Below are 112,693 nucleotides of genomic sequence, written 5' to 3'. Positions count from 1 at the left end.
GTAATTTATACACGGGCCTGAACATTTATACTAGACCTTGCCAGTAAAGATGAGGAGGATGTAGGGGAGCCAGTGCATACTCTGGTCTTTTTTTAAACCAGCTTGACAGAAGTATGAATTTTTCTACTCCGCTCATCTGAACAAGAGGGTCTCACCTACAAAAGCTCATGACCTAATACATTTGTTAGTCTCTCAGGTGCTACAGGACAGCTTGTTCTTAGATTTCTGGATAGCCGAAGCAGAGAAGAGAAGCCAGCAAAGTGCATAGCCACTAGCCCACTCTCTCTTCTTATGAGAAATGCCCTTATTTGTATCAAAAGGAACAACCACAAACAACCTCGTTACCAAGGGAGCAGGCCATGCCGCTGCATGCTGGTGTGCGCCCCCTCAACTCGAGTTCAGGGCTGGGAAAAAGTTCCCACCTGATGTAATATTGTAAAGCTACCTTCTGGTGTAGACGCCAAGAGGCCGACAGAAGAATTCTTCTGTCAACCAGATACAGCCTTGTGGTTGGGTTCTGCTGTCACTGAGGTAAATCCATTCAGTTACCTCAGTGCGTGTCTGTCCTGCAGCAGTGCAGAGATGTCACCAAAGCATTTCTAGAACAGACCTAACCATAGATAGGGAGAAGTATTCACTGTCTGACTCCAGGGGAGGTTTGTCTCCAGTGGGAATATATCCCAGTTCTGGTAGCCCCATGTGTATTTATCTGTCTCCAAACCTCGAACGTGAACAAGAGACGCACACCCTGGTTTCAAGCGGGGAAAGGTCCACAGGCAAACAACAATTTTGCTTATTGGAGCCTGCACTGGGGCTGCTGTACTTATGTGACTGGCACCTGACTGACGGAATTGAGACAGTCCCCAGGAAGCAAAGGTCTGAGACTCCCCATCTCCTAATCCACTCTGCTGAGCTGCATCACGTTGCTTTGTCACAAGCAAACCTTTGGGAGAGGGGTTGCTATTTCTGAAGGAAGTGAGAAGAATGACACTTCATTACTTGAATAGTAGCAGAGAGGGAGCCATGTTAGTCTATATACTATCAAAACAAAAAAGCAGTCAAGTAGCACTTCAAAGACTAACAAAATATTTTATTAGGTGATAAAATATTTTGTTAGTCTTTAAAGTGCTACTTGACCGCTTTTTTGTTTTAACTTCGTTACTTGTATCCAGGAGGCTATTGTGAGCTCAGGCCTTTTTGCTGTTTACCTCTGGTGTTCTGTTCTCTCCGACTCAAGGGGGCAGACTGTATCAGTGCACCACTTAAAAGAGCTCCCATTAAAGTGGGAAATAAACATACAGGAGGTGTCCCTCAACCTCTCATCTTGCGTATTCTGACCCAGCCTCACCCTTGACTTCACAAGAGGGGCTGGTGGGAGTGGAACAGTAGAGTGCTGGAACCAGGCTCTTTTGTCTTCCTCCTATTATTAACTCTGGCAATGAAAGTATTTTAAACCAGTCGCTTCTGTTTAACAGACTGCCTGTGTCTGCCAGTGCAATGTGTTTTCATAAATCATCCTCCCTCCCTACCCCACCAAAATAGGTCCTAACTTGTTTGTCAGAGGGAGAGAGAGTCTGTCATTCCTGGGCTAAAGTGAAGAGAAGGGTTTGTTTTAAGGTGAGAGGAGCTGGCTGGCTGTACCAAGCAGATGAGAGAGCTGACTGCAAACCAAGCAAGTGCTAGAGGGAGCCCCAGCTGTGAAGGGAGGAGGGGAAAGCGAGGAGGCTAAGATTAGAAATGCAGAGCTGATGGAGGAAGTGAATGTGAGATCAGACAAGCAAGAGGCAGCTAGATCACAGACGGCTGAAAGCAGAACGATGTATTTCCATCTCACTTGCAGCTGGACAGTGAGGCAGCCAGGGGGTGGAGAAATGAACCCATTTCCTGGATTCTGCAGGCAACAATCCAAATTCCCAAAGTTCTGGTGCATGTGGAGGTACGAGGGTCATTCTGTGGCAGATTTTCCAAAGGCTTTTGAAAACCGTGGCTTGAGAATGCCTGGAGCTTTCTGAAAACCAAGCCCCTTCCAGGCCTCTCATGTGGTGCCCCTGTTAAATCTAGGCTAGGGATCCAAGCCCCTCTTGAAATCAGTGGATATTTTGTCATAGCCATCAGCTGGGCCAGGGTTTCACCCCTGTATACAGTCAAATCTGCTGCCATGTGTAACACTGACACTCTGCCTTCATTCAGTCTCTTTTGCCTCTGTTGTGATAGATACAGACAGGATTTTTCCTGAAGTGCCTTTATAAAACTGCAATGCATTTAAGCCTCAATCCTGCAAGGTGCAAGCAATTGCTGGGTATACTGAGCCCCCTCAGGGCCCACAGAAGCCAAAGGGAGTTCAGGGAACTTGGTATATCTTGTTCCTCGGCACCTTGCAGGATTGGGCCCTCGGAGCTTGTGCTATGTGCACACAGTTGACACTGTAGGAAGAAAAGACAACTGCAACATCTCATGTGGATGCTGCATGGAAGATGTGTTGGTCCTCCTAACCTAGCCTGTCTCTACAGCCTTTCAATGCTGTTCTAGGATTTGGTCGGGCACCGCTGAAGTCAGTAGAAACGTTGACATTTCATTCAACAGCAGCAGGGCCGTATGGGCTGTTTGGAAGGGATGCTGATTTACATCAGTTGAGGACTGGGCCCCAGAATCCCAGGTGTCACTCAAATTGGCAGAACCAGACAGCCACTTGGGATCTGTACTTATTTATGAGCTTTGTGAAACTCCAGCCCTGAAGAGGAAGCTAACGACAGCAAAAAGCCCATGTGGGAGGGGGGAGCGAGGAGGACACATCTATTGCAGGAAATTTTGTGCACTGCCTGCCATAACTGCAGCTGTGAGCCTGATCAAAAGAAGGCAGAGCATTTTCACAGCCGACAGTCCCCCAAGATGGTAAGTGCTTTGAATTATTATGCCATCAGCTTGTAGTTTTATGAAACAGGGAGATGAATGCACCTTACTCACTGGAAGCATGTAAAATAGCTTCTGGGCAGGGTGTTTTATTCTAGAGATTCCTCTTTGTAAGTTCAGAAATTGTAACAATTCATTTCTCATGGAGGAGGGAAAAAAAACCACTCATCAGGAGTCCGAGGCTATTGTTTTGCTGTTGCTACTAACAGTCTGTTAATACAACACCATCAAAAGAGATTTTTGAAGGGAAGAAACCCAACTTAACCACTGTATCATAATTAAACGCCCCAAACTGTGTAGCTCCTAGCAGTGTGGCATTAGCCCACCTGTTGAAATTTGATGAGCAAAATTAAACAACACTTCTATTCTTTGCAGTTTTGTTCAGAGATGAAAGTCCACCAAAGTCCAGCAAAGATGTTAACAAGATGTAGTTCCTTATTGAGCTACTACTTCTGCTTTTATTTTGAGTTCTCTTTGACTCCAGAGCATTTTCTTTTTTTGAAAATTAAAATTTGGGGCCATATCTTCAGTTTGTGTAATAGGTATAATTCAATTTGGGAGTCCCTACAAAAATGTCCCCCCACCCCAGGGACCTTCTCATTAATAAAGGGGAATGCAACCTAGATGGTAAACACATGGTGGATACATAACTAGCTGAATAACCATTCCCAGAGAGTAGTTATCAATGGTTCACAGTCATGCTGGCAGGGCACAAGTGGGTTTCTGCAGGAATCAATTTTCTAATCAATCAATCAATGATTTCTGATCAATATCTTCATCAACAATTTAGATAATGGCATGGAAAGCACACTTGTCAGGTTTGTGGACAATAGCAAGCTGGGAGAGATTGCAAGTACTTTGAAAGGTAGGATTATAATTCAAAATGATCTAGGCAAACTGGAGAAAGCATCTGAGGTAAATAAGATGAAATTCAATGAGGACAAATGCAAAGTACCCTATGTAGGAAAGAGCCATCAGTTTCACACATACACAGTGGGAAATGACTCCTACCTCAGAAGAAGTACTGCTGAGAGAGATCAAGGGGTCATTAGTGGACCACAAGTTAAATATGAGTCAACAGTGCGATACTGTTGCAAAAACAGAAAACATCACTCTGGGATATATTAACAGGAGTATTGCTAGAAATACATGAGAAGTAATTTTTCCACTCTACTCTGAACTGATTAGGTCTCAGCTGAAGTATTAGGTCCAGTTCTGGACACCACATTAAATGAAAGATATGAAGAAATTGCAGAATGTCCAGAGTAGAGCAACAAAAATGATTAAAGATCTAGAAAATATAACCCATGAGAACCGGGTTTGTTTTGTTTGGAAAAGAGAAGACTGGGAGGGGACAAAACAGCTTTCAGATACCTAAAACAGTGTTACAAGGAGGAGGGAGAGAAAATATCCTCCCTAACTCCTGATGATAAAAGAAGCAATGGGCTTGAATTTCAGCAAGGGGGGTTTAGAAAAACTTTCTAACTGTCACAGTGATTAAGCACTGGAATAAATTGCTTAGGGACCTTGAAGAATCTCCATCTTCAGAGGTTTTTAAGAGTTGTTTAGACAAACATCCGTCAAGGATGGCGTATGCTTGGTCCTGCAATCAGTACAGGAAGCTGGACTTGGTGACCTCTCAAGGTTCCTTCCAGTTCTATAATTGTGATTGACTTTAATACACTAGCAAGTGATAGACAGAGTTTCCTAACTTGAATAAAATGTGGGTTTAACTCCATGTATCCTTTAAGGCTGTTCATGACATTATGTTAAGAGCATTTGGTAACCATTACTGGAAGAGAGAAGTGAAACATTAATTATTGTTTTTGCAAGCTCCAGATGCTAAGGCATAATCTGTTGGTTGGTGCACGTGGCAGGGCTGCAGTTCTTCCAAGAGATATTACTGACATCAGCCATCATGACTCTGAGAAGGATTTAATGCAGGGAGTGGGATGAGTTAGAGGGCACCTCCAACGGGCTTTCCTATATCTGAATTGTTTGATTTCACCTGACACATTCAGATAGGTTTGTCACCAAGGGCTCTACAATCTAAGGAGACAATCTGAAAGATAAATGTACAGTCAAGGTACTGAATAATTTAGATGTGGTTAAGAGCAACTATCCCCTCTAGCTTATGTACTTTGGCACTCTTAGTTGGCTAATTTATTTATAGGCATTGTGGTAGAAGTGGCTCTTGAGCAAAGATCTAAAGAATGGGAGGGTCAGTTCCTTACAATTGCATTACAGTGGATGCGCTCCACACACAAATACTGGGCCAGTCATTTTGGAATTTATTAATGTCAACAAAGTTCCATAATACAATGATTGTTCTGTACACTTGTCATTTTCAGAACTCTATAAAGTACAACTGCAGTAACCTGATTTTCTATTTGTGATAAGCTTTATACAAATGTCCGTGGAGTGTCTTATTTTTCCCCTGTACATATGTTTGTTTTTCAGATTGGTAAAAGTGCTTCCAAAAAATCCCTGCTGTTAAATGAGTATTACTATGTGAGATTAAACTCAAATGATCAGAAAGCCCTCAGAGCGGTGGGTATTCAAATACACTGTGTTCTAGCTAATGAGAATGTAGAATACATAGCACTTTATCAAGACCGCAGGAAAAATATAGCAATTGATGATAGTTTTGTCATACGGTTTAGAATTACAAGCTGGTTTTCAGCCTGTTTGCAGCAAAGACAGCAGCCACAGTCTTGACTGACTTATGTGAGGGAAACCTTAATCTGCTCCCTGGTGTGTGACAGTGTAGAGAGCAGTCTTTTCTTGAGAGAGTAACCCTCATTTGTATTAACCATTCTGTGTACTTCCTTGGGGCTCAGATCCGACAGTGACAGGAAGCAATCAGGTAAATAGGCAAATCTAGTTGGCCAGCTCTTCAGCTAGTTTACGTCAGCATAGCATTACTGAAGCCAATGGAGCCCTACCAATTTACGCACCAGCTGAGGACCTGGGCCAATTATTTCAGTGACATTACTGTGGATTTACTTTTTAAAATGTCCCATGTAATACAGCAGATGAAATTAATCCACAAGACCAATGTACCACTTGGACACTATCTTAAGGGACTGATTCATAGGGCCTTACATGTGCATGCATATTCTACTGGGGTGAATGTTCTCCCAGACTGAATCATCAAGTAACAATTATTAGAATTGTTTTTTCCCATCCAGCCTTGCTCCTGGCTCTCTGGCAAAGGGATGCTAAGCACAATCACTGACATAGTTGTCTTCTAATATGGATTTCTTCCCTTGCACACCCATATTACAATAAAACCCATGTCATTCACTTTCATTGGGTAAAATCCTCACCCTGTTGAGATCAATAGGAATTTTGTAATTGGCTTCACTGAGAGTGGGAATGGAGTGTTAGTCGTGCTATTCCTTAATTAGATGATTTGCCTATAATCGGTTAGCTTTATTACAGGCCAAAATGCTCAGCTTCCATGGTTTTGTTTTATACAGAGGTTCTCCCTTCATCGAAGCAGCGTCACAAACAGAATTTACACACCAGTTAAACAAATTACAACCAAGTAGGTATTTATACTACAAGTGGTATTTTAGTTGTTTTCTTAGGCTGCAGCTACACGACATTCTGCTTTTGGAAGCAGAACACAAATGAGTGAAATCAGAAATGCAGATAAGGTGTGGATTTACATATCTAGTGCCTCATTTGCATATTTTCACATGATCTCTCTGCTGGAAGAGCATTTTCTGGAAGCTAAAACAGCTGTATAGACAGTGTTCCTTTGAAAACAAACCTTGTTTTCGAAAGAACCCTTCTTCCTATTTTGTTTCACGAAGAAAGGTTCTTTCAAAAATGGGGTTTGTTTTTGAAGGAACCCCATCTACATGGTCATTTTTCTTCCTGAAAAGGATCTTCAAGGAAGCAAGATTGTGTGAGAATATGCATACAAGGAGCAAGATATGTAAATCAGTGCCTCCTCTTCCTTTCCGATCTTGCTTGTTTGCATTCTGCTTCCGAAAGCACAATGCAGTGTAGCCGCAGGCTTAGAGTGTGAAAAATATAAGATGGCAGATTAATAATAGTGCTAATTTCTGCTATTTACATTTTTTGTTCATATTTACACCTAGGGCTTATCAGGCATTTTCAAATGAGTCCTAAAGGAAGCTCCACATCCAGGGGGTTCTAGAACCCAGAGTCTGAGGAATTGAGTGCCTTTGGCAAGAAGCCAAACTCTCCCAGCTCCTAAGAGTTGCCAGAGGTACTCTGTAGAGTTGAAATCAATAGGTGTAGGAGTTAGGTGCCTGACACCTTTGAGGGTTTGAGTGCCACTAGGTAAAAATTATTCTAATATTAAGCAATGCAGCAATAACTGTAGATCTACAGTAAGCTTTTTCATATCAGACATTCTATCTCTGGAACTCTCAAATAACTGGCATTTTAACCATCAGTAAATTTTAGTTATGTTTTCTGTAAGTACAGTAGAGTGAAAGTAAATACAAATAAATACAGCAAATACAGTATAAGTTCACAGTGTACAATATATTCTGTTGTTGGTAAATAAAATACTCTGCAAATAGTTTGTTGCTTAATATCTAATCATATTTTTTCTTAGTGTTATGCATTGCTAGGTATACCTCTCCATTATCCTGAATCTTTGAATACACTCATCCCTGGCTATGCCAGTACAATTGATTCCCAACTTTCTGCTCTTAAGTGAAAACTTTGAAGAGGGACACTAAATTAATTACCATTAAAATACATGTAAAAGTCTCTGATTGGTTCCTAGTGCTCCTAACTTGGGAAAGGCATGGCAGCAGGTGGCGCTGCTTTTGAAAGGTAAGTGAACCTTGGGTTTCAGAGGTGGCGGGGGTTGGAGACGGTTAAAGGCTGGGGGCAGTTTGGGGCTGTGAGCAGGAGGGAGGGTTAAAATCTGGTGGCGGGTTGGGTCCGGGGGGGCAGATGGGCAGGGGGGTTCAGGCTGCTGCAGGTTAGGTCTGTGGGGCTGGCAGGGGGGGAGGGGGTTAGGCTGCAGCAGTTTGGGGTATGCAGGGCTGGCGGCGGGGAGGGGTTAGGCTGCGGTTCTTTAGGTCTGCAGAGCTGACAAGAGGTTAAGGCTGCCATGGTTTGGAGCCTCAGGGCCGGGTGGGGGGAAGCTGTCAGGCTGCCACGGTTTGGGGCCACAGGGCTGGCGGGGGTTCAGGCTGCTGTGGTTTGGGGCTGCAAGGCCAGCAGGGTGGACAAGCTATGTGACCAGTGGGGAGAGGTGTCAAGCTGCCACGGTTTAGGGTGGTGGGGCTGGTGGGGGGGGTCATGTTGTGGTGGGTTGGGGTATGTGGGGTCAGGCTGCAGCAGTTTGGGGCTGTGGGGCTGACACAGGGTGTCAGACTACAGGGGGTTGGAGCTGTAGGGAGGGGGTTAGGCTCGTATTAGTGGGCGGGAGTTCACTTGTCTAGTGAATGAAGGTAGGTGTGTGTGTCCCTCGTTTAAGCAAGTACTCGTTAATAAAGTACTTGTTTAATGAGGGATGAGTGTATCTGGCAACCTTCTGGTCCCGGGGCTGCCAGATATGAAAGAGTTTACCGTATTTAATACAGGACAGTCATGCAGAGGTCAGTATTGCGTTTTAAGGTTCAGAATGTGTGCATGAACTCAGCCTGGTCCTCATACATTTTGTTTATGAAAAGACATAGAAACGCCAAGGTGTTGAAAGCATAAAGAGGAACACTATCGGTCTCATGGACTAATGGTTTGGTATGCTCCACTTTTCAAAGTGACATTTGAGTTACAGCAGTCTAAAAACAGCTGCCTGAAACCACAAAATGACTTTCTGCTTCTGACTGGTATTTATAGAACTACAAAACTGCTTGTTTTATTTTTTTTTCTTCTGAGTTTGTAAATATACATATTATGGTTATGACTCTATTTCAAGCTACATTATGGAAGAATATCTGCTATTCTGTGTTAATAAAGGAAAGGTGAAACGTCAAATAATTCTGGGGGAAAGAATGGTTTTTTGGTGTATTGGTAAACAATAAAATTTTAAAAGGAAAATAAGCCACAAGTCGAGGGTTCTTGGTTTTAATGATGTATCTATTGCAAAATGGACTTTGACAGTACAGGTCAAACCTCTCTAGTTTTAGTATTCTTGGGATCTGACGAGAGCTGAACCAGAGACTTTGCTGAACCCTGGGATGTCAATATTGTCTAGCAGCATTACCAACATTTCCACTGCTTACTGGGCTCTTAGAAAACATTTACGGGTAAATTAGAGCTAAATAACAGCACAGAACACTGACAGCGAGCACTGGTGGCTGTAAACAAACTTTGAGACCATGGGAAACTTGACCATGCCCATGATAGGTGGACATCATGCCAGACCACGGATGTTGCTGGACCAGAGAGTGATGGATTAGAAATGTTCAACCTGTAGCTGAAAGCAGAATTAACATTCAAGTACTTATTTGTAAAGTGACAGGTACTCATTACAGTAATTAGTGGCTCTTGGAAGCGTTTTCAGCTATGACAAACTACGTCTAATATGAATGTTGTTCTAATTCCAGTTCATACCAGTGATTTCAATAGTTGTACTTGTTGTCCTGATGGCTATTTACATCATAAAACCAGTCACCATGGACATTCCAGAAGACAAAGTAACCATTATCGGCAATTATCAGCAGATGGAAGAGCAAGGACTTCTGGGAGATATCTTGGAAGACAAGATGATTAACAAGAACAATGTCGATAGATGTAATGATTCATGCAAGTAAGCCAGATCTGATGATTTGTAGAGAGAGAGAGAGAGTTAACTAACTGATGGAGAAATAACCATAATATTAGCAAAAGGTGGAAGAGAGCAAAGCAACACACTATAATAGCTATTAAAGGACCACTAATCTGGGAAAATAATTTTTCCTTCTGATGACATATTTCATGGGATTTAGAATTGTCCACTACAGGGTATAAAGAGGAATGTTCTGCAGTCTTCTCAGTTCATGAATGTTAGTTTCATGATATGCAATTGCCTTGGCAGTTTTGAACTTGTGGAAAGTATTCCTTATGACATGGCTTATGAGACAAATAGCACCATTATGAAACCCTTGTACCAAGCCTGGATGGGTCTCCTCAACATGGCACGAGAAAGAATTTATGTGGCTTCTTACTACTGGTCTCTCACAGGAGAAGATTTAAAAGTAAACGATTCATCTTCTGAACAGGTAGGAGAAAAATGAGAAAATAAGCTCACATATGATCCATGGAGAAGTGCACAACTCAGTCTGGCTCAAGGCCCCTCCATGGCCACAGTTTACCCTTATCTCATGTCATTCTCTTGGTCTTCAGAGCCGGAGAGGCCAGAGGTGACTTAGTCCTCCAGCTGAGTCACAAGTAAGTCCACTTCCTCCCATCTACCACAGTCCAAGCAAACCCAAAAACAAGAGAGTCTTCCACCCTTGTCCTAAGCTGGGCACAAGCCTTCCTTTCTAAGTGTCTTTCTTATCTTCCAAGCTTGGCCATCCCTGGGGCTCAGTTCTGCCTCCTCCTGGCCTCTATTCAGTCTTTCTGTGCCTGCCACTTGTTTACCAAGCTCACTGCCTCACCTCAGTAGAGGGCAATGTAGGAGGAACCCTGCCTCACTCTCTTGTGTGGGTTTCCAGCCTTCAGAACCTGATACTGATGGGCTTTCCTCTGCCTCTCCTTCCAAGGTCCTCTTCCTACGCTATCTGTCATCCGTACTTCTCTCTCTCCCTCCTGATCCGCAGGCTGCTCTTACCCCTCTCTGCCTCCCAGGACTTGCCTATCACATGACTTTGCTCATTTCCTACACCCTGGAGAAGGAACAAGTGTAGCACAGGTGCAAACAAGCCCCGTACCTTCTTAAAGGGAAGTTCATCCTGTTAGCCCCACTGCTTTCAAGCTCACAGAAACGTAATTCAGAATGTCAATTCAGTGTATCAGCAGCCAATAGTGTTTGTTGCTGTTTGCATTTCATCTTTCAACTCCAGAAATATTTCAGTTCTAGTGTTTGCTGTATTTGGCTATAATAATGTTACAGCTAATGATATTAACTAATAGGAAGCAAAGTTGTATTCATAAATTGGATTAAGACCTTTAGTTTTTGTCTTTAGTGCAGCTCTAGTTGAATAGACTGAAAAATGAAACATTCCCATCCTTGAATTGAGTGTGTCTCCTTTGCAAGAAGTATCTATTTTTAGAAGGTTCTTGCTGTTTCTTTCTGTGATGTAGTATAAGTAGTGGTGCTTTGTATGCAGGGTGAAGATATTCTGAAGAAGTTTGAAAGTTTACTTATGGAGAATGTCTCAGTGTATATTGCAACAAGTGTGCCAACTTTAGCTGAAAATTCAACTGATCTTAAAGTTTTGGAGGAAAAAGGTAACTATGTAATTCACATGGCCTCTTCAGTTCTTCAGTGTTGTAAACAAGGACTAATGTGAAACTCTTAAGACCCAATCCAGCTCATGTTTAATTTGCAGCCAGTAAGACTACTCACATGCTTAAAATTAAGTATGAGTTTAAGTGCTGTGCTGGGTCGGGTCCTTTATATATACTGAAATACAGCTTTAGTAAATATACATATATTCTCCCAAGGCTAAAAATCTCTATCATACAAGCACTAGAAATCTATATACATTCTGGTCACCACAAGAATGCTATAGATTACACTCCATTTTCATGTTACAATTAAAAATGCTGTTAAGAATTTCTTTAGCTAACACACCTTTTTCCCTGTTTACTCAAAATCTTTCCTTAGGGGCTCATGTAAGAAGAGTAAATTTTGGGCATTTGACCAAAGGTGTGCTGCATTCCAAATTTTGGATTGTAGACATGCAACACGTGTATATTGGCAGTGCAAATATGGACTGGAGGTCATTTTCTCAGGTCAGATGTATTTTAGTTCGCTAAACATAAACTTACATGATGGAGATGACACCCCTGGGATAAATTTCAGAGCTCTGTGAAAAAATGCACATATTTTATCATAGTTCTCTATGCTAACCCCTCATAGTAATATAAAATATGGGGCACACCAGGAAAACAGGGTGGGGTTACGAAAGCCTGGGAGGTGTAAGAGAATGAGTTTGAACATACGTTAATTCTGTGCAGGTGAAAGAAGTTGGTGCCGTGATATACAACTGCAGCTGCTTAGCCAGCGATCTATGGAAAACATTTAAAACCTATTGGGATCTTGGGTATGCTAATGCCACTGTTCCCTCCTCATGGCCAAGCAATTATTCCACCAAAATTAACAAGTATCGACCTCTGGAAGTGCAGTTTAATGGAACCTTGACAACAGCTTATTTTTCTGTAAGCAGATTTTAATCTGAAATATTTGTTGTAAACTGTTCCAAACCATTTCCTGGAAATGTCTTTTTCTGCATCTCTCTCTTCATTCAGGCTCAGTTATGCCCTTCTCAGGTTGAGTAGTGCCTTATTCAACAAGTGTCAGCGGACTATGAATGGAATAAGGTCCTATGTAACACGAGTAAGGGATATAGAGCTAGACCTTGTATCCTGCCATAGGTTACTCACACTGGCCATGTCTACGCTAGTCAAAAACTTCGAAATGGCCATGCAAATGGCCATTTCGAAGTTTACTAATGAAGCGCTGAAATACATATTCAGTGCCTCATTAGCATGCGGGTGGCTGCGGCACTTCAAAATTGACATGGCTCACCGCCGCGTGGCTCGCCCAGATGGGGCTCCTTTTCGAAAGGACCCTGCCTACTTCGAAGTCCCCTTATTCCCATCTGCTCATACGAATAAGGAGACTTCAAAGTAGCTGGGGTCCTTTCGAAAAGGAGCCCCATCTGGACAAGCTGCACGGCGGCGAGCTGAGTCAATTTCGAAGTGCCGTGGCTGCCCGCATGCTAATGAGGCACTGAATATGTATTTCAGCGCTTCATTAGTAAACTTCGAAATGGCCATTTGCATGGCCATTTCGAAGTTTTTGGTTAGTGTAGACATAGCCATTATATGGTAACTTATGGCTCAGATAGTCCCATTCATTTCAATGGGACTGCTTCAGGATTAATCCATTACTCTGTGAGTATGGGAAAATCTGGCCTGTAGTAAATAGTATGTTGCAAGTCTAGGCCATGATGGCTTTAAATCTTTATTTTTAGCTACCTTGTAATGGCAACTAAGGGGCAAGTAAATTTGAAATAAAGACTTATTGTCATATTTCATAAGGTTTCTTCCTGATAATAATAACTCTATGAATGGCACATTGATTATATTGTGCTTTTGGATCCAGATTTAGAGCCTACAACTTGCTAACAATTCCTGCCCCTGTAAATAAATACGAGGTGGGAAGTTCTGTATGTGTAATCAAAACTGAGTAGAGGTTAATATAAATCAGGCAATCAAAGTTTGTTGAAAGAAAACGTAAGCAGTAGGACAGGAGCAGGGGCATGTATGATAATCATCAGACTGTTTCCCTCCTTTACAGGCCTCTCCTGCTGCGTTTTGCCCAAAGGGTCGTACTCCAGACCTTATTTCTATTATTGATGTTATAAATGATGCAGACGAGTATGTGTATGTCTCAGTCATGGAGTATTTTCCTACAACCCGCTTCAGACATCCAGCAAAGTAGGAGGTTAAACTTGGATAAATCACACAATTGTATTCATGGCTCAATGTCCTTTGCTTTTGCAGAAATTTGTTCTTACCAAAAATGCAGCATGTTCTTCCCTCCAAAAATACTATTATTATTTTCACCCCTGGAGAGAACTGAGATGTTGGACATTCTGCAGCTGTTATGCCATTCCAAAGTGCACATAAAACACTCACCTTCTGTTTTGGTAGCGTTTTACACTGACATTGCTCTTACTTCATAGCTTCATAGAAATGTGTGTTGGACTGGAAGGGAGCTCAGCAAGTCATCAAATCCAGCCTCCTATGCTCAGACAAAATATAGATCCTCCCTGACAGGTATTTATTCATCTTTTTTTTAAATGATGAGGATTCCACAATTTCTCTTACAACTCTATTTGTTTAATGACACTTATCATTAGACAGTTTACTGGAGTAAATAACTATACAGACTTCTGCGCAATGAAGAATCAGGCCCTTTTCTTCCAACCTGACTCCTGGCAAAAGCATAGCAGTTACAAAATCCTAGGGAAAGATTAGCAGAGAGAGATTTGGGGTACAATTTCAAAAGATAATGCAGTGCCCCCTGGCATCTCTGGAATCCTCAACTTCTTGCCGTGATGGCTGCAGCATCCCTTAAATGAAGTGTCATTGCTTTTTCCTCCGACATTGCGAATAAAGACTTCTATTTGCATCACACCAGGCCCCAAAGATAGAAATGGGTAACAAAGGCTCCAAGTGGAGAATGTGCAATGTTAATAAATGGTCTGTCTAAAGTGGTGGTGGGAGCCTGTTGTCATGCAATATGCTTAGTTAAAAAGAATGGGAGAAAAGAAATGCAGAAAATCTAATATATGACACAGACACAAAATTGCCCCGACCTGTCTGATGTGCAAAATTATCTATCAGGTGGTAGTGACTCCGTGCGTGTTTGCATAACATTTTGATATTAGTTAAAACTTGCTAACTAAAAGGGTAGGTAAGCATTGGAATAGGCTTCCAAGGGAGGCTGTGGACTCCCTATCATTAATAGGTGAAAATGACACAAATGCCAATCAGAAATGGGTCTCCCTCAGTGCAGGGGACTGGACTAGGTGACTTTTCAAGATCTCATTCAGCTCTCCATTTCCATGATTCTATAAACCATCTTCCTCTATACAATTCTAGATGCCTAGGACTGCTGGTAATACACCCTGTCACATGTTCATTGGGGAACAATGATCATTGCTGAGCGCAAGTAGAATGATCTGACTGTAAACTAAATGACAACGCCGGGTCCTCACAGGAGACTTTAAGCAACATAATTACACATGATCTCCATCAGACTTTTTTTTTAATTGTCAGCTAACCCCCAAGTGCTAGATACAAATATATTTCAAAATTCCCAGAGATGTTGGCTGCATATAAACTTAATAATCCAAGTACAGCTGAGAGTTTTTGAGGCTTCTTTTAAAAAACTCCTAATGACTGGACAGATTTCTGTAATTGTCAGAGCTGAGCTTATGACCAGAGACTGTATAATTCCAAACCCAGAGAGAACTTGCCTGTGGCCCACAAAGCACTAGCTGATCATACAGTGTTGGCTCCTTGTCTCTTTTACAGCTCCTTCAGCAGGCACCCTCTGTGCACCTGACACACCAAGGAGGCGTTCTACAGCAGGGCAACCTGGGCTAGTGAGTGGGCCGCATGAGTGGCCTCCTTCATCTCAGTGGGCCACAAGTTTGTCATAACGAAGATGGTCTCCTGGGACAGGGCAGTTTTGCTAATTACGTTTGTGTACCTAGAGTTGGTGGGGTGTGCTGATTGAACCACAGCAGCACTTTGATTGGCTGCAAAGGGAGTGTACGACTCTCACAGTCAGCATTGTAGACCAGTGGTTCCCAACCTTTTCCATAGTGCAGACCCCCGATCACCTGCCCAAACTGTTTGCAGACCCCCATCAAAGCCAATTCTAGCTGCTATGCACACTTCTTTCACTGACCACAACATAGATTTTCGGACAGCCATTAACAACGTTATTGGAAGATATTTAATTTAAAAATAATAATTGATTGTAACTTTGCAATTTATTTTCTATTATCATTTTTATTCATCTTCTATTTTTTCACGGATTCCCTGCAATACCCTTGCATATCCTCAGGAGTCCACGGACCCTAGGTTGGAAACCACTGTCGTATGCAATCAGCGCACAACTCATTTCACATGCCCTTGCTTTATAAGCATGTCACTTGAGTAATACTAGTAGGCAAAAACTACAGATGGAAACCAGCAGAATCTGGCAATCCTCAGCTTGGGTAACATTGATGGAAATGTCTCATGAGCCACTCGTAGAATCCCAGTGGAGTGCAGAAGTTACTCACCGTTGTTCTGCAGAAGGTTTTTCCCTGGGTTCCCCATTGATTTTGACTGGGTAGTACATTCAGAGCTATGCTCCAGCCCTACATTATTATTGCTGTATTATTTTCTTACCAATGTGGTGTTAGGTATTTCTTGTCGCAGGTTTCTTTGAATGTATTTTTCTGTTCATTTACTTTCATTCCTGTAGATACTGGCCAGAAATTGACAATGCGCTGAGACGTGCAGCATTCAACCAGAATGTGCAAATCAGGCTTTTGATCAGCTGCTGGCTCCACACTGACCCATCCATGTTCCATTACTTGCAGTCACTTCATGCACTCAGTGATCCACATACCAACATCACCATAGATGTGGTAAGATTAGAAAACTCTATTGACATAATGATATAATGGGCCATCCTTTTAAAAAGGCAGTTTTCAAGCAGGGACCACAACTACTTGTGTGTATTAAGGTACAACTCTAAACACAAAGGCTTATGCATACAAACTTGATTTCAGATCTTGCAGCAACAGGCCTTGGAAATTTCAGTCTAGGTGATATTATTCAACATTATTCTTGAGCCCAGCAACCACTTCCCTCAACATGGGTTTGTTTTCTGTAGCTTTCTTAATACAGGCCTATTATTAGGGTGAAGACATGAAAATTATGAAGCATATTTACCAAGGGATGCCAGTATATAGCAGATGATTATATAATTGCCAAAGCTTTAGTGGTACGATCTGCTTGCCAGTGATAGATGAAATCTTAATTTCAGGCTCCGCCTAGACTACGAGTTAAAATTGAATTTAAATTACTTATCTCGACCTTAAGACATCACTGTCTTCACTGTCACTGTCATTAGCTTGATCTAATCTGCCCTCATATCTATAACAAAATATCGATCTTAAGAGATGGGTATAGCGCCATTTCAATTTTAGACTCTTGAATGCAGGCTAGTGTGTAAGCGTCATGTCTGTAATTTGAATTCATCGGCCTCCAGAGGTGTCCCGTATATATCCTACAAAGCTACATGGTGACCTTCTTTGTGTGTCCATTTCCATTCTGGTGCGGCAGAAGAGGGTCACAATTTGATTTGATTTCTGCACTGACCAGTGCTGCAAATATAGAGGACATGCACAACATAATGATCCCTTTGTTTATTACATTTCATCCCAGCAGGATCAATCGCATCGATACCTATCTGCATACTCTTAAGATGGTTATGATTCTGCTTTAGTGATTTCACAATAAGCAGCACCATGGACTCACCAGGATATTAAGTTCCCCTCCATCCCTCTCTGCACCGCTTTGCAGCTTGGCGATGCAAGAGTTGTTCTTGCATAATAATAATAGAAACTTTTTTCTGTTTACATTTTGTCCTGTACCCCCCCACCTTCCCTGCCCTTCTGTCCCTGAGAGGTGTCACCTCCCAAACTACATGGCAGCTAAGCTGTGGGATTCAGACATCAAACACCCACAAGCAACCAGGGCTAAGGCATTGTGGGATAGGAACCCAGAATGCATTGCTCACAAGGTCAAAATTTGATAAAAAAAAAATAACGAGGACACAGAAACTTGACATGGAGACACCACGGATTGATTTTTCTAGAATGTTTGTAGGTGCTCGATTTGACATTATAAAAATGAATGTAAATAATCACTTCTCATAAATATTGATTTTAACTTGTAGTCTAGATGCAGCCTTAATCTGAAGATACAGACAGACCATTTTAAGAATCTAGCTCAAGACTGAGCTGGGTGGTTCTTGATCTGCAAGGAATTTGCATCTCCATGTGATTTGTCATGATGTTGATGATATTCTTCTGGAAGTAATGGCAGTATTTATTTCAAGTCAGTTGACAATATTAATGCAAGTTGCAAAGAAATCTACAAAATTGTTGTGATAGGTAAAGTGACAAGCTCTGCTTCACACCTTCTGCCAACTTTCACTGCATTATCCTTCCGGTGTCATAATGGCTAGGAAATTACACATAGGACTCCTTGCTAGCTACTGTTCTGCAAATTACACTAAACAATTCACCGACGTGGGTGTGGAAACTAGGGTGAAATCCCTGGCTGTGCGGAGCCCCCCATCTTGGTGCAGGTAGATGAATAGAGGAAATAACACAATCCAGATGCATGGATTTTTAGCATGGAAGATAAGCAATGGCTTGAAATGTTATTTTTAATTAAAGTAAAAAAAATGTAAGGCCCTATTGCTCTCTGCAATATCACTCTTTGTCTGGGATCAGCTCATTCAACTGTACAGTAATGCTGCAACAATCAATGATGAATGCAGAATAGTAGGACTATTAAATAGATGTCGAATACTGTATTAGTTGTCTTTAATGTAAAACGATAACTCTTTCACAGATGCAACATTGTGAAGTACATTTTGTCCTTATGTGATTGAACTGTCCTATGTATTTTTGTGCATAGTGGGATTATTAGTGTGCCCCAGTTAGTCTTCTTGGAGAATAGCAAAATCTCCAAACCATCTAAAGCCAGAGCTTTTGAAAATTCTAATCTGGTCTATACCCAGTTTTGTTTGAAAGCAAGGAAAGTTTGCATCATTCAATGATATAATCTATGTTTTATTCCAGTAATTCTCTGTATGCTTTGTACTTTTTTTCCATCCAGAAAATTTTCATTGTTCCAGTCCTGAATCACACAAACATTCCTTTTGGGAGAGTGAATCACAACAAATATATGGTCACTGATAAAGTAGCATATGTTGGTAAGTGTTTTATTTTAAGACATAATCAAGACTACAGGGTTTGGACAGGACTGGGTGTCATGTCAAGTGTTAGCTAAATTTACCAAGAAGACTACAGAAACGTATAGTGGACAGGTTGAGCAAAACATCTGCACTGGATAGAAGAGTGGGGGAAAATACTGTAGGACAAATTCAGCAGGAGATGATTGTATTGGATTGTGATTCATTAAGAATGAAGTACAGGAGATCATGGCCCTGAACGAGCAGAGATTAGTATTATTGTCAAGCACGCACAGTAATCTCATAAATTCATAGAATCACAGGGTTGGAAGATACCTCAGGAAGTCATCAAGCCCACCCCCCCGCTCAAATCTGTACCAATCCCAACTAAATCATCCCAGCCAGGGCTTTGTCAAATCAGGAATTAAAAACCTCTGGTGATGGAGATTCTACCATCTCTCTAGAGATCCTGGTCCAGAGCTTCACCACACTCCTAATGAAATAGTTTTTCCTAATATCCAACCTAGACCTCCCCCACTGCAACTTGAGACCTTTCCTCCTCATTCTGTCATTTGTCACCACTGAGAACAGCCTCTCTCCATCCTCTTTGTAACTGCCCTCAGGTAGTTGAAGGCTGCTATCAATTCCCTACTCACTCTTCTCTGGACTAAATAAATCAAAATTCATTCAATGACACATAATAGTCCATGAAAGGAAATACTATTTTGCTTTCACAAAAGCTTAATGTGAGGAATCCATGGACTGTTTATTTGTTGAGCAGGATTCCAGGAGGGGAATGGAAAATACAGGGTCCTCACACTGTTTGTCACCCTAAATGATTAACCACCATGTTGGTGTTGATATTTCATTCTTGTATTAGGATCCTAGATGAGAGTAAGTGACGGAAGACATTACCAAGTTCACCACCCTGTCAGTCTCGATTTGTGTCCTATTGAGTTATCATCAGAAAACAGAGGTTTAATTAGTTACAAAGAAAATTTATTTTCCGCCCAAATCACCTCTTGGAATAATTGGGTGATTTATCTGAGTGGGTGGGACAGACCTGTATTTGGGATGCCAAAAAGGTGTCCCTACTTATTTTTTAAAAGGGATGACTTGTCCCTTATTTAGGCTCTCGGGGGCTGGAAGTGGGGATGGGAGCGCCCGCGGCTGCTTCTTCCCCAGGGCTTTGGGTGGCGAGTACCCACGGCTGCCACTTCCGCAAGGCTCCAGGTGGGAAGCGCCCATGGCCATCGCTTCCCTGGGACTGGGGGTGGGGCGCCAGCTCCCTGGGGCTTGGTGGAGCCAGGAGGAGCCACCCCTCCCCCTCCCCCTCCCCCGATATCTCCCTGTCCCATATTTGGAACAGGGAGATATGGTTGCCCTATGTATTATAGTAACTGTTGACAGAGGATCAGAAAACACATTCAGCTAGATCCCTGCCTTGATCTGGGATGTCTACTGAACAGCATTGACACTTGCAGGTTTAGCACTCAGAGGTTGTGTCTGTTGTATTTGGCTATACCAGGGAGAGGCAATAAGAGGCCCATGGACAGGACATGATTCATCAGGGTCAGCCCTGGGCGGGGGCAGGGGGGGGCACCAGACACTTTGTGTACCTCTGCGTCTGCAGGTGTGGCCACTCACAACACCCACTGGCCTTGGTTCATGTTTCCTAGCCAATGGGAGCTGAAGGAACTGGTACAGGTTGGGCCACCGCTTCCTGCAGCTCCCATTGGCTGGTCATGGCAAACAGTGGCCAACAGGAGCTGCGAGCGACCACACCCTTGGAGACTCAGGTAAATAAAGCTGCCCAGGGCTAGCCCTGGCAAACTGTATCTGGCCCGTGGGCTGCTTATTGCCCTTCCTTCCTGAACTCCATTTTCTTGTAACAAGTAAAGTTCAACTGCAAAGTTTATTTTCTTTTCATCTTTTTCTTCTGATGGTTAAAAGTTTTGCACAGATTGCACTGCCACTGGGCAGCTGTATATATAATAGACATATATATGGGCCGGAACCAAAATATTAGACCTGGAAACCCCCTGCATCCAAATTTTATGGCATGTTCTTGTTTCTATAACAGATACATTGACTGCATCTGTGCCACAGTCTCCATTGTATGAGAGCATCTGATGAAGTGAGTCTGTGCTCACAAAAGCTCGTGCTCACAAAAGCTCATGCTCAAAACTTTTCTGTTATTCTATAAGGTGCCACAGGACCCTTCGTTGCTGTGACAGATCCAGACTAACACGGCTACCCCTCCGATACTTGACATTGTATGAGAGATTCCTACAGAGCCTCCAGTTAACTTCAAGTTGGTTCTCTGTAGTGGAGCCTTCAAGTGAGAAGCAGCTGGCCTGATTTTCAAAGATGCTAATAACTTTCATCTCTCCACTTTTCTGAAAATGAGTCCAGTTATATTTAGGTGCATTAAATCCGTTTTGAAGAGACTAACATTAGGCCCCAGGCTTCAAATTTCATTCAATGTGACTTCTCCCGTTTTCCCCTCTGACCAACAAAATACTTGTAAGAAAATTATTATTTCTCATTAACCATCCATATTTCTGTCCTGTAGGAACGTCCAACTGGTCTAAAGATTACTTCAGTACTACAGCTGGAGTTGGGCTGATTGTCAACCAGACTTCAACAGATCCTCAAAGAAAGAAGGCAGTTATACAAGAACAGTTAAAAAATCTTTTTGAACGAGACTGGAATTCCAAATATTCAGTAAATATAGAAGACCTGCAAGGTCAGAAAGACTGTGTCTGGAAAGAGGGATTAAGTTACTTATAAAGTTCAACATTTTTCTTTCTGTTTGAAATTCAATATACATGAAATATGGAGGGTTTTTTTATTTTTTGTTGAAGAAATCATTTGCTACTGGTATGCCCTGCTACTTAGTGTTCTGGGAGCATTGTTCAATGTATGTGTATGATCAAATAATTCTTAGCACTTAATATGTGAATGTTGTACATAGTTGATCCACCTCTGTCAAATAAATATCTACTCAGTTTTATGTCAGACTGCCCAATATGGTGTGTGATTGTGAAAGGAATAAGCTGATCTTAATTGGAGAGTTGCAAAGGAGTATATTTCCATTTCCATGGGATCTTTAACGCTAAGTTGCCTGATTGATGGAGGTTTTACATGTGGTCATTAAAGTTTAATTAATATATTGTTACTTCTATGTGTTTAAATATTTTATTAAAATCTGGGCCAGCATTAAGCATGGGCCACATGAGCAGATATTCAGGGCAGACTAAGGACTAGATATACACTGGTATTTAATTATCGAAAGATGCAGATTCGTAGATTCCAAAGCCAGAAGGGACCACTGTGATCATCTAATCTGACCTTTTGTATCCACAGGCTATAGTGTGTCCCCCAAATAATTCTGAGAGTGGATGTTTTAGAAAAATATCCAATCTTGATTTTCAAATGGTCACTGATGGAGAATCCCCTCCACCCCTCACCCTTTACAATTTGTTTCAACAATTAATTACTCTTCCCATTAACATTTTACATTGTAGTTCCAATCTGAATTTATCTAGCTTTAACTTCCTGTCACTAGATCCTGTTATTACCTTTTCTCTGTTAGTTTGAAGAGCCCATTGTTAAATATTGATTGCAACCTAGGTACTTACAGACTATAATAAAGTCGCCTGTTAACTTTCTCATTGTTAAGCTAAATATACTGAGCTTTTTGAGTCTCCTTCACTATAAGGCATGTTTTCTGATGCTTTAATCATTCTTCTGGCTCTTTTGTGAACCTTTATCAATTTATCTTCTGTTGTGTGCCCCAGAACTGAACACAGTATTTCAGCAGCGCCCACACCCATGTCAAACATATGGCTAAAATTACCTCTCTACTCCTCCTTTAGGTTCTCCTCTATATGCTTCCCAGGCTTGCATAAGCACTTTAGCTTCAGTGTCACTTTGGGAGCTCCTAATTAGCTGATTATCCAGGACCTCCAAATCTTTTTCACGGTGATTGCTCCCCAGGACAGAGTGCCATACTGTATAAGTACAGTCTTCATTCATAGTCCCCTAGATGTATGCATTGACATTTAGCCAAATTAAAATGCATGCTGTTTGCTTAAGCCCAGTTTAACAAATGATCCTGATCACTCAAAATTTGTGACCTGTCCTCGACATTTTTTACCACTTCTCCAATTTTTGTGTCATCACTGATTATTTTATGTTTTACAATAACACAGAGGTAGCCATGTTAGTGTGTACTCCAACAAAACAAAACAGCAGAAATGTAGCACTTTAAAGACTAACAAAATTATTTATTCAGTGATGAGCTTTCGTGGGACAGACTCACTTTACCAGATCAATCTCATTTCCAATACAGACTGACATTTATAAGTACAGAGGACCCAAAAAAACCCATTGCAATAAAAACTACAAATCAAATACATTGGAAGGGGAGAAGAGGTGGGAGGATGTTAATTGTTCTGCCTGAGATAATTATGAACATCAAAGGAAGGGAAGCAGTCTTTGTAATGCATGAGGTAATTGATGTCTCTGTTGATACCACATGTTAATGTGTCGAATTTGAATATGAATTTGAACTCACAAATTTCTCGCTGTAATCCATTTTTAAATCCTTTTTGCTCCAGGACACAAATTCTCAGGTCTTTAACAGAATGGCCCGTTCCACTGAAGTGCTCACTGATTGGCTTATGTATATTGAGTTTCTTGTGGTCTGCTCTGTGTCCATTTATTCTTTGGTGAAGGTTTGCCCAGTCTGTCCAATGCACATAGTGGCAGGGCATTATTGGCACATAATTACATATATAATGTTGCCCTTGATCTTGCAACTGACATGGTTAGTTCCAGTGATGGTAGTAGGAGTAGTAATAGGCATCCTTCAGTCTGCATAGACTATGGATCGCGCCCTTTAAAGTTTCAATTGAGGACTCCATTTACAGCGTCTATTGTGACTATAAAGACCCACACGAGAGTGACAGTCCTTGCTGCATCTCTTGCAGATGTAGTGGGTGTCTGGCAAGTCCTTATTGTGCTTTCTGTGCACTCGCTTCTCCTCTGCTAGCTGTCTGATCTTCAACTTGCCCTTCTGAAGGCCCTTGTGTAACCCCTGCCTCCATCTGCTGCGGTTGTCTGCTAGTTCTTCCCAACTGTCCAGCTCGATGCCTGCCTCTCTGAGGTCTCTCTTGCAGACATCTTTGTAGCGCAGCTGGGGGCGTCCAGGAGGTCTTTTGCCAGAGGCTAGCTCACCATACAGGATGTCTTTTGGAATCCTTCCATCATTCATCCTGTGGACGTGGCCAAGCCAGCGGAGTCGACGCTGTCTGAGGAGGGTGTACATGGTTGGGATTCCAGCTTGCTCGAGGACGGCGGTGTTGGTCACTCTGTCCTTCCATGATATTGCAAGGATGTGCCTGAGGCAGCGCAAGTGGAAGACGTTCAGCCTCTTTTCTTGGTGGGCATACAGGGTCCAAGTCTCGCTGCCATAAAGGAGGGTGCTGAGGATGCAGGCTCTGTAGACTTGCATTTTGGTGTGAGTGTACAGCTTGTTGTTATTCCACACTCTTGCTGAGTCTGGACAGAGTTGTGGCCGCTTTTCCGATCCTCCTATTTAGCTCAGTGTCCAACGACAGGGTGTCAGTGATGGTGGACCCAAGGTAAACGAACTCGTGGACGACCTCTAACGTATAGTTGTCAATGCTGATTGATGGGGATTCACCCAGAATAAATATGTGGACAAAGTTGGCAGTGGGGTTTGTTGCAAGGAAAAGTTCCAAGATTAGTATTGCTGTGGTGTAGCCTGTGATTGCTGGTAAGAATCTTCCTTAGGTTAGGAGGTTGTCTACAGGAAAGGACAGGCAAAAGAGGAAGACCTTGGACTGAGACTAAAGAAGAAAAACTGGGATACTCCTGGAGTCAGCTATACTTCTTGTTCCAAGGCAGAGTGAAGTGGAGGAGACTTGTAGATAACCTATGCTCCACATGGAATACTAGGGTTTAAGTCAAGTCAATCCAGCTGTTCCTTGCCCCTCAGGAGTTAGGACAGCTTGGAGGAGCCTGTACTTTTCAGGGCACCCTGCACATCAGAATAAGGGCAGCTCAGGCCAGGACTTGATGCAGGTGTGGCATATCTGCCCCACTCCCAGCACTTATCACAGCTATGGGACATGGGGAAGCTTATCCCTTTAAGAAGATCTCCTGTACTATACTGCCAGGCAGCAGAGAACTATCTAGTCAATCTTCGTCATTCTGACCCTGATCTAAGTCAGCCAATATTTGTAATGAAATATTGACCGAAATTTGTTTATCGCAGCACGTTGTGTCAAAGAGACACCTTTTGCCTTGAATTAGAGATGGAAACTGTTACATCATACATGTGAGCACTCACAAAAGCAGATTCAGATCTTAGTAAATCTAGTAGAAAAATTAGTGACTTAGCTGAAATACAGTTACCCCAGATTTGTTTCAGTGTAATGAGATTTGGGTCTGGCCAAAGAACTTACTTCAGGGTCAAATCCTGTGTGGTTCTGGGAACTCTGAGACTAACATCAAGAGGGGATGTGGGATCAACAGGGTTTGTGGGTGCCCTGCACATTTCCAGTGCAAAGCCGTCTATTCCCCTTTTGTTTGAGTCACTGCTGTTAACTTGTAACACCTACACAACAATCAGGGAGCATGTCGGTAAATTTTTGGAAGGCAAATAGTTCCAGCTTTGGGGTGTAAAATCAGAAGACTGCTGACAGTAATATAAAAGTCAGCTGCCGGGGGGTTACTTTGGCATAAAAGAGTGTTTAACATGGGGAGGATGCTTTGGATTTGTTTAGATTTTGAAACCTTAATCATTAGCTGGAATTTAATAAACTGGATCATTGAGAATCTGCCGACCACGTTACTACTTGCCCATGCAGCAGAGTGGTCAAATGTTTTCCTGACATGCTCGTCTGCATCCAAACCACACTGTGCAGATTCCAGGCAACTGTACTTTCTCTCTCAGGATGGACTGGGAGGTGCTGTGATGCCTGGCTCAAGGAAGCCAGGCCAGAAATGAGCCTGTGGAGGGATTTGTAGATGGGACATTAAGGGATAAGTGGAAGCTGGCAGGGGGCACAAGGGGTCTGGTACGAGGGTGGAACACAGTAGGGTACAGCTGGGGAGGTTAATGAGGGATGGGGCAGCATGAAGAAGCCTTCCCCAAATCCCTCCACAGTCTCCAGCCTCTGAGTGCCCCACATCAGGCCCCTCCCCAGGCTGCCTTCCCCTTTTGTGCCCCCAGCTGGTTGGCTGCAGGCTGTGGCTATGTCTAACTACAGCCTAAATTCAAATCGAAGGCGCTTAGCTTGATTTTAAATTGTGACTGTTCACACATCAAATACCATTATTTCAAATTTAGAGGGTGCTACCGCTGATATTCTTACTCTGACAACCCGAGTGGGGTTAACAGGAGGTTTGAATGTAAGTGTGGAAACAGCTCTCATCTCAACCAATGATATTGGCCTCCAGAGGAGTCCTGCATGCATCCCACAATGCCCTCCAGGTGTCTGTGCTGGCCGGTTGCATCTCCAATGCTCTGCCACTCAACAGCAAAGAGGTAGGGTGCTGGCTGTTGATGGGGCAGGTGCGGGGTGACTTTCAAAGATGATAGCTAGTGGCTCGGATCCCTCCTCTATGAGTATTCTAGGATGCTGCCCAATCTCTCTAACAAGAACAGATTACAGCCAAGCCCTTAGATAAAATTGCATTTCATTTGATCCTACTGACAGAGACCGAAAACCACAAGATCTTTACCAAATATTCATAAACGTGAATTATGCACCAGGATAAATAAAAAAACAAATCGGCAGGGCCAGAAGAATACCCAGAAACCAGGTACTCCAAGATAGGCCCCAAAAAGCCAAGAGCAGAACACCATTGGTCATTAGCTACAGCCCCCAACTCAAACCACCGCCATGCATTATTAAAGACCTACAACCTATCCTTAATCAGGATGCCACACTCCAGAAGGCTCTAGGTGACAGGCCTGTGCTCTCCTACAGACAACTTCCCAACCTGATGAGGATTCTCACCAACAGCCACAGTCCTACTGCAGGAACACCAGCCCTGGAACCTTTCCTTGCAACAAGCCCTGCTGCCAGCTTTGTCCACATATCTATTCTGGAGATACCATCACTGGACCTAACCAGGTTATTCACAGAATCACGGGCACATTCTCATGTTCTTCAACTAACATCATATATGCCATCATGTGCCAACAATGCCCAGATGCTTTGTATATTGGACAGACTTCAAACTCTCTTAAAGAATTAATGGGCACAAAACAGACATAAAAACACTCCTAATCCACAAACCAGTCAGCCAGCACTCTAATGGAGTGGGCCATTCTGTTAATGACTTAAAAGTCTGTGTTTTACTGAACGGAAATTTTTACAACAGTCTTGAAAGACAGGCTGCTGAACTCTATTTTATATTCAAATTCGATGCATTAACACATGGTTTGAACCGGGATGAGAATTTTCTGGGTATTTACAGGGGCTCTTTTGCATACTTGGCTTAATCTAATTCTTGACTCTTCTCCCCGCACCCCCCGACCCTTCTACTCTTTGGTTTGCTCACCATAATAATTTTTTTTCCTGATTTGTCCACCTTGATTACTATTTTTGGTTCTCTGTGCCTTAAATATTGAGTCCGTTCTGGTATGGCTGTGGTCTGAAGAAGTGGGTCTGTCCCATGAACGCTCACCTAATAAAGTAGTTTGTTAGTCTTCAAAGTGCTACATCACTGCTTTTTTGTTTTGAACAGATTACAGTTTATGATATCTGGCACTGAGGGGGCAGGCCCCACAGTCAGAGAGACTGTGGGGCATTTTTCCCCATTCTGCACCAGCAAAAAAACCCAGAATGCTATGGGGCTGAGGGACTTGTAGAATAGGTTCTCATGATGAACTGCTGCAACAGTCAATGTTTGGCGATTTAGGCTACGTCTACACGTGCACGCTACATTGAAATAGCTTATTTTGATGTAGCGACATCGAAATAAGCTATTTCGATGAATAGCGTCTACACATCCTCCAGGGCTGGCAACGTCGACGTTCAACGTCGACATTGGGCAGCACCACATTGAAATAGGTGCTGCGAGGGAATGTCTACACGCCAAAGTAGCACACATCGAAATAAGGGTGCCAGGAACAGCTGCAGACAGGGTCACAGGGCGGACTCAACAGCAAGCCACTCCCTTAAAGGGCCCCTCCCAGACACACTTGCACTAAACAGCACAAGATACACAGAGCCGACAACTAGTTGCAGACCCTGTGCATGCAGCATGGATTCCCAGCTGCAGCAGCAGCAGCAGCCAGAAGCCCTGGGCTAAGGGCTGCTGCACATGGTGACCATAGAGCCCCGCAGGGGCTGGAGAGAGAGCGTCTCTCAACCCCTCAGCTGATGGCCGCCATGGAGGACCCCGCTATTTCGATGTTGCAGGATGCGGATCGTCTACACGTTCCCTACTTCGACGTTGAACATCGAAGTAGGGTACTATTCCCATCCCCTCATGGGGTTAGCAACTTCAACGTCTCGCCGCCTAACGTTGAAGTTAACTTCAAAATAGTGCCCAACACGTGTAGCCGTGACGGGCGCTATTTCGAAGTTGGCGCTGCTACTTTGAAGTAGCATGCACGTGTAGACGTGGCTTTAGTATGGCAACACTAACTTGAATTTGTGGGGAATTTTTGGGCCGGTGAGTATAGTCAAATTCCAATTTATAGAACCCAGCGTTACACATTTGTATTTCATAAATTCAAATTTATCTTGTAGTGTAGACATAGCCAGAGAGAAGAAAGCAGTGGGCACGAGGAAGGGCAAAGAGGTGAGGAGGAGCCAGCAGCATAGCATGAGTGGAGTGGACAGTGCCAGAGCCCCTTCTGAGCAGGGATCTGGCCCCAATCAGATCCTCAACTGCTGCCACTCCAGGCCAGTGCCCATCCACGTTAGGTTCCCTGCGCGAGGGGTCCACCTCTCCCTGCTGCTCTGGAGAAGCAGGTAGTAGGGGGAGCTGGGGGCAAGGAAGTAGTTCCTCTGACATGGGCACCACCAGTACCAGGCAGGCAGGGCTGAGGGGTGGGGTGAGGGAGAGTTTGGAAGCATTACTGTTTTGTGCTCCCAAGCCTCTGTTGGTCTGCCCCTTAGCATTGTGCTGCAAGTGGGGGTCCCTACTCTGCACCGGCTCAGTGGGGCCAGGCATTGGGGAGTGGATCTCTGGAGATTCTGTAGGAGCTGCAGTGCTGTGAGGGGGTGGAGAGGGCTGGGTGGGGGCAGTTGTGTTTTGGGGAGCTAGGCAGTAGGCAGTCTCCTGGGGGAGCTGTGCAGTCAGAGAAGTCTGTGTGTTAGGGTGCAGGGAAGTGGGTGGTCTGTGTAGGGTGCTGTGTGGTTGTGGTGGAGTGTGGGGAAGGACATTGGGCAATGGGGATGTGGGAGGTCTGTGTGCATTGGGGCACTCGGGAGCGAGGGTTCTGTGTGGGGTGCTGTGCAGTTTTGATGTGGAACTGGACAAGGTGTGTGCACAGGGCCCTGTTCATTTGGCGGGGGGGGGGTGTTGTGGGGCAGTATTTGGAATAGAGAATCAGGAAGCAATGGGCAGGAGAAGAGGGGACTGTGTGACCCAGCGTGGGCCTGTCCTCAAGGGGAAGGGGCACACTGGCAGCACAGGGCCAGGTGGGCCAATATGTGTCTGGCAACTGCCAGTTTGCAAACAGAGCCCTCACACTGGGTTGGGGGGATGGGGACATTGCGCCCCATTGGCCCTGGCTGGTCCCTTGTTCCAGGGCCCAACCTTTGAGCATCATGCCTCATAGCCCACACTGGGACTTGTGGTGGGGCCTCCTGCCCCGCACCTCTCCTGAGGGCTTCCAACCCTTAGTCAGGCCTCAGTGGCCTGGTCAATATCACAGTCTGGCCTCAGTGATCCAGTCAGGCCCAGTGGCCTAGTCAGTCTTGGCAGGTCAGTGCTCGCCCTCCCTTGGAGGTCACAGGGGTGGGGATAGGGAGCCACGGCCTTCCCTCTTTACCTGGCCCCAGGCCAGGGCCCTGTCAGTGGTGGGCATGCCCGCAACCACCACCTCAGCGGGAATCCCTACGCAACTTGCTGAGCTCCCTGGGTGGGCTCCAGGCTCCCTGCCCTGGGATACTTCCTACCCCTTCCAAACATGACATACGCTCAGGATCCAGCTGCTCCTCCTTAGGCGGCTGCTGTGGCTGCTGCTCCATCTCCGGTGGACACTGCTCCCAAGTTGGAGCAGTTTCTACTTCCCTGGTGGCCAGCCCCAATTGACTGGCCTCCCTGGCCTTCATACTTGGGCTGTTGTTGGAGCATGCCCTGCAGGGCCATGAGGGAGTGGTCTTCTTCACCCAGCAAGCCTGGCTCCCACCCTCCTGGCCAATGCAGGGTTGGTACACCCCACCACAGGCCCATGATTATGTTTGGCCCCAGGCCCACAAGACATTAATTCTGATGTATTTAGGAAACAGGGTCCTGTCTTCCCACTCTGTCTGACACCTTTTTGGGGACTCTGAGGGGATCCCAAATCCCAGTGTTTTTTTCCCACCATTTGGTAATGCCACACATGGAGCAGCACAAAACTTGGCAGCTCTGTGATTTGACCCTCCCAAATCACAAGAATAACATCTCCTTGAGGGCCAAAGTGATGTCATCCCAGAACATCTTGTTTTTAAACAAGGTGATTGGTGGGGCATAAATTCTCTCAAGTGTCTTGTATACGGGTATGGTAGGTAATTTCAGAGACAGAAACGAGGGAATTAACTCCAGGGTTTCCATTTTTTTTTCCAGTGGAATCTGTGGGCTGAGTTCTACCTTGCATTGCATGTCACAAGCATTCCACAGATGGAAGTGACATCAGAATTTTGCCTGGTGCGGCTGGCCCTAGATCGCAAAGCTGATTCTGCAGTCACACAAACTAAAGGATGTTGTACTTCGATGTGCCACAAGGTGACAGTGCTTGAGAGCAATGCTTTTTGATAGAATACAGACTAACACGGCTATCTCTCTGTCACAGTGCTTGAGAGTAATGCTTCTGCCCTCAGAAAGCTGCATGTTTATGGCTATGCGGTCACAGTGATGTTCAGAAGAGATTATGGTGAGTTTCATTGTCATACAGTGGTGTGGTACAGCCTGAAGGTCTGGTGAAAGGTTAGTTGGTCAAATAAGTATGTAATAAATCAAGAACTTAACTCATCTATGGCTTTTGGAATTAGTCCGAGCCTGGGAATGAACCTCTCAGAACCTGAGAAGGCCTCAATGTTGTTTACCCTCACCTCCCAACATGCAAGCTCCTTGACCTTGGCAAAATTCCAGCATTGCCTGCCCCTTTATAGCAGCTTATAAGCATATAGGTAACTGTGCTAGTCCATATAAATTCACTCTCCTTGCTAAGCTGCGGCCCACCTTTTCTGACTGTGAAATGAGGCATGGAACCAGTTTGCTAAATCACAGTACTATAGATGTCACATGAGACCAGCCTTCAGCAAGTCTGAAAGGGCAACCATGAAAAAATGTTTATGTACTTTGAAACAGTGTATTAGTACCTGTGCTGATTGACAGTGTAGAAAATGGAAGTCCGCTATCCAAAGACAAGGTACAACCATGAGAGAGCTTCCCCAAACAGATCGGGAGTGTGGTAGTTCATTTTTCATTCCTTGTCCTTCACTGAGAGTGCCAATAAAGGGACCGGGTACAATGGTGTTTTTCAGGTACATGTTGTTCCACTTGCACAAGAATGAGACCCCTAACTCATTTCAGGTAAGTTACCTGACAGCAATGCATGGCACATTTTTCAGTAACTTCCAACCATTCACTTAAAGGTCCATAACTCATTATCCAACCTTCTGAGCCATGGAGTAACCTTGCAGGCACTCATTTTCCCCTACAACTTTATTTGCAATATCAGCTGTGTTTAAGAAATGTGAGGAAGCTGTAGTATCGTAGAAATTGTTGTAGATTCCTGGGAAAATGAGACAACCAAATAAACTATTTCAGCCAGGTTTCATGTCAGCTTTTGCTGCTGCTACTGCTGCAGTTATACATAAGACTATTTAGGACAGTCAGCTGAACAATTACAGGGAACTCTTCACTATTCTGAAAAATGTTTTTCTTTCCCTCTTGTCGGAGAGTTGACTTGAATTGATTATACATTGAATCTAAATGCTGTTTCTTACTATATTTTGAAATATTTCTAAGGCATTGTCTGTCTCTAAGCTATCTAATGACTTACACAATTTTGTTTGAATATTTCAATTTTAACCTATGGAAGGCTGAAGGTTCTTCTGCATTTAACAGTTTGTGGGTGTGCAGAATGTCTGTGGAAGACACACATACTCTGTGTTTTTTTTTTATTTAATATAGTTCATATCTGGGCTCATGTTCCTTCATTTTCTGTTAACTTTTTGCTGAAATTTATTGTTATTTTCACTGTTGTTTTCTGTTTGTTTTATTTAACCCCTGGAACTGCCTTTCATTTATCACTGGGCCATAAGTTCCTCAGAAAGCAGACTTCATTGGCTTCCCCCAGCTCAAACTCTTACTTGCTGTCATGTTGTAGATGTGTTTTATTTTCTCTGGCCAGCCACTGACCATTGGGCAGACTTCCCAAAACCAACTGGGAAGAAGGGGCTTTTGAAATCTGGGGGTGGAGGTCCTTTTGAAAGGCCCCTGTCTACACTGGCAGAATGCATTTCAAAAGCAGCACTTTCAAAATGTGTGTGGCGGCTATTATGCTAATGAGGTGCTGCATATTCATGGCAGTGCCTCATTAGCATCTGTCAAAGTGGCTCATCAGCATCCCCCTTTTGAAAGGCAGGGGGCAGCTAGCATAGCCATGGCCCATATGTTTAATGAACTAGGGTATTTTATCCTCTGTATATGCTCCACTAGGTGGCACCCAAAGCTATATTTTCCTTACTTGACATATGCTATTTTTAATGGCTTAGTGGAAAGAAGAACAAGCAACTTATCTCCTTAACTTGTGTAGGTGCCGGTTTTATTGTTCCAGTCGAATTGGGCTGTTGAAGGAAGTAAAGGTCACAGACAAAGAAGAGATCTCTTAGGCCAATCTATGGCCACTTTGAAATATCAGGGCAGAGACTTTGAACTGGATTGCTTTCACTGGGGAACAAGTGCAGAAGGCAATGTCACCAGGATGCTGTGTTCACAGCCACCTATGTTGCCAAGGAGAAAAGTTTCTGTGCTTTGTATCCCAGCTTTTTAAGGTTATTGCTTCATTCTTAAACAGAAGAAGTTGCACTACACAAGTTTGAAGGTCCTGAATACATAGCTCACGCTGTGAGAACTGTACGCAGGGGTTGGGTCACATCCATTCAGTATCTGACAGAGAGAAGTGGGAGGGAGTGGGTTGCTTCAAGTCCCATGCCTGGGGCACTAGGGGAGTTGTATTGGGGCACCTCTGGTTAAGCTTAAACCATTAAAACAGCCCAAATAACCAAAACATACAGATGTGTGTATGTCTTGTGAGTGACTGTGTGCGCTATTGGAAGGGAGTCTCGTTCCCTCCCTCTTCTCTTTTCCATATGTTTTTGACTCTGATTTGCTGTGTCGTGTCAATTAAGGTTATAAGCTCTTGTGGGCAGGTTGCATTTCTTTTTATTGTTTTGTGTGGTGCCTCGCTCATTTTTGGGTTGTTCAGACAGGAAGGCTGCATCTACACTGGTCCTGCCCTTTTGAAAGGTGTTTGTTAATGAGGGAGTCTGGAAGATGCTAATGAGGCACTGACATGAATATGCAGCACCTCATTAGCATAACGTTGGCCGCACGCTATTCAAAAGTGCCGCTTTTGAAACGCACACCACCGATATAGACGGGGGCCTTTCAAAAGGAGTCCCCTCCCACCCTCAAAAGTCCCTTCTTCCTAAAACCAAATAGGAAGAAGGGGCTTTCGAAGTGAGGGAGCCTTTTGAAAGGTCTCCATCTATACAGGCAGCGTGTGCTCCAAAAGCAGCACTTTCGAATTGTGTGCGGCCGCCATTATGTGAATGAGGCACTGCATATGCATATCAGCACCTCATTAGCATCTTCTCAACGCCCTCATTAACATGCCCCTTTCGAAAGGGAGGGGCCAATGTAGATGCAGCCTATGTGAAAAAGACCATCTTTTCAACAACTGTAAAGTCAGAATCAGTATGCAGATGGCACCGGCACTGAAAAAGCCTTCCCAGACCTTCTTGATCAGGTGTGGGGAGCCTTTTTCAAGTCAAGGGTTATTGACCCAGAGACAGGCTCCCAGGCACCACCCTGCACTGCACTGATTGGCCAGAATTCTGGCCAATCAGAGCAGCAGCAGGAAGTCTCTAGGAAGGCTGCCCAGGCGCCTGCTGCTCCCTCTCCCTTCTTCCAGCTGGGGGAACAGCAACACCCATCAGTGGAGCCTGGAACCACTCGCCTGAGCCAGCCCACAAGGCTCAAGGGTCCGTACCCACAACCCTACCATGGGCCAGATGCCATGGAGGGAAGCCACAAGCCTTGGTGTCTGGATCCAGGCAAGCTGCAGTCTGGATCTGGACTGCAGGCCACGGGTTTCCCAAGCCTGTATCTTGATGGGCAATCTCTTCTTTTGTGCCTCTTACTGTTTAGACAGTGTCTCTGTGGTGTACAGGTTTGTGCCTCTTTTCAGTAACTCCCTAATGAACTCTTATGCTTGTTGTTCCCATTTTCTGTCTCTTGTAGACTGTCACATTAATCTAGCTGCTTTTTTCAACTCCTCCATTTTTCTAGTACTGATGGTATACTTTTTGGAGACACTTGCTGTGGAACTGACTTTTCTGTACTCTTCAGGTGTGTTCCTCTCCAATCCAATATATTCATTTTTGCTGTGCAGCCAGTCAGCCTCTTTCCAAGGACTTCCATCTGTCTGCTTTCTAAAATGTCACAGGCACAATTCTACCCAATTCCCTTGGGGGTTGCTTAGAGGCCGTGTCTACACTATAAAATAACTTCTAAGTTGCTTACTTCAAAGTTCAACTTTGAAGTAACAGACTTTGAAGTGAAGGAGCCCAACTTCGAAATCCTTACTCCATTCTCAGGAACGGAGTAGTGCCCTACTTCGAAGTAGGTTGCGTGTAGAAGCTCAATTTCAAAGACAAACTTGAAGTAGGGCGCTACTCCATTTCTGAGAATGGAGTGAGGACTTCGAAGTTGGGCTCCTTTACTTCAAAGTTAACTTTGAAGTAAGGAAAACGTGTGTAGGCGTTCTGCAGGCTACTTCAAAGTAGCCCCTAACTTCGAAGTTAGTTCCTAGTGTAGATGCACCCAGAGTATTCCATTTTGTGGGGCTAATGGAATGCACACAACATTGTAATATATTTACGGTTAACTATCATTCTCCTTGGCTACGTCTACACTAGAGAGTTTTGTGGACAATACTGGGGTTTGTCCAAAAAACTCACAGAGAATCTGCACACAAAATGTGTTTTCTCAACAGAAACTGTTGACAAAAAAGCCATGTAGATGCTCTGGGAGGCCCTTTTGTAGCTGGAACAGATCAAAAGATAGATCTGCTTTTATGTGTAGATGCGATCTGTCTACAGAATTTTGTTGGTACATCTCTTCTGACAGTAATGTCTGTAGACAGATGCTTCTAGTGTAGCCATAGCTATTGAGCTTGACATAAGCCTTGAGAACATTGTCCCCTTCTATCCGAATTGCTGTAAAACACGCTGTCCCTTTTTCCAGCATCACCACGGCCACCATAAATGATTCTCTTGTCTGCCCATACTGCTCTTCCTTACATCTGTTCTAAGCTGTGCCCATTTGCCTACAGTCATTCCATCAGCAAGGATCACTGGAGAAAGCAGTTTGAATGGCCCCTTGGGGCTGTGTGACCTGCTAGGCACAACTTAGAGCACCCCAAAGCAAGTCCAGCTTGGTCTGAAGTGGTACGGATTGTCCAGTGCCTATGTGCGGACAGTGTTGGAAAATGGACTTTTTTTTTGGAGGGGTGACTGCAGCTGGGGAGAAATTCTACTTTGAGGCAGTTCATGACTTGAGGAGGTGGGGAATGAAGAATATGTTAATTTAGCACAATATAATTTTGGGGACTCATTAAATATATTGTAAAACATTGCAGCTTTTCCTTCTGCTACATTTGTAGCCCCTACTAAATTGAATAGGTGGACGACAAAAGATAAAAGAAACTGGAATAAGGAAGCGGAAGCCAACATATGAAAAAACAATATGCAGCACTACAACAATGAATAGTTATTGGCAGTGTTCCCGCTAATATTTTCCATCCATGTGTAGGATAAAATTTGTTATAGGAACTGAGTTATGTGAGATGTGCACCACCAACAGAAACATATGCTGCTGGCTGTGGATGCTTTGCTAATCAGCTGTGCGGCATCTGAATCTCTCCTGGGTGGCTAACCACTTAGCTTAAAGGTACCATTAGTCAATACCAATGTCTCTTTTAAAATAAAAGAAGTTCTCCCATCTAACAGAAGGTGTAGCGACACCAGCTTCATCAGAGAGTTATGCTTACCCCAACCCTTCCCGAGCCTTTTTAGCAATGTTCATGCTACTCTGTATTGTCATTTGCACAATAAAAAAATCACAATAATAAGGTTACTGCATTTATTATCAGTACATACAGTGGCTGTACTGTGAATTGAGAATACATTCAACATTCTAGCAATATACGTTCAGTGAAAGCTAACATATATGGTACTACCTCTTTGGTTGTGTACTTAACAGAAGCACTGATATAAACAAAAGGTAATAACTATTTACATCTTATGTCTCTGGAAATGCTTTCCAGTGATTCTGCTCACACAAGCCCCATTCAGTGGATTACTTATTTTGAGAAATATATACAGAATTAACTTCCTTCCTCCAAGTTTTTTTTTTTTTTTTGGTTCTTCTTTGCAGTTGCCTTATTTTATTTTTGGTATTTTGAAAATCTGAATCAGCAGTATATATTTTTCAAAGAATCTTGAGCATTTCCTGAAGTTTTTATTTATAAGGCTCAATACTACCCACACTGCTAACTGGGAGAAAAAGCACTGACATATCTACAGTATTTAATTTCAGTTTGTTCTGCATTTTCATTGAATACAAATATTGCTCTAAGATAAAGAAAATATATTTTAAAAAGAAAGCAATATCAAGGCAGAAATATATTTAATAAGATGAAGTCTAAATAAGTATGTATGTTTCTAGTCCTCATAGCTTTAGCTTTATAATCCTTTCTGCAAATAATCTGTAACCTGAACACAATTGGCATGTTTTAGAGAATTTATATTTAATAACAATCTTTTCACTATCTTTGCTCCATTCAATACTTCATTTTGCATGGTTAGGAGAAATTTTATCAGGCTTAATTAAAAGTATGAATACTTCTTTTTCCTCAGTAGTTGTTTGTTTCTTCCTGGATACATCACATGAAACAAATGTTTTATTGGGACCTATAGTATTTTCCTGTGCTTGAAAATGCCAGTGTCTTGAAGAATGATTCACAGACTGTTTTCACAAATGCCAGTTTTAAGTTATGTTCCATTTTCATTTCTTGGGAAAGCTCTTTGGGAAGACAGCTTTTTTTCCTCCATGTGTTTTTCTTTCAGTTTGTTTCTACTTTCAGATTTTCCATATAAGTACAGTTGAGAAAACATTGCTCATTTGGTGGTCTTTTCAGGAATACTTTGATGACTAGCTCTTTCCCTCTCCAACAAGATTAATTCAGTTCTCGCTGAAGATGTAACTATAGCACCAGAAACTTCGACACTAGATGAAGTCCCTGTAGTTTCATTTTCTTCACACCCCGTTGTTTCTCCTTCAGGTGATAAGCTTTCTTCTGCATCAAAAAATGTTTCAGGTTTCTCTGGTGGACTTTCCTCATCTGAAGTTTTTGTTTCTTTTATAGCTGTTTCTTCTTCTTTGTCAACAATCTTAGCTTTTTTTGATGGGGATGAGAAGCCTAATTTGGGAAATCGAAACCATCCAGTTTTTTCAGTTTGTTTTGAAGCATCAGTATCTGACACAGAAGGGTCAACAGGTTGGGTTTCTTCTGGCACTGACTTTTGGACATCAGGTTTGGAATCCAAGCCTGTGTCATCAACAGAAGAAGAAAACCCAATACTTGGAAGCCAAAATTTAAATCTACCAGAAGCTCTTTTACTGTCAGCTTTTTCTTTTTGATCCTCCATGTATTTTTCTTCATCTTCTGGTACTTCAGCTATTTCATCATCTTTAGAAAGAGGTAATACAGCTATTTCCTCTGGTTGCTTATCAGATTGTGTGCCTCCAAGTTTACTAAAAGGCTGCACTTCAACTGTGAATGTTTTCAATTTTGGCAAACTACCACTGGAAGATACCATATCATGAGATTCATCAACTTCACTTTCTGATTTGCCAGATAATTTAAACACAGCAGTGTCAGTCTTTTGTATTGCTATCTCTACATTTCCATCAGAAAATTTTGGTTGGTGAACTTCACTCTCAGACAACTCCTGCTTATATTCTTTATAAGACTGCAGTTTGACTGGCATGTCCAGTTTAACATGTGACTCAGGTGTTTTCTCTTTAAGAAGTGAAAATCCAAAAGTAGCTGTTTTAATTTCTGATGGAGGAATTTCAGATTCTTTCACTATCTCAGAAGTATACGTCTCATGCCTTTCAACATCAACATACCCAGCTTTTACTTCACCTTGTGTCTTTATTTTTTTACCCTCTGCACGTGGTCCCTGAATCTGTAGTGCTGCTTCTGAAACAGGTGGGTCTGTGGATGGGAGCTTAACATATACATCTGGTGTTTTAAAGTCACATTCAGCCAATGTTGCAATTTTGACTGATGGCATTTGGATATTACCACCCACAGCCTCTGGCTTTTCTTCAGGGATCCCATGGCTTACTTCCAGTTTTGATGATCCTATGTCAGCATCAACACTTTTCAAGTCTGTTGCCACTTTTGATGTTGAAACATCAGTTTCAACTGTGGGTGCATCATAAGTGAATGCTGGTATTTTTAACTTGGGAAGTCTAATATTTACCTCTGGCCTTTCACTTTGTTTCTCTGTCTTGTCCTTTGAAATCCTGGTTGATGGTTCCATAAGGTCTGAACTTGGACTTTTCAGGTCAATGGATCCATCTGCTTTTTGAAACTGGATTTCTACGATGCCTAGTTCAGTTTTAGGCATTGTGACTTTTGGTGTATGTGTTTTCAATTTTTGTCCTTCTGCACCACCTTTAACTACATCAGCATAAGTTTTGCATTCAGAAATGCTCGCTTTAAGGCCGGCTTTTTCTGTAGGTAGTGAAACTTCTGCTTCACACTTTGACAAGGTAATATCAGATCTTTCCCCTCTGTGGAGAGAAATGTCTGCTTTAGCAGATTTGATTTTACCTTCCAAAGCTTCCTTCCCAGCAGCAGGGTCAGCATCCACATGTGTCAATGATGTTGCATATTCAGGAACTTCCATTTCAGTTTGTATTTCACCAATAGGAGCACTTACTTGAGGCTTTTCTAGGCTCCCTTCACTATCAACGTCACCTCTTTTTTCCTTTGAAGACGACCATCCAAATGTTGGCATTCTGAATTTTGGCATTTTAAACCAGCCCTGATGTTCTTCATTCTGAATTTCCCCAGGCTTTGTTTCATGTTTTCCTTGCACTTTCATATCCTTCTCCTCAAGGCTTTGAACAACCGTGTCTGTGACTGAAACAGAAACTGAAGGGAGATTAACATCCATCTCTGGAGTTTTAATGTCAGTGATAGAAACTTGAGGTATTTTCATTTTCTGAGCTGAAACCTCTATTTCTGCATCTGAGACATCAGATTTAACTTCTAATAATGGAGCTTCCACAGCAATGTCAGCAATGTTGGTTGCCACTGTAAGATTGGGAACTCCAGCCTCCATTATGGGTAAGTTGATCTCATTTTCTGGTCTTTCCCCTTTAGAAAATGAAATTCCAAACTTTGGCTTTTGGAATTTGGGCATTGTAATCTTCCCTTCAACACCTTCGAGATTCACCTCTGCTCCATCTGCTGCAATTCCTGCTAATGATTCTTCAACCCCTATTTCTGAACTTTTCAACTTTATGGACCTTCCTGAGATTGGAATCTTCATATCTGGGGATGACAGGCTGACCTCAGCACCAGCAGACCTCAATTTCAAGTCAGCTTGTTGAATATTCATATGTTTTGAAGAAAGCGTGACATCAGCCAGAGGTGAGCCAACACCCACATCTATTTCAGGAGCTTTGATTGCTGGTTTTAGCATTTCTATGACCATTCCTTCTCTGTCTCCACTGATTCCTTTCTCTGGTATTGGCACTGAAATATTGTCTTCATTTTCTGGTTTAGGACCACCAATATCACCTTCCAATTTTGGCAGTGAGACCTGTGCTTTGTGACCCTTCATTTTAGGAAGTGAAATCTTTGGCATGCTGAACTGGGGCTTTTTAATTTTGCCCTTCTCACTATCTTTTCCTATAGGTATATCACTTTCTGGTTCCATGCTTGGGCACTGACTCTCACTTACAGTTAGTGTAAGTTCAGATTCAGTTTCTTCGAATGAAGATACCAAAGTAGGTTCCTCAAGGACTGCTTCAGTATCATATGTAACAATGGCTTCTTTCTTTGGTGACCACCTAAATGTTGGCAGTTTGAATTTTGGCATTTTGAACTTGCTTTCTTTCCCTTCAAAGTCTTTTTCTCTAGATTTTATTTCACTCTCAGTCTTTTCTATTTTACTTTCTAAATCCCAGCCTTGCATATCTACCTTTGTTGTTGACATGGTAACATCGGCTGATGGGAGGCTGACATCCACAATTGGTGCTCTGTCAGTTTCAGGTATGTGATGCATTTTGATGGAAGGCATTTGCATTTTTAAGCCTTTCACATCTTTTCCTGAATCAGAAACTTCACATTTAACATCTAAATTCGAGGCTTCAATAGCAACTTCCGAAAATTCAGCTATGTCTTTGGGCTTCAGAATACTGGCTTCCATTTGGGGTAAACAGACCTCACTTTCTGGAATCTTTCCTGTAGGCAGTGAAATTCCAAATTTTGTTTTTTGGAATTTAGGCATTTTAGTCTTCCTGTCAAAAGTTTCCTGTTTCACTTCTCCTCGATCTACAGAAAGGTCAGCTGAAGGTACGTGAGTCACTATCTCTGGATTCTTCAGCTCAGTAGAATTTTCTGCCACTGCAACTTTAATATCTGTCTCTGGAATGTTTATATCACCAACAACACACCCAGGAATCACTTTGTGCTCCTGAACAGCCACGTGATACTTAATAAGAGTGACATCATCTGTCAGTAAGTTTGCATCTTGGTCAATTTTAGGTCTACTTATATAAACTTTAGAAAAACCTAACTCCGGAATCCCAAATTTTCCTAAATGAGCACCTTTGGCTTTTGCATCTCCTCCACACTCAGGAGGATCCACGCTGCTCTCACGGCCTGCAAACTGAAATGGTATTCCCTCAGCCATAACATTAGATTTAGCTATAGGGTGAGAAATGTCACTGTGTAACTTTGAGTCACTTATCTCAGATTTAGGAATCTTAGAAACTGACAATTTAGGAATTTTAAAGTGAGGAATTTTTGATAGCCCTTTTACACGATCTTTTCCAGACCTATCTGGAATTTCAAGATCAACATTTGGAATTTGGATTTCCGGTCCTGATACTGAGAAATCTCCTTCTGCCGTATCTGATTGAATTTTCACCTCGGGCTCACTGACATCACATGTGGGAAGCATAACATCGACTTTGGGTAAATTAACATCCACATCCACATCCACACTGGAAGATTTGATTTCTGGTTTAGAAAAGCCCAGAGAAGGCATCTTGACTTTGGGCATGTGTATTTTCATCCCTTTTGATTCTGCTTTCCCTGTCTCTACTTCAATACTGGTTTCCATGATGGGAACTTCCACCTCAATTCCCCCCTCCTTAGTTTCCACATGTGATTTGGGAAGGGAAATATCTGCCTCGACCGGAGGCAGACTGACCTGCACCTTAGGTGTCTTGACTGTGGGAAGCTTCACGCTCGGCAGCTTCAGCTCAGGCATTTTCAATTTTCCCTTTTCAACCTCTTGTCTGGCAGAAGTCCCAATTTCAAGTTCTAAACATGGCGCCTGGATTTCAGATCCTGACAATGTGACCACTCCTTCTATCGTAGCAGACGGCAACGTCACCTGGGGCTCTTTCAGGCTTGCTTCAACGTCTGCAACCCCAGCGCTGCTCTCTTTTTTGCTGGACCAGCCAAAGGAAGGTATCCCGAATTTTGGCATTTTGAACATACTTTCTTTCGCTTTGACATCTTTCTCTGTGGTTTTTATTACCCCTTCTATCTTTACAGCTTTACTTGCTGCTTCGGGGCCTTGAATGTCCACCTCGGCCTTGGGCAGTGAAACATCTACTGATGGCAAGGTGATGTCCACCTTAGGTGCTTGAATGTCAGCTTCAGGCATTTTTGGCATTTTGAGCGATGGCATTTGGATTTTCCAACCGGAAGGTTCTTTGTCTACATCGGGAAGATCAGCTACCACTTCTAGCGTACAGGTGTCTATGCCAGTTGTAGCCTTGTGACCCTTGACTTTTGACTTGGGAATGTCAGCTTCCATTTCGGGAAAGGTGATCTCACCTTCTGACACTTTGCCTTTAGGAAGTGAAACACCAAACTTTGGCTTTTCAAATTTGGGCATTTGAATTTTCCCTTTCATGCCGGACACTTTCACCTCAGGTCCTTCGAGCGCAATCTCAACTGATGGCACTTTTGCATCTGTCACTGCACCCTTCAGCTGAATGGAACTGTCTATTTTGGGACTTTTTATTCCGGGGCCTGAGATTTTCATATCGCCAGGAAGGGAGGCTGCTTTCAGGTCAGGTTCCTGAAAACTGATATCACACGTAGGAAGCATGACATCGACTTTGGGTAAACCAACATCCACGTCTACTTTGGGGGCTTTGATTTCTGGTTTAGAAAAACCTATGGAAGGCATCTTGACTTTCGGCATGTGTATTTTCAACCCTTTTGCTTCTGCTTTCCCTGTCTCTAATTCAATATTGGTTTCCATGACGGGGACTTTCTCCTCAACTCCCCCATCCTTAATTTCAGCTTGTGATTTGGGAAGGGAAATATCTGCATCCACTTTGGGCAGATTGACCTGCACCTGCGGCGTCTTGACTTTGGGAAGTTTCACGCTCGGCAGCTTAACCTCAGGCACTTTCATTTTCCCCTTTTCAACCTCTTGTCCGGCAGAAGTCCCGATTTCAAGTTCTACACTTGGCACCTGGATTTCAGGTCCCGACACTCTGACTTCTCCTTCTACCGTAGCAGACGGCATTGTCACCTGGGGCTCTTTGAGGCTTGCTTCAATGTCTGCTACACCAGCGCTGGTCACTTTTGTTCTGGACCAGCCAAAGGAAGGTATCCCGAATTTTGGCATTTTGAACATACTTTCTTTTGCTTTGACATCTTTCTCTGTGGTTTTTATTTCCCCTTCTATCTTTACGGCTTCAGCTGTTGCTTCGGATCCTTGAATGTCCACCTCGGCCTTGGGCAGTGAAACGTCTACTGATGGCAAGGTGACGTCCACCTTAGGTGCTTGAACGTCAGCTTTAGGCATTTTCGGCATTTTGAGCGATGGCATTTGGATTTTCCAGCCGGAGGCTTCTTTGTCTACATCGGAAAGATCAGCTTCCACACCTAGCGTAGGGGTTTCTATGCCGACTGCAGCCATGTGGCCCTTGATTTTCGGCTTGGGAATGTCAGCTTCCATTTCGGGTAAGGTGATCTCGCCTTCTGGCACTTTGCCTTTCGGAAGCGAAACTCCAAACTTTGGCTTTTCAAATTTGGGCATTTGAATTTTCCCTTCCAAGCCGGACACTTTCACCTCAGGTCCTTCAAGCGCCATTTCTGCTAATGGCGCTTTCGCATCTGTCACTGCACCCTTCAGCTGAATGGAACTGTCTATTTTGGGAGTCTTTACTCTGGGGGCTGAGATTTGCACATGGCCCGGAAGGGAGGCTGCTTTCAGGTCAGCTTCCTGAAGAGTGACATTGCACGTGGGAAGCGTGACATCGACTTTGGGTAAAGCAACATCCACGTCTACTTTGGGGGCTTTGATTTCTGGTTTAGAAAAGCCAAGAGAAGGCATCTTGACTTTGGGCATGTGTATTTTCATCCCTTTTGCTTCTGCTTTCCCTGTCTCTACTTCAATACTGGTTTCCATATCGGGAACTTTCACCTCTACTCCCGCCTCCTTAATTCCCGCTTCTGATTTGGGAAAGGAAATATCTGCCTCCACCTTGGGCAGACTGACCTGCACCTGCGGCGTCTTGACTTTGGGAAGTTTCACACTTGGCACCTTTACCTCAGGCATTTTCATTTTCCCCTTTTCAACCTCTTGTCCGGCAGAAGTCCCGATTTCAAGTTCTACACTTGGCACCTGGATTTCAGGTCCCGACACTCTGACTTCTCCTTCTACCGTAGCAGACGGCATTGTCACCTGGGGCTCTTTGAGGCTTGCTTCAATGTCTGCTACCCCAGCGCTGGTCTCTTTTGTGCTGGACCAGCCAAAGGAAGGTATCCCGAATTTTGGCATTTTGAACATACTTTCTTTCGCTTTGACATCTTTCTCTGTGGTTTTTATTTCCCCTTCTATCTTCACGGCTTCAGCTGTTGCTTCGGGGCCTTGAATGTCCACCTCGGCCTTGGGCAGTGAAACGTCTACTGATGGCAAGGTGACGTCCACCTTAGATGCTTGAACGTCAGCTTTAGGCATTTTCGGCATTTTGAGCGATGGCATTTGGATTTTCCAGCCGGAGGCTTCTTTGTCTACATCGGAAAGATCAGCTTCCACGCCTAGCGTAGGGGTTTCTATGCTGACTGCAGCCATGTGGCCCTTGATTTTCGGCTTGGGAATGTCAGCTTCCATTTCGGGTAAGGTGATCTCGCCTTCAGGCACTTTGCCTTTCGGAAGCGAAACTCCAAACTTTGGCTTTTCAAATTTGGGCATTTGAATTTTCCCTTCCAAGCCGGACACTTTCACCTCAGGTCCTTCAAGCGCCATTTCTGCTAATGGCGCTTTCACATCTGTCACTGCACCCTTCAGCTGAATGGAGCTGTCTATTTTGGGAGTCTTTACTCTGGGGGCTGAGATTTGCACATCGCCCGGAAGGGAGGCTGCTTTCAGGTCAGCTTCCTGAAGAGTGACATTGCACGTGGGAAGCGTGACATCGACTTTGGGTAAAGCAACATCCACGTCTACTTTGGGGGCTTTGATTTCTGGTTTAGAAAAGCTCAGAGAAGGCATCTTGACTTTGGGCATGTGTATTTTCATCCCTTTTGCTTCTGCTTTCCCTGTCTCTACTTCAATACTGGTTTCCATATCGGGAACTTTCACCTCTACTCCCGCCTCCTTAATTCCCGCTTGTGATTTGGGAAGGGAAATATCTGCCTCCACCTTGGGCAGACTGACCTGCACCTGCGGCGTCTTGACTTTGGGAAGTTTCACACTCGGCACCTTTACCTCAGGCATTTTCATTTTCCCCTTTTCAACCTCTTGTCCGGCAGAAGTCCCGATTTCAAGTTCTACACTTGGCACCTGGATTTCAGGTCCCGACACTCTGACTTCTCCTTCTACCGTAGCAGACGGCATTGTCACCTGGGGCTCTTTGAGGCTTGCTTCAATGTCTGCTACCCCAGCGCTGGTCTCTTTTGTGCTGGACCAGCCAAAGGAAGGTATCCCGAATTTTGGCATTTTGAACATACTTTCTTTCGCTTTGACATCTTTCTCTGTGGTTTTTATTTCCCCTTCTATCTTCACGGCTTCAGCTGTTGCTTCGGGGCCTTGCATGTCCACCTCGGCCTTGGGCAGTGAAACGTCTACTGATGGCAAGGTGACGTCCACCTTAGGTGCTTGAACGTCAGCTTTATGCATTTTTGGCATTTTGAGCGATGGCATTTGGATTTTCCAGCCGGAGGCTTCTTTGTCTACATCAGAAAGATCAGCTTCCACGCCTAGCGTAGGGGTTTCTATGCCGACTGCAGCCATGTGGCCCTTGATTTTCGGCTTGGGAATGTCAGCTTCCATTTCGGGTAAGGTGATCTCGCCTTCTGGCACTTTGCCTTTCGGAAGCGAAACTCCAAACTTTGGCTTTTCAAATTTGGGCATTTGAATTTTCCCTTCCAAGCCGGACACTTTCACCTCAGGTCCTTCAAGCGCCATTTCTGCTAATGGCGCTTTCACATCTGTCACTGCACCCTTCAGCTGAATGGAACTGTCTATTTTGGGAGTCTTTACTCTGGGGGCTGAGATTTGCACATCGCCCGGAAGGGAGGCTGCTTTCAGGTCAGCTTCCTGAAGACTGACATCGCACGTGGGAAGCGTGACATCGACTTTGGGTAAAGCAACATCTACGTCTACTTTGGGAGCTTTGATTTCTGGTTTAGAAAAGCTCAGAGAAGGCATCTTGACTTTGGGCATGTGTATTTTCATCCCTTTTGCTTCTGCTTTCCCTGTCTCTACTTCAATACTGGTTTCCATATCGGGAACTTTCACCTCTACTCCCGCCTCCTTAATTCCCGCTTGTGATTTGGGAAGGGAAATATCTGCCTCCACCTTGGGCAGACTGACCTGCACCTGCGGCGTCTTGACTTTGGGAAGTTTCACACTCGGCACCTTTACCTCAGGCATTTTCATTTTCCCCTTTTCAACCTCTTGTCCGGCAGAAGTCCCGATTTCAAGTTCTACACTTGGCACCTGGATTTCAGGTCCCGACACTCTGACTTCTCCTTCTACCGTAGCAGACGGCATTGTCACCTGGGGCTCTTTGAGGCTTGCTTCAATGTCTGCTACCCCAGCGCTGGTCTCTTTTGTGCTGGACCAGCCAAAGGAAGGTATCCCGAATTTTGGCATTTTGAACATACTTTCTTTCGCTTTGACATCTTTCTCTGTGGTTTTTATTTCCCCTTCTATCTTCACGGCTTCAGCTGTTGCTTCGGGGCCTTGCATGTCCACCTCGGCCTTGGGCAGTGAAACGTCTACTGATGGCAAGGTGACGTCCACCTTAGGTGCTTGAACGTCAGCTTTATGCATTTTTGGCATTTTGAGCGATGGCATTTGGATTTTCCAGCCGGAGGCTTCTTTGTCTACATCAGAAAGATCAGCTTCCACGCCTAGCGTAGGGGTTTCTATGCCGACTGCAGCCATGTGGCCCTTGATTTTTGGCTTGGGAATGTCAGCTTCCATTTCGGGTAAGGTGATCTCGCCTTCTGGCACTTTGCCTTTCGGAAGCGAAACTCCAAACTTTGGCTTTTCAAATTTGGGCATTTGAATTTTCCCTTCCAAGCCGGACACTTTCACCTCAGGTCCTTCAAGCGCCATTTCTGCTAATGGCGCTTTCACATCTGTCACTGCACCCTTCAGCTGAATGGAACTGTCTATTTTGGGAGTCTTTACTCTGGGGGCTGAGATTTGCACATCGCCCGGAAGGGAGGCTGTTTTCAGGTCAGCTTCCTGAAGACTGACATCGCACGTGGGAAGCGTGACATCGACTTTGGGTAAAGCAACATCCACGTCTACTTTGGGAGCTTTGATTTCTGGTTTAGAAAAGCTCAGAGAAGGCATCTTGACTTTGGGCATGTGTATTTTCATCCCTTTTGCTTCTGCTTTCCCTGTCTCTACTTCAATACTGGTTTCCATATCGGGAACTTTCACCTCTACTCCCGCCTCCTTAATTCCCGCTTGTGATTTGGGAAGGGAAATATCTGCCTCCACCTTGGGCAGACTGACCTGCACCTGCGGCGTCTTGACTTTGGGAAGTTTCACGCTCGGCAGCTTTACCTCAGGCATTTTCATCTTCCCCTTTTCAACCTCTTGTCTGGCAGAAGTCCCGATTTCAAGTTCTACACTTGGCACCTGGATTTCAGGTCCCGACACTCTGACTTCTCCTTCTACCGTAGCAGACGGCATTGTCACCTGGGGCTCTTTGAGGCTTGCTTCAATGTCTGCTTCCCCAGCGCTGGTCTCTTTTGTGCTGGACCAGCCAAAGGAAGGTATCCCGAATTTTGGCATTTTGAACATACTTTCTTTCGCTTTGACATCCTTCTCTGTGGTTTTTATTTCTCCTTCTATCTTTACGGCTTCAGCTGTTGCTTCGGGGCCTTGAATGTCCACCTCAGCCTTGGGCAGTGAAATGTCTACTGATGGCAAGGTGACGTCCACCTTAGGCGCTTGAACGTCAGCTTTAGGCATTTTCGGCATTTTGAGCGATGGCATTTGGATTTTCCAGCCGGAGGCTTCTTTGTCTACATCGGAAAGATCAGCTTCCACGCCTAGCGTAGGGGTTTCTATGCCGACTGCAGCCATGTGGCCCTTGATTTTCGGCTTGGGAATGTCAGCTTCCATTTCGGGTAAGGTGATCTCGCCTTCTGGCACTTTGCCTTTCGGAAGCGAAACTCCAAACTTTGGCTTTTCAAATTTGGGCATTTGAATTTTCCCTTCCAAGCCGGACACTTTCACCTCAGGTCCTTCAAGCGCCATTTCTGCTAATGGCGCTTTCGCATCTGTCACTGCACCCTTCAGCTGAATGGAACTGTCTATTTTGGGAGTCTTTACTCTGGGGGCTGAGATTTGCACATCGCCCGGAAGGGAGGCTGCTTTCAGGTCAGCTTCCTGAAGACTGACATCACACGTGGGAAGCGTGACATCGACTTTGGGTAAAGCAACATCCACGTCTACTTTGGGAGCTTTGATTTCTGGTTTAGAAAAGCTCAGAGAAGGCATCTTGACTTTGGGCATGTGTATTTTCATCCCTTTTGCTTCTGCTTTCCCTGTCTCTACTTCAATACTGGTTTCCATATCGGGAACTTTCACCTCTACTCCCGCCTCCTTAATTCCCGCTTGTGATTTGGGAAGGGAAATATCTGCCTCCACCTTGGGCAGACTGACCTGCACCTGCGGCGTCTTGACTTTGGGAAGTTTCACACTCGGCACCTTTACCTCAGGCATTTTCATTTTCCCCTTTTCAACCTCTTGTCCGGCAGAAGTCCCGATTTCAAGTTCTACACTTGGCACCTGGATTTCAGGTCCCGACACTCTGACTTCTCCTTCTACCGTAGCAGACGGCATTGTCACCTGGGGCTCTTTGAGGCTTGCTTCAATGTCTGCTACCCCAGCGCTGGTCTCTTTTGTGCTGGACCAGCCAGAGGAAGGTATCCCGAATTTTGGCATTTTGAACATACTTTCTTTCGCTTTGACATCTTTCTCTGTGGTTTTTATTTCCCCTTCTATCTTCACGGCTTCAGCTGTTGCTTCGGGGCCTTGAATGTCCACCTCGGCCTTGGGCAGTGAAACGTCTACTGATGGCAAGGTGACGTCCACCTTAGGTGCTTGAACGTCAGCTTTAGGCATTTTCGGCATTTTGAGCGATGGCATTTGGATTTTCCAGCCGGAGGCTTCTTTGTCTACATCGGAAAGATCAGCTTCCACGCCTAGCGTAGGGGTTTCTATGCCGACTGCAGCCATGTGGCCCTTGATTTTCGGCTTGGGAATGTCAGCTTCCATTTCGGGTAAGGTGATCTCGCCTTCTGGCACTTTGCCTTTCGGAAGCGAAACTCCAAACTTTGGCTTTTCAAATTTGGGCATTTGAATTTTCCCTTCCAAGCCGGACACTTTCACCTCAGGTCCTTCAAGCGCCATTTCTGCTAATGGCGCTTTCACATCTGTCACTGCACCCTTCAGCTGAATGGAACTGTCTATTTTGGGAGTCTTTACTCTGGGGGCTGAGATTTGCACATCGCCCGGAAGGGAGGCTGCTTTCAGGTCAGCTTCCTGAAGACTGACATCGCACGTGGGAAGCGTGACATCGACTTTGGGTAAAGCAACATCCACGTCTACTTTGGGGGCTTTGATTTCTGGTTTAGAAAAGCCCAGAGAAGGCATCTTGACTTTGGGCATGTGTATTTTCATCCCTTTTGCTTCTGCTTTCCCCGTCTCTACTTCAATACTGGTTTCCATATCGGGAACTTTCACCTCTACTCCCGCCTCCTTAATTCCCGCTTGTGATTTGGGAAGGGAAATATCTGCCTCCACCTTGGGCAGACTGACCTGCACATGCGGCGTCTTGACTTTGGGAAGTTTCACGCTCGGCACCTTTACCTCAGGCATTTTCATTTTCCTCTTTTCAACCTCTTGTCCGGCAGAAGTCCCGATTTCAAGTTCTACACTTGGCACCTGGATTTCAGGTCCCGACACTCTGACTTCTCCTTCTACCGTAGCAGACGGCATTGTCACCTGGGGCTCTTTGAGGCTTGCTTCAATGTCTGCTTCCCCAGCGCTGGTCTCTTTTGTGCTGGACCAGCCAAAGGAAGGTATCCCGAATTTTGGCATTTTGAACATACTTTCTTTCGCTTTGACATCCTTCTCTGTGGTTTTTATTTCTCCTTCTATCTTTACGGCTTCAGCTGTTGCTTCGGGGCCTTGAATGTCCACCTCAGCCTTGGGCAGTGAAACGTCTACTGATGGCAAGGTGACGTCCACCTTAGGCGCTTGAACGTCAGCTTTAGGCATTTTCGGCATTTTGAGCGATGGCATTTGGATTTTCCAGCCGGAGGCTTCTTTGTCTACATCGGAAAGATCAGCTTCCACGCCTAGCGTAGGGGTTTCTATGCCGACTGCAGCCATGTGGCCCTTGATTTTCGGCTTGGGAATGTCAGCTTCCATTTCGGGTAAGGTGATCTCGCCTTCTGGCACTTTGCCTTTCGGAAGCGAAACTCCAAACTTTGGCTTTTCAAATTTGGGCATTTGAATTTTCCCTTCCAAGCCGGACACTTTCACCTCAGGTCCTTCAAGCGCCATTTCTGCTAATGGCGCTTTCGCATCTGTCACTGCACCCTTCAGCTTAATGGAACTGTCTATTTTGGGAGTCTTTACTCTGGGGGCTGAGATTTGCACATCGCCCGGAAGGGAGGCTGCTTTCAGGTCAGCTTCCTGAAGACTGACATCGCACGTGGGAAGCGTGACATCGACTTTGGGTAAAGCAACATCCACGTCTACTTTGGGAGCTTTGATTTCTGGTTTAGAAAAGCTCAGAGAAGGCATCTTGACTTTGGGCATGTGTATTTTCATCCCTTTTGCTTCTGCTTTCCCTGTCTCTACTTCAATACTGGTTTCCATATCGGGAACTTTCACCTCTACTCCCGCCTCCTTAATTCCCGCTTGTGATTTGGGAAGGGAAATATCTGCCTCCACCTTGGGCAGACTGACCTGTACCTGCGGCGTCTTGACTTTGGGAAGTTTCACACTCGGCACCTTTACCTCAGGCATTTTCATTTTCCCCTTTTCAACCTCTTGTCCGGCAGAAGTCCCGATTTCAAGTTCTACACTTGGCACCTGGATTTCAGGTCCCGACACTCTGACTTCTCCTTCTACCGTAGCAGACGGCATTGTCACCTGGGGCTCTTTGAGGCTTGCTTCAATGTCTGCTACCCCAGCGCTGGTCTCTTTTGTGCTGGACCAGCCAAAGGAAGGTATCCCGAATTTTGGCATTTTGAACATACTTTCTTTCGCTTTGACATCTTTCTCTGTGGTTTTTATTTCCCCTTCTATCTTCACGGCTTCAGCTGTTGCTTCGGGGCCTTGAATGTCCACCTCGGCCTTGGGCAGTGAAACGTCTACTGATGGCAAGGTGACGTCCACCTTAGGTGCTTGAACGTCAGCTTTAGGCATTTTCGGCATTTTGAGCGATGGCATTTGGATTTTCCAGCCGGAGGCTTCTTTGTCTACATCGGAAAGATCAGCTTCCATGCCTAGCGTAGGGGTTTCTATGCCGACTGCAGCCATGTGGCCCTTGATTTTCGGCTTGGGAATGTCAGCTTCCATTTCGGGTAAGGTGATCTCGCCTTCTGGCACTTTGCCTTTCGGAAGCGAAACTCCAAACTTTGGCTTTTCAAATTTGGGCATTTGAATTTTCCCTTCCAAGCCGGACACTTTCACCTCAGGTCCTTCAAGCGCCATTTCTGCTAATGGCGCTTTCACATCTGTCACTGCACCCTTCAGCTGAATGGAACTGTCTATTTTGGGAGTCTTTACTCTGGGGGCTGAGATTTGCACATCGCCCGGAAGGGAGGCTGCTTTCAGGTCAGCTTCCTGAAGACTGACATCGCACGTGGGAAGCGTGACATCGACTTTGGGTAAAGCAACATCCACGTCTACTTTGGGGGCTTTGATTTCTGGTTTAGAAAAGCTCAGAGAAGGCATCTTGACTTTGGGCATGTGTATTTTCATCCCTTTTGCTTCTGCTTTCCCTGTCTCTACTTCAATACTGGTTTCCATATCGGGAACTTTCACCTCTACTCCCGCCTCCTTAATTCCCGCTTGTGATTTGGGAAGGGAAATATCTGCCTCCACCTTGGGCAGACTGACCTGCACCTGCGGCGTCTTGACTTTGGGAAGTTTCACACTCGGCAGCTTTACCTCAGGCATTTTCATCTTCCCCTTTTCAACCTCTTGTCCGGCAGAAGTCCCGATATCAAGTTCTACACTTGGCACCTGGATTTCAGGTCCCGACACTCTGACTTCTCCTTTTACCGTAGCAGACGGCATTGTCACCTGGGGCTCTTTGAGGCTTGCTTCAATGTCTGCTTCCCCAGCGCTGGTCTCTTTTGTGCTGGACCAGCCAAAGGAAGGTATCCCGAATTTTGGCATTTTGAACATACTTTCTTTCGCTCTGACAACTTTCTCTGTGGTTTTTATTTCCCCTTCTATCTTCACGGCTTCAGCTGTTTTGGGGCCTTGAATGTCCACCTCGGCCTTGGGCAGTGAAACGTCTACTGATGGCAAGGTGACGTCCACCTTAGGTGCTTGAACGTCAGCTTTAGGCATTTTCGGCATTTTGAGTGATGGCATTTGGATTTTCCAGCCGGAGGCTTCTTTGTCTACATCGGAAAGATCAGCTTCCACACCTAGCGTAGGGGTTTCTATGCCGACTGCAGCCATGTGGCCCTTGATTTTCGGCTTGGGAATGTCAGCTTCCATTTCGGGTAAGGCGATCTCGCCTTCTGGCACTTTGCCCTTCGGAAGCGAAACTCCAAACTTTGGCTTTTCAAATTTGGGCATTTGAATTTTCCCTTCCAAGCCGGACACTTTCACCTCAGGTCCTTCAAGCGCCATTTCTGCTAATGGCGCTTTCGCATCTGTCACTGCACCCTTCAGCTGAATGGAACTGTCTATTTTGGGAGTCTTTACTCTGGGGGCTGAGATTTGCACATCGCCCGGAAGGGAGGCTGCTTTTAGGTCAGCTTCCTGAAGACTGACATCGCACATGGGAAGCGTGACATCGACTTTGGGTAAAGTAACATCCACGTCTACTTTGGGGGCTTTGATTTCTGGTTTAGAAAAGCCCAGAGAAGGCATCTTGACTTTGGGTATGTGTATTTTCATCCCTTTTGCTTCTGCTTTCCCCGTCTCTACTTCAATACTGGTTTCCATATCGGGAACTTTCACCTCTACTCCCGCCTCCTTAATTCCCGCTTGTGATTTGGGAAGGGAAATATCTGCCTCCACCTTGGGGAGACTGACCTGCACATGCGGCGTCTTGACTTTGGGAAGTTTCACGCTCGGCACCTTTACCTCAGGCATTTTCATTTTCCTCTTTTCAACCTCTTGTCCGGCAGAAGTCCCGATTTCAAGTTCTACACTTGGCACCTGGATTTCAGGTCCCGACACTCTGACTTCTCCTTCTACCGTAGCAGACGGCATTGTCACCTGGGGCTCTTTGAGGCTTGCTTCAATGTCTGCTTCCCCAGCGCTGGTCTCTTTTGTGCTGGACCAGCCAAAGGAAGGTATCCCGAATTTTGGCATTTTGAACATACTTTCTTTCGCTTTGACATCTTTCTCTGTGGTTTTTATTTCCCCTTCTATCTTCACGGCTTCAGCTGTTGCTTCGGGGCCTTGAATGTCCACCTCGGCCTTGGGCAGTGAAACGTCTACTGATGGCAAGGTGACGTCCACCTTAGGAGCTTGAACGTCAGCTTTAGGCATTTTCGGCATTTTGAGCGATGGCATTTGTATTTTCCAACCGGAGGCTTCTTTGTCTACATCGGAAAGATCAGCTTCCACGCCTAGCGTAGGGGTTTCTATGCCGAGTGCAGCCATGTGGCCCTTGATTTTCGGCTTGGGAATGTCAGCTTCCATTTCGGGTAAGGTGATCTCGCCTTCTGGCACTTTGCCTTTCGGAAGCGAAACTCCAAACTTTGGCTTTTCAAATTTGGGCATTTGAATTTTCCCTTCCAAGCCGGACACTTTCACCTCAGGTCCTTCAAGCGCCATTTCTGCTAATGGCGCTTTCGCATCTATCGCTGCACCCTTCAGCTGAATGGAACTGTCTATTTTGGGAGTCTTTACTCCGGGGGCTGAGATTTGCACATCGCCCGGAAGGGAGGCTGCTTTTAGGTCAGCTTCCTGAAGACTGAGATCGCACGTGGGAAGCGTGGCATCGACTTTGGGTAAAGTAACATCCACGTCTACTTTGGGGGCTTTGATTTCTGGTTTAGAAAATCCCAGAGAAGGCATCTTGACTTTGGGCATGTGTATTTTCATCCCTTTTGTTTCTGCTTTCCCTGTCTCTAGTTCAATACTGGTTTCCATATCGGGAACTTTCACCTCTACTCCCGCCTCCTTAATTCCCGCTTGTGATTTGGGAAGGGAAATATCTGCCTCCACCTTGGGCAGACTGACCTGCACATGCGGCGTCTTGACTTTGGGAAGTTTCACACTCGGCAGCTTTACCTCAGGCATTTTCATCTTCCCCTTTTCAACCTCTTGTCCGGCAGAAGTCCCGATTTCAAGTTCTACACTTGGCACCTGGATTTCAGGTCCCGACACTCTGACTTCTCCTTCTACCGTAGCAGACGGCATTGTCACCTGGGGCTCTTTGAGGCTTGCTTCAATGTCTGCTTCCCCAGCGCTGGTCTCTTTTGTGCTGGACCAGCCAAAGGAAGGTATCCCGAATTTTGGCATTTTGAACATACTTTCTTTCGCTTTGACATCTTTCTCTGTGGTTTTTATCTCCCCTTCTATCTTTACGGCTTCAGCTGTTGCTTCGGGGCCTTGAATGTCCACCTCGGCCTTGGGCAGTGAAACGTCTACTGATGGCAAGGTGACGTCCACCTTAGGCGCTTGAACGTCAGCTTTAGGCATTTTCGGCATTTTGAGCGATGGCATTTGGATTTTCCAGCCGGAGGCTTCTTTGTCTACATAGGAAAGATCAGCTTCTACGCCTAGCGTAGGGGTTTCTATGCCGACTGCAGCCATGTGGCCCTTGATTTTCGGCTTGGGAATGTCAGCTTCCATTTCGGGTAAGGTGATCTCGCCTTCTGGCACTTTGCCTTTCGGAAGCGAAACTCCAAACTTTGGCTTTTCAAATTTGGGCATTTGAATTTTCCCTTCCAAGCCGGACACTTTCACCTCAGGTCCTTCAAGCGCCATTTCTGCTAATGGCGCTTTCGCATCTGTCACTGCACCCTTCAGCTGAATGAAACTGTCTATTTTGGGAGTCTTTACTCTGGGGGCTGAGATTTGCACATCGCCCGGAAGGGAGGCTGCTTTTAGGTCAGCTTCCTGAAGACTGACATCGCACGTGGGAAGCGTGACATCGACTTTGGGTAAAGCAACATCCACGTCTACTTTGGGGGCTTTGATTTCTGGTTTAGAAAATCCCAGAGAAGGCATCTTGACTTTGGGCATGTGTATTTTCATCCCTTTTGTTTCTGCTTTCCCTGTCTCTAGTTCAATACTGGTTTCCATATCGGGAACTTTCACCTCAACTCCCCCCTCCTTAATTTCTGCTTGTGATTTGGGAAGGGAAATATCTGCCTCCACGTTGGGCAGACTGACCTGCACCTGCGGCGTCTTGACTTTGGGAATCTTCACATTCGGCAGCCTTACCTCAGGCATTTTCATTTTCCCCTTTTCAACCTCTTGTCCGGCAGAAGTCCCAATTTCAAGTTGTACACTGGGCACCTGGATTTCAGGTCCCGACACTCTGATTTCTCCTTCTGCCGTAGCAGACGGCATTGTCACCTGGGGCTCTTTGAGGTTTGCTTCAACATCTAGTACCGCAGCACTGGTCTCTTTTGTGCTGGACCAGCCAAAGGAAGGTATCCCGAATTTTGGCATTTTGAACATACTTTCTTTTGCTTTGACATCTTTCTCTGTTATTTTCATTTCCCCTTCTACCTTTACGGCTTGTGCTGTTGCTTCGGGGCCTTGAATATCTACCTCGACCTTCGGCAGTGAAACGTCTACTGATGGCAAGGTGATATCCTGGTTTGGTTTTTGAATGTCATCTTTAGGGATTTTGGGTAGTTTGAATGATGGTATTTGGATTTTCCAACGTGAGACTTCTTTTTCTTGGTCAGGAACTTTGTTTATTTCTTTTTCTTTTTGGACTTCACTATCCTTTTCAGGTGTTTGTTTTTCTAGTTTTCCCTTTTGCATTTCATTTTCTATCTTATCTAATATTGTTTCATTTTCCGTCTCCTTTCCCTTGGTTATGGAAATTGAAATCTTTGCTTTTCTCATGTGTGTCTGATCTTTTTCACTTTCTGCTTTTTTCTCTTTTTCTTGTTTTATTTTCGTGGATGCTTTTTTTGTTTTTATTTCTAGACCCTTGATGTGAACAGGACTTTGTTGTGGGTGATCTCTTTCATCTTTATTAGTTATGTCTTCTGTAGTTTGTTTCAACTGAATTTTCGTGGCTTTTTGTTCTGATGAACTTTTTTGTTTCTTTTTTCGGGTCCTTTGCACAGCTTCTCGTGCTTGGTTGCTTTGTGAGTCTTTAGGGTCTGATATATGCACTTCTGCTTCTGGTTTTGAAGTCTGTGTTACTGTAAGTTCTATTTTTGGTGTTGTAGTGGTTGGTTTATTTGTATCTATTTGTTCTTTTTGTTGTTCAATGCTAATTTCAACTTCAGGGTATTTTTTTTTATGTTTTGGCAAGCCTTCTTTTATGTCTTTTAACTCTTGTTTTGTACTGTCTGTTATGTCATCTCCTTTAATTTCATATTTAGAGGATGTGGTATATTCTACAGTCAGTGTTTCTGAAGTTTCAATGCTGATATCTTCTTTTGATATTTTATCTTTTTTTGTTGATATTATGTTTTTTACTTGTGATCTCTGTTTCTCTTCTGTTTCTGGTTTTGTTCTATGAATTTTAAATCCTATATTAGGGAACTTCAATTTCTTTTGGCTTCCTTTTTTCTCTTTAGTATGCAGTTCCTGTTGTAATTGTGACTCAGTGTCAGTGCTTGTTGGGGAAATATCTCGTATGGCATGCTCATATGCATCTGATGTGCTATGAGATCTTCTGTGCCCCAAGATCTTTTTACTTTTTATTGACTGGAATTTTGGCCATGATAATCTCTCTTTTCTGGGTCGTTTTGTTCGTCCTACCCTTTGTTTTACCATTTCCTTCTCTTTGTCATCTTCTTCTGAAATAAACTTTTGTGATATTTCCCGTGTTGTTCCAGGAAGTTTTTCATTTTGATCTTTTTCCTAGAAGAGAATTTTTTTTATAAATAGTAATAGAAAAAATTTATGACGTTCATCTTGTTTTGTTTAAAATACGGTATTTTTTGTAACTATAAATACACTAAAAACTGGTAGCGCAATATAATCTAAAGTTACATGAAATTAAATTATTATCCAGGAAATCCTCGATTTAACAGACTAATGAAGGGAAAGGGTGTCTGTTAATGCTGAAAGTTTGTTAAATTCAAATCTGCAGGATGGGAGGCACCTTGCAAGGTGCCCTTCGGAGCCCTCTGTTTAAGACCTGGAAGGAACGCAGTGGGTTCGGGAGATAGAGCTGAGAAGTGGTCTCTTTGTGCTGTTTACAGAGCAGAATCTTTGGGCTTGCCTGGGATGAGCCACTCATCACCCACCCAAGGCTGAGCATTCCTGTGGAAACTGAGTTTCCCTGGAGCGGGTGTGCTTCTGCCCAGGGCTCCAGGTGGCAAGACGCCCACCAACTGTCCAGTCCAGGCACCCACCCTACTGGGAGGAGGCCTCAGCACTCTCCCTTGTCCTTGGCCAGCAGGCAGCCCATGAGAAGTGAAGTTTGCTCCTTACCTGGCATTAGGACAGTCATTGTCCAAGGGGACTTGGAGGGGCTTGGGGATTAGAGGGGGTCTGCCTGGAACAATTGGGTGAGATGGATGTGCACAGCATCCTGGTTTCATACACAGCATGACAGTGCATGCTGTCTGTCTGTGCATGCGCCCCACCCCTGGTGGGAGGACCATGTAGCAGCTCCAGCAGAGGCAGCCCCGGCAGCCCCTCTGGCTCTCGCAGCTCCTCCAGCCCCAGTGGCAGCTGCAATGGTGGCTCTGGTGAGTCACCAGCATTTATTTGTGGGGGAGGGGTCTGGCAGACAGCTCTTTTATTTCTGCAGGCCATTAAATCAGGGTCCATTGAATCGAGAGTTCATTGTACTAATTTAATAGCGATATATAGCTCCTGAAATCTAGATTTCATATAAAAGATGATGGATTGCAGTCATTAGCAACTCCTAACTATGTATATATCAGAGCTTATTCAATTTGAAATGTGAGCAATGGGATACATTTAGAAGACACGTGATTAGAGTCTGTTGCTATAGACAGAGCTATCCTGTCCATAACACTGTTCAGGGTGGCCACCATGGGCCTGGTGATTTGACACCCCCTCCCACCCCACAATGGCTGCCCCAACCATCCTAAGGATGGGATGATCCCACATACTGAGTTTAGCCTATAGGGCCCAGGACAGCAAGGCAGAGGTGGAGCAGGGTTGGGATTCAGTGGAAGGGGTAGAGATGGGTGGAATGGGGATGGGGCAGAGCTTGTTGGAGTGGAGTGGAGGGTGGAGATGGAGCAGAGGCCAGAAGAAGCGGGGACGGAAGAAGGATCAAGGTGGAGCTGGGGGTTGCCTGCATGCCACTCCCCAATGGGGATGACCTTGTCTTTTAGACATCGGTCACTAAACCAGAGGTGCTCAAAAAAACAGCCAGGTTTCCTTGACTTTTTGTATGTTGAAAAACGCCAGCCAGTGCTAACATTGACTTCCTGTGGAACAGGCTTAGATCCCTGCAATATCTAACTGGACTCTAAAACATTATGACCAAAATCTTTGTCTATACTGTTGGATGATTTTATATTTTGTCTCTTGCTAGTTTATAGTCAAAGGAGTAAATCTTTTCTCTCTCTGGACCTGTTCCTTTTCCCATTCAATGTAATAGGAGCTTGATCAAGTTTAGAATCATCCCTCAAAAAACAAAACAAAACAAAAAAACCCCCTTAAACTGCCAGCATATTCAGTGCAAGTTTAGCTTGATTGAGTACTTAAGTGAAATACTGCCTTGTATACAGGGTTTACTTTAAACTTAATAGGTACATAATTTTTATGTTGGCATTATGCATATGAGTGGATTTCATCCTGACAGAACTTAACGTTTTGTTGAGAAGTATCATAAAGGGGGTAAAATGAAGCATGTGTGTGTGTTTTCAGGACACGGGCTTGTATTTTCCTATCTCCAATATGACAATATAATGTACATTTGTAGTATCTCCCTGTTCTTTCTCACATGATACAGAAATAATTTTACCTGACTTAGTTTTTCCTTCTTGTGTTGTGTTGTAGATTGTCCTTGTTCTAGCTCTTCTTTCCCAGCAAGTTTTCTTTTGAGACTGAATTGTACTTTATATGGCTCGGAATATTGTAGAATCTTGAGTGCATCTTCATATTTTATATTATCAAAAAATATCGTAGCGCTTAATAGCTGATCACCTGCAAATGGTACCATACATTTATTTTAAGCTATTATTTTGCTATAAGACGTGGTTTTTCAAATCGCAATGTTCTTGATTAACATATAAACATAAAGGGTCATAAACATATGGGCCACATCTGCATGAGAAGCCTCTGTTGACAGAAACGAAGGGTCCTGTGGCACCTTATAGACTAACAGAAAAGTTTTGAGCGTGAGCTTTCACGAGCACAGACTCGCTTCATCAGATGCACGGAAGTGACTGTTGGAAGAGATTTCCCAGCAAAACTTCTGTTGACTGATTACATCTACACATAAAAGTAACTTGAAAGATCAAGCTGCTCTGTTGACAGAGAGCAGCCAGACTGCCCAACCCTCTCTTGGCAGAACAGCTGACTGGAAGCTCTGCAAACAGGGCTACCTGAGGAACCGGAAGCCCTGACTGTTGACAAACGGGCCCTCCGAGGGTCTACATGGATACTCTGTCAACAGAATACTGTCAGCAAAGGTGTTATACCTGATCGGAGAGAGGTATAACACTGCTTGCTGATTATCTGGGTTTTGTTGGTGAACTCCAATGGAGCATTTTGGCCTTGTAGATGCCCTGTGGGTTTTGTTGACAAAAACCCAGTTTTGTTGGGAGAAGTGGCCCATGTAGACGTGGCCATGATGATTATAAAAAAGACAGCATGATTTTTAATGTGTGCACTTTGGAGTGTTAGTTGTTTAAATAGTAATATTGTATTATTGTGAATTCATGCACATAACAGTTCATAAAAGGTTGACTGAATATTGAGCTAGATTCTTCATATATGTAAAGTTATTTCTACTTTTGAAATGTAATGAATTGATTATAGTGTATATCTTTTATTTCAAAAAATTACTAGTTCTAGTGGAGAGCAGTGTATTCCAATGATATATCTGTATCTTGTCATTTATCTGTATTTTGTGATTATTTAACAAACTCCTCATGGGAGCAGATCTGACCCTAGGGTAGCGTGAATCAGGACGACTGCTCCCAGCCCCATGCTTTGAGGGGCAGACCCTGCATACTGGTGTGATTGGCTGGTATGTTCATTCTTGGAAGATTAATCCATCACCTCCATAGGGTCCCAGCTTCTTGCTGAAAATTAGCAGTGGCAGTGACAGGCTTCTCTGTCTACTTTTCAGTGCAGAGAGTCCCCTGTCCTAGCTGGAGCAGAGCCGCTGTGGTATTATGGCCAACAATAGCCCTATGGTAGGCGCAGGCAACTGCCAGTAGCAGCAAGCAGCTCAGCACCAGGCTGCATCCATTCCGTGGGTCCAGCCACTGATGGAGGGCAGGGCTTCCAAGCCAGCCCAGGCTGATTTGTCTCAGTCCCTGCATCCCCTTGCTGGAGAGTAAAGGTAAATGTATGTGCTGCTGTATTCAGGGCTGGCACCTATTTTTGCTTGTATGTGAAAATATGACTCTGTGGCTGTGTCTACACTAGCCCCAAACTTCGAAATGGCCATGCAAATGGCCATTTTGAAGTTTACCAATGAAGCGCTGAAATGCATATTCAGCGCTTCATTAGCATGCAGGCGGCCGCTGCACTTCAAAATTGACGCACCTCACCGCCGTGCGGCTCATCCCAACGGGGCTCCTTTTCGAGAGGACCCCGCCTACTTCGAAGTCCCCTTATTCCCATGGGACTTATTACTTACTTATTCCCCTTATTCCTACTTCGACGTAGGCGGGGTCCTTTCGAAAAGGAGCCCCGTTGGGACAAGCCGCGCGGCGGCGAGGCGCGTCAATTTCGAAGTGCCGCGGCTGCCCACATGCTAATGAAGCGCTGAATATGCATTTCAGCACTTCATTAGTAAACTTCGAAATGGCCATTTGTGTGGCCATTTCGAAGTTTGGAGCTAGTGTGTGTGTGTGTACACTTACACATAAACTTTTGGATTTGCTCGATAATTATGCTTGTTAAAAATCCACAATATCAGACTGTACCTTCTCTCAGACTGAATATTTTTGAAGCAGAAGATCCCTTGAGCACTTGTTTTACGAATATTCCTTCATTTCCTCCACCAGTCACACTAAAACCACTAGCACCAGATTCCACTTCTGTTTTGAAGGTCACCTCCATAGACTCCTAGATGCCCAGAAAAATGTCATGTTAAAATCAATTGTTAATTCACACAGACCACTTGAGACTATACTAAAAGCTTCCTCTCACACAAAAAAGAGCACCTTCAGACGCACTTATCATGCCTCCCTCAAAGAAGGCTGCTTAAAAATGTGAACTTATATGTATAGTATGGGCAAAGTGCTGAACACCTTGACTCCATTCCAGTGACTGTGCAAATGCTTAAAGATAAGCACATGCTTAAGCCTTGTGCTGGATAGGGGCCAGATTGCTCAGCCCAAGTCCTGCGGGGGTAGCAAGAGGACAGAATCTCATGGAAAAAGGGCTGGGCTCTCTCTTTTAGAGTTCATTTCATTCGCCCCAGTCCCAAGCTGCACAGGCACTAACTTTCCAATGTGTTGGACCCCCTGATATGCCCCAGGCCCCACCACAACTCCACTCCTCCTCTCCAGAGCCCTAACTCTCTCCCACCTCTTTCTACTTTGCCCTGGCCCACCCCCTTCCTACCTTTGCTCCGCCCCACACTGTCTTGTCCCAGCCAGTTCCACTCCTTCCCCTGAGGGCGCCATGCCCTCCTCACTCTTTCCCCATGCATCCTACGTGCCATAAAACAGCTGATTGGTGTGGTGGGAGGGTGGAGGAAGAGGGGGAGGCTCTGATTGGTGGGGCACTCCAGCAGGCAGGCAGCACTAGGGGTGAGAGAGACTGCTCAGCATCCCTCATTTTTCCTTGTGGGTACCCATCAGGTCAGTGGCTATGCCAAGCTGTGCCCAGCTCCTGAGGGTCTGGCTTCCTGCTCTCTCAGCACCCCTTCACAGGAATTTGACCTTCTCCACAGTTCTGCACTGTTAGTGTCTTTGGGGCAGGGAACGCTTTTTACTCTGTATTTGTACATCATCTGTAAGGCTGCCAGTTTGCCACAGAGGTAAAAGAAATCAGAGATTCTGTGACTTTCCAGAACCTCCCTGACTCTGGAGTGGGTAGCGTGGCTGGCACCGGTGCTGCTTGAGCAGTCCCTGAGCCAGCCACTGCTGGGGCAGTCTCAGGCTACCATAGCCTCTCCCCCAGCAGCAGGAGTTTGGGTGTGGGAGGGGCCTCAGGGATGGGGGAGGAGGTGAAGGCTCTAGGAAGTGCTTAGCTGCAGGTGGGAAGCTTGGGGGAGCACTCCCTGGAAGTAGTGACATGACTCTCCTGCAGCACCTAGGTGGAGGTACAGCCAGGTGGCTCTGTGCCTGCAGACATCACCCACACAGCTTCTATTGGCTGTGGTTCCTGGCCAATGGGAGCTACAGAGCCAGTGCTCAAAGTATAGTGCATGGCGCTGTCTGGCCAAGCCCCCACCTAGGAGCTGAGGGGGGTACATGTTGCTGCCTGTGGGGAGTCATAAGGAGCCAGGTAGGAAGCCTGCTAGCCCCACTAATCCCGCCAGCACCACTGGGGGTCTGGGTTGTCAGGTTTGGGCCCTGTATTTCATTTAATAGGACAGATACTTGACTGTGGTAAGGCAGCATAGCTCCATTTATATCAGCTGATGATCTGCCCCATGTGAGTTTTGAGAGTATAGAAAAATGTATTACCTTAAAAAGGCTATATATTACCCCTCCCCCCATCCCCAAGCAATAAAATAACAGTAGGGTCTGACAACAACCCTACCACAAAAATTGGCCTTTATTTGTCTATAAGAACAAACCTATAAGCAATGTGGGAGACCACTCACTTTTATTATAACACTGTCATCCGAAGATCAGGGCTGTGTCTACACGTTCCCCAAACTTCGAAATGGCCATGCAAATGGCCATTTTGAAGTTTACTAATGAAGCGCTGAAATGCATATTCAGCGCTTCATTAGCATGCGGGAGGCAGCGGCGCTTCGAAATTGACGTGCCTTGCCGCCGCGCGGCGCGTCCAGACGGGGCTCCTTTTCGAAAGGACACCACCTACTTCGAAGTCCCCTTATTCCCATGGGAATATGCTGCAGATCCCCTTGTATTTTGAAAATGTCTAATCCCATCTCTGTCAGCTGATACTTGCTTTCAGATGTGCCATCTTAGCCCTTGCTTGGACTAAAGATTCACACTCTTTTGTGCTACCCTGCTGCCTTTTATTTGCTCTTCTGGGCTACGTCTACACGTGCCCCAAGCTTAATTAGCATGCGGGCGGCAGCGGCGCTTCGAAATTGATGCGCCTTGCCGCCGCGCGGCGCGTCCAGACGGGGCTCCTTTTCGAAAGGACGCCACCTACTTCGAAGTCCCCATGGGAATAAGGGGACTTCGAAGTAGGTGGCGTCCTTTCGAAAAGGAGCCCCGTCTGGACGCGCCGCGCAGCGGCAAGGCGCGTCAATTTTGAAGCGCCGCTGCCGCCCGCATGCTAATGAAGCGCTGAATATGCATTTCAGCGCTTCATTAGTAAACTTCAAAATGGCCATTTGCATGGCCATTTCGAAGTTTGGGGCACGTGTAGACGTAGCCCAGAAGAGCAAATAAAAGGCAGCAGGGTAGCACAAAAGAGTGTGAATCTTTAGTCCAAGCAAGGGCTAAGATGGCACATCTGAAAGCAAGTATCAGCTGACAGAGATGGGATTAGACATTTTCAAAATACAAGGGGATCTGCAGCATAGTTGTGGTTTTATTTTCTCTTCTTTATTTTATGGGTTCAGCTCCATCACCTCACGAACTTGTGACAGAACGGATCTCTGTATTTGCACCTTACACACTACTGTAGTAATCTTTGTATGAAGTATGCCTTGTAAGGTATCATTTGAAAACTCATAATTTGCTGATTATTATTATCCTGATAAAATATGTGGCACTATTTTATATGATGTTTATAAGATTTCCCTGTATGGTATAGACGTTCCAAACCCCACAGCCTTGCCCAAACAAATGTTGGGAAACAGATATGTCCTAAATAAAGGAACGTGTGCTCTGTTTAATTTGCATGTAAGCAGTAAACAGTGTCATCAAGGAAGAAGGGAAGATTAAGGAGGTTCAAAAAGTTTGAAAAAAATCAGCAGGGAACATCCTTCCACATAGGCTCTGGGCATGTCTACCCCACAGAGTTATTCTAGAATACCTTATTCCTGCATTATTATTCTAAAGAAGATATTCCAGAATAATTTACTCCTCTCAAAACCAGGACTACATTATTTCAAAATAACTCCCAGTTATTTTGACTGAATGAGATGAATGAATGAGATGCAGCGTTCGTTGGACATGGGGAAACAGGGTCCTGACCTTCAGGTTTTGATCAGTAAGACTGCTTTGAGAAGCTTTCCTTAAGTTTGTTAAGTTGAGCATTAGTAACTATTTTATTTTTTTATTTACTTATTTTTTACCTTTTCTGACTTTTATGCTTCATTGGGTGTATGTATTTTCCCTTTGTAGTTGATAACCTTGTTTTGATGTTTACCTAATTTGGTGTGTTTAAAATGAAATGTCCAGGTAACTCCATTTGGAGTGACAAATTATGTTCTTATTAGTCTCATAAAGAATAATGGACTAAATGTGACTTTTATTGTCCAGGACAGTGCTGGGCAAATATCAGTGGTGCATACGTTCCTGTGATACAGTACTTGCTTGTAATTTACACAGTACACAGTGTTCAAATAGATAATATAGATCTTATTTATAGAGTACGTTGCCAAAACTCATCTAAATCCGTTGTTCTTTTTCCTGCCATATTTACATTTCTAACAAAATATGCTTTCTGTGCGAGCTTTTAAACTCACCTGTAACTGACTCATTTTTTGTTTGTCTGTAGAATATTTTTCGTTCTCTGTATCTTCTTGTAGCTGAAAAAGCAATTGAAATATGTAGTGTTCAACTAAAACAATATTGTAAAGTTCACACAGAGATTATGTGGACTCATATATGGATGTGCAAATCAGAGCTCTTAGCCTAAGTTTTGATGAGAGCTAAAACTCACAGCTCACACAGAAATCTATTACTGTTTTAAAAACCAGTGGTAAATGTCTCCATTAGAGTCTATCATGTTAATTTTCAGCTCAGTGGGGATTTAATCACAGGATAAGAGCTGTGCAGATTGTTTGGTTTGTTTGCAACTTAAAAAGCAGTTTCAGTTCAAACTGAAAACAGCAATTTTTTGGTTACTCAGAAAGTGAAAAAAGGTGAAAAAAATCACTTCAGTGCAGTCAAAATGTTTTGGTTGACAAAAGCAACAAGACGTCCTGTGGCACCTTATAGACTAACAGAAATTTTGGAGCATAAGCTTTTGTGGGCAAAGACCTGCTTCATCAGATGCATGAGTTTTGGGAGGCGGGGGAAAGGGGGGTTCAGAGGACGGTTTAAAGAGGGAGTGTCAGTCAAGGGGAGGGCCAGAGTTGACAAGGTCTGTTCAGTCAGGGAGGATGTGGCCCATTACCAGTAGCTAATGTGGAGGTATAAACATCAAGAGCGGAGAAACTGCTTTGGCCCTTTACAAAAGCAATTTCTCTGCTCTTGATGTTCACACCTCCACATTAACTGCTGATAATGGGCCACATCTTCCGTGACTTAACAGACCTTGTCAACTCTGGCCCTCCCCTTGACTGACACTCCCTCTTTAAACCCTCCTCTGAAACCCCCCAACTCATGCATTTGATGAAGTGGGTCTTTGCTCACGAAAGCTTATGCTCCAAAATATCTGTTAGTCTATAAGGTGCCACAGGACTGCTTGTTATTTTTGAACATACAAACTAACTTGGCTCTCCCCAATACTTGGTTGACAAACAATGCTTCATTTTTCCTGATCATTTTAAATATTTTTAAAATATTGTAAATAAAATGGAAAGGCATTTCAAAATGAAAAGAAAAACCGTTCTACAGAACATTTTCCCCACAAAAACACTTAGGGGAAACCAACAAGAATTTCTAAATATTTTGATTTCACGTTGCTGCCCATATGAACTGTGTCAGGCACACTGTGCATTGATCATACTCATTTAAACATGTGTGTCTGACGTACAAAAAAAAAAGCAGGATGGTGGATGTGCTAACCAATTGTCTAGGACAGCTACCTCAAAAAAGGGACAATCCTGGAAACACTGGACAGCACACAACCCTATTGGTTGTGTGTACAATTCCACAATAAGCAGGAAAGGTTTAACAAGAGGCTGTGGACTTAATCAGCTCATTCCCACTACACCAGCAATAGGTGTCAAGCTTAGAGGGAGGAGCTAAAAGCTTAGAGGGAGCGGGGTACTGACCAGGAGGGAGAGTAACTCTCTGTTTCTAATTCAGAGACAGAAATCTGGCTGCATCCAGGCAACTGTTCGCCTGCTGGCAGGCAGAGCACCCCTGTAGGAAAGTGGGGCAGCCTGCAACTGGGAGCGCAAGGCAGTTGGGAAAGCAAGCTGGAGAAAGTGAGTGTCCCGGGATTCTGTATGCTGGTGAAGGGACAGGAAAACTCCCACAGGGTCAGGGACTTCCCTGCCAGGGAGTAAAGAGATTCTGCAGCTGAGTCACATAGGTGGCAGAAAGTGCATGGAAGGGGGCTAGCGAGAGAGTGGCTGATAGACAATGAGCCTTGGACAACGCTGTGGGAATGGCTCAAGACAGCTGTAGGAAGAAAGTGGTCCAAGGAGGCAGGAGGGGGTCTGGGTAGGCACATCTTGGCTGTTTATTAAAGGGTCCTTGAACTGGAACCCAAAGATGAGGGAAGGTTAGAAAGGTGTGTAGAAGTCCCCCTGATCCCAGAGTTAAGGGCTAGTGAGTCTGGAGTTGGGCTGAGAACCCAGCATGAGGTTAATGAACTGTTGTTCTCTGGACTCTTGGGTTGTCCCAAAGAGGAGGGGAGTAGCCTAAATATGCTCCATCCAAAGGGCCAAGTCACAAGAAGTGTTGGAGGATCTAAAATGGCCATTTGTCAGAGACCAGAGAGGAAGATCCTGCAACATTCCTTGTACCAACAGGAGGTTGCTTTAGTGGTGAGCCACATTCTTACAGCTAGAAATAGAGGCAATTTCAAAGACTATATCATGTAAACTCAGTCTTTTGAGAGTCTTTTATAGGTTGTATCTTCCAGGAAGTTGCTTCCTGACACTCTCCACCTCACCTCCAGTCAGGAAAGAATTAGGAAAAAAAAATCTTCTAATGCTTTACATTTTCATATAGAAACTCAAATATTTTCTTAATTAAAGTATATATGATTGATCATGCTTTGTGTGAAATGTCAGCTAAATCCTGACACACTTCTGCCCATAAATGCAATTAACATACACTGTTTGGACGAGGAAAAGAGTGACAAGGTGAGGATGTGGATTTCAAAGTACTTCTGTAAATATACCCACATTTTAGTCCTACAGAAGTCCATGGGAATTTTGCTAATAAGCCCCGAAAGATGAGAATTTAGCTAAAAATGAATTGAGTGTGAAAACCCTACGTATGACTTGCCTTTTTGTTAAAATATTCTTCTTCTATGGAATATTCATAAACTGGAGAGGATCCTTGTGGCCTTGGCCGTATGTCTTCTATTGTCACTTCATTGACCTGCAGTGAAGAAAGATGAGAAACAACGGTCATTATTAAACATTCTGGCAAAAGACCTCCCAGACGCCCCCAGTTGTGCTACAAAGATGTTTGCAAGAGGGACCTCAGGGAGGTAGACATCGAGCCAGACAGCTGGTAGGAGCTGGCAGATGATCGCAGCAGATGGAGGCAGGAACTATGCAAGGGTCTTCAGAAGGGTGAGATGAGGATCGGACAGCTAGCAGAGGAAAAGTGAGCCCACAGAAAGCACAGTAAGGACCTGCCAGACACCCATTACACATGCAACGATGCAGCAAGGACTGTCACTCTCGTGTGGGTCTTCACAGTCACAGCTGATGCTGCAAATGATGATCCCAAATGGAACTACGAAGGGCGTGATCCATAGTCTACGTAGACTGAAGGACACTGCTGCTGTGTGCTATTAAACATAAACAATCCCTAGGGCTTGGGAGAACTTTTCTACTTTAGCATCAAATATAAATGTAAAAATCTCTCTCTTTGTTCAAGCCTGGTTCCAATAATAGTGGTTGCAGAACAGCCATTCATTATCTCCTTTTGGGGCAAGTTTCCATTTAAGTATGTGATATGATCAAAAGAGGAGCTAGTTCTTGGAAACAGAAATGATGCCTTCACAATGGTTCTCTTAGCTATGGATACCTTTGAAATCCAGATAGGTTAGGCACAAATAATGGCCTCAAAGAGATTCTGATAACTTTTCCATCTTGCTTTAGGGTTAAATTACACCCCCAGTAACCTCAGATGCGCAGTGGATCCACCCAGCATTTGGAATTCGTGGGAGAAATTCTGACTGACTAAGCAAACTTCCCTCTGGGGTGTCTCAGATAGCTTATGGCAGTGGACATGTTAAGCCATCCTTGAAATAAAAATTAAATCGCTGTGGAAACAAGAATTTGCTGCACCTTGGAATATAATTATTAGCATGGCACAAATCTCTGGGGAGGAGAAGCCCTCTCTATTGCGAAGAGCTGCACTCCAAGGCATATTACATTGCCTCAAATTTTGTCTTTTGGAATTCTGTATATCTGAAGATCAGTTTAGCAAAAGGCCAATCCAGTTGTCAAGATGTCTCCCTAACAGAAATAATAATAGATACATCATTGTGGGAAACTATTATAATCTTAATCATCAAGCTCTCAGAAGTAAATGATAACATCACTCACAGAATCGTCTTCTTCTGCATCTGCATCAGCATCAGCTTCTTGCTCCCCTGGTCTCAGCTGTATGCCAGAACCTGCAAACATCATAAAGCCGTCAATCTATGTGCTGCACTGTCAACTCAGTGCACTCAGTTTTACAAACATAAAGTTTATAGAGCAATTTTTATGACAAGATTTCTCAAATTTCATCCTACTAGTCTTCCCAGAGGTACAAAGTATAATCACACTGCCACTGATGCAAATGTTGTAGCAAGAAAAGAAATCCCATACCTGGGAAAATAGATTAAAGGAGTTTTAGTGAGTGAATTTACAAGCAAACAAAGCCAAATTGCACAGGATAAGAAAGAAAGCACATATAAAGCATCCGTGGGTTACAGCAGTAATAAGCACTTAACATGGTTAACAAATATACATCATAGGCTACGTCTACACGTGAAGCCTACATCGAAATAGGCTATTTCGATGAATAACGTCTACACGTCCTCCAGGGCTGGCAACGTCGATGTTCAACTTCGACGTTGCGCGGCACCACATCGAAATAGGCGCTGCGAGGGAACGTCTACATGCCAAAGTAGCACACATCGAAATAAGGGTGCCAGGCACAGCTGCAGACAGGGTCACAGGGTGGACTCAACAGCAAACCGCTCCCTTAAAGGGCCCCTCCCAGACACAGTTGCACTAAACAACACAAAATACACAGAGCTGACAACTGGTTGCAGACCCTGTGCCTGCAGCATGGATCCCCAGCTGCCGCAGCAGCAGCCAAAAGCCCTGGGCTAAGGGCTGCTGCCCACGGTGACCATAGAGCCCCGCAGGGGCTCGAGAGAGAGTGTCTCTCAACCCCTCAGCTGATGGTCGCCATGGCGGACCCCGCTATTTCGAAGTTGCAGGGACGCGCAACGACTACACGGTCCCTACTTTGACGTTGAACGTCGAAGTAGGGCGCTATTCCTATCCCCTCATGGGGTTAGCGACTTCGACATCTCGCCGCCTAAAGTCGAAGTTAACTTCGAAATAGCGCCCGGCGCGTGTAGCCGTGACGGGCGCTATTTCGAATTTAGTGCCGCTACTTCGAAGTAGCGTGCACGTGTAGACACGGCTATAGCCTCCTTGCCTGGGATACATATGTTTTGTGAATTACACTTAAGCCAATAACTAACCCCTTGGCAAACCTCCATAACATTTAGTGGAGTCTTAGTCTATCACCACAAATAAATACAGTAGTGGATGAATTAGCCCCAATAGGGATAAGTCCTAGGATTTCAAACAATCAAACAAAAATAATTAGCTCATATTACAAGCTCACAGGAATCTTTTACATCAGTGGAAAGGATTGTGACCTAGAGATAGCCACTAAACATCAGGACTTCTGAATTCTCTTCCCAGCTCTTCAACTGACTTGCAGACTCCAACAGACAGGAAAGCCTGGCAGCAGCCAGGTAGCCTGACACAATTCCTGAAAAGTGTGAATTGACTCATGTTGTGGGTGTTAACGCTGAGGCATAATAATGGCTTGTTTAATATCAACATTAACAATTTGATACCAATCATTTCTAGCTCAAATACTTAACTAATGTGCTTCTCCATCACTGTTTGGTGCATTGGAGAATAATGGGATTGGGAGATGAGAATGGTGGGTAGTTTGCTGGGATGAGTGAAAGAGGAATTTCAGAACTTTCTTGCTACCGACAAAGGCAGCTGCCTCTTGGATATGAAATCTGAAACTCCTGCCTACTACAGCTTCTCAGGGGCTAAAACTTTCTGCCCATCCAAGCTGCTCCCATTCCAATGTAGTAAGGCACTGGAAAGGGAAAATGGAGGGGTATAAAATCAGGTGACTCTAATACCAAAATAATTAGCATGCAGAATATTATCTGACTTGCAAGACTTATTTTTCAAATTGTATTCAATGAAAGCATCAGAGTGAGTTTACTTGAAACTGACAGAGAATGTCCAGAGGACTGCGAATTCAGCACTGGGCTGTATCAGAACTCAGGGCATTGCTGTAGAATGTAGCTCAACTTGATGCAGAGTGCATAGGGTCATGATAACCAAAAGGTCTCAGCTGTTACTGGATAAGTAATTGAGAGAAAGCTGTGCTAGTCTATATACTATCAAAACAAAAAAGCAGTCCAGTAGCACTTTAAAGACTAACAAAATAATTTATTAGGTGATGAGCTTTCGTGGGACAGACCCACTTCTTCAGATCATAACCATACCAGAACAGACTTTTGCATACTTGGCTTAATCTGATTCTTGATACCCACCTCACCCTTCTGCTCCTCTACTCTCTGATTTGCTCACCTTGATAATATTTTTCTGATTTGTCAACGTTGATTACTATTTTTGGTTCTCTGTGCCTTAAATATCGAGTCTGTTCTGGTATGGCTCTGATCTGAAGAAGTGGGTCTGTCTCACGAAAGCTCATCATCTAATAAATTATTTTGTTAGTTTTTAAAGTACTACTGGACTGCTTTTTTGTTCTGTTATTGGATAGTGTAAAATTGCTCTGGCAAGGCTAACTGAACCTAGTTAGACAAAATAAAAAAGCAAACTAATCCAGTGTCTGGTGGAACCAAAGTTCCAAAAAATGTGAAAAGTCAAAAAGTCCAAAAAAGTCATGTTCCATTTTCTTTTTATGCCTCATCTGATTTTCCTTTGTGTGTATAAGTATTTAGATAATATTGGTATGGAATAATAATAATAATAATAATATCGAGAAACAGTTAAACAATCTGATCAAGGATTAGAAGCTTCACTTAAATGAAGAAAGCAGAGTTCTTCAAATGTAAATGTCCAAAATAATTTTGGGACTAAGTTTTCAAAGAATTGGGGATATGCAGGTTCAGTTCCTCAGACCCTACATCATTTATATTGGACTGATTTTTCAACATGCTGAGCCATTTGGCTCTGAGGAGCGGCATCTCTTATCCATATGTAATTTAATCAGAGATTTGTGTGTATTAGTGCTACAGGCCTATGCCCAGGGAACTTGGTTTGGTTCTTTTTTTCTAAAGATTCAGCCACAGCTGCCTAGTTTTAGGGCTGTAACCATAAGCTCATGTCTTTACTGTTTTCTTGGACATTATGTTTTTATTGGAAAAACAAAAACAAAAATACAAAAATAAGCACAACTGGCCAAAAAAAGTAACTTAACAGAACATCATTTCAGTCTATAGTTCATTTGCTCCACAGACATGTGTAATGTAGCACTTGAAGTCCTGCCATTGCTAGGTTTTGAGTCTGAGTAGCTGGCAATTAATGTTGGCATTTGTTACTGGAAAACAGAAAAGAACAAATTCACAGTACAGTTTGTGGGTCTGATTCACCTGGCTGTATCTCCTGTTTTATTTCCAGAGTAGCATCAGTGAGTTCCGTGAATTATAGATTCATCAAACAGGAGCAACGCAGAGGAGAATCAAGCCCTCCATTTTCAAAACCAGAATGCCCTGTAAACTCTACCTGCCTGGTTTCTTTAGTTGGGCAGGAACTCATACCCTTTGATTTGTCCTGCGAGGTGATGGCCTGCTCTTACACTATAAATTCTGACTTAGGTACAGTGACATTACACAAAATACGTTAAACCAAATGTTTTAGACAAATCAAACCTATCACTCACCCCTACATGTCTCTGTCACCTCCAGTCCTAGCCTAATTCCTATGATGACTAGACACTGACACTGGAATTTCCAAATGGCCTAAGGGAATTAGGCCTCTTACTTCTACTGAGTTTCTGTGAGAACTGAGCATTTGCCTCCCAGCTTAGACTGCTATTTTTAGTTCTGCTTTTAACTGCCTGTGACCAAATTCTCCACTGGGCTCTTCTCCTGGGCAAGCACAGGCAGGTAGGCTGATCTGAGTGAGATGGATTATCGTGGTGATGGAGCAAAGGGAGGTTCCTGCTTTTTAACAGGGATGAGTCAAGAAGCTGGGGGAGCCTGATACTCACAGGTCTTTTTCCAATACTTTGGCCAACCTATAGATGGTTGAGTCAGAAGGCTGAGTGGTACCTTTCAAGGGTAGTGTACATCTGACAGGCAAAAGCCTCACCTATCTCTGAACATAGCATTGTACAGAAGTTCACCAAAATGCAGCCAAGTATTTTAAGGGGCCACTCCATCTCTGAGAGTAGTAGTATTAGTTAGTGAGGGAGAGAAAACCCCTGTCCATCTCTGCCTGAAGAGCTGCTAAAATTATTTACAATTACTTCACGAAAAAATTAGGAAACCCAGCCCCCATCTTGCCCACATGGAATGCCTCAGATGATAGAGCAAGGAGTGCTCCTGCACAAATCTCCCACCCCTCAAGAAACATTGGACAATCCTGCCTCAGAGAGAATGTAAAGCAATCCTTGCTGTCCTCTGCTTACTTAAGGGCATTTGCCCTGCAGGTCAGGTAGCCTTGTAATCAGCCTTCTTATGCAGCCATTTGGGGCTTTTACGCTCCTTTCTGCAGCTATAAAACTAGCCCTAAGATTTGGCCTAAATTTTTCTTGTTTCACAAGACACTAAAAACAAACTTATAAAAGTGAGACTGACAGTGATTAATTCTGTCTCAAGCCAGGCTTTTCTTTTCTCTGTATATAAATAACTGTGCCAAGGAACTGTGATTCATATGTATGTCAACTTCATGCTCCAAATAGCAGCTATGCCAATATTTCATTGGTTTTAATTTTTTTCATAAAGACTTGACAATCAATGCTTTGTCCAAAATATTTTCATAAACAAAATGGAATTCATGTCTGTAACCACTTGCAATAGCCACTGGACCAATTTCAGACCAGAGGAATTTTTGGAAAGTAGAGAGTAGGAGTTGCACAGAAAAGAACAATTTAATATTACATATGACTCAAAATCATACGAGATTTTGAAGGTACTTTTTTCTAATTTTTTTTCTCTGATGTGGCCAATTCAGTTGGCCTATTTTGGGAAAAAAAAGCAAAAGTTTAAGACTTCCAATGTACCGATAGAGTAAATTATTATTATTTCAATGTTCAAATGTACCTATTTGACAATTTAACAAAACGCAACATATATGTGTCATATAAAGGGTGACACTGTCATCTAATCTACCAGATCAGTCACGTTTGAATTTGTCATTGATATTTAGTTAAAATCGAGATTTAATTTGGAGACTGAGAAATTAATTTACCATAAGACGTATAATTTTTAAAAGAAAGAAAAAAGCAAGAAAAGTCAAATAAATGTCATTCTAGGTATATTTTAAAAAACTTGAATGAACAGGCAACAAAAAGGCACTGCAGAGAAAGCATCTGCAGTCACTCCCCAGGAGAAAAGATGTGTATCTGGGCATAGAAGCAAGTGGCCTATGTTAATCCCTGCAGGGCGGGCGATGGGAGTTTAGACTGGCAAGCCCAGGGAAGGGGGAAATGTGGAGTTCAGGGGAAAGAGCAGGATATGCCAACCCTTGGCTGCTGACGAAAGCTTTGAGCCAGGCCCTGGAGAAGATGGTGGACCAAGGTCCCCTTACCAGATGCTGATGAAGTGGCACTGGCAGGGCAGAGAACAGAAAGACTGCCATTTGCCAAGGAAGCCGCTGATGCCCAGAATGTATCTGGTGGTCCAGCCTGAAAACTGAATCATGATGAGGAGGCTGCAGTTCCTGAAGTGGGAGGGGTCTTCAGGCTAGGAGAATGGTGAGAAAGGCTGCACTAGGGTGCAATGCCTGCCTGGAGCTAATCCCCAGGATGGCCAGCAGGAGGTGCCACTAGCAGTGAATGGACCCTGTCACAGAGGACTAATGTAATTAGAATCTTGGAAGTTTTTAAACAAACTCTTCTACCAATGAGCTATTCCAAGATGGGTGTTAGTAGTACATTGGTGCAACCACCTGACACTCATTTACCTCCTTGCCTTTAGTCACCCAACTTGTGTGCCTATTAATTCACATGCTTGAGAGGCTGATTGCTACATACTTTTATCTGAAGCCCCTTTTTTCAAATACAATATTGTGGCAGTCAGGGCCAGGTATTCCTCCACTACAAAGAGCACAAGTGAGAAGAATCAACAAATGTTTTTAACACCTTTTCTCCACTGTTTTTAATAGATGAGTTATTTGTTGTTTTTTTCATAGCTCATTTTCTCATTTTGTAAAGTTCTCTTCCTGTGCAAACTCTTCCTATTTCTTTCGCACTCACAGAAACCCAGATGCACTTGCACATGCATTTTTGTGGCCAGCGGCCACTTTCAATCCACTTTCTTTGACAAAAGCTAAATTTAGAGCATGAAACCATGCCTAGGCAAGCTCCTTATTCAGGAAAACACTTAAGCTCAAGGTGAACTTTAACCATGTGCTTGAATTTCAATTTTGTCACTGGGATTTAAACACCTGGGTAACAGCCCCTTTTCAATAGGCAAGTTGTCCCGAATCAGAGCTTTTTACGGTAGCATACCCTCAAAACACCAAACGCCAACATCAAAGGCAAGTTTTAAGCTGAAACCCACAAGGAAAAAAAGACAAGAAACACCTGGCTCAAGAAACACCTGGTACAGAGACCTTAAGGCAGACACTAAAAAGATGGGATACACCTGGTCAGCACCGGAAAAGATCGCCCAAGATAGGGGATGTTGGCAAACGGTCATCAATGGCCTATGCTCCAAGTTGCAGGAGTGGAAGAGGCTTATTACTACTACTAAGCCACAGTAGCTGGCAGGGTCACTCCTGGCCATATTGTACTCTGTAGTGGAGGTGAGAATGATAGAGGCAGTTCACATTTGCTACTTCTTCTCTTTCAGCCCTTCACTATCCCTTAACTGCATCTTATCCCCATTCTTCCAGCATTCCCGTCGGCCACCCTTATTGCTTTCCTTCCCCATTAACTCAATGGGCTTAGGGATTGTCTGTGTTTCCATGGTGAGATCTCCACCGAATGCACTCTGGTGGATTGGGGAATAGTTTAGACATCCTCTAAAAGGTTCATGGCCCATCACAACATACCTATTAGTTCTGATCAGTCAGTCAACCACCATCCTCCACTACACTACTGAATTCTTGGACACAGTCTGCCTACTCAATTGGAAGTTTCCTAAAAGCATCACAAAAAACCGAAACATTAAAACATCAGTGAAACATAATCTCTCCTACCTACTGTTTTCTGAGAAAACGTCAGAACCTGCCATATTTAAACTGCTCTCTGCTCTTTGGCTTAATTTTCTGCATGTTCCAAAATCTACTATGATGATGACTCATGAATGGAGAAGTAGAACCACTTTCTTTTTCCTAATTGCAGCGTGTGGCTTGACTAGTCAGCATTTGCCAGTCCATCTGCTAAATGTGCCGTCCAAATGGTATGTGCATCATAAAAATAGTTATTGTACTCATTGTAATCAGCTGCCTAAAATATTCCAGGACTCCTGATTTCCCCCAGAGTGTTCTCTCTGCTCATAATGTAAATGATGACCCACTGCTATGCTAAAGAGTAAAAAGCCAACTCTTTCATAAACTCCAAGCTCTTTTATTACAAAAAGCAACCCCCTGTAGATTTGCTTAATAAAACTGCTGTCTCAAAGGACCATGACATGGCTGATTATAGTCTTCTCCCGCCTTACGAGGGTAATTCATTCCTGAAAAACCCCTCTTAGGGCCAATTCTCGTAAGTCAAAAATGTAATTACCATTAATTTCAATGGGAAAAAATTTTATGCGTTCCTGAGCCCCAAAATGTACACCCATTGATGCTAAAAAAACACCAAATCCCATTAAATCTGGTGAAAGCGGGTGGGCAGGGCAGAGCAGGGCACGGAGAGGCAACCCAGCCTGAGCACAGCTTAGGTTAAGTGGGAAGGGGGTGCTGCCAGGAGCTGGCCGCACGGGGAGCTAGGCAGGCACAGGGGGCCCCCGGCTGGTAAGGGGAGATGCCTCTCTCGTGCGTGGCTGCGCGGCGGAGAGGCCCCGCTGGCAGCAGCTGAGGTGGCAGTGGCGGGTGAGCCAGGCGCTAAATGGGAGGGAGTGCCACAGACAGCAAGCGGCACCCGAGGCACAGCTGTGCAGGGCGGGCGGCGGTGGCCTCCTAGCTGTCCGGGGATGAGTGGCAGCAGCGGGGCTAGGATGGGCTGCACGCCCAGCATCCACGTCTCGCACAGTGGCATGATCTACTGCTGGGACTCGGACGAGTCTACCTCCCCGCACCAGACCGCCGCCCTATCGCAAGGCGCCACCGCCCCCCTGCACGGCCTCTTCGTCAAGACCAACGCAGCCGACTCTGTCCCCTCGGTGCTCGCCTACCAGAGCCGCCAGCCTCCAAATCAGTCCTCATAAATGCAAAGAAATGCCTCATATGCTCAAGCAGGGGTATTAAATGAAACTCCTCGTAAAGTTGAATTCTCGTAACTCGAATGGGCGTATCTCAGGGTATGACTGTAGTGCATCTGATTCAACTGATGCTAAAAGATGCAAGCTATGATACAGCTGAGAAGGTTTTTTTATTTTAAAGGACAAGTTTGTTCGAATGCTGGAACACAAGAGTGAGCCAATGCCTGTCTGCTAGTTGTTCCTCTTCCCAGCGGAATATTTTGCTTGAAAGAGAAAAGAGAAAATCTTGCTGCTTACAATGGGCATCATTCCATTTTGATCAGCTGTGCTAGTGGCTATGCACTAGTCTGAGCCTATGAAGTTCCAGTATGAACTGCCTCAAAGTTCTAGGCTGTTTGGATACAAGTTTGGGTTGGGAGTGTCTTGGCTGGTCAGTTCCCCCTCCTGAAGCAATCAGCATTCTCAGCTGTTGGAGAAGCATCTTGCTAGATTCCCTTGCTGAAGGTAAAATATATTTGTGAAAACAGCCAACAAATGGCTTTTCCTGATAAAACTACAATGAGCTGTAAGGCACATACGCTTGCCTGGCCTTCCACGGGAAATGTGTGTGCCTGAAACGAGGTGCCCATGGGGTGTAATCACATCTGAAATATGCATCTCAAGGAATGTTCTGGAAATGACAGGAATTGTGAGGCTCGTTTTCAGAAGAGATTTTCTAGAGCAGCCTACATCATCCGGAGAATTGCTAAGAAAAGAGGAGGAAAGTGATTATTAATGATCTTGAGACAAAAAGTGGACATTTGGGTGCTGGAAGCCGGGTGAGGGTGGGGAGAGGTTGTGGCCAGAGGCAGGGTTGGAGCAGAGCTGGAAGGTAGTGGGGGAGGAGTGAAGCTACACTGTGCTCCCTTCCCACCTTCTATGTGGGCTGGCCCAGGCCCAGCTGTGCCCCCTGGGTATTTCTCCATACCCCACTTTGAGGACCAACGGATTGTACTGACCTCTGGAGCGTATTTTATTATTACAGTATTTATTTATTCATTGCAAATTCACCTAGGATACCCATTTGAGACTCCTTTGTGCTAGATGCTTTGAACAAAACAAGAGGAGCAGTTTCTGGCCCAAAGAGCTTAAGGCTTATAAAACATTTTCTTTGGGCTTAACCAGCTATCAGTGAAAAGTCAGGGATAGAAACATGGAAATCAAAGCAGGGTGGATATTCGACTATTCTAAGCACGGGATCTAATGAATTGAAAGGGAGGTCGATAATTTTACTTATGGTTGAGACTTAATGATATACCCTGTTCACAGATAATACTCAGAGAAAATGTATATTGCTCACAAAAAACCACCTTCATTTGCAATGGGAACCAGGAATTTCACAGGCTTGCGCAGGAATGATCTGTTACCTAGCATGGGGCACATCTATATTGTAGTACAAAAGTAAACTTAACAGACTTAGAGGACATTTTGGAGCACAAAGATGAATATTCTCAGGCAGGACTATACGTGTTTTTTCAGCGTGAATCATATTTTAAACGAGGACAGTACGCTAGTGGGGTTTTTCCACCCCACTTTATTTCTTCATTGTCAAAATGAAGTTTACCAGGTCCTGGGTTAATGTGTTTCATCAAACTATCTGTAGACCGTTCATTCCTCTTTACTTGAGTGAGGAATACTGCAGCACGGTAACATTTCCTCCACTGATCTCTATATGAAATGCACTTTCGTGGGAGCCACAAAAACCCTAGCGTTTGCCAGGGTGAAATCCCTGTCATTAATAGACTGTTTTCAGGTTAACACCCCAAAGGAAAATTATTCTGCAGAGGTTACATTGCCTTTGGGAACAAGTCCTTCAGCAAAAGGTTATCCCCACATTCGGAGGCTACAATCAAGGAGTGCAGAGTGATAAAAAACGCCCTGAAATGGTAAGACTTTGAACATTCTCCTTTTTCGACCCCTTCTTGATTGGGTTGAATAGAGCAGTGAGTGGAGGATGGAGACGAAAGTTTGCGTTTATAGTTATGACAGTGGTCTGGGATTCATTAAATCATCTCCTCAATCAATCTACCCAATGTTTTTGTGCTTTCAATTGGCCATAACTCATTAACGCTATGTTGCTTTGTTCTGATTTCTGCTTTGTTCCAGAGGGGCAGCAATAACTTTCTCTGAGAAATGGGCTTCCTGTGCCTCGTGTTTTCTTGGTTTGGATATTCAGGAATTTGGTATGACATTAGTGAGACTTTTTATGTGATAGGATGGAATGTTGCTATGTGTCTTCCTTTCCGGATGAATTCTCTTGGTGTTTTATCACATTAATCTAGTGATATGCATAAGGATGTCAGGCTGATCTTCTAATGCAGTGTTTCTTAAAGAATGTTCCGTGGAACACTGCTGTTCCATGAACAACTCACAGGTGTGCCACAAGCGTCTGACACCCCTTTTTGACATCATACACTGATGATAGATATTTTCCGCTATTAAAATAAGATACGTTACTTCTTCATTGCTATCATACCTGATTTCATTACATCCTTTTGTTTTTTCTGTACACATTGCTCCTTTTTTTATTTTTGGTCGGACAATCATTTTTTTTTAGAAGAAACTTTTCATAGGTGTTCCTCATAAAAATATTGTTTGGTGTTCTAATGAGTCAAGTCAGCATCAGTTGTGGTAAGTTTTTTTTAAAAGTTAGCCTGCTCCCAGTCTCACCCCAGCACTGCTAGTGTGAAAGTACTTTTATAATTGTTTCAAGTTTCAAAGCATATGTTCAATCTTAAGGACTGATCCATTGCCAACATTTTGGAAGGCCAGACATGGGTTACAGTCTTATTTCCCAAACAAGGCATTGGGTCAAAACATTCAGAATCATCTCACCGTAGGAGATACACAAAAGCCAGCTCTTGTGAGCGCACACCTGGGAGATGACTCACTTCTTGCAGGAAATCAAACCTATATTAACTAGAAAAGGGGTCAGCAACCTCCTGCAGGGGTGCCAAGAGTGGCACGTGAGCTGATTTTCATCAGTATTCAAGCCAGAAGCTCAGCCCCACCACTCCTACCCCCATGCATCTGGGAGCTTGCTCAAAGCCAGGCCACCTGTGGATTAACAAAAGACCAACTAATGCTACCAACCACCACCTAAACAGTAAAATTCTGCATCTTTTTTTATTTATTAATGAAGCTGCTGTAAGTAGGACTATTAGTGACTTTAAAAATTATCACCAGCACTCAGCCTATACATAGAGGTCAAAAGGCCAAATTGCTGCACTCCGTGTCAGAGAGGCTGCTGACCTCTGAACTGGAACAATATGCAATTCACATGTCAAACGTGAAATGGATTAAATACTGGCTAACTGATGGGTCTCAAAATGTCACTGTAAATGGAGAACCATCATTGAGCAGGTCTGTTTCCAACTGGGTCCTGCAGGAATCAATCCTGGGCCCTATGCTATTTACTGTCTTTATAAATGACCTAGAAGAAAATCTAAAATCATCACTGATAAAGTTTGCAGATGACACAAAATTGGGAGTGTGCTCAGTAATGGAAAGGACAGGTCTCTAATTCAAACCAAACTAGATTACTTAATAAGCTAGGTGCAAGCAAACAGTATGAGTTTTAATACAGACAAATATAAGCGTATACATCTGGGATCGAAGAATGTAGTCCATGCTTACCCAATGGGAGATGATACCCTGGGGAAGAGTGACCCTGAAAAAGTTTTGGGAGTCATGGTGCACAATCAGCTGAACATGAACTTACAAGGTGGCCAAACGAGCTAATGCCATCCAGGGACACACAAATGGGGAATCTCAAGGGCTTGTGATGAATGTCTTTTACTGCAGTAATTGGCAGTGGTTTGCTTGCTGCTGGAATACTATGTGTAGCTGTGGTGCTCACAATTCAAGGACACTAAATTGGAGAGAATTCAGAGAAGGGTCACGAGAATAATTAAAGGATTAGCAAACATGCCCCAGGAGCTCAATCTGTTTAGTTTAACAAAGGGAAAGCGGAGGGGGACTTGGTTACAGTCTGTAAGAATCTGCATGGGGATTAAATATTTAAAATAAGGCTCTTCACTCTAGCAGAGAAAGGTCTACCAGGATCCAATGCGTAACTCACAGGTATGCCGCATTCGTATGTTAGGCATATTCAGATCAGAAATAAAGCATAATTTTATTAGTGAGAGTAGTTAATCACTGGAACAATTTACCAAGGGAGGTGGAGTCTCCATCACTGACAAATCTGAAATCCAGACTGAATGTTTTTCTAAGAGATCTGCTCTATGGCCTGTGTTACAAAGGAGTTCAGACTAAATGATCACAATGGTCCTTTCTGGCCTTGGAGTCTACGCCAGTGATGGAGTGCCACCCCACACAAGGCACAGTCAATTAACTGAGGTTCAGTAACCTGATTGGCTGCAACTGAGGGAAAGCCAGGGCTTGAAAGAATGATGGAAGACAAAGCTCTGCAGAGCACATGGGGGCTGAGCTGGTATAAAGCCAGAAGGTTGCAGCAGGAAGGTATAAGAGGAAAGTAGTCTGCACAGACACCCCTGGGAAGAAGGCAGATGGTTCAGGACTATGTTGATAGTTGGCCTGCAGTTATTCTCTGCAACAAGGGAGTTTGTGGGGGGAGGATGCCAAAAGATAAGAGCAGGAAAAGAGAAAGCAGTCCAGGGAAGCAGCAACAGGGTGTGGGCTCAAGCAGATTGCAGTTCCTGGACATAGGACGGTAATGCAGAGTACAGGACAGGCCTGGGATCTTCTACCAGCTCCTGGAGATGACACAAACTGGGCAGTGGACCCAAAGCCTGTCTGGGACTATTGTCCAATGGGACCTTGATACCCTAGAAGGGAGGAGTATGGTGACCTGGCTGGAGGGCTGTCTCACAAAGAAGGAGTACACCAGGTCCTAGAGAGAGAGAAACTATGGGGTGAGGAACGGGTTATTAGACTTGAGTGGAGCTAATCACCAAACATAGCTGTAAGGAGTGCCCCAGCAGTGCATGGGAACCTGTTGCAACAGCATGTTGAGGATTCTTTTTTTATTTTAAACAGGCCCCCAGGCCCATGTACCCTGTGTGTGATCTTAGTATCTCACCAGGCTTGGGGAGTCTGGAATCGCAAGGGAGTAACAACTTGTCACAACTACTGACTGGTTGTTTTGGTTAATTAAATTACAGCCTTTTTTCCATAATAAACTGATCCTCATTAAGTTAATCCTTGATCTATATCACAAATTCATCTAGACATGTAAAACCAAATGGCTGCCTTTCCTTCACTTAATAGTGGATAATGTTCTGAAATAAACTCCCTTCTCAATAGTAGTGAACTCAGCATTACTCCTCTGAAAAGGCAGGCAGGTGAACACCTAATATGAAATAAGATCCCTCAAGCTTACGCATGTTACCTACACTGAATGCTTCTGCATCTCCAACCCCTAGAGGCAAAGAGCCAAGCCTTTTCTACGGTGGATTTTCTAGTCCACTATCAAAGATCAGCCTTGTTCCAACTGAAATATCAATCAAATAAAAGAATGCTTGAGGCATACTAGATGGAATAGACAGAGAACTGCAGCCTCCACAGCTGCCAAAGAAGAGGTACATCATAGAATCATAGAAGAGAAGGATTGGAAGGGACCTTGAGAGGCCATTGAGTCCAGCCCCTGCCCTCATGGCAGGACCAAGCACTTTCTAGACCATCCCTGAAAGCCATCTATCTAACCTCTTCTTAAATATCTCCAGTGATGGAGATTCTACCACCTCCCTTGGCAATTCGTTCCAGTGTTTGATCACCCTGACAGTTAGGAACTTTTTCCTAATGTCCAACCTGAACATCCCCTGCTGCAATTTAAGTCCATTGCCTCTTGTTCTATCCTCAGAGGCAAGGAAGAACAAGTTCCCTCCCTCTGCCTTATGACACCCTTTTAGATACCTGAAAACTGCTATCATGTCCCCCCTCAATCTTCTCTTTTCCAAACTAAACAAGCCCAATTCTCTCAGCCTTTCTTCATTGGTCATGTTCTCTAGACTTTTGATCATTCTTGTTGCTCTCCTCTGGACCCTCTCCAATTTCTCCACATCCTTCCTGAACTGCGGTGCTCAGAACTGGACACAATACTCCAGCTGAGGTCTAACCAGCGCAGAGTAGAGCGGGAGAATGACTTCTTGTGTCTTGTTCACAACACACCTGTTAATGCATCCTAGAATCATGTTTGCTTTTTTTGCAACAGCATCACACTGTTGACTCATATTTAGCTTGTGGTCCACTATAACCCCTAGATCCCTTTCTGCTGTACTCATTCCTAGGCAGTCCTTTCCCATTCTGTATGTGTGACACTGATTGTTCCTTCCTAAGTGGAGCACTTTGCATTTGTCCTTATTAAACTTCATCCTGTTTATCTCAGCCCATTTCTCCAGTTTATCCAGATCCTTTTGAATTATGACCCTATCCTCCAAAGAAGTTGCAACCCCTCCCAGCTTGGTATCATCTGCAAACTTAAAAAGTGTACTTTCTATGTCAATATCTAAATTGTTAATGAAGATATTGAACAGAAACAGTCCTAAAACAGACCCCTGCAGAACCCCACTAGTTATACTTTTCCAGCAGGATTGAAAACCATTAATAACTACTCTCTGGGTACAGTTATCCAGCCAGTTGTTCACCCACCTTATAGGAGCCCCATCTAAGTTGTATTTGCGTAGTTTATTGATAAATATATTATGTGAGACTGTGTCAAATGCTTTACTGAAGTCTAGGTATATCACATCCACCACTTCTCCCTTATCCACAAGGCTCATTATTCTATCAAAGAAAGCTATTAGATTGGTTTGACATGATCTGTTTTTAACAAAACCATGCTGGCTGTTCCCTATCACCTTACCACCTTCCAAATGCTTGCAGATGATTTCTTTAATTACCTGCTCCATTATCTTTCCTGGCACAGAAGTTAAGCTGACTGGCCTGTAGTTTCCCGGGTTATTCTTGTTCCCCTTTTTATAAATGGGTACTATATTTGCCCTTTTCCAGTCTTCTGGAATCTCTCCCGTCTCCCACGATTTTCCAAAAATGATTGCTAAAGGCTCAGATACCTCTTCTGTCAGCTCCTTGAGGATTCTAGGATGCATTTCTTCAGGCCTTGGTGATTTGCAGACATCTAATTTTTCTAAGTAAATTTTAATTTGTTCTTTTCTTATTTCAACTTCTAAACCTACCCCTTTTTCACTAGCATTTTCTATGTCAGGCATTCCTTCAGATTTCTCAGTGAAGCACTCCTAATGTGATTCAGCACTAACCTGAAGAGATGACAAGGTAAACTGACTTATTCTTGTTCTTTCTATGGCAAAGAAATAACCCAAAGTCCCAAGCCCTGCCATTTAATACCAGTTCCGATGGTGTTTGCTATGGGGTGGGCATTGGTCTAGTAGGAATAATATTGACAGGATCAATTCATATTGCATATAAAACCAAATGCAACACAAGTGGATTTTAAATCACTACCACCCATCACCCTGGATCTGAACACACTAGCTGTTATTTTCCACGTCACTGTGGTATCCAATAAACTTTCCCTTTCAAAACAGGAATACAATCAAAACTGGTAGCTTTTGTACAGCCATTTATAGACTCAGAAATATCTGCCTTTGAAAACTGCTTTGCTATTGGAGGCAACTTGTATTGATGTTAACAATAACAAAAGAAAAGACTTGTAACAAATCCCTCAATTTAAGAGAAAAAAGAGAAAGTTGGGGACAGGGATTCAACAGAAATTTTCTATGGGAAAATATTTTATATCAGTGGCAAAGTTATTAGTTTCTTAAATTTAATCTGATAAAAATCTCTTTTGCCAGGAGACGCTGGCAGTAGCAAATAATATTTGGCACAGCAAACTTTACTTTATTTGTATACACTTTAACAGGGAGGAAACACTTTCTAATTCAGAGAGCATTTCCAGAAACTGTAAACTCTTGGTTTACAGAGAGGAAGTCAGATTTACAGATAAACCTTGATAGAGCCATCTTCATCTCTAGCACATTTCTGTTGACCAACAAAATTAACGTTTAGTTGGGTTGACTTGAAGGAGACAAATTTCCAAGCATGGTACTAAGCACCCCCAACTGGCTCTATATCTCCAATAAAAAAAACTTGTACTTTTTAGGCACCTAAATAAAGAACCAGATTGTCAAAAAAGCATATCACCCAAAACACTGAGCTCTTCTGAAAAATCTTGACTGTATATTTTGATTCTTAACTGCGAGCTGATCTCTTTTGAAAATCTGGCCCAATAGAGTTACATGGGGGTAAATTTGGCCCAAAATGTTCTAACCATGAAAGGATGAAAGGGATCACTTCAGTCAAATAATCATAATCTGTTTTCTGAACTGGCAGTTATGGCAATTAGATAATTATCCTCAAGTGGTTAGAAAATACAGCCAGGATCATAAGTTCATGGCTGTTGCAGAGGAACAGAGCACTAGAGCTCAAAGATCACAAATTTGATTTATCAGCTTATTATAGTTTTTGCAAAGTCCATGTGAACCACAGTGTGTGTATTGTAAGGGACTTAATACTCTTCACCATGCACCGCTCCCTCCCCAGAACCAGCATCAATGCCCTCAATCAGCACTACTAGGCCACTCAAAAATTACAAACCAATGTCCATGCACAACACAGAGAAATGTGGTTTAGTTAAGGAATCAGATTTCAGCTGTACGTTTCATAAGGGTTATTGTAAACAATAGTGAGCATCATTTTCAAAATCACAAAAAAAACATCTCCTTGATAGTGCCTTGGGTTTCCTGCTAAGTCTCAGATAGTAGACAAAACTGCACTGTAATTTCTAGATGTAGCAGACACAGGTAGTGAATGAACTGAGAGGGATGGCATTGTTTCACAAATCTAAAAACGTTTCTTACTTTGCATTACTAATCCCGATGCATAGTAATTCCAGATGTACAAAGTAGTTCTATTAAGTAGCATCTTCATCTAAATATGTAACTGTCTTTTAAAAAAAAAGTCATGTAGCTTGGCATGGAGAACTATTCACATCTGTGAATTAAAATAAATTCATAGTGTATTCTCCCTGGAGCTACACGTTAATATTTTCTTCACAAAGAAAAGCAGTGCTGTGTTCAGAGGTGGGATGTAATGGGAGCTGTGATGGTTTGGAGAATCTATGCACAATTTATGAATTCTAGTTGATTTTATTGTTACTGCATTACTGAATTAATTAATGACACCATCTGTTCTTAGGGCTATTGCATGTCTCTCCCATTCTAGGGACAATGAAGAGTTATCAGAGGGGTAGCCAAGTTAGTCTGTATCTTCAAAAACAACAAGAAGTCCTGTGGCACCTTATAGACTAACAGATATTTTGGAACATAAGCTTTCGCGGGCAAAGACCCGCTTCATCGAAGTGGGTCTTTGCCCGCAAAAGTTTATGCTTCTAAATATCTGTTATTCTGTAAGGTGCCACAGGACTTCTTGTTGTTAATGAAGAGTTGCTAACTTGAATGTCTCCCATTCAGATGGAACCACCTTAGGACAACAGGGTGGCTGAAGTGAGGAGAACCAGTTTTCTCCAGCTTTTCTGAAGGAGGTAGGGGGTTTGGAGCAGAAAAGGGAAATGAGGAACCCAAGGTTACTGGTAAGACCACACAGAGAGACTCTCAGAACCAGACAAAGGAAGCTTAGACCAAGAGGGAGGAACTAAGGGCATGTGTTTTTGTAGCAGAGTGTCTTTTCTGACTCTGGGATCCATTCAGTTCAGGACAAGACCAAAGGAAGCTGAACTGGAAAAGAGAAAGGAGACTCCATAATTCAGAAAAGCCAGGAGCTGCTGGAGTGGGATTCTGGACACCCTAGAGAACTGCCAGTGGATTTGTCAAAGTGGTAAAGAAACTTAAGCAGGGAAACGGGTGTGGGCATTTGTGAGTTTTCACATGTTCTTGTCAATCAGCATCTTTTGTGTGTGTGTGTGTGTGCAGCCAAATGTAAAAGGCAATTTGATAGAAGTTTTTTTTTTCCAAATTCTTTGGGTGATGTGCTTCAATTGGCACGTGTTCCTGACAAGTTAAAGGGTAAAACTAGAGTCTCCACAAGACTAGCTCTTTGCAAGAGATGTGCATGAGCCACTGTGACGTCTTCTGGGGTTTAGTGCTAGTCCTGAGAGCCTAAGGCATCTGGACTGTGAAGTCCCACTTCCTTGAATGGGTAACAGACACAGCCCAGGAAGTGTGCCAGAAAGGCCAAAGAAGGAGACAGTGGTGGAGCTACCCAGCCTCAAGCCTAGTCTACACCCAAAAAGTGAAGGCAAGCCAGCTACATTGCTCAAGGGTGTGAAAAAGCCACATCCCTGAGCAATCTAATTAAATTGACCTAACCAATGGTATAGACAGCAAGAATTTTTCCTTTGCTTCTGCCTATCATTGAAGTGGGTTACTTAGGTTATCAGCAGCCCTCAAGCAGCTTAAAGCACCAGTGGCTGGTAGGTTGCAACCCAAACACAACTTCCTGGTGAGTATGGGGAGCTGAACCAGGAGAGTAAATTGGACACCTTGTCCTGATTCTGATCTCACTGTAAATCAGGAGTGACTCCACTGAGGTCAAAGGAGTTACACCAATATAAATCCAATGCAAGTGAAAAGGGAATCTGAGCCACATAGGGCATGTCTACACTACTGAGCAGATCTTCTAGAGTTCGATTTTGCGTACCCGGTAGATGCACAAATTCACACTATCTGGGGTCAACAGTTGATCCCTGCACTCAATATCACAAGGAGTAAGGGAGGTCAATAGGAGAGTTTCTCACATCGAACTCCCTCAATGAAGATGGCCAGGTAGGTCGACTGCAGACAAGTCAATTCTAGCTATGCAATTGCCATAGCTAGAATTGTCTATCTCCAGTCGATTTACCTGCTTAGCGTACACCAAGCCTTAGACGCAGGCTCCCTCAGACCTATTTAACAGCATGCAGGCTGGAGTCTCCACTCCCTTGTGGCTTGTGTTATCACATACACCTGTTCAAATCAGATTTACACTCACTTTGCACAGTTATAGTTACTACACTCCATTGCAAGAGAGCAGAAAATCAGGCCCATTTTGTACAAAGAGTGGGTACTCTACAGATACCAAGAAATGGTAAAGGATAGGTAATAGGTGAGGGTGGATTGCTGAACATATGTCATTGTACACTGCCTTACTCTGTGATTAGCAAGCATGTGAGCATAGTCATAGCCTTAGCCTCCCGTTCATTCTCTGCAGTGAACCTTTTGTTTGTCGAGCAAGGTACACACTGGTCCCTTACAAAGGAGCAGAAACTTGTCCCTGTCTTCTAAAAAGAGTTGGCTTGTTCAGCCTTGCAAACAATGCCTGAGAGGGGAGTGGATTGCTCTCTATAAACACATCAGGGTGAAACACCAGGGAAGGAGAAGCGCTATTTGGGTGAACTGACTGTGTTAGTACAAGAACAGGTGAATATAAACCAGCCACAAGTAAATTTTATTTAAGCTGGAAATTAAAAAGTTTCTCGTCATCTGAAGGGCATGATTCTGGAACAGCCTTCATATGGGAGGAATGGGGGAAAGAAACTTAGCTTTGGCACATGATCAGTTTGTGAAAGGTGTGATTGGCTAGGGTTGCCTGAGATAGCCAGGACACATCTATACTTAGGTGAAGACTGACAATCTGGATGTTGATCTTCCAAGTTTCAATTTAGCACATCGAGTAGGAAGGTGCTAAATGGAATGTTGAGGCAGTTCCGGTCGACTCTGGTCCTTCATGCAGTCTCAGGGAGTAAGGGACATCAAAGGGAGAATTTCTTCCATTGACCTCCTACAGAGAGGTCAAGCCAGAAATTTGACTTAGGGTATGTTGAGTCCCCCTATGCAATTCTCATAGCTAAAGTGTCGCATATCTTAAGTCAAATTTCTTTTATAGTGTAGACCTGGCCATAATGACTGTAGATCCCTTTCAGTCCTACGCATATATTTTCTTAGCTGTGTCTACACGTGCACACTACTTCGAAGTAGCAGCACTAACTTCGAAATAGCGCCCGTCGCGGCTACACGCGTCGGGCGCTATTTCGAAGTTAACTTCGACGTTAGGCGGCGAGACGTCGAAGTCGCTAACCTCATGAGGGGATCGGAATAGCGCCCTACTTCGATGTTACGTTCAACGTCGAAGTAGGGACCGTGTAGACGATCCGCGTCCCGCAACGTCGAAATTGCCGGGTCCTCCATGGCGGCCATCAGCTGGGGGGTTGAGAGACGCTCTCTCCAGCCCCTCAGCTCACTAGTGGCCGCATGGAGCGGCCCCTTAAAGGTCCCCTCCCCCTCCCTTCCTCTGCAGGAAGCTGAGGGAACGTGCAGGCTGCAGCCTGCACACGCGGCCAGCCTGCACCACCCTCAGCCCCACACAGCTGCGACGGCTGGCCGGCAGCCCCCCCAGGGGACCCCCCCCAAGGGAGCCAGGGCAGCCAGGCTGGCAAGCGGCAGCGGGGCCCCTCCTGGACGGAGGCCAAGCTGCGGGACCTACTGGGGCTCTGGAGCGAGGAGGAGGTGCTCCAGGTAATGGGGAGCAAGAGGCGGAACGTGGATGCGTTCGCTCGGCTGGCCGACGGCCTGGCTGCCTGGGGTCACCCTGCCCGCACTCCTGACCACGTCAGGAGTAAGGTCAAGGAGCTGCGGCAGGGTTACTCCTGGGCCCGGGATGCGGCCAGCCGATCTGGGGCCGCCCCCGTCACTTGCCCCTTTTACAGGGAGCTCAGGGACATCCTGGGCTCCCGGCACACCTCCTCCCCTCCAGCCACCCTTGACACCTCGGCCGACGAGCCCCAGCAGGCCCTGCAGACGGAGTCTGCCCCGGAGGCAAGTCCCGCACCCCGGGGGCCCCCCCCGGAGGCCACCCCCAGGACATCGTGGCAGGAGGATGAGGAGGAGGAGGAGGAGGGGGGCTCCTCCTCCGCAGAATCCGGGCTGCAGATCCTCCTCCTGCCATCCCGGAGCAGCAGCAGGGCCTCCGCCCCCCGGGGATCTCCGGACTGTGGGAGCGGACCGACAGGTAGGTACCCCCCTCTGGTGGACACCCCTGGGCTTGAGGGGCGGGGGTAAGAGATATGTGTCCAGGGCCCCCCACATGCTCACATGGCCATGGCCCCAAGGACAGCAGGGCCATGTCCCTCACAGCACTGCAGCCATCAGCCCCTGCCCCCCCCACCCCACATGACAGTGCCATGCCCCATCCCCGGGCCAGGGGGGAGCGGAACCTCGAGGGGCCCCCGGGAGGAGGGGGTGGGACACCCCGCAGCAGCAGCATGTGATGGAGTGGGGGGAGTGCCAAAGGGAGACTCAGGCTACATATGAGCAACAAGAGCCGAATAGCTCCCAGGGGCAAAGGAGGATCCTGGGGCTACAGCTGGCAGGTGACACCTCTGCCCTGAACAAACAGGAGGGAGGAGCCGAGCTGGCTTGGAATTGGGGGGCGAGGGCGGGGGCCACAGGGAGAGGCTAGGGGAAGGGAGAGCTGGTAGGCAGCCAGCCTGAGGAGGGGGAAAGCTGCATCCCAGAGGGGCCCCCCTTGGGGTCTTCTCCCCAGGATGGGTTGGAAGGACTGTCTCTTCCGACAGCTGGTGCTGTCACTCCTGGGAGAAACTGGGCATCTGTGGCCTAAGAAACCTCTCCTGCTGTCAGACCCTGGGGGGTGAAGTGAGAGTCGCTCCCACCAGGGGACGGGGTGCAGGGCAGGGGGACCCCTGAACCCCATCCATCACAGCAGCATCTCCCGGGGACGGGGATGGGGAACCTGCAGCACAGGGCGGGGGGACAAAGGCCACGGCTCGGGGCCCACAATAACGCCTGTCTCCATTCTTCTTCCCCACCTCCTCTCCTGTGTCCTGCACCTGCACCATCAGAAGGACCGGAAGAGAGCGCCGGCGAGGCGTCAGTCGTCCCGGAGAGCCCTCCGGGACCATCGCTCCAGGGCAGCCCCTCGGCCGAGGACCGACCGGCCCCACGGCGGGCTAGACGGCGGACCCCGCGCCACCAACCGCCGACGGCGACGGACCCCCAGCTGCTGGCCATCCACCGTCGGCAGCTGGAGGTCACGGAGCAGCACCTCCAGCTGCAGGAGCGGGCGCTGGCCTGGTGCCAGGAGGCATGGGGGGCCTACATGGAGACATTTAACCGCTTGGTGGACTACCTGGCCCCCCATGCCGCGCCAGCCGCAACATCGCCCGCCCTGCCTGCTCCTGCAGCCCCACCACCAGCTGCTCCGCCCGTTGCCGTCCCGTCCGCTGTTGCCCCGCCACCCACCGGCGAGGGCCGGAGCGCCGAGGGACCCCTGGAGCCACCTGACACTCGCCGGCCACCGTACCTTCCAGTCCAGCCCGCTCCCACCCAGCCACGGACCAGGCTGCGATCGCGGCGGGGCTCCCGGCCGCCAACGCCCAGTGCCGGGCTATAGGGGCGAGGGGCCCGGGACGTGGCCCCCCCCCTTGTATATAGTTGGACCCTGTTGTTTTCGGCCCCCAGTTTGCCCCGTCCCCCCCATGTAAATAGTTCTCCCCTTTATCCTCCCTGGTTTTCTTTTTATTATTGCGGACAGTTGTTTCTTTGTATTGTTTTATTTTTGTACATATTGCTTTTGTTCAATGTTTGTACATAGTTTTTGGTTTGTGGTTCAAATATTTATTTACAGTTAAAAAAAAAAGGGTTCGGAAAGAAAAAAAAAGTTTACGTTCAGCCACAAGTGCGTGCTGTCATTTGTCCAGGACAAGTGGGAGGGGGGTGCGGTGGGGTGCTCCATGGTGTAGGCGTTGGGGCAGGAGTGTGGGGGAGGAAGGGGCGGGCAGTAGGGGGCCTGGGCAGAGTTCACCCCGCGGCCTGTTCATCAAAGTGGGCCCGCAGGGCCTCCCGGACCCGGGTCCCCTCGGGGTCCACCTGCCGACTGGGGGCAGCAGGTGGCTGGACGTGTGCCCTGCCGGCCTCCGCAGCCCAGCCCTGGAAAAAGGTCTCCCCCTTGCTCTCGACCAAATTGTGCAGGGTGCAGCAGGCACCCACAATCTGGGGGATGTTGTTGGGGCCTGCATCCAGGCGGGTCAGGAGACATCTCCAGCGTCCCTTCAGGCGGCCAAATGAGCGCTCCACCACCTGGCGCACATGGTTCAGGCGCTCGTTGAAGCGCTCCTGGCTAGCGGAGAGATGGCCTGTGTAGGGGTGCATGAGCCACGGCTGGAGGGGGTAGGCTGCATCTGCGATGACGCAGAAGGGCATGGTGGTGTCCCCCAGAGGGATCTCCCGCTGGGGGATGTAGGTCCCCACCTCCAGCCGGCAGCACAGGCCCGAGTTCCGGAAAACCCGGGCGTCGTGGGTGCTGCCAGGCCAGCCCACATAAATGTCCTGGAAACGTCCCCGGCTGTCCACCAAGGCCTGGAGGACGACAGAATGGTAGCCCTTTCGATTCAGGTATCGTCCTCCACTGTGATGCGGGGCGCGGATGGGGATGTGAGTCCCATCCAGAGCCCCGAAGCAGTTGTGGAAGCCCAGGGTGGCAAAGGCGGCGATGGTGGCATCTGGGTCCCCCAGCCTCACGAGCCTGTGCAGGAGCATGGCGTTGACGGCACGCACAACCTGCAGAGAAACCACATGGGACAGCACCAATGAGGGGTGAGCAGGGTGTGCGTGGCCCTGCCCTGCCCTGCCCTGGCTGCCCTGCCCTGCCCTGGCCCCCCTGCCCTGGCTGCCCTGCCCTCCCCCTGTGGGTTCGCTTACCTCCATGAAGACAGCCCCGATGGTGGCCTTGCCGACACCAAACTGCTGGCCCACAGATCGGTAGCTGTCTGGAGTGGCCAGCTTCCAGACAGTGATGCCGACCCGTTTCTGCACTGTGAGGGCACGCCGCATGGCGGTGTCCTGGTGCCTGAGTGCGGGGGTGAGCCACTGGCACAGCTCCAGAAATGTCTGCCGGCTCATCCTGAAGTTCCTGAGCCAGCGGTCGTCGTCCCACTCCCCAAGCACCAGCCGCTCCCACCAGTCGGTGCTGGTGGGGTAGCTCCGCAGCCGCTGGCGTGTGAGGCGGGGGCGGGGGCAGGGTGCTGCAGGGGTAGGGGTTGAGCCCTGCTGCCCTGGGGGCATCTCCTCCTCTGGGGCAAGGAGGTGCTCAGCTGCCTCCCGCATGGCACGGAGCAGGGCAAGCCCTGCTCCTGCCGGGAGGGCTGGGTGGACCTCTAGCTGCTGCTGCTGCTGCTGGGGGTCCATGACTGCGGCGCCCGGGGTCTGTGTGCCTATGGCTCCTCAGACCGCGTGCTGTGCAGGCTGAGTGTGTCTGGGAGGGGCCCTTTAAGGGAGCGGCAAGCTGTTGCCCCAGAAGCGCTAGTCCGCCCGGTGACCCTGTCTGCAGCTGTGCCTGGCACCCCTATTTCGATGTGTGCTACTTGGGCGTGTAGACGTTTCCTCGCTGCGCCTATTTCGATGTTGGGCTGTGCAACGTCGAAGTTGAACATCGACGTTGCCAGCTCTGGAGGACGTGTAGACGCTATTCATTGAAATAGCCTATTTCGATGTCGCCACATCGAAATAGGCTACTTCGATGTAGGCTTCACGTGTAGACGTAGCCCTTGTGTTCTTAGGACTGCAAAGGCAAACTGAACTTAATCCTAAAGAACCTGCTATCCTGCCTTAGGATGACTCAACTGCAGCTAAATTCTAATGAGCTAATGTTCCAGGCTTCCTGCCCAGAATCAGCAGATAAGAATCAATGCATCTCTTTTCATTTTTTTTTAAATTAGGCATTAGATTTTATGGAAATAATAACATCAAGCAACAAAACAAGTTAAAATGCTTGGTAAAATGCGGGCCTGATCCTGCAACTATTTACTGTAAGGCACAATATTTTTTATAGTGAAAAGCCCCATTAATTTCAATGGGACTACATCCAACATTAAGCACTGGGCCCAGTAGCAAGTGTTTGCAAGACAGGGCTCCTGGTCAGTAAAACAAGAACAAAACCCAGCAAAGTATGACTGCACCACTTAGCTTGACAGTGTCCAGTCTGCTTTGCATGAGAGGAAAAAATGCTCGGTAAAAGATCGTCACCGAAATCTGAACCATTGTTAACTATTTATATGATACAGGTATCAGATTCCTGCTTCAACTGTGATTTTAACAGCATTTTGACATTCGTAGCAGTAATTAAAGGATTTTGTGTATTGTATGCTTTGAGTCAGATTCAAGTGTCAGTCCAGATTTATGTCCATGTCACTGAGAACAAAATTTGCCCCACCATCTTCAAAGTACATATGAAATATGTATAGTATGAACTGGGGATCAGCCACATAAGAGAGGGGTCACATACGCTGGATTTGCATATTCTGAGACCTTACTGTATTACATATTTATTACCTATGTTAATACCCATTTTATGTATGGGGAAACTGAGGTTAAGATGTTAGCAGCCTGATATTCAGAGAAGTTGAATTCCCACCTCTGATCGTGAAAGTGACAAGGGCTCAGCAACTCTGACTAGCAAATCAAAAGGGGCAGATTTTGAAAAGGGCTCAGGATCAGGTTTCCAAGTGCTGTATTCACACAATAAGCAACTTCAGCAAAGAACGAGGAATGTTAGCACTCAGGATTTCCTGACTCTCTTTCCGGAGCACAAACCATGCTCAACAAGTTGTACTGACTTGTGATGTATTTGAATGGATTGAGTTTGAGAAAAGAGTTAATTACTTCTGAAATATGTTTTTGCCCTGTGGTTTCTTTGGGCAGGGGCTGGACTCAATGACCTCCTGAGGTCTCTTCCAGCCCTAGGATTCTATGATTCTACTTGGCAGATTCTGTGTGCATGGCTGAACTCTTAGAATTGACTTTCCAGTGGGCTTCTTTACAGCCTTTGTGTGTGTGAACAATGCAAGTAGTATGTATATATGTGCTCATCGCTGCGCGAGTGGAAACACCCACACACACTTGAAAAACGCTGCCACATGGGCCCACACTGAACAAACTCCTAAAGGCGCAAGTGGGCTCAATGAGCTTTATCAATGCAAATTCTAACACCGGAGAACGCACAGCTGTTAAAAGTCCACGTGTACGAAAGGGGCAGTCTAAAAACATGCCCATCCAGTTTCTAATTAACATGAACATCTCCCTGCTGAACAGTTCAAGCTCAAAGGGGCTGCATGCGTTTCTTCTTACTGAGTGTGGCTGTTAGAAGAAGGGGAAAGTTTAGAGTCCAGAAGCGGTGGAGCTGAAGAGAAGACAAATGGCTGGGCTGCGTCACTACTTCATCTAGCTGAGTCGTGCTGTTGTTACAGCCTCATTCATCACTTCTCACTGGAAGGCTGAAGATATTCTTTTTCAAGCATGACTGCAGTGACATTACACCGCAGATTGCAAACCACTTCCTTGTCTACCTAATCCCTGTGCTGCGGTCAAATTAGGGAGGAGAATATACCAAATACATGGGATTAACTTCTTTCTGTAAACATCTGTTAAGGTAGATAGGGGCATATTCTGTTCCAATGGTGCCAATTCAGACGAGCTCCACTGACTTTAGTGTAGCTGGATTGTATTTACACTGGTATAGCTGCAGAATTTGGTCTGTGATCTTCAATTTCACTGTAGTATGCTTTGGCAAATTTTCTTTAAGGCTTTTACTCCAAAAGCACAAGCAGCTCCTCAAGGGTGCTGTTGTATGGCAACCAAGTGCCACATAAATTAAGAAAACTCGAGGTAATTTCTCTAAAAATGTGTGTTTAGAGCTCGCTGCCAGTTCCTGACTAAGGCTTTTATTTGTTGCTGTAGGAAACCGCACATGAATCTGATAGCCAAAAGCATTCTTATGGCTAACCTTCATTCTCTGGGGGCTGAGAAATGGAATTACAAAACAATCTGAGGAGACTGTGGAAGGAAACACCTTTTTTGGCACAGGCTCCACCAACATTAAAAAGAATACTGAGAGTGGAAAACATTAGGAAATGGGAACGGTGTGGCTGGGTTGGCTATAATTGACAATGATCCAAACAGCGCCTCCATCTAAAATAAAACATAGAAAATCTTATTTGTGCAAGGTGCAGTACTGGGAGCTCTCACTCAGCATTATGGTATGAATCCAAAGACTACAAGACACATGTCCCTCGGGGCTGAGACCCCACAGCCAGTGTTCCCTGTGAGCTGAGCACTTGGGTGGCCACTGAGTAGAGAGTCAGATGCTGCCCAACTGATTAGCAGAACCCACAGACACCCACAGTGGGCAGCATGTGTTTCTATTGGTGGTACTCATTTGCACATGCCTTGGTGCACATAACAAAATGCATTCCACCCACAGCTGCGAAAAACAGAGAGAACGCTGCCGAAGGCATTCTCAGCTTGCTCACTCAGTAGCATTTTCTCTGATCCAATTGACGTGGATGCCAATGGTTTTAATTTTCTCAGTTTCTATTAGCATTATTTGAACTGTGGTCGGATTGAGACACCTCAACCAAGGTCAGAGTCCCATTGTGCTAGGTGCTGTACAAACACAAAGTGAGAGGCAGACTCTGCCCCCCAAGAGCTGATAATCTAAATGCACGAGGCATGTGGGGGGAGGTGGAGAGAGGAAACATAGCTGATATGACTTGCTTTACGCAGCAAATCACTAGTAGAGTAGGGAACATAACTGATGCCCTGCTTCACAGTTTGGGTGCCCAGGCCACTGGCCCAGGCTACCGATCTGTGTGTTTAAAGAAAGAATTTCCTATCTGCAGGAAGATGGTTCCTATCTAAAGTAAAGTTCAAGCCATTTCTAAGGCAGAATAACTTACTGCTTAACCCATAGTCTAGCAGGTAAGATGCAGGCCTGCAGATGGAGGGAAGAGGGGGAAAGGGAGCAGTTGCCCCAGCACCTGGCATTTCAAAGGGGCGCAGTGCTCCGGATGCCATCATCACTGAAGTGACTGTCCTAAGCCCTGCCCCTTCCACCCTTGGCTCCACCCCTTCCAGGAGTGGGGAGCCGGGTCCCCCTCCCATCTTGCCTCCAGGCCTATGGTGGCTGTCGGCCCCATTGACAAGATATATATTATTGTTGCTTTGTAATCTACTTTAAATAACCCTTTTCTTTCAAGCTCTATAAATATCAGGATGAGCTATTATTGCCTATAGGAAAAAACAACATTTTTCTGCTGACATTGGATATCCAACCCCAGCCTGCATGCTGCCTCTTTGTTCAGTATTTTTCCAATTTCAGAACTATTTTCAAAGGGTTTCAGCACTTGGTAGTGCCCTCTGTGGAAAATTATGTGAGCTCCCTGCATATGTAGCTCTCTTGAGAGAGATTCCAACAGTGCCATTCCAAAGAGCCACTGACTTCCTTGTAGACATTTGGAAGTGTGCAGTCTGTTTTAATTGGTGAACATGAGATAAATGACTTGGTTACAGGACAGTGCTCTAATCTGAAAGGCACACAGTTCATGGGACGTCACTGGTAGCTGCTGCTCAGTTCATTACATAGGACTAACTCCTCAACCACCCAGATTTTGTTCTATTGAGCACAGCTTTTCTGGACTCCTGTGAAACTGATATTATGGCATATTAAGTACCAAGGGGAAACTATATGGTCCTGTCCATCTTGTGCTTGGTCATAACTACTGAATTTGTTTAAGGTTAGCTTTTGAATCTGTTTACCATTAAATATTTTCACAAAAATGTAACTATTTTGTCACTTTACTCTTACCTTCATTGACAGATAGGGCCCAAATTCACAATCTATTCTGGTAAATTTCATGGTCATAGCATCTAAAAAAAATCTGAAGTTTGACAGTTTCAGATACTTAAATCTTAAATTTCACAGTGTTCAAGTGGTGGCGGGGTGGGGTTGGGGTGTTCCCAACCCAAAAGGTTGGAGCGTCGCAAACTACCTTCGGGCAATGCAGGGGGGTCACGGCATTCCCACTCGTACTTCAGCGCTGCCTTCAGAGCTGGGTGGCCAGAGAATGGCAGCTGCTGGCCAGGAATCCAGCCCTAGAGACAGCGCTGACAGCAGCAGCAGCAGAGCAATAAGGGTACCAATAACATACTCTGCTGCCCTTACTTCTGTGATGCTACTGGCAGCTGTGATGCCTTTAAAGCTGCACAGCCAGAGAGCTGCCTTTGCTGGCCAAGCACCCAGCTCTGAAGGCAACACTGCCACCAGCAGCAGCACACAAGTAAGGGCGGCAAAGCCATACTTCTCTGCTTCTGCTGGCATGCCTTGTGGGTTGGGTGTCCAGCCGACATCCCCTGCTCTCCAGCTGCCCAGCTCTGAAGGCAATGGAGAAGTCAAAGCGCCAATAACCCTGTTCCCCTATGATAGCCAGATTTCACAAGGGAGACCAGATTTCACAGTCTGTGATGCATTTTACACAGCTGAGAAATTGGTGGGGCCCGATTTATAGGATAACTTACATGAGGTATCTGAGCTCTCAAAGGGCCTTATAAAGGAAGACTAGAACTTCTATTGCTGTTCTGCTGTGATAGAAACTGACGCAGCACAGTGAAGTGACTAGCACAAAGTTTCACAAGAAGTCACTGCCAGAGCCAAGGCTAGAACAAGCTGCTGCCTTGCAGACCAGGACTAGAGCTATCTCCCACAGTGAATTAGTAGAAGGAAAATACTTCACATTTACTCTTCCACATCTTCCCTGCTCTCTCATTGTCAAAAGAAACAGAACCAACCAAGCCCTGAGAACACAATTGTTTCCAACACTGGCAAGGAAGTCAGCCAGCGTGTGTATTGAATCCAGCCCTAACAGAGAGCTAGGAAATTACTTCTTTGCCAGCTGTCTTTTCAGTCCAAAAGCCTTCTAATTATGTGTATACATATAACTGACAACAATGCATTTACTTAAGTAATAATTAATACCTGTTATATAGCACTTTTCTGAGTAGATCTCAAAGCACTTTAAAAGGAGGTTAGTATTACTGTTCCCATTTTGGAGAAGAAACTGAGACACAGGCAAGGGAGTGACTTGCCCAAGGTCAGCCAGTAGCACAGCCACCCATAGAACCTGGGTACTGTGAGTGCAAAAACAGTGCCCTGTCCAGCTGACCACACTGTCTCCATCATTAGTAAAACATTCTTGGGGAGATTTGATGTGTTTGTGCAGCACCTACTATGCTGGAGTCCTTGAATGCGATGTGGATCCCTGTGTACTACGATAGTTGTAACAAAGATAACTGACAGATCCAACACCTGTTCTTTCAGGTCATCCTGGCTCAGGATTTTCTAAGGATATATTACAATGTAGTAATAAAGAAATCTTCAACATATCTGTGTTATACACTGTAGACCACAGTAATGGTGCACTGGCACTGACCTCAGTAAAGTGTTCTCCCTAAAAACTGGTGTCCCAATCAATGTTGATTTTACATCCCCTTTAAATACGGTACAAGGCACAATATCTGTCTAGTATCAGAGGGGTAGCTGTGTTAGTCTGGATCTGTAACAGCAACGAAGGGTCCTGTGGCACCTTACAGGCTAACAGAAAAGTTTTGAGCATGAGCTTTCATGAGCACAGACTCACTTCATCAGATGCTGGTCTTGGAAATCTGCAGGGCCAGGTATAAATAAGCCAGAGCAAGGGTGGTGATAACAAGGTTAGCTCCATCAGCAAGGGTGAGGCTTACTACCAGCAGTTAATGTGGAGGTGTGAACACCAAGGGAGGGGAAGCTGCTTTTGTATTTAGCTGCTTTTGTATTGTATTCTGTATTTATTTATACCTGGCCCTGCAGATTTCCAAGGCCAGCATCTGATGAAGTGAGTCTGTGCTCACGAAAGCTCATGCTCAAAACTTTTCTGTTAGTCTATAAGGTGCCACAGGACCCTTCGTTGCTGTTAAATATCTGTCTAGGGGGCCATTCTCACAGCTTTCCCAGGAGCTGTGGGTGTTCACTTCTATTAAGATGTGTTCATATTTACTGTTTCTTCACCTTCCTACAAGGTTTCCAATATATCCCAGTCTGGGTGAGCTGGATATCTGAGAGCTCATAAGCTAGGTCATTTGATTATTTGCCTCCTTTTTTCTCCTTTCAGGGCACTTGACACTGTTTTTACTGCCAGTCCCTCTAAGAATCAAGAAATGCTGGATAGGCAGGTTTTGTGGGGCTCCCGCTATAGCTTCATTGTGCATAGGTCTGAGAAGAAGCTATTCCTGAGGAGCGGGTGAGTAGTTAAAAGGGCAGATGCAGGTAACAGACATTTTATCAACCCCACCTATATGCTGCCATAAACAAAAACACTTAAGACTGAAAGCTGCCAATTATGTAAAATGTTTTCTTTACATAAATAACTAAGTATACCTCCCAAACCCTCCATTCCTGATTTCTCTGGAACAGAGATTTCAGTGCTGCAGCCCTGGTCTGATACGCTGCTCTTCTGTATGACAGCAGAATGACAGCGCCGCCTGTAGCAGGGTCAGAACATTAACGCTAACTACTACTGTGCGGTGCTGTTGGATTTACCGAAGAAGTGCAGCTGTCATGTTGCTCCAAGCAGCAGGTACCTATGATGTTTAGAAAGCACTGAAAGAGAGTTCTTGGAAACCCACAGTGAACCAAACCCAACTGCTTCTGAAAGGATTTCTTTTTTTTTTTCTTGCTAAAACTATCTGCTTTTTTAAATGTCACCTTCCCTCCCTCCTCCAGCCTCACCCATTTGTCTGTAAAAACAACAACAACAACAACAACAAAACAAGCAGGCCTGTAGCACCTTAAAGACTAACAATTTTATTTATTAGGTAATGAGCTTTCGTGGGTTATCCATAAAGCTCATTAACTAATAAATAAAATTGTTGGTCTTTAAGGTGCTACAGGCCTGCTTGGTTGTGTGTGTGTGTGTGTGTGTGTGTGTGTGTGTACAGCTACAGACTAGCACAGCTACCCCTCTGAGACCATTTGTCTGCTTTATGGGGCAGAGACTGTATTGTTACCTGGCTGTATGGCACCTACCAGGAAGACCATAATCCTCGTTTGAGGCTCTAAGATCGTAATACACTGGATAAGTAGAAAGAAGCAATAAGATAAGCAATTCAATTGTTGCATCACTGTAAAAACAATATGAAGCTTGACAGGCCACATATTTAATTCCACCTTCCTCATAGCGACATTTTCACTCTCAGATTTTTCTTCCTTGGTAGAGACTTTAAAAATAGGGCAACAATCATACGGTACTACTTCTGGAGTGGAAGTTAGCAGACTTGAAGTGTAGTCCTGTCTCTGCCCCCAGTCTGCTGGTAACCTTGGGTAAGTAACAGTCCTGCTTCCTGCCTCAGTTTCCCTATCTATAAAATACAATATTGATCTAAATTGCAAAGTGCTTTGATCTCTGCAGATGAAAAGTGCTCTGTGAGAGGCAGGTAGTATTATTGAAAGCCCAGCACCTAGGCAGGCCCATCTTGTACCAACTTAGGGTGCCAAAGTTCCCTTTTTTGTGAGCTGGGAGTACTTAAAACTGACCAGACACATCCACGTCTCCAAGCAACCTACTGCGTCTGATCATTGTCAGTTGCCTGCTTCTTCACACCTTCTTGCTGTTGGCATGTCAGCCAGCCCAGATGTCGTGCTGTTTAGGCCATCTGAAGCAGAGATTTGGAAGGAGAGGTGGGTTCCCCCACTTCCCCCCCACAATTACGCATTTTAAAAAGAGAAAAATGTAGGGGAATCAGATTTTGATTGATTTGGTAGCATCTATTTTGCACTCATTTTGCACTGGAGGACTTATCCTGCCAGGTTCTGAGCAGTGGTGAATCAGACCCATAATGCATATTTTTGGGAGTACTCACTGGGACTCTGCAGTCCTGTCTCCACCCTACTCCAAGACTGTGCTGTTAAAGCATCAATACAGCTGTCAGTGCTTTATCCAGCACCCGAGTTTACCTGCAGTTCCCCACCCACAGGAGTGCTAGTAAGAGACTGATCTTTGTTTCCTTGTCCCAGCCGTATGGCTTGGTCAGCATAACAGAAGGTCCACACGCTTGTCATGTGGAAGGGATCTGTATCTGCTGGCTCCAGTGATAACTATTACAGCTGCCACTAAAGAAAAGTCAATTGTAAATCAACCCAGAAGTCCACACACAGCAAATGTGGCCTGTTAATCAAACATACAAGTAGAGATGTGTAAGACAGAAGCCAGGGCACATGACCTGAACCATGAGAGAATTATGTTGCTGCTTTGGGTCATGTGTCAGCACATCTGCTCTATGAACTTCAAAGGCCTTCTGACTCCCTTGCCACCTCTCAAAACAGTTCCTTCTGCAATGGCTTGTCTGATGGCTGAGGTGACTCCATTGCATATGGGCTGTTGCTTGCAGGCTTTTCCAGGGATGTGCTGCCCCTGTCAGTATTCTCAGTGTTCTCAAGAGAGGAGAGAGTTATCTTTGGCTGGGCTTCGATGTTTTCTGTTCTTGTGGGAGTGCTCTTCAGAAGTAGTTATGACATGTGACTTTGGAATGGATGAGATAGCTGCTACCTTGGCAGAATGCCAGAGGCCTCTCCGCTTGCCAATTTTCAGTGGGTGTAACAGTTCGGCATTCTTACTGTGCTGCTTCTTCTCTTATGGTTTCCTGGCATGCTCTTCTGTATCCAGAGTTAGTTATCTTGGACTCAGGAGTTTGATGTGCAGAACTGGCTGAACTGGACCCAAAAATAAGCTTCTTTTCAGGGGGTTGCATGAGTTTGAAATCTCCTTCACGGGCATTTTAAGAATTGAAACAAAATTAGCCTCTCCCCCAAAACACCTTGCCACAAATCCTGGCTAATCTAATCTAAATCAGAGTCATCTAATCTTAACTGGCTAGCTATGATATTGCTACCTCACACGTGTATACATAGTAAAGTCCTCCTTTCGTAACACCACTGAAAGTACATCTGCCATCAGGGGTCTCCTCTGCTGCTACTGTGAAATTATTTCCCACGCTGTTTGTGGCCCATCCTTTAACAGGAAGGAGTGTTTTGTTTTTTAATCAGTAGATGTGCACATTGTTCCATTCATATTTGAATTGCGGCAGTGCCAGGAGTTTCATCTAAGATGGGGTGTCATTGGGCAAGAGACTGTGCCTACCTACAATAACTGACAGTCCCTACTAACTACCGATCTCCCATCAGCCACACTTGGTAGCAGCTGCAATGGGAACTGTTATAGATTTTAAGGCCAGAAAGGACTGTTTTGCTCATCTGACCTACAAAACAATGGCCATAGGACTTCCCTAGAATTAAATCCTGCTGCAGCTCCAACAGCTGTCTCTGAACTACAGCATATCGTTTAGAAAAGCACCCGGTCTTGCTTTCCAGTGATGGCGAATCCACCGCAACCATTAATAAGTTGTTGCAGTGGTTGCTTACCCAAAATCAATGCTGGTACTTTCTCTTAGAACTCAGTCTTAGGGACCCACCGATCACTGCTATTCTGGGCCATCTGTGCTGCTGTCCTCCTCCCCTTCCTATGTTCACATTTTACCTCTTTTATTTCCATTCTGTGCTATTTTATAGTTAACATCCCTGGATAACTGAAACTCTTAGTAAGAACATCCTTTGAATTCCCTCGCCCGTGTTCCTCATTTATATTGGCATGTTACTATGTTCTTCTGCAGGAGGCCCACAGACTAAAATGGACTTGTGCAGCTGTAAAGTGGACAATTCCACTGACTCAGGATCAACAGACTATGTGGAGTGGAGGAGAGTTACAAGAGCTCCTTTGCAAACACTGCACATAACAAAGGGCTTGGCATGCTCAGTAGTCCTGGTTGGACACCACTGGCTACTACAAAGTCACTAACTGGACTAACCTCCTCAAGAATCAGACCATTAGTAGCTGCATACAGTAGAGTCTCTACTTACTTTCTTAGAAACAAACAGTATATGTAGGCATTACACACACCCAGAGAGTAATCTGCAAGCACTAGGCTTCTTTTGGCAGCTTTTTGGTTTTCTTTTGGGTTAAGAGAGTTTATGTATTTGGCCAATAGAACATACAATTTACCAGTTAGTTTTATCTGGCCTCATAAGATTTGAGGTGTCTGATTTTCCCTCATCACCCAATACAGAAAACTCTTTCATATCTGGCAGCCCCATTGCCGGATATTCAAATATTCTGCATAATAGAGAGGTATACCCAGCAACGCATAACACTCAAGAAAAACAAGATTAGATATTAAGAAACAAACAAAAATGTATGCGGAGTACTTCATTCACCAACAACAGTAGTATTGTACACAGTAAACATACTGTATTTGCTGTATTTGTTTGTATTTACTTTCTCTATACTGCACTTATAGAAAACATAACTCAAATTTACTTATGCTTAAAATGCCAGTTATATGAGAGTTCTGGATGATAGAATGCTTGGTATGAAAGCGTTTACTGTATATTTATTCCAATCAGCTTTTCTAAAACGTTAAAGACAGACAGTTATAAAAAGTGCAGTTGGATCACTCCTGAGTTAACTTTATCAAATCCATTTCCTTCGTAAATCCCTGCCAGACTGACTAAAAGAGTTCTTAAATCCACTATGGATACAAAATCCAAATACAATGGAATACATCACTAATTTTTTTTCCTTCCACAATTGTTTCATGCAACTTCTGTTTCCACCCTGCTCCTTGCAAATCACCAAAGGAACTTTAATCTCCCTCTATGAAAATGTGTGTTCACTATTTCTAGAAAACATCTTGTTTTCTATTGCTGACCATGTTATAATAGTTAATTAACGGTCATATTATACCCGCAAGGAACAGAGTGTTAAGAGTTTACTAGTGACATATCACTCTTCACTAACTAGTCTTATTTTTCTATTGACAACTGTAAATATTAAACCTGATTATAAAAAGTTAGGCTTGCAATTGCTCACATAATTTGCACACCATTCCCACAACTGTGTACGAAAATCAGATAAATGGTCACATAATTACTCAATTTGCTAGTTCAGTATTGCTTACTTTAGTTAGGCACAGAATTGTATGCACATTTTGCTCTACAAGAAGGTGTCTAATTTTTTCATAATCTGGTCCATAATGTTCAAGAATTCAGCTTTAACTAGTGCTAGGAGATAGTTCAGATAAAATAATTATTGACTCAAGCTTTCACCTAAACCATGAACCACACCAAAGTCTGGCCTCGCCTGAGCTTCTAAAATGTTGAGAAATGTTTAATGACATTTCTGCATACTTCTCTAATCTGCCATCAGATGATATCAGAAGCAGAAATAGTACAGGAAAGGCTCAGCTAAGATCAGGAAATGTTAGCCATTTCATGAGGAAACTTTTTCAAATTTCTGCACTGATTTCTTAAAGCCCTTTGGACTTTCTGAAAAAAGTTGAGCACACTTCACATAAAATATCGGGGATTTTGGATGCTTATCTGAATTGAATGGACACGTCAAACCTTAATTCTAACATTTGCTGGAGATGCAATACTTAAAATGATTAAATGCTATTTATAATCCACTTCTCATCTTCAGAATATTGTATAGCTATTAATTAAATAGTCCTCCCAACAAAGGTAAATAGACACCACAGTGCCCTCACAATTTCCATCCTTGCATGTGTATTTTGAGTATTCACTCTTATTCTTTGCCACAGCCCTTCAAATAAATTTGCTGGGATTTGATGGTGGGAGCAGCACAAGGTCCAAGCATAGCAGAGGCAAGGAAAGACAGGACATCTGGGTACAGTGGAATGGTAAAGAACTTTAGATCACCATTGGCTGAAGGGTGAAAGCTGTCAGAGCCGGGGACAATTGGAAAGACATGACGGCTCCAAGGAGATTCTTAAGAAGCAGAGGGGGAGGGACCCTTCTAGGACTTAGGCAGCATCACAGGGAATACGTCAGCTATCTAGAACTGATTGCAGCTTGCAAGGTGCTCTTGTACAGCAGATAATGGTTGTGACCATGGAACTCTCATTATTTCATTAAGCTAATTTAGACAGGGGGAAGGCAGCCAGCTTGCTTGACTCCAGGTAGTGAACGAGGTGAGACAAAAGTTTAGAAGATTGATCCCTAACTCTGGAAGAGCTGGAAGCCATCCTAGAACCACAGTCAGCAGGCACCTGAGAAGATTCACCCCTCAACAGGAGAGTCCTTAGCTCTCAACATGTGGAGCAAGAGTGGAGGCAGAAGGTAGACTGGTACAGGTTGATCCTCTCTCCTCCAGCACCCTCGGGACCTGACTGGTTCCAGATGAGAGAATTTTCCAGATGACAGGAAGCCAATATTTTCTAGCACATTACCAACACTTCCACTGCTCACCGGGCTCTTAGAAGACATTTAGGGGTAAACAATGGCTAAATAATAGCACAGAACACTGAGAGAGCCAAGACTGGTGGCTGTAAACAAACTTTATAGGACCACCATGAGAAAGTTGGCCACACCTGTTAGCGGTTTTCCAGCTAACTAAAATCATGCCAGATTACAGAGTTTGCCGGCCAAGAGAGTTCTGGATTAGAGAGGTTCAACCTGTACTTTAAAACCAGATAGCTGCAGTGATGACAATGGCAGTTACAGTGATGCTGTTTCAGTTGTCTACTAAATCTTGCAATCTAGTCTCTTGCAATCCAAGTTAAGTGGTGAGCACTTTGATTTGCTGTGTGAACAGGAGACTGGATATTTATGGGTTTTTTTAGCAGGCTTGGCAATTATAGAAATCTGATTTATTTGCAGCTGGATAAAAAAGTAACGTTCTACAGAGAAAGAGAAATATTTACTTGGCTGCACTCTTTGATACCCCTGCTGCACCACTTGTTTGTGTTTCTGCTACCTTAAATTTGGCTTGTGATCATGTGCTGTCACTGTGGGCCAGAACTTGCTCTGCTCATCGTCAGTGGGTATTTTGCTGTTAGGAGCAGGATAGGGCTTTGCACCAGCTACATCCTTTATTGCTTCTGCATATTAACCCCTCTGGATTACTTTCAGTAATCATTAAAGTCATTGTTTTCCCTCTTTGCCCCAGTGAGGGACCACTATCAGATTCCGAATGACGCACAGCCATTATGTGTTCTCCGACACAGAAATGTTGATACCCTTGACTGCCACAAGAAGGCGCTGTTGTTCAGTGGCTTTATTTACCCAACTATGGCCTTCGGTGGGTCCATCTGCATTTGTGGAGGGAGCAGTGGGTCTGACAGCCACCAGGGCCAGGAGAGGGGGGTGCTGGCATTGTGCCCCAGAAGGGGTGGGACCTCAGATAGAAGGAGCAGGGCTGGCCCTCAGCGCTGCCCAGAGTATGCCACGTTTCCTCCCACCTCCAGCCCCCAGATTTGCAATTTAAGGGGCCCAGGTCTCCAGCTGCCGTCGCTGCCTCAGTAGCTATGGCAGCATCTGGGAGCCCTGGAGCCTGGTGATTCGAAGGGCCCATTGGCCTCCCTCCCATTGGCAGGCCTGGCTGGGAAGGGTGGTCCCCAGCTCATGCTGACGTACTGTGTGCCAGCTGTGCTCAAGCTAGCACTGAAAAATGGCGGTGTGGCCACTGCAGCCCAGGCAGCTGTGCAGGTCGGTGGCCCCAAACACAACCCCACCTGAGCCACAGGGTGTGTACTTGGCTGGCTTGCCTGAGCAGCCACCTGTGCTGTCCCAGACATGCTATTTTTGGTGCTAGCCTGTGCGCAGTTAGCTCAGGCACGTCTGCCCCGCCCTGCTCAGAAGGAAATGCCCCCTTTTTTTTTGAAATAGGAAGGTCATTAAGAAGGAGGTAGCCCACGAAGGGTCCCATCCTTTCCCTTGTACTTTGGTTCCACCACTCCAGGTAGTGAAGCCCCAGTTTACAATCTCTGGAGGAGGACGTGTGCCTGGCTGTTGAGTGAGTTGAGGGGCCCTTGCTGGTCACACCTTTACCCTTCCTGTGCCTGGAGCCTGGCACCGCTGCTGTTCACATCCTCACTCATCCTGAAGATGGCGCAGAAGCTGTCTTACCTCTTCTAACCTGTGGCATCTCCAAGCCAAGTGCCTGGATCTCTGGCTAGCCTAGCCTCAGAGCAGCAGAGAGAGGGAGCTCCCAGCTAGTCCCTCCATACTATAGCCTTTCCAGAAGGCAGAGGCAGTGCTGTAAGCACTGGGAGCTACAGCATGTGGGATGGGCCATTGCTGGGCAGCCTGTATAGGAAAAAAAGGGCGGGCACGAGAACCCAGAGAGGAGGCAAAATGTGGGAGCTCCAGTTTTATGGCAGAGGCTTGGTCCTGCCTGATCTATGGAGCCCTCCCTGCATTTCTGGAATGTCAGGTTCCCCACCTTCAGGCAGAGGCATTCATGCGTGTTCCAAGGGGATCTCTGCAGCATTAAGGAGCCATTGTTTAACTGACCCAGTACCTGCAGCTTTCGTCCGAGCAGCAGCGTGCTAAGTTGTTCTTCCAGAGGGTGACAGCCCTGACTTTTCCAAAGTGCGTGTGGCCGGCTATATATCATGGACCGATTTTTATAGCTCACAGGAATGGCTACCAATAGGTGACACGTTGTAGGCTACTTTCACACTTTTAAATGCCCCCGTTTATTCCCTGACTGATTGTTATTTCAGCGCCTTAATGTTTTTTCTGGTGCTACAGTATAACAGAGACCCTTTCCCCACCCAAGTCAATATATTCAAGAACAAGAACTCTGGTGATTCTTTAGAGACTCAGTGCCAAGAGCATAAATTCTTATTGCTTTGCCAAGAGCAGAATATCTCTTGCAATAAATCACTAAAGGCCACGTTCTGTCATCTTATTTACATTGAGTAATATCTTACTCCTCATTCCTGCCTTTGTAAACAATGTCACCTCTTCCAAAGTGAAGCACTATGCATTATAGACAGAGGGCTGGATTTCACTGCAGTGATAATCGTCATGTCCAGCCAAAAGTGAAAAAAGTCATGTTGACCTCGCTTTGGAGAAGTCAGATTGCTTTCCCAAGATGATTAATAACCTGAAATATTCATGGTCTCCAAACCCTGGAGAGTTAACACTAACGACCCTTACTGAGTGAAAAACCTTGCCATATTTCATACTAAAAACAGTAGTACAGTAGATTGGAATTTAGCCATCTTCAGTGAATTAGTTCTAAGTGCAAAGTACACAGTCAAACTGGCTTTACTTTAAGAAGATTTACACAAACCAGGTAATGTAATAATTGAGTTTACTTTTCGAGAGTGCAACACCAAAAACAGCAAAATGATGAGATCAAGAAAGTTTGTTTATGCTATTTCAGCTAAAAATTGACATTAGCCAACAGAGAAGCTAAAGGCAGCATAGAATTTGTGAACATTGAAGCAAGACTGTTTTAGAGTTTAATATTATTGCAAATAAAGGTTTCAACCCCACTTCTCAGTTATGAAGAAAAAATCCTGCAGCCCAATCAAAAGTTGTCAGGCATGATGCATTTTATAGTGCTGATTAAACTCCTAAATCACTGGGTATATAATGAGGACACTAGCAAAATGGTTTGGGAGGAAACAATCTTTGGGGCTGTGAATAATTTATATATGGTTATTCTTTAATATAACAACCTGTAAAAGAAAAGCAATAGTTACAGTTATCCTGACACCAGTGGTCTATAAACAGTGGGTAGATATAATCAGATACTTGTATGGTGCAGACTTTCTTGTTTCACAAATCTTTGAAGTTGATTCTAGCCTCATATATTATCAACACACAGGGTATTTAGTGCCATGCACATATATTATGATTCTACACACATTATATATGGTATTTACTGACACACAGAACACATACATGCATTATTCCTCATGTGGGAGCACATTATCTACTGTAAAACATAACTGTATGCATACCACTTGTTGCATCTGATAAAGTGAGCCACAGCCCATGAAAACTTACGCCCAAATAAATTTGTTAGTCTTTAAGGTGCCAGAGGACTCCTTGCTGTATATGCATAAAGTAGAAACCATATACTGGAGACTCATCATCATAAGAGAACTTCACTTGCAAGCATATTGCAAACTGTCCTTTGTGGTGCATTGAAATAACTGGGGAGCAGGATTTTTAAATTAGTATTAACAGGTTCACTATGTCCTCGTTCACTGTGAGGGGTTTCACTGTAAAGTACAGAGAGTGGGGAGGAGGGAAAGAAATGTGTCCAAAACAGACAAGTTGTTGAATCTTATGATGCGTGCAGAGCTCAATGCTGATCACGCACTGAACGCTTTCGATAGGTCCCTGCATGAGTGTGGAGTCTCCTGTTTCAAGCAAAGAAATCAGAACATTCTCAAGCGGGCTGTGAATTTGCTTGCTAATCTCTAACACTGCTTCTCCAAATGCAAGAACTAGATAAATGAAACATAGAAGCATTTTACTCTGTGAGCAGCATCATGCTTTATATTTAGGCACACCTTATTTTAACTCTCTGCTATTTTCCTCCCTCAGCATCACCAGATTTCGGACAGTCTCTGTATGTATCTGTGTACATTTCACTGATCAAGTGCCTAGCTGGTAGCATGGCACTTTTATAATCTGACAGTCATTAGATCAGAACTCACCCACAGCTACCATTCTGAAGTAAGACTCCCCTCATTTACTGCAAACTTGAGCAAACTGCAGCATAGAAAGAGAGAGGGATGTTTAAACAAACTTACCAAAAGTAACTGAAGTTCTCAAAAGTTGCCCTGAAGTTGAAATAGCCCAGAACACCAATGCAGAGCCTGCCCCAAGCTCTGGCTCTTTCTCCCCCTCTCCCTCTCTATTGCATTTGGAAAAAGGGCAGGGCAGAAATTCGGCAAAACAATTTTCCTTCTATGTAGACTTGGGCGTTTCTCTACAGTCAGAAAGGGAGTGGCTGAGTCCCGGTGAGGCTTGTTGTCTACTCCAAGCCAAATAGTGCAGGCGCAGATTACGCAGCCTGTGAAATTCAATATCCAGTGTACTGCAGCAGCAGCTGTAATTCTTCACTTAGGGCAGGACCAACAGTCTCTGTGCTTGTTCCTTGCTAGGAATTCACACTGGGATGTAGGGGAGCGGTGTGTGGCTTTCAATGCATGCTCTGTAGCGTGGAGAGCCTACAACTACGAGCACTTGTCTCTATACAGGGTGGAGAGACAGACCAACTTCCTTGTCACTGGCAACTGATGAGGATTGAGAGAGAAAACAAAGCAAACATCTCTTTTCCTGAGGTTTGTTCCCAGGCATAACTGCGTCATTAACGATATAGCTGTACTGGCTGCAGCTTCTCCCATCAGCTCAATTCAAAGCACAATTCTTTAGATTGCCTTTTCGAGTCAGTGGCTTGTTATTGTCAAAAAATTGGACACTGACAGATCTGGCTGCACCATTTGCTTACCCCACTTATTGTGCCTCAAAGCCAGGGAGTGCCACTGTGTTTTAACAGCTGCCTTGGCAATGTGTCCTGATACTAATACAGGAGGAAAGTGGAAGAGAGCTTAGCAGTGGCAAAAACTGGTTTGCTCAAATTTAGAGTTCCTCCCCTCTGCTCCTGTTTTCTAATCCCCTCACCACTGCCCCTCCTAAAAGAAGCCTTTGATAAACATGACAGCAACTATTAGGCTTGGAGAAATCAGGGCAGAGAAAATGCAAGGCAGCGCTGTTTCAGCCAAAGAGCTGCGCTAATTATTATGCTCTCCAAAACATGTTCAGGCCCAGGGAATCCTACAAACTGTAAACAAAGAAATTGGGAGTGTCCCACAATGCAGTCAGCTACTTTGCAAACACACCAGAGAAGAGCAGGAATGAGGGAAAAATATACCAGGGAGGGAGAAATGACTGTATTTGGAGGGTGTATTCATGTCATATCATGGCTAATGTTGTATTGCTGAGCATTGTCAGAGCTTTAAAGGTGCTTAACCATGGAATCCCATGCACTAAATATTCTTTGGAACTGACTTTATAAAAAATGGGGGCAGGTAGATTTACCTAATGGTGCACACAGTTATTGCATCTCCATGTGCGAAATGTGTATTTGCTGATGGAAATGAGATGTGTAAGTGTACTTGATTTTGTGTCTGCAGCTATGGCACACATTATGAAAATCAGATGCTATATACTGAAATGAGAACAGGATAAAGTTGATTGCAGAGTTTATATAATACCACACTTGTGTGGGGCCCTTTAAAAGTCAAACAAAGGCAGAGGGACAGATTGTTAAAGGTATTTCTGCATCCAGAGTGTCTAGCTTAACAAATTTACCATCAAAGCCAAGAGAAGACCAGACAGAGACAGTAGCAAATGCAAGAAGAGTTTAAGGTAGGGGAGGACAAGGGTGAAGTTATGTGGTTGGTGGAGCAACAGTGTACTTCACAATTGGTGAAGGTCTCAGTGGACCACTTAATGGTCTTTC

At 44.7% G+C, this 112,693-nt stretch overlaps 2 protein-coding genes across 2 annotated transcripts; one reads left to right on the top strand and one right to left on the bottom strand.

Moving 5' to 3' along the window:
* Positions 1 to 5,381: 5,381 nt before the first annotated feature.
* On the top strand, positions 5,382 to 21,704 carry PLD4 (phospholipase D family member 4). The gene is made up of 10 exons (XM_074998694.1): positions 5,382 to 5,460; positions 9,456 to 9,658; positions 9,926 to 10,109; positions 11,163 to 11,283; positions 11,663 to 11,790; positions 12,016 to 12,216; positions 13,361 to 13,500; positions 16,049 to 16,214; positions 18,481 to 18,577; positions 21,132 to 21,704. Exons 2-10 carry the CDS (start codon positions 9,495 to 9,497, stop codon positions 21,347 to 21,349), a joined length of 1,419 nt encoding a protein of 472 aa, XP_074854795.1. The 5' UTR covers positions 5,382 to 5,460; positions 9,456 to 9,494; the 3' UTR covers positions 21,350 to 21,704.
* A 14,475-nt stretch (positions 21,705 to 36,179) lies between these two features.
* Positions 36,180 to 111,147, bottom strand: AHNAK2 (AHNAK nucleoprotein 2). The gene is made up of 7 exons (XM_074996385.1): positions 110,979 to 111,147; positions 69,152 to 69,222; positions 67,875 to 67,970; positions 65,213 to 65,275; positions 61,350 to 61,491; positions 59,213 to 59,394; positions 36,180 to 57,123 (listed from the first exon to the last, which is right to left on the bottom strand). The coding sequence occupies exons 4-7, from the start codon at positions 65,225 to 65,227 to the stop codon at positions 37,231 to 37,233; spliced, it is 20,232 nt and encodes a 6,743-aa protein (XP_074852486.1). The 5' UTR covers positions 65,228 to 65,275; positions 67,875 to 67,970; positions 69,152 to 69,222; positions 110,979 to 111,147; the 3' UTR covers positions 36,180 to 37,230.
* Positions 111,148 to 112,693: the final 1,546 nt, after the last annotated feature.

The sequence above is a fragment of the Carettochelys insculpta genome, chromosome 6, assembly GCF_033958435.1.
Source record: "Carettochelys insculpta isolate YL-2023 chromosome 6, ASM3395843v1, whole genome shotgun sequence".
Lineage (NCBI taxonomy): Eukaryota > Metazoa > Chordata > Testudines > Carettochelyidae > Carettochelys > Carettochelys insculpta.
Note: the sequence above shows the minus strand (reverse complement) of the source record. Positions and strands in the feature narration are given on the sequence as shown.

What these genes read in the sequence shown, in the direction of transcription:
- PLD4 (XM_074998694.1), top strand. Translation starts at nt 9,495, where the DNA reads ATGGCTATTTACATCATAAAACCAGTCACCATGGACATTCCAGAAGAC. An exon ending in TAAAGTTTTGGAGGAAAAAG is followed by an intron (nt 11,284 to 11,662) that starts GTAACTATGTAA and finishes ATCTTTCCTTAG; the next exon opens with GGGCTCATGTAAGAAGAGTA. An exon ending in TGACAACAGCTTATTTTTCT is followed by an intron (nt 12,217 to 13,360) that starts GTAAGCAGATTT and finishes CCTCCTTTACAG; the next exon opens with GCCTCTCCTGCTGCGTTTTG.
- AHNAK2 (XM_074996385.1), bottom strand. An exon ending in AATATTCAGTCTGAGAGAAG is followed by an intron (nt 59,395 to 61,349) that starts GTACAGTCTGAT and finishes TACCATTTGCAG; the next exon opens with GTGATCAGCTATTAAGCGCT. An exon ending in AGAAGGAAAAACTAAGTCAG is followed by an intron (nt 57,124 to 59,212) that starts GTAAAATTATTT and finishes ATTCTCTTCTAG; the next exon opens with GAAAAAGATCAAAATGAAAA.